This window comes from Lithobates pipiens, unplaced genomic scaffold, assembly GCF_037356315.1.
Source record: "Lithobates pipiens isolate NorthernLeopardFrog02 unplaced genomic scaffold, aLitPip1_a1.2 Scaffold_19, whole genome shotgun sequence".
NCBI classification, from domain to species: domain Eukaryota; kingdom Metazoa; phylum Chordata; class Amphibia; order Anura; family Ranidae; genus Lithobates; species Lithobates pipiens.
In genome coordinates this window covers 117618056-117739951 of record NW_027507764.1, presented here as the reverse complement: position 1 = coordinate 117739951, position 121896 = coordinate 117618056, and the positions used below count along the sequence as shown (strand labels likewise).

The window sequence follows — 121896 nt, the reverse complement described above, 5'->3', positions numbered from 1 at the left end:
CATAGACTTTAACGGTGTTTGCGTGTTAGAACAATTTCTTTGCCTGCTCGCATGTCCTGCTGCGAACCAAACTGGGGGGTTTTTGCTCATCCCTACTAGGGAGCATGTATTAGTTATCCTTTAAAGCCTATGAATGTTCAAGGTAGCCTTTAGAGCATATCTAAACCAAAAAATAAAAATGTATTTCAGCTTACCACTCATTCGATGTGGTGGCTGCATTCAATTCTTTTTGGAGCTCTTTTTCCTTTATTTTTGCATAGGAGTTCTGCCTGTTACCCACTTCCAGTCCTAGGATGACAATGCTCGCTTGCCCTCAATCAGGAAAACTGGTATTTTTGTGAACTCATCAAACAAATATAATACAACACTTCCAAATGTGTATATGTAACAGACAAAAGAAAGCAAATAAGAGAAGTTTGCTGTTAGGATTTATACACACTTTAATTTTCATCTCTTATTGTCACAGTAAAAAGAAAATATTAAGCATATCAATGTTGAAGGAAATGTAATAATTACAAAGTCTGCTGATAGTCTAACATGTACTCATAGATCACACCATTGCAGTCCAAAGATAGAAAAAAAAAAAAACAGCTAAAAATCTACTTGTATACAATGTTGACTGTAAATAGTCCACTACATTGCACAGCATATTGTTTGCACGATCAGGTTAAAGTGTATTTATTTTCCTAGGAAGGCACACGCATTTCTTTCCTAACAGACAATTCTGATGTTTGTAGTTCTGAAAGTACCATAACATTCACCAAAAGACTTAGGCCCCATGTACAGAGGGTATTTAGCCTCAAGCAGAGAGCACAGCCTCTGACAGTTTGCCAGCTGCTGTGGCTGGACAGGGCTGGGTGGTGCACTCACAATATGTAGATTTAAGGCCATATGCACCAAGATATACACTGGAGATCAAAAATAGAGAAATTTTAAATGATCTAAACAAGAGTAAAAGAGCAGTTTTGTTACTCATATTTAATGAGTTACATATATTTTGAAGCACAGAATAAAAAAACTTCAATTAGGTTTGAAAAAGAACATTGATTAAAATTAGAGAACACTTTGAGATACCTCCCAGTTATTGGAGTTAATCTCTCACTTTGTGCTAATTTATTTAATTACCTAACAAACCCTATATAACTGTCAGCCTAACTTTCCAGTTTTCACTGACTTTGCAAGATGGTGAGCTGTTCTAAAGTGAATGAAACTTTCCGGCAACAGGTTGTCCATATGAAGGCTAAAGGGATGTTACAGCCATAGCAAGAGAAGTTTGTCTTTCCAAATCTGTGATTTCTAGAATATTGCATCTGTACAACATCGCAAACTCATTCAAGTACCCCAAGATGGCTGGTTGTCCACGAAAGACAAATGCAAGAGGATAATGTGGAGAATCTCAATGGAAAATTGGTTCAAAACTGCAGCTGCGATTGCTTCGCCAGTTCAGCGCTGAACAGAATAAGGATCTGTCTCATCACACAGTGCCTCGCTTTTTAAGAGAATTTGGACTGAAAGCCCACTCTACAAACCTCTCATTAGCAGAATGAATCAAAAGGCTAGACTAACCTATGCTGAGGCGCATGTTGTGCGGACAGAAGAGAACTGGTCCAAAATTCACTTTAGCGATGAAAGCAAGTTTAACCATTTGCTTACTGGGCACTTAAACCCCCCCTCCTGCCCAGACCAATTTTCAGCTTTCAGTGCTGATTCACTTTGAATGACAATTGCGCAGTCATACAACACTGTACCCAAATTTAATTTTTAGAATTTGTTTCCCATAAATGGCGCTTTCTTTTGGTGGTATTTGATCACCTCTGCAGTTTTTATTTTTTGTTAAAAAATGTACAAAAGACCAATTTTTTTTTTTTATAAAATTTTGCAAACAGGTAATTTTTCTCCTTCATTGATATATGCTTATGAGTGGCAATAAAGGGCACTGATAGGCAAGCACTGCTAGGTGCCACTGTTTGGCACCACTGGTGGGCATTGATAGGTGGCACTCATGGACATTGATAGTTGGAACTGGTGGGCACTGGCACGAGGCAATGGCAGGGGGTACTGGTGGCGCATATGAGGCAGATGTGCTTCCTTCCTCTTCGGGACCAATGTCCCTTGCAGATAAGTCGGTTATCGGCTTTTTTTTCTCCTCACGCTCCTCAAGATTTACCAAGCTTTTGTTTAGATCATGTGATCAGCTGTCATTGGCTGACAGCTGATCATGTGGTAAGGGTCTGGACCGGCCCCTTCCTCTGATCTGTGATCACCCGTGACCTCCCGGAAAGGTGTGGCCGTCATTTGGCTATAGTGCAGACGTTAAGAGGTTAATTTATTTGTATCGAATAGGAAACATTATGTTCGTTGTCAAACTGAGGTTTATCAGAACTGTCTTCGACAACATGCGGTTTCTTCCCTGCGTTCATCACACAATCAGCCAGCAATTTTCATGCATGGCAATGCCCTCTGTCACACAGCAAAATGGCAGTTCCTTGAAGCCGAAAACATTGCAATAATGAAACGGCTAGCCCAGAGTCCTGCATTTAACCTGATAGAAAACCTCTGGAAAACCCTTTGCATCAAAGAAACCGACTTCAGTCAGTGAACTATGGAAGAGACTGGAAGAAGAGTGGAAAACAAATCACACCAGAGCAGTGCGAGAGACTAGTGATGCCCTGTGGCTGCAGATGTACTGAAGTCATTCAAAGCAAGGGCCTCTACACTTCCTACTAATTGTTGATTGTTGTAACCTTCAGAAATTTTTGTTGTAATCTTTCTCCGTGATAGTCCTTGCTGTTTTCTAATTTGATCATTATGTTTTCTACAAAATAACGTTTTTTTTTTTTTGTTGAGTTGCCTTGGTTATTTTGAAAAACACTGTTCTATTGGCATGGTATAGCCACAACAAAAATTCCACTAAATGTTGAGCAATGAAATGACATTATTTCTGAAAAAAATCAAGTGTTCATAAATTATTCTCTAATTTTGATCTCCAGTTTAGATGCCTGGAATGAAAGTCTGCCTTCAGGGCATTAGTTCCTAGGTGCATACTGCCCTTAACATAGATTTTGCTGAGTGCACCACCCATCCCTGTCCTAGCCCTATGGGGTCTCATAGCATTAATAGGCCCTCTGCCCATGACTAAATGCTGGAGCCACATGCACTGGGGCAAAATGACCCTAAATGGGGCCTTAAATTTGACTTGGCAGTGAAGTTTCAAGTAATATTCTGGACATGGAGGGCTTTTGTGTTGTCACATGACTAGGTCAGTGGGGGTGCCCATAGTGTTCAAATACACAGCATCTTGCTTTACCAGGAGACTACAAACAAGGGGTCTATATACACTGTGTGCACATTTATTAGGCAAGTGAGTATTTTGACCAAATCATCATTTTTATGCATATTTTTCAATTCCAAGCTGTATAAACTTGAATGCTTATTGGATTTAAGCATATTAGGTGATGTGTATTTGCATAATGAGGGAGGTGTGGCTCAACACGCTATATCAAGGTGTGCATAATTATTAGGTAGCTACTTTCCTCTGGCAAAATGGGCCAAAAAAACATTTAACTGACTCTGAGAAGTCAAAAACTGTAAAAAGTATTTTAGAGGGATGCAGCACTCTTGAAATTGCTAAGATGATCACAGAACCATCAAACTTTTTGTTGCAAATATTTAACGGTTGCAAGAAACGTGTTGAGAAAAAAAGACACAAATTAACTGTCAAAGATTTGAGAGCAATCTAACATGAATCGGATGTGAAGCTACCAGGAACCCATTATCCTCCAGTGCTGTCTTATTCTAAAACTGCAACCTACCTAGAGTGCCCAGAAGGCACAGTGGTGTAGAGGTTAGCACTCTCACCTAGCAGTAAAAAGGGTCGCTGGTTTGAATCCCAACCACAACACTACCTGTTTGGAGTTTGCATGTTCTCCCTGTTCCTGTGTGGGTTTCCTCGACCCCGGTTTCCTCCTACACTCCAAAGACATGCTGGTAAGTTAATTGGCTTTTGTCCAAAATTGGCCCTAGTGTATGAATGTGGGTTGGGGACCTTGGATTGTGGGCTCTTTGAGGGTAGGGACCAATGTGAGTGTGCGATGTATGTGTAAATTGATGGCGCTATATGGGGTACCTTAAATAAATAATAATATAATAGATGAGCATCTTAATGAGATGCAATATATAGGGATAATTATGGACACGCGCACTCCCTCCGGTTGAACTGGATGGACTGGTGTCTTTATACAACCTTACTAACTATGTAATTAATAAGGTGTTCAGTGCTCAGAGACTGGGCCAAGGTAAGAGGCTGAAACCCGACCACCACTGAACAAGACACATAAGTTGAAACATCAAGACTGGGCCAAGAAATATCTGAAGACAGATATTTCAAATGTTTTATAAACTGAGAGTGACTCATGGACCAGATGGATGGGCCTATGGCTGGATCAGTAACGGGCACAGAGCTCCACTTAAACTCAGACGCCAGCAAGGTGAAGGTGAGGTACTGGTACGGACTGGTATTATTAAAGTTGAGGTAGTTAGACCTTTTCTGTTTGAAGATGGACTGAAAATGAACTCCCAAACCTACTGCCAGTTTTTAGAAGACACTTTCTTCAAGTAGTGGTACAGGAAAAAGTCTGCATCTTTCAAGACCGTGATATTTATGCAGAACAAGGAATACTCCATCGCATGCATAAAGTAATCCACTGCATGGCTAGCTAGTAATGGGCTTAAAGATGAAAGAATGACATGGCCCTCCTTCCTCACCTGACCTAGACCCTATTGAGAACGTGTGAGACCTTCTTAAATGGGAGAATTACGGTGAAGGAAAAAACTGTACACCCCTCTGAACAGCGTCTGGGAGGCTGTGGTTGCTACTGCAAAAAAAAATTAACGTCAGCAGATCAAGAAACTGACAGACTTCATGAATGGAGGGCTTATAAATGTTATTGAAAATGTTTGTTTTTCGTTTGGTTACATAATAATTCTGCACGCTAATAGTTGCCCAATAATTCTGCACACATAGATATTCTCCTGAGAAAGCCAAAACCTCACTTTCTTAAATATTCAGGTTTGGTTTGACCGAGAGCACAGTCGTTTTTCAATAATGAAATGAATACTCAAAAATACAACTTGCCTAAAAATTGTGCACACAGTATAAATGTTTTCACACAACCTTTACCCCGGCATTTACCCATTTTTCTCAATTTTATCCAATTAGAAAAATGGCTGAAAATGTGTGAACCTTGTACAGTCTTGTACAATCTCTCTACCGGAGGTAATATTTTGCCAGACGAACGATCTGCCAATTATTGGATCGTTAGTATGGTGTTTTTTGAAAGCCAATTACGATTTTTTTGCCTGTCATGTGCAGCCTATAACATTTTTATCGTACATGAACTCAATGTCCAATTTACATTTAATTAGTACGGTTTTCATCTGCAAAAAATTGTAAGAGCAAGACTATGTATGCTCAGAAACAAAAGAATGCATACAAAACTATTCAACACATTACATCTGAAGTTGTATTCTTTCATACGAAAATTTTCGTATGGTGAGTAACCACTTCACTTATAATATGAGACTAGTATTCAACAAAAAACAGACGAATGGTCATCCAAAAATCTGATCGTGTGTACGAGGCTTTAAAGTGATATTAAACCCTGGATTTTGAATCAATTTCAGCAGCTGATTCAATCACTTACTGAGTATGCAGCCTCTATCTTCAAGACCCTTTCACACTGTAGCCCTGCTGAAACGCCGGCCGTCTTTGCGGTGCTTTAGCTGCGCTTTTCTGGTGCTGACGTTTTTTTTTAAGGTCACATGACAATGTGACATTAAAGAAAAGAAAAAAAGACCCATTTTGCCGCGCTTTCAAATTACTTTTTCTACGCATTCATTTCATTGTGCAGTTCTCACCCCTAAAGAGGCTGCTTGCAGGCCTTTTTATTACATTCCACAAGCGCACTACCTGAGTGCATATTGCAATGAATGAGAGGCAGTTTTCAGAGGCTATTTCTAGCGCTAAAAAGCCTAAAATCTGCCTCAGTGTGAAAGGGGTCTTAATCCTTGTCTGTTTCAGTTTAAGCTACCCTTGCATGCAGGGACTAGAGTTGTGCTTTCCTTCACTGTGTGCATCAATAGAAACATACAGCCCAAGAGCATGGGATGGCAAAACACTTCCCTGCTCTTCCTCCCTTCCCCCTCTATTCTCCAAGACTGACTGGAGACTGCACTGACCATTATTAACTCTTTTCTGGGAAGACTGGAAGTTCGGGGAAGCAGCCCTGAAAGAGCAGAAGCCAGTAGAATTAAACATTGTAAACTGCAAGTGCTAGGGTATGAAATTGAACAAGTACTTTGCTCCTTTAGTGGTTATGGTACCTGTACAGAACCACAAAGCAGATCTCTATAAAAGGAAAGACTCACACTGATACTTCATTTGGCCCCCGATTTGTCCCAGGGTCCTATAGCAGTCATGTGGGCAGTTATTGCAGTAGTTCCAGTATTGCTGGAATAAAAAGTCTTCCAGCATTTATAGCAATTCTACTGGTTCACAGTCATCATTCTCCTCTGGTGAGCAGCCTACTTTATTATGGAAGAGGTGAGGCAAGCTTCCTTTCTGAGAGAGTTTACTCCGCACTGATGTCTTCTTCTGGTGCTTGGTCTGCGAGCAGATTTCCTTTATATCCCAGACTCTAAGAGTTCCATCATGAGAAGCCGTGTATAAAACATTGTCATATATCTGCAAACAAAAATCACAGGACAATAATGAGCGAATGTTCCTCCAGAGACTAAACACAAACTAAGGAGTTCAATAAAGCATTAAAGTGGTTGTAAACCCTTACAACAGCCTTTTTGCTACAGGTTAGCCTATAATAAAGCTTACCTGTAGCTACCCTGGATATCTACTAAACCTGAACGTTTTAGGATATATCCCCTGTATTTGCATGTGCCGACATCATCGGCACATGCACACTGAAGCAAACTTAAGCAATGGCACGCACGTGCTTCAGTGAGTGTGCTGTTAACGACGGCTCCCGCACGCATGCACAGGAGTGACGTCATCGCGGCTCCGGCCAATCACTGCTCCGGAGCCCGCGATACCCGGACGTAACCCCAGAAGCAATGCCGACCGCCGGAGTGGTGTAGGAGGATGGCTGCAGGGGCTTCAATCTCAGGTAATTCATAATGAGTTCGCTCATTATGCCTGTCTTGCAGTTTGTTTGTTTTTTGTCCTAGGGTTTACAACCACTTTAATACTTGATATTAAACACACACTGTTTAATTTGCATTGTCCCTTCTATTTCTGTTTATGGATGATGGTACTGTAAAAAACATCTAAGTATCTTTTTCCTAATCGATATACAGCTGTCACATGGCCCAGATCTTTAACAGCCTGTCTGAAGGGAAACATAGGCTTGTTTCACACCTATGCACGTGGCTGTGGGTGCGAGAATCTCTGCGATTATTGCACCCGCAACCACCCGCAGAGGAAATGCACTGCTGTATCAAAACGCGTGGGGCTACCATTCATTCTGAATACTACACATGTAAAAACACAGCGCATTTGCGGGTGCAGCAACCGCAGGGAAATCCCTACGGGACAGGTTTTGAGAAAGGTGAATGCACCTTTTTCTTCAAACATAAGCACGGCAGCCCATTTAAACGTGGGCCACAAGAAAGCAGAGATAATAACCTAGGGATAAGCAGCTCTGCTGCTGGTTACATGTTCATAATAAGAAAAACAGCCTTTGCAATACATAGTAAAAAGTAAAAAATATCAATAAACTGTATTAAATTGTCATACAAATATTTAAAATCAAATCTTTGTTATTTTTTGTGGGCAGATTTCTACCAATCACAGGCTGTGTCACACCCCTCCAGCCTGTCTTAGAATACAAGGGAGGTGATTCCTCCATAAATCTATGTGTAATATCCCACCCCTATTGTGTTTAGCTGGTTAGTGAGCACGGAGGAGGAGGGAGGGAGTGGGCTGTCATTTACCACTGTGTATACGCCCACATGTGTGACGCTATAGTCACATGGGCTGCTCAGATGTAATAGGGAGGAAATGCATGTGCAGAGTTGCCCCCACAGCTCTGGAAAATCTCTATCTGAATTAGGGACATGAATAGAAAGTGGAGATAGAGAGCAGCAGGATCACCCAGGTTTTTTGCAGAATACAGAAAATGAATCCCATAGTGACTGAGTGAGTATAAACAGCATGTAATACACCATTTATTGATAGTTTTTAATGTTGTGGGTTTAGTGACACTTTAACCTCTTGGCGCCGAGCGGCTGCATATGTGTGTGCAATAGCATCGACAGTGCTGTGCCCAGAGTGCACACCTTGCATGCTCCCGACACAGTGACCGGCGGCTCGCGGGAAGACTTTTCCGATCATGTGAGCACACTGACAGCCAATCAAGGTGGTCACGTGGCCATAAGCCCCGCCTCACCTGCCAGCATAGCAAACCCCTTAAAGGGCCAGCGGCAGCCGGCCCCAAGGGGCTAAACCCTCCGTTTTTTAAGGACTTTCTGCAGCTGATTAAATAATTTACTGAGTTTGCAGCTTCTTTATCTTTTAATCTTTGCCTATGCTCCAGTTTAAACCATGGCCACTGCTACAGGTTTCCAGTTTCAGGGTGGCACCTTTATCTTGCAGCATCCTATTGCGTCACCCTTGCATGCAGAGCCTAGCGTTGTGCCTCCCCACAGTGTGTGTATCAATGGAAATTCACAGCCCTGTAGCCTAGGATGGTAAGGCACTCCCCTGCCCCTTCTTCCTTCATCTTCCTACCTTCTCCAAGCTAACAGACTGGTTCCAGACTGCACTGTCCACTGTTAACTCTTTCCTGTGAAGACCAGGGAGGCAGCGTTGAGACAGCAGGAACCAGCAGCATTAAAATTCATAAACTGCAAGTGTTCTGGTAAGAATTTTTACAAATAGTTTACTGGGGAATGTTTGTTTTATTGTGCTCTCTGATTTAACGTAAATTCTGAGTGTTTAATAGGGTTTCATACAGCTTTAGTGACACTTTTCTGATGGTAGCTCACTTCAGTACTGCCTGTACCTTACCCAGCCAAGCACTATTTTCAGTATCATTACTGACACGTGTCGCAAATTCAGGTTGTTTTTACTATTGCCACCTTGAGAACCTATCACTCTGACCTGAGGACTGCCCCCCAACCAGGGGCGGACTGACAACTCATGGGGCCCCCGGGCAATAGGAGATTATGGGCCCCCCAGGCAATCAGAGATTATGGGGCCACACAGTATACAATCACACAGTATACACATACATGTACACACAGTATACACAGACATGTTTCTAATGGCTGAGAAGATACTGGAGAGTTGGGGCAGCTATAATCTCAGGATTTTTAGACCAAAAGGATGTCAGTAAGGGACATTTCAGAGACAGATGTAAAAAAAACACAGATTTTTACATACTGTCCCTGGTTTTACTGAGGCTGGCAACCCTGATGGGGCCCCCTAGTGGCCTGGGGCGCCAAATGGTCAGTCCGCCCCTGCCCCCAACACATTCTTGTATCAGTTTCTGACAGCTATATGAATATCAGGCCAACACTCACAATCTCAGTATGGAGGCCCGACATAGTTCTAAAGAGTGTCTATGACACCTGCAATGAAATCTCCCCAAGATGTCATCCTGAATTATGCTTTGATGTGACACGAACTGAATGAGGAATAGGGATGAGCCGAACACCCCCCGGTTCGGTTCGCACCAGAACTTGCGAACGACCCCCGCGTTCGGTACGAACGTTAGAACCCCATTGAAGTCTATGGGACTCGAACGTTCGAATTGGAAAGTGCTAATTTTAACGGCTAATATGCAAGATAGTATGCTAAAAAGGGTTTGGCGATCTGCCTCCTGCCTCAGGGGACATGGGTCACTGCAAAAAAAAGTTTTAAAAACTACCGTTTTGGCGGGAGCACTGATTTTAATGACGATTAAAGTGAAAAAAATAAGTGAAATATTCCTTTAAATATGGTGCCTGGGGGGTGTCTATAGTATGCCTGTGAAGTGCCACGTGTTTCCCGTGTTTAGAACAGTCCCTGCACAAAATGACATTAAACGGAAATAACACCATTTAAAACTGCTTGCGGTTTTAATGTTATATCTGGTTCCTGCAATATGGTTGAAAATCATTGAGAAAAATGGCATGGGTAGCCCTCCCTGCCCATTACCAGCCTATTTGGGTCTTGTACGCACATTAAGGGGAACCCTGTACCCATATTAAAAAAAAGGAAATGCGTGTGGCCCCCAGGCCCTATATACTCAGAACAGCAGTATACAGGCGGTGCAAACAAGACAGGGACTGTGTAGGTTTGTTGTGTTAAGTTGAATCTGTTTGTCATTTTCAACCGGTACATTTTTAAAGTGTAGCTCCAGTCAAAAAAAATATCTTTAAGCTTTTTGGAAAACATAGGGAAGGGTTATCACCCCTGTATAATTTGTTTTGTCGTCCATCTTTTTTCATCTCACTTGCTGTTGTCTCCTTCCGTTTGCAAGTAGGAGATGTTTGTAAATTGGATGTTTGAAAGTAGGGGCCTGCCCTATATGCTCTGCAGAAATGGCGGAACAAGGTGTTGGTTTTGCAACAACATTGTAAGCCCTCAAAGTGACTCTTGGTGGCCGCTGGAGCGCCCTGCTGTGAACGATTATATCAAGAATTGTAATTACATGCCATTGTTGAACAGTGGTAGAAAAATTGACCTTTGGTGGTTGTGGTGCTGGTGCCACAACACTATAAGTCCTCACAGTTACTCTGGGTGGGCACAGGAAGGGGCCCTCCTGTGAAATATTATATCAAGAATTGTAATTACATGTCCCTGTTAAACAGGGGCAGAAAAATTGGGCCTTAGGCACTGGTGCCATCACACTGCAACCTCTGCCATACACTCTAGTTTTTTTGCAGGAATTAGCCCTGCTGTAAAGCATTGCATCAAAAATTTTACTTAAACGCCCCTGTTAAACAGGGGCAGAAAAATTGGGCCTTAGGCACTGGTGCCATCACACTGCAACCTCTGCCATACACTCTAGTTTTTTTGCAGGAATTAGCCCTGCTGCAAAGCATTGCATCAAAAATTTTACTTAAACGCCCCTGTTAAACAGGGGCAGAAAAATTGGGCCTTAGGCACTGGTGCCATCACACTGCAACCTCTGCCATACACTCTAGTTTTTTTGCAGGAATTAGCCCTGCTGCAAAGCATTGCATCAAAAATTTTACTTAAACGCCCCTGTTAAACAGGGGCAGAAAAATTGGGCCTTAGGCACTGGTGCCATCACACTGCAACCTCTGCCATACACTCTAGTTTTTTTGCAGGAATTAGCCCTGCTGCAAAGCATTGCATCAAAAATTTTACTTAAACGCCCCTGTTAAACAGGGGCAGAAAAATTGGGCTGCTGGCATCACCCAGAACCAAAAATGTTCTTCCAACATATCAGCGGAGGAGGAAGAGGATAGACAATCAACATAACAGGACAGTCACTCAGCATCAGCATAGGCAGTCTTGAAGGGATGTGGTATTTCAAAAAAAATTATTCGGTTACATCAGCTTCAGGTGCTTGGTAGCTGTGGGTGATCCAAGACTGATTCATCTTGATGAAGGTCAGTCGATCAACTGATTCGGTGGACAGGCGCACCCTGTGATCGGTAACGAAGCCACCAGCAGCACTGAAGGTGCGTTCCGAAAGAACGCTGGATGCAGGACAGGCCAGTAGCTCAATTGCATACTGTGCAAGCTCTGGCCAGTGATCCATCCTCAAGACCCAGTAAGCCAGAGGATTTTCAGTGGGAAAGGTGTCCAAGTCTGACCTTGCCCCTAGGTATTCCTGCACCATGTAAATTAGACGCTGGCGATGGGTGCTGGAACCAATCATACCTTGGGGCTGCGGACTAAAAAATTGTCTGAAAGCATCAGTCAGACGGCCACCTTCTCCACCGCTCCTTCTGACTGATGCCTCAGCAACACGTTGTCCAGGACCAGGAGTTTGTGACCTCCCAGTCTCTGGGAACGCGTTGCACAGAGCTTTCTGCAAGGCCTCCCGGAGATGTCTCATCCTCTGCTCCCTCTGCGATGGCAAGATAAGGTCGGCAACCTTACCCTTGTACCGTGGATCAAGGAGAGTGGCCAGCCAGTAATGGTCCCTCTCCTTGATCCGAAGAATACGAGGATCCTTCCGCAGGCTTTTCAGGATCAGGGAGGCCATGCAGCGTAGGTTAGCTGAGGCATTCGGTCCGGAGTCCTCTGGGTCACTAAGGAAAACATGATCCGCAGCTACCTCCTCCCAGCCACGTACAAGTCCACGTGTTTCTTGGGACTGTAAATCATCCCTATAAGACTGCTGCTGCTGATGCTGAGTGCCAGCCTCCACCTCCATGCTGACACAATCATCCTCCTCCTCCTCTTCCTCCTCCTCACCCTCTTCCTGTGTGATGGGTGGCACAGCAGGAACACTGTCTGGATAAAGGGGGCCTTGAGAGGCAAGGAAGTCCTCCTCTTCCTGCCTCTGTTCTGCCTCAAGTGCCCTGTCCATTATTCCACGCAGCGTATGCTCCAAGAGGTGGACAAGAGGTATAGTGTCACTGATGCATGCACTGTCACTGCTCACCATCCTTGTGGCCTCCTCAAACGGTGACAGGACAGTGCATGCATCCCTGATCATGCCCCACTGGCGTGGTGAGAAAAAACCAAGCTCTCCTGACCCTGTCCTGGTGCCGTAGTCGCACAGGTACTCATTGATGGCCCTCTGCTGCGTGTGCAGCCGCTGCAGCATGGCCAATGTTGAGTTCCATCTGGTGGGCATGTCACATATAAGGCGGTTCTTGGGCAGGTTCAACTCCTTTTGGAGCTCAGCCAGCCGAGCACAGGCATTAAATGATCGGCGGAAATGCACACAGACTCTCCTGGCCTGTTTCAGGACATCCTGTAAGCCGGGGTACCTGCCCAAGAACCGCTGCACCACCAGGTTAAGGACGTGAGCTACACAGGGCACATGGGTCAGTTGGCCCTGTCGGAGGGCGGAGAGGAGGTTGGTGCCATTGTCGCAAACCACCATTCCTGGCTTAAGCTGGCGTGGCGTCAACCACCTCTCGGCCTGCCCCTGCAGAGCTGACAAAACATCCGCCCCAGTGTGGCTCCTGTCCCCCAAACAAACCAGCGCAAGCACGGCATGGCATCGTTTTGCCTGCGTACTTGCGTAGCCCCTGCAACGCCTACGGAGCACCGCTGGTTCTGAGGACAGAGCACTGGAAGAGGCCATGGAGGAAGAAGAAGAGGAGGGGGTGGAGGAGAGAGGTGTGTCACAACCAATAGTAGCATTTTGGAGGCGTGGTGGCGGAACAACCTCCAATACTACTGCACCTTGTCCTGCATCCTTCCCAGCAGCCAGAAGAGTGACCCAATGGGCCGTGAAAGACAGGTAACGTCCCTGTCCATGCCTGCTGGACCATGAGTCAGCGGTAATATGCACCTTACCGCTGACCGCCCTGTCCAGCGAGGCAAGGACATTGCCTTCCACATGCCGGTAGAGAGCCGGAATTGCCTTCCGTGAGAAAAAGTGGCGTTTGGGGACCTGCCACTGAGGAACCGCACATTGTACAAACTCACGGAAGGGGGCCGAGTCTACCAACTGAAAAGGCAGCAGTTGAAGTGCTAGCAATTTAGCCAAGCTAGCATTCAACCGCTGGGCATGTGGATGGCTGGGAGTAAATTTCTTCCGCCGGTCCAGCAGCTGGGGCAGGGACATTTGTCTGCTATAATCGGACGTGGATGTACCACTAGCAGAGTTCCCGGAAGCACTTGGCTGTGACACACCTAATTCTACACCTTCATTCCTCTCAGAGCAGGTTTCAGAGAGGACTGAAGGTCTAGTGGGGTTGGAGATGCCAGCTGATGAGGAGCAAGGAGAGGTCCGCTTTGTTCTTTGGTGTGGGTCTTTGAGGTATGCTTGCCAACGAGCTGCATGGCAGGTCAACATATGTCTGGTCAAGCATGTGGTGCCCAAGCGGCTGATGTTTTGGCCACGTGAGATACGCTTGAGACATATGTTGCAAATAGCAGCGGTGCGATCTGATGCACTCGTCTCAAAAAAGGCCCACACCAAAGAACTTTTAGAATAACGCGCAGAGGAAGCGCTCTGCGCAGAGGAAGCGCTCTGCGCAGGCGGAGCTCTGCGGTGTGATTCAGTCGGTGTGCTGCCCCTAAGCTGGCCCCCGGAGGGCATCCTGCCTCGTTGGACATGTGCCTCCTCCTCCTCCTCCTCCTCCTCCTCCCTCCTTCCAGGCACCCACGTGGAGTCAGTGCCCTCATCATCCCCTCCCTCTTCATCGCTGTAGCAAACCTGGCAGTATGCTGCAGCTTGTGGAACATGACTGCCAGATTGCTGTCCTTCTTGAGCATCCCCTCTCTCTGTGCTCACGCTACTGCCTTCCTCTAGCTGAGTGTCATCATCAGAGCCCACCAAACACTGGGCATCCTCCTGGAGCATGTACCCAACACTGTGCTCAAAGAGTTCAGGAGACTCCTCAGGAGGACGTGGTGGGTCTAGGGAAGGAGTCACTGATGATGACATTGAGAGGAGGGACGACGATGTGTTGGCAGCTGCTTTTCTACTACCCTGAGACTGGGTGAGAGAGGATGAGGAGGATGAAGAGGGCTTGGTCATCCACTCTACCAAGTCGTTGGCATGTTGCGGTTCAACATGTCCAGCTGCAGAAAAGAAGGACAAGCATGTCCCATGGCCACGTGCTGATGACAATGCACCGCGTCCCCGACCAGCACTGTTGTCTCTAGACACAGAGCCTGCTTGCCCTCTTTTATCGGCTCGCGCCTGTCTGCCTCTCCTTGCTGGCCTTCCAGACATGGTAATGGCCTGAAGGGAGTTGGGTAAAACAGTAGTTGGGTAGTTTATATTGTGCTGGAGGCACACAACACCCACTAACTCCTGCAGATGCCTTTTTTATAGAACAGCAGAGTTAAAGGGGTATATACAGATGTATACTGTGCTGTGCTGGAAGCACACACAACTTCCAATAACTCCAGCAGATGTCAATCGGGCCCAAATAGAGAACAGCTATGTAGGTGGATAATAGCGGTATGTACTGGGTACAGAGCAGGCACACAGCACGCACTATCTCCTGAGTGACACTGCTGACTGCAAGCTCTATTGTTAAAGATGGACCACTAGCTATATAGGTGAGGTGAATATCACGGTGTATACTGCGGTCAGGGCACGCAGACAATAACCAGAAAACAGCAGAGTTAAAGGGGTATATACAGATGTATACTGTGCTGTGCTGGAAGCACACACAACTTCTAATAACTCCAGCAGATGTCAATCGGGCCCAAATAGAGAACAGCTATGTAGGTGGATAATAGCGGTATGTACTGGGTACAGAGCAGGCACACAGCACGCACTATCTCCTGAGTGACACTGCTGACTGCAAGCTCTATTGTTAAAGATGGACCACTAGCTATATAGGTGAGGTGAATATCACGGTGTATACTGCGGTCAGGGCACGCAGACAATAACCAGAAAACAGCAGAGTTAAAGGGGTATATACAGATGTATACTGTGCTGTGCTGGAAGCACACACAACTTCCAATAACTCCAGCAGATGCCAATCGGGCCCAAATAGAGAACAGCTATGTAGGTGGATAATAGCGGTATGTACTGGGTACAGAGCAGGCACACAGCACGCACTATCTCCTGAGTGACACTGCTGACTGCAAGCTCTATTGTTAAAGATGGACCACTAGCTATATAGGTGAGGTGAATATCACGGTGTATACTGCGGTCAGGGCACGCAGACAATAACAAGAAAACAGCAGAGTTAAAGGGGTATATACAGATGTATACTGTGCTGTGCTGGAGGCACACACAACTTCCAATAACTCCAGCAAATGACAATCGGGCTCAAATAGAGAACAGCTATGTAGGTGTATATAGTGGTATGTACTGGGTACAGAGCACGCAGACAGCACGCACTAACACTACTGACTGCAAGCTCTATTATTAAAGCTAGATCACTAGCTATATAGGTGAGGTGAATATAGTGGTGTATACTGCGGTCAGGGCACAGACAGTAACCACTACACAAGAGCAAAATAGTAAATCAGCCAAAAACGATTGGTGTGTAACTGTGTTGAAGGTACACAGAACACCCACTGCTTCAGATGCTAACAAACACTACACGAGGCCGCCTGAAAGGCAGCTTTATATAGTGTGGGGCGTGCACTACACAGTCTGAGCTATGATTGGCCACAGGCAGGATGCCTGTGGCCAACCATTGCTCTTCCCGCTACTGGCGCTGCGATTGGCCAAGCATGCGGGGTCACAGTGCATGCTTGGCCAATCGTGAGACAGCAATGCATTGCGCCATCGCAGTGCATTCTGGGCCACACGAATTTTGCCGCGAACGGCCCAAACGTTCGGAATTCGGCGAACGCACGAACGACCGATGTTCGAGTCGAAAATGCGTTCGACTCGAACACGAAGCTCATCCCTAATGAGGAACAACAGCCGTCCAGAGCCAGAAAATGAAAAACCTGCAATCTTCAAGATCAACATCACTGTATCCACATAGAAGTCCTTACACACCTGAATGCAGTTTATGATGAATGTGTGTCCTGGGAAGACTTGTTGCAAAGCTCCGGTCCTTGTATTAAATGCCCTCGCACAAGTATCACCGCTTCCTGTAAATACTGAAAAGGGAATAAAGCAAAGATCATATATCACATTTGTGAACAAAACACAACTGTGGCAAAGGCAATGCAAACTTAAAGTGACACTAAACTCTGGTAAAAAAGGAACATTTTTTCAACTATGTATACTCTTTTTAACCACTTAAGCCCCGGGCATCGCTTTAACTGACAATCGCACAGTCGTGCGACGTGGCTCCCAAACAAAATTGGCGTCCTTTTTTTCCCACAAATAGAGCTTTCTTTTGGTGGTATTTGATCACCTCTGCGGTTTTTATTTTTTGCGCTATAAACAAAAATGGAGACAATTTTGAAAAAAATTCAATATTTTTTACTTTTTGCTATAATAAATATCCCCAAAAAAATATATAAAAAAACATTTTTTTCCTCAGTTTAGGCCGATACGTATTCTTCTACATATTTTTGGTAAAAAAATCGCAATTAGTGATTATTAATTGGTTTTCGCAAAAGTTATAGCGTTTACAAAATAGGGGATAGTTTTATAGCATTTTTATTAATATTTTTACTAGTAATGGCGGTGATCAGCGATTTTTATTGTGACTGCAACATTACGGCGGACACATCGGACATTTTTTACAGCAATCAGTGCTATTTAAATGCACTGACTCCTGTGTAAATGACACTGGCAGTGAAGGAGTTAACCACTAGGGGGCAGCGTAGGTGTTATGTATGACATGATGTTTTTTTTTTATTGTAGGGGGCGTGGCCTGGCTTGTGACGTCACTGACCGTCCTTCCCTATAAAAGGGAAGAGACGATCGGTGACAGCCACACAGGGAAGCACGGGGAGAGGTTTGTTTACACAGACCTGTCCTCGTTCTTCAGCTCTGTGACCCGATCGCGGAACACAAACGGCGATCGGGTCCGCTGGTCCCGTGGCCACGGTCATGGAGCACAGGACCAGCGCGCTCCCGACCCATGGCTGGGCACTTAAAGAATCACGTACCGGTACGTGATTATGCCCAGCTGTGCCATTCTGCCGATGTATGTCGGCGTGAGGCGGTCCTTAAGTGGTTAAAAAGTCCCTTCTATTGCTCTCAGCCACCTTGAAACCTCCAAATTCTTTTTTTTGGTGCTGTGATCTGACTTCTTGTTAGAGGGTCGCTACATTCGTTCTCCGCAGTCAGACTGTATGTAGAAACATAGCACTTTCTCTTGCTTGCCCCAAGATGAACAATAGACCATGAACTATGGGATTTGCAGTGTGCATGGAGCAGTGCACATGCTCGCATCTAACGTGCTCTGCTCTGCTCCTTCCAAAGGAGAAGTTTAGAAGCCCACAAAGGACATAGCAAGGGGGCAGAAAAAAACAGGAGGCCTGACCATACACAAAGCATGGTCAGGCATGTTTGCAGGAAAGAAAATGGCTCGATTTTCCCATCAACACTGATCGGGGAATCCCTCCAGCCGAGACCTTGTCTTCTCCTGGCTCCGGGGCCAGGTGGGAAAAGCCATCCCCGCTGGAAGAAGACAGTGATTAACACTAGCAGCTATAGCAGCCGCTTGCGATAATCACAAGCGAATCCATCAGGCTGGTTGTACCCAAGTTGATCGATCAACTTGGTGCATTCAGCCTGCCCACTAATGGTTCGGCTCTCGGCCTGGCTCCTGCTGAACCGGCCGAGACTCGAACCGTGTATGGCCGGCCTTGGAAACAATTTCCAAAAAATAGATTACAGGGCCATTAAATAGTGAAGGTGTATGGATGATTTTTGGTGAACAGGGATATTGTTTAGTGTCACTTTATTCATAATCAATTTTACACTGCAATAAAAGTACACACTACTTTGAAAGGCGTGCTATGTGAACCAAGACGTTGAAGGAGAAAATCACAATACTTCATGTTCTGGACTTAAAACCTGGATGGTTATGATGCAGTTACAGTGCTTTGCAAAAGTATTCACCCCCCTTGGCATTTTTTTTTGTCCTCACAACCTGGAATTAACATGGCTTGTTTGAGGATTAGCATCGTTTAATTTACAGAACATGCCCACAACTTAGAAGATGATTTTTTTTTTATTGTGAAGCAAACAACAAATAGGACAAAATAACAGAAAAAGTCAATGTGCATAACTATTCACCCCCCCTAAAGTCAATACTTTGTAGAGCCACCTTTTTTGGCTATCACAGCTTCAAGTCGCTTTGAATAAATCTCGATGAGATTGCCACATCTCACCACTAGGATTTTGCCAATTCCTCCTTGAAAAACTGCTCCAGCTCCTTCAAGTTGGATGGATAGGACTAGTAATGAGCTCAGGTGTGTTTGGATCCTGATCTTACTAGACAAGCCCACCAGGAAGCTGTCACCTGCACTGGTCCAATCATCTGCGGCCGGGTTATTCCCATATACAATGGGTGTGTATATGTGTGGCTGGGGTGAGGGAGTGCCTTGGCCGCTTATGACTGGCACAGTACAGTGACAGCTTCCTGACGGGCTTGCTTAGCTGGGTTCGGACACCAATCCATACACACCTGAGCTCAGCCCTAAATAGGACTTGATGTTTCAGTCCCTATAGTAAGTTGACACTCTTGATCTTGGGATTGGTGTGGTGAAAAAGAGGAGGGTAGGTTTCCTTCATTGTTGTTTCATCAATGAGCCCATTATGTTTCCAGAGGGCAGCAACCTGTGCTGACCATTCCATTTTATAACCTGCTTTAGAAACAAGAAATGGAGAACCAAACATTTATGATTAGAGATATTTCTTGTCTTCAGTTTTCAACATCTTTTATTCTCCGTTTTAAATTTTGTATCACTATAATATGTTGGTTGCTAAAGCAAAAGCAGCTCAGTGGCCTTTGTATACCAGATACCTTGATCATATTAATTAACTGCAATGTAGTTTGATCATTCATGCACATAGTGACATGGCAACCAGTACATATCACAGTTCTGCACTCACCACGGCTTCCCAAACAATTAGCCTACGTACAAACCTGGGGAAGGTCATATGATGATTCCATCCAAAAATGGTAGCTGTTGGAAGCCTAATCCAGTCTCTTGCCCTCCCAGGGATTTTATTGGTGTGATTGTTGAGTTTATACATTTGCTGCAATCATTGCCATAGACTACCCTGCTGTCTGTTGGATCCATAATTCCTTTTATTACACAGAAAATGGCACATTACCAATGGGTTACCCAAAGGTGTGCAGTAACAAAGCCAGAAACCATGGCAAGGAGATCTTCCCTGTGGAGTCCTCAAGAGATCATAAGTAGTCAAGGATTCACAAAGCTCCACGCCACCTGAAATCTAAATTCTGGGTGGACTGACCCTTTATCAGACTTCCAAATAGCACCTGTAGTTTCCATGTCATTGCTTATATGTGTGTGCAACTGTATAGGGCTACAATGCAACTAGTCTGATTGTGGACATGGCTGTGACTTACATATTCCAGCATTGTATTTCAAAGTGCTAACGCTGTGCTTATGAGACTTGTATGTCCGGACGCATTCACCAGTGTCAGGCAACCAGCATTTCGCTGTTCGGTCCACGCTCCCAGAATACAAGTGTCGTCCCACCATCTGCAAAAAAAGAAAACATCCAGCATGAGGAACCTGTGCACACACATGCCAGACAGTCACAAGTGCTTTATTTCAGCAGAGATCTATAAATATAAGCTTTGTAAGACTGGAAATATCATGGAAGATATAGAATTATTCATTTCACGCAAGTTAGAACTCAAGCCAATAACAGAACTTCCACCTGGAGCAGGGCTTCTTAACGTAATGTCCACGGATGGGTTTCAGGGGGTCCGTGAGGGTCAGATAAAAAATACCATACCCAATACCAAAAATACCATACCCAATCAATGGTTTCCAATTGAAAGAAATAAAGAAAACGCAGCCTGCACTGCTTATAGTGCTGACCGCCAACCGTCTCTTGACTTGCTGTTGGCCCATATTTAAATTTGTATAGTCTAATAAAAAGAATTTAAAAAAATGTAAATAAATTTGTATCGTCGTTCTGTGCACAACCACTATGTTGTGCCGCTCCATAACAGCAGGTGCTATTTCTCATTTTCTAGTAGTAGTAGTAGTAGTAGGAGAAGTAGATTTGGGCAAAATTTAAATAGTTTTGTTTAAAGCGGAGTTCCACCCACAAATTATTTTTATTTTTTTAAGGCACCCATTCAGCTGTTATTAATTACATTCTGTAAAGGCATGTTTTTCCAAAATCTGCCTTTCTAGTACATCTTTTTTTAAAACTAACCTTTTTCTCCTTCTGGAGAGTTTCCATCTTGATTGTGGATTTGTGAAGCCCACTAGAACTGTTTTCCAGGATAAAGTGCTGCTGGCTTCCCAGCATGCACCACCCAACCTCGCGCATGCACTTTACACACTCGGTGTAGCGCCATACAAACAGGCGGCAGTGCCCACTGACTCCTGGGAATGATGATATACATTTCCCAGGAGCATAGGCGCCACAGAAAATGACGTACATCGCTGCAGCACCGAAGGAGGAATAAAAAACAACACACCCTAGCAACAAGGTACATAGAGCTAGGGAAAAAAAGACAAATGTTGTTTATGGTGCGGGACTGTAGCCAAGCCATTGCAGCAAAGATAAAATTATGGGTGTAACTCTGCTTTAATTTGCACAAGATGATTGTATTTCATTTGAGTGGCCATTACTTTTTGCATAAAAATGAGTACGTTTTTTGTTAAGATTGTTTACTTTATTCAAACTTTGTGTATGTCATATATGTATGAGGCAATCAAAGGGGCATGCTAGAAAACCAGCATCTGACCGGCATCCAATGGCTGCCAGCGCTGACCGGTGTGTTCTAGTGGGGGGGCAGTCCCCCTGTCAGAGGGAAGAATGCTGTACTAACAATGGATAGTTAGTACATCGAGCTCCTCCAGAGCTCTTCAGTTTTTTTTTCTCGTTCAGCCCATGTGTACCAGGCAATACAAAAATACTTTTTCTTTTTGGTAGTCATTTATTTGTGCTGCAAAGTGGCACTTTCAACTCGCTCTTGATCTCTGCCAAGCCCCTGCTGTGCTTCAGGGCCCTGGTCTCCAGAGAGCATGTTTCCCGGGCCATCTACACAAACAGACATACAGGGTTTCCCATGCATGCACAAAAAACATCATATATAACCATGAACCTGTATCATTCTACAGTCTTCCCTGTGATCTGGTTGTACATTCGTAGTGTGCCTTCTCTCTGTTTGTTGGAAGTGCTGATATCCCCCCCCCCCCCATAGCCTGCTTGGCTCAGTCATACTTGGAGGAACCAGTACTGAGACATCCTCTACTGTTGCCTAATTATTAAAATACTCTATGCTTGGCTGTCTCTGCCTTCACCATAGCTCCCAACTGTCTCTTGTTTGGAGAGACTGTCTGTCAGGTCACCTTGAGGCGAGGTGACAGATGCACACCGTAGGGATCAGGAGTGCACCTGAAGGTTGTGGACCATACGGCTGACTGCTGCGGATGGGAGACAGGTCCCACTGGGGTTAGAGCGTAAGATTCCCTGGGGCGCGGAGTCTAAGAGCCAGCAGGTGTTCACCAGAGCCTCGAGTGGTGAGGATGGACCTGGCTGCAACTGGCTCCAGGTCGCGACCCCCAGGGTCCCCCAGCTCACACCCACAGTAGGCAACAGGAGGATAGGGATGGTGAGGGACAAAGCCAAGGTCGGGGCCACGAGCAGACGGGAATAGACAGGGACACGCCAAAAGGTCAGGATCACAGGCAAACAGGGATAGTCAAAGACACGCCAAAGTCAGTAACGGAACAACAGAAGGGCACACGGCAGGTAACAGGAAGCCAAACACACAAAGGAATACACAATGGTTGATCAGCACTTTTGGCTTGCAGTGCACAGGTTAATATAAGGTTCCCTGATAGGGCCTGGGGTGGAGCCCTGCTTAGAGAAGAGGTTATAAAAACCACCAGGTGGAAGTGGCTGGCCTCTTAGTCTGAACACATGAGGGGAGGTAAGCAAACAGGAAGATCACTGCATAACCATGACACTGTCCCTCAGACCAAACCACCCGGTCTCTCATGCAGGCTCAGTTGTCCCTCTTTTTTGTCTGATGTGTACATCTCTATACAAAATATACTATTTTACTACCAAAAGTGTTATGCTGCACTAAACTTTTTATTGAACCTCCTAGATGATTGCATTTGTTATTTTAAAAAGACAATAAAAAGAAAAAAAGGTCAGTGACTGATGAAAATAAGCAATGAGATTAGTATGACATCCAGGCAAGTAGCATTTTCAAAAACAAAGGTCAGATGTGGCAACCTTCATATATGAGAAGTCATGTGTGGTCCAGCTGGGCAACCAGCACTGTCTGGAAAAATGACAAACAAAAAAAAGAGAACTTAACATTAAAATGTGAATTCTGCAGTAAATTGTACTATCTTATTTATTCAAAAACCTCCCATAGCATAGCACTGCCACTAGAGGGGGCCAGGGGGAACATGAATTGCAAGAGAAATGCTAAGGAAAATCATGAAGAAATGTGGGAAGTCTAGTTTGCATGAGGGACTGAGCTATACCATAGGCTGACTGAAAAACTACAATTGCCAATAGAGAGATATTAAAGGGAAGGAACAGCAGCAATTTCCCCAGGTTGAAAGCGAAAAAAACTCTCTGAACAGCACTGATATAGACCATAACCCACCTGTGTGCAATGGGAACAGTAAGCAGAGCATCTTTTTCTGAAAGCAGGGGAAGCAGAGCAGATGCTATCCTTGAGCCTTGGATAACAACCTGGACTGTGGGGAGCCTGCTGTGTAGTAAAGAGCCACATGCTGACGATACCACCAGAGTAAGGTGTTTGTGCCTTACACTTCACAGGGACAGGCTTGCCAGCTAGGAACGCTGGACTTTTGTATGCACCAACTCTAAAAGGGACAATACCTAGCGCGTGCCAACAATAGGTTTTGGGCCCCAACAAGCTGGCCAGCATAAGATTTAGTGCATGGGGATTACTGACTGTTTCTGCAGTGACCACCCTCTGTAAATTAAAGAGTTCACTGTTTGCAGCTTGCTAACAATTCCAGTTAATCATCACAATTTTGCTGTTTGCTAATGTTTGATCATAAACTGCTGCGTTATCATCTTTGATGGTCAACCCATTTCAATATAACCTTCCTTCCTTATATATCCCAGTATAGCTCTTCTTGCTCATACCAGTTTACAATATAAATAAATGATACTTCATTTGTAAAAAAAAATTATACTTAAACAGGTCTGTGTCATTTTCTGGTGCATATGTGCTGCTGTATGTGGGGGTATTTTTATGCACAGCTGTCTGCATATATCCTCGGTCCAAGCAGGCATTTTTAGAGAGTACAGAGCTGCTAGCAATTTGCAGGCACACAACAGAAGACCCGACACAAGCAGCTTCTTCGGGGGTAAGCCCTACATCCAAAACAGCCTTTGCAACCTTGTAATCCCAGATAAATCCCTAAAATAATTTTGAGATCTCGGAGAACCCTTATAAATCCAGTTCATCATGGGTCAAATGGGAAATGCCCTTTACAGTGGGGGTCGTGGTTTCTTGCATCGGGGCCTGTAGCGTACAGTAGTGATCAGAATATCACCCTTAAAGACAGATGAAAAGATTATTGGCGTCATGGTGCTGGCTCTGCCTTGTGACGTTGATCCTGGAACTATGCAGGAACCATCAAATAGGAAGTCAATCAGCTACAGCTCAAGGAATCCCTAGCAACCCCTGGAGGAACGCCAGTGTTTCACAGAACCCTGGTTGAGAATAACTGCTCTAAAACCTGGTTGCAAAGGCTTGGCATCATTATAGATTGTTATCATATAAAGAGCTTGAAATTGAAATGCAAAGACCAAAAGAAAGAAAGTTAGATGACATACCAATAGCAAAGGATGTCATTCATTGTATTCTGTCTAATTCAGGTCATACGATAAAAGTAGGCATCGGACAGGTTCCTATGGACACTACCCTCCATGTCCCTTTCATTTGATGATAACTCGGTGTCCTCCTATTGCCCTCCAGCAGGAGCTCATGCAACATAATAGAGAAGCCAGGAATATGAAGCAAGCTGATGATATCATTAGAAATTACAGACCAAGAACAACATTTCACAGTCTTCTAATTCCCTCTTCCAGCTAACTACATACAGTGAGATAAAGGCCAGCTCAGGGCAGCCCATGTAAACAGTCTGTCCATGTATCTGTCAATATTATCTCATGTAGCATGCTGTCCGATAAATCATCTGTTTCCTTTCTTCTCCAAGAGAAATCTCTGCTATGCCCAATAACAGCTCAGCTAAAGTGTGATGATTATAGGAGACCAATACCGAGACAACGGTCAGGATTTCCAGACCTGCACAGAGATCAGCCAGATGGTTGTTTTTCTTTTTCTATTGTTTAACATCATCTGAAGATAGAATTTCATAGACTAATCTGCCAGGACCTACAGGTGACGTGAGAGGCACTCCACTCCTTGCTGATTTCTCTGGCTTTTCCCTGATACTTTGTGCGTTATTGTAAAACAAAATTAACATCAAACTAAAATGTATCTGACATCTATATACACAAAGATGATCCATCTGCCTCATTGAGCTCTATTTTGGTTGACTGCTGTCAAGAACTGTAATGCCGCGTACACACGATCGGAATTCTCGTCGGAAAAAGCTCTGATGGTTTTCCCGACGGAATTCCGACAGAATTCGGCTCAAGCTGTCTTGCCTACACGCGGTCACACCAAATTCCGATCGTTTAGAACGCGGTGACGTACAACGCGTACGACGGGACTAGAAAAAGGAAGTTCAATAGCCAGTAGCCAATCGCTCGTAGTTGAATCTGAGCATGCGTGAATTTTGGCGTGTCGAAATTGCATACACATGAACGGAATTTCCTATAGAAAGTTTTTCCATCGGGAAAATTGAGAACATGCTATCAATTTTTGGCTGGCGGGAATTTGGACAGCTAAATTCCGATGGAGCATACACATGGTCGCATTTTCCGATGCAAAGCTCTCATCGGTCTTTTTCCTGCCAGAATTCCGATCGTGTGTACGCAACATAAGAGTATATATATATATATATATATATATATATATATATATATATATTTTTTTTTTTTTTTTTTTTTTTTAATGGACGCACACCTGGTTCACGGCTGTACAGGACTTAAAGACCAAATCCAGTTTGATCAAAAAAACTTTGAATATAGTTGCCCAAGGTTCCTTAAAATAGAAAGAGCAGCCCTAGCAGAAATATTCACTTCCTACCTGGTGCTATCCCTTGTAGACTCACCACTTTGTCCTGCAGCATTCCTCTTTTGGGTGAAACGTCATTCAATCAGCTTTCTGTAAGTTTGAGGTGTCAAGGACACACCCCCTGGGGGAGCAACATCAAAATGGCCTTACAGGAGAATACCGCTGAGCCATAATGCTGAACAAAGTCCTCTGCAGCATTCAGGACTGACCAATATCAGAAAAGACCAGGAGATGAACAGGACCGCATGCATCACATGGCTGGTCCTAAGACAGTTGAAAAATGTAAGTATACAATGCCTTGAAAAAGTATTCATACCCCTTGAAATTTTCCACATTTTGTCACGTTACAACCAAAAATATAAATGTATTTTATTGGGATTTTATGTGATAGACCAACACAAAGTGGCACATAATTGTGAAGTGGAAGGTAAATGATAAATGGTTTTAAATTATTTTTACAAATAAATATATGAAAAGTGTGGCATGCATTTGTATTTGTTCATTAGTTCAAATAGTTCATTCTGCCTATTTTTTAACTCCGTCCCCACCCCTAAAAGATACAGCTAGCTCCAGATGACATCAGAGAGGAAGATGGTGGCCCGGGACCCAGTCTGCGACAGCAGAGCAGGAGAGTCCAGAAGAACAAAGCTAGATTTGCTGGATGGGTGATTATGTTCATTCAGGATAAAAGGAATGAACAGACCGAAAAACAAAAGACCACAGAGGGACACAGGGAAAAGACGTTCCTCTTTATCAGAAACCTGCATTGAAAGGCTGCCAAATAAAGTCTTATAAACTGCCGGCATTCACTGATTGCCCATAATATCATGAAGAAGGGAAAGGGATGCTTGGTTTGGTTTAAACTCTTAAAGAGTATGTTCGTTAATTTCAATGTTATTTATTTATTTTAATTTTTTTTTAGATAAACTGTAAAATCTTGATGTGACATTGCAATACTAATTTAAAATATGTGCTGAAAAAAATAAAAACTTTCCTTCCTAGAAGCTAAGGCACCTCAGCCAGCCTGAGCAACCCTGGCGGTCACTGGCCAACCCATGGAGCCGTCTCTCCGCAGAGTTAGGGGTGTGCTCAGATTCTGGAGCAAGATAATAAAATAGAGTAGATAAGGATCACTTAAGAACACATTATTCATGCTATTGCAGTTTAGTGAAACTCTAGCACAGTTTCCATTAGTACATATTTAAGTTATTATTCTAAAGTCATTTTTAGATTTAGATTTAGTAATGTGATTTTTTTCATTTTTGTTGTTTTTGATTACGCTGACTTTCAGACTAACAGGCTTGCCCCTAGAACAGCAGAGAAGAACAAACAGTATTCAGTACTGCTAAGCAGGAAACGGGACCTCCATATGTATTAAGCTAATATGGCTGCTACATGGATATACTATGCTTTGAAAAAGTATTCGTAACACTTGAAATTTCCACATTTTGTCATGTTGCAACCAAAAATGTAAATGTATAATATTGGAATTTTATGTGATAGACCAACAAAAAGTGGCACATAATTGTGAAGTGGAAAGATAAATGTTTTTCAAAATGTTTTACAAATAAATATCTGAAAAGTGTGGCGTGGAATTGTATTCAGCTCCTGAGTCAATACGTTGTAGAACCACCTTTCGCTGCAATTACAGCTGCAAGTCTTTTTGAGGATGTCTCTACCAGCTTTGCACATCTAAAGAGTGACATTTTTGCCCATTCTTCTTCTGCAAAATAGCTCAAGCTGTGTGAGATTGGATGGAGAGCGTCTGTGAACAGCAATCTTCAAGTCTTGCCACTGATTCTCAATTGGATTTAGGTCTGGAATTTGACTGGGCCATTCTAACATATGAATATGCTTTGATCTAAACCATTCCATTGTAGCCCTGGCTATATATTTAGGGTCGTTGTCCTGCTGGAAGGTGAACCTCCCAAAGTCTCAAGTATTTTGCAGGTTTCCTTTTAAGATTGCCCTGTATTTGGCTCTATCCATCTTCCCATCAACTCTGACCAGCTACCCTGTACCTGCTAAAGAAAATAATCTCCACAACATGATGCTGCCACCACCATGTTTCACGGTGGGGATGGTGTGTTCAGGGTGATGTGCAGTGTTAGTTTTCTGCCACATATAGCCTTTTGATTTTAGGCCAAAAAGTTTAATTTTGGTCTCATCTGACCAGAGCACCTTCTTCCACATTTGCTGTGTCCTCCACATGGTTCCTCACAAACCGCAAGCAGGACTTCTTATGACTTTCTTTCAATAATGGTTTTCCTCTTGCCACTCTTCCATAAAGGCCAAATTTGTGGAGTGCACAACTAATAGTTGTCCTGACAGCTTCTCCCATCTGAGCTGTGGATCGCTACAGCTCCTTCAGTTAACATGCACCTAGTGTTGCCACCTCATCCCTTTAAAACCGAACATATATTAATTGCACAGGTTCTGTGGCTGATCAAGATGGTAATTAAACTCACTTGGTGCCTTATCTGCATTAAATTAGCCTCAGAACCTGTGTAATTCATATATGTTCAGGTTTAAAGGGATGAGGTGGCAACCCTACATGGGCCCCATGGCTGTTTCTCAGATTAATGCTCTCCTTGCCAGTCCTTTCAGTTTAGGTAGATGGCCATATCTTGGTAGGTTTGCAGTTGTGCCATGCTCTTTACATTTTCAGATGATGGATTGAACAGTGCTCCGTGAGATGTTATACGCTTGGGATATTTTTTTATAACCTAAACCTGCTTTAAATTCTCCACAACTTTATCCCTGTCCTGTCTGGTGTGTTCCTTGGCCTTCATAATGCTGTTTGTCCACTAAGGTTCTCTAACAAACATCTGAAGGCTTCACAGAACATCTGTATTTACACTGAGTTTAAATTACACACAGGTAGACTTTATTTACTAATTAGGTGACGTCTGAAGACAATTGGTTCCACTAGATTTTAGTTAGGGTTATCAGAGTAAAGGGGGCTGAATACAAATGCATGCCACACAAATATTTATTTGTAAAAAAAATTGAAAACCATTTATCATTTTCCTTCCATGTCACCATTATATGCCACTCTGTGTTGATCTATCACATCAAATCCCAATAAAATATATTTACATTTTTGGTTGTAATATGACAAAATGTGGAAAATTTTGATGGGTACTTTTTCAAGGCACTGTATATTACAGACTATACACAGAAGTAAAGCTTCTCTCATTCTTCATTGTGGGGCACAGTATCCGACCTCTGGGTATACACACTGTCTTTAGAAAATTAAAAACTAAGCAAACCTAAAGGGTAATTCGATTTTTGTGGAAAAAATTTAACAAAATTAAATAAAAAATATAGAGGCATATACAATTTCTAAGGAAGCCATGTTGTAATTTATTGTTATCAAAAATGACCTTTTCATTTCAATCTACAGCATGGTAATTTTCTGTAAAATTCAAGGCAATAGTGCAAGGGTCTCCAAATTTTCGAACCAAGGGGGAGTCAGTTTATGGTCCTTCAGATTTTAGGGGGGCTGCACTGTGGCCAGTGGGAGAAGAAAATTCCCCAGCATCACTAGACTTAAGCAATGTCTCAGGCTTGTTAGTCAGTGGTGAAAAAAGATTACAGAGCCTGTGGTCAGTAAGAGGAGGAATAGTGCCCCATTATTGATGTCTGTGGAAGGAATAGTATCCTATCACTGGTGTTAGTAGACAGAATTTTGCCCCACTATTGGTGTCAGTGGAAGGAATAGTGCCTGACTGTTTGATGTGATTGGGGGGCATGATGCCTCATCATTGGTATTAGTGGGAGAAATAGTGCCCCTAAGGTCGGATAAAGGCAAGCAAATGGCTGCATGGGCCTGTGAGCCACAGTGTGGAGACCACTGCAGTAGTACACAGTTGGTGTGCAGAAAACCCCCAGAGATGTAGTTTCCTACTTGTGTGATTGGTTTACAGAAGTCTACACTAAGATATAAATCTGATTTTAGCCATCCTCGAATCCTCTGCAACAAAAGTTATATTTTTGGTGAGATACTGCCAAAGGGTTAGTCACATCTAAAGAGATTCAGACCCTGCCACTTTCCTCATTAGAACACTGCAAGTGCAGTAGCTGATCAATAATGAAGAAGTCACCCCATTCGCATTCACTTTGCACTTGGGCAAAGACAAATAAACAAGCTATTTCTTCAGAGCAGAAACAGGTAGGAATCTGTTAAAAAAAAGTTTATTAAAATCTTTGCAATATTACCCAGAGGGGGTTGTCTTTTCTCAACAAAAGTGGAATTACTCTTTAAAGCAACAGCACTCAATGGACCCCCAGAGATTTACTGAAATTCTGCCCCACTACAACTGGGAAGTAGGCTATGTAGGGAGCAGGAGCTGTGTTCCATGAGGCAAGGGTATGGGTATGGGTTCCTGCTAGGCCATGTCGAGTCATCAGTATGAAATTCTGAGGCATTGTTAGTATGTAGTATAAAAAGAAGCCATGAACTCAGTTAAAGCAGTACATCAAGATCCTGAGTATATAGCAGGAACGATCCAGCCACTCTCAGGGCAAGCCGTCAGCAGAGTGCCGCAGGGATGGGAAGGACAGGAGGAGAGAGGAAAGATAAAGTCAAATTACTGGGGGTGACAACGGCATTGAGTAAGTTCTTGGCCCTCTTGCCACCTTGTCTACTCTTGCCCCTGATAGTCTACGTAAACTCTATGCATGGCCATAGCCACAAATCACTTAAAGGAGTATTAAATCACATTCGTCACATTATTATTAAAGAACATTAATCATTGACCCAAAGCACTGTGATAATATTGCTGAGCTATATTTTCTTACTTTGAAAATATGTGCATATCTTAAGTCATATCTGTAGCTTCAACTGCTGTTCTTTAGTACTTCCTGCTTAGTACAGCCAGCAGGGGGAGTGATATATCAACTTCCTGTTGATCACAAAAGTAAAAGAACACATCCCTGGACACCCTTTAGATGTACATGTTCCAGGGAGGGAGCTTGCCATTGAATGCTGTATATTTTAGCTTTGCAGCCTGTTCATCAGTTGCTTCTTATGACTGCTTCTGGCGCAGTAATCAAGTATAAATGATTAGCACAGCACACCTAAATTCTTCACAATTCATGGGCCAGCAGAGAGGAACATATTCATCTATAGGGATGTCAAGAATGTGCTCTCTTTCACTCAAGCTCGTCACTCTTATTAAACTTGCGCTCTCTCAGAATGAAATGTAGACACAGGCATAAAGAAAAGGGATGCAGGTGGGGATATCTAGGACGATTCTAAGAAATTTATGGGGATTTGATGTACAGAGCATTTTAAAGAAACATGTTGAAATAATTGAGAATTAAAACCTGAAGTATTTATATGTATTTTTAGTTTTTTGGCTTTAGTTATACTTTCACACGCTGCATTTACACAAATGTTGGCTACATAATATAACAGTAGGGAAAATATTAAAAAAAAAATACAGGTTTAACATCCCTAGTGGAGATTCTGAGTAGCCACCCAGGAGAAAACATAAGAAGGGTATGTTATAAATATTTAATGCTGCAAAAAATGGTGATGCCAGCATTGAATGGAACGCAGTGTTCAGTGCTATACCGCAAACATCTGCTTTGTTCGCAGAAAGTACGTTACATTCATTTTGAGTTCTACCTAAAAGTATACAAATGGTAATCACAACTAACCATTACCATAGCACAGGCAAGAGAGTGCCTCAGAATTTTATCCCAATGTTTATTTCCACTACTGGTCTTGTTGACCACCGATGAAATGAAATCCTCAAACAGAGCAGAGACAAGCTTGTAATCACAATCCTGTTTAATCTGGCTCTAGTTCCCCAAGGAACTCTATAAGAAATGCAGACTGATTTAATACATTTTTGAAGGGCCCTTTCAGGCTTTCACACTAGCTGAACTCGGACTGCGCTGGACACCTCTGCATGGTACAGTCCCAAGCCTTGTTCTCACTACTACTCTGCGGTTGTGTGCACTTAAAAATGTAGCCTTAGATAGTTTACACAGCCACATTTATCAGAGATGCCTTAACCTGACAGTGTGGCTTCCACCCTATATCTGCAAATGTTTGCAGCCTAACCTGAGCAGTTAACCCAAACTGATAAGTTAGTTGTTGTTTTTTTTTTTTTTTGGTTGGTTGGTCAGCTTGAACGTTTGCTGGCACCTTCTTTTGTACAGTCTTTGAGCCCATTCACACCACTCAGGTCAGTTGTGGAATGTTTGTGTAACATTGGGCTGCCTAAGTAACCAAAATGCATAGCTCCCAACTGTCCCTAATTTCGAGGGACTGTCCCCTATATAGAACAAAGTCCCTCTGTCCCTCTTTCCTCCTCATTTGTCCCTCATTTAGTCTGATCTAAATAGTTGTATGTTATAATGCACTGTATCTTTCAAAAAGTGTTTGTCACTGCTAAACCTTTCATCCAATTTCTAAATTGCTGCACTTGTAAATTTCAAAAGCCAATATAAAGGAATAGTAGTGGTTAAAAAAAGCATTTGTTTTGTATAAATCTTCTTTAAGGGGCATGGTATGGGGAGGGTCCTATGCCTACATACTCTTGGTAAAAGGTGTCCCTCGTTCCCATATCATAAGGTTGGGAGGTATGCAAAATGTTTTTCAGCAGTTGCACTGCAATGCGTGTTAGTTTTTTGACCGCACATTCCTGCTAACTGGTGTAGAACCCTTTAACTAGGTTGCTAAAAGTTAAGGCACCTCTGTAGCAGTGAAGAAGTGTTCAATTGCTTTTGGCTGTTCTGGGTTCTGCTGGTGCAGGTTCAACTACATTCCCCTGATTTTTGTAATTTAGTAGGTGAAAGAGATGGACCCACACTTTCATATTTATACTGCCTCAGCCAATCTCTGGCAGGAAGAGTGGCCCTTATGGGGCTGAGGTGGGTGTAAATAGGCTGGGACCTTGAACAGCAGGGTCCTTGTTCCTGTGGGAGAAGACCCAGCCTGAGGGCTGAGGCCCTCTGAGCTGATAGTTGCAGCTTATAAGAGGCCATCTTTGTCCCAGCTTCAGCTAAAGAGCTAGGGGACCCACACCCTGAATTCCAGAAGAGCAGTGCAGAAAGTCCACAAAGGATCTGACCTGAGGCATCTGGTACAGAGGCTGGCTGGTACAGCAAGAAAGCATGGAAGTACACAAGGCACAGTGAGTACAAGCCTAAAAGATCCCAGAGACGGTTCTTGTCACCTTTTGGAAGAGCTTACTCCAGTTTTCTGACTTAGGCCTTACCTTCGCAAAGGGGTCCCCTGAGTTGTAGTTCACTAAATATTGAATACAAGAGGGTGGCTTTACCTTGACAAGACAGCGCAATTATAAGTGTCCTCCATAATCTTTCTACAAGTCTGGAGTATCCCAAGGCTTTTCCGCACACAGCTATATCAGCAAATAAACTATAAAAAAAGGCATGCACTGCCTGCTTTCTGAGTTGAGTGACTGTGAACTGTTGTGTGCCTGGCAGCCATGTGCCTCACAGAGAATGGAACCTGGAATAATACAGCCAGCCCAGCCTGGGGTCTGTGCTACACTGTGAAGGTGCATAGGTGTGCAAATCAAAATGGAAGTGGGAACCTCTAATGTATGTGAATGTACAGTATGTTACCATTCACTGATGTAACATCTGGGGTAATTCGCACATTACCGCAGTGCACTTCTGTGACTAGGCTCTTTAGCTTACAATAAGCACCTGAGAGAACTCTACTAAGCATACTTCCAACATACTCAATGATCCCAAATTGCCGATCATGGGTGTTCCTTCTTTTCAGATACCTCACTGCATACATATACATATGTGAAATCTGACCAGTGCTTCTACCGGGCCACTCTTATTCAGATCCATTATGAAGGGATGTTGGACGGTAATGTGTGTTTGTTTTTCTGTGACAGAGAAAGTACCAAGAAGAATGAGGCTCCTCCTGGAGGTAGGTCATAGACTCCATGATGGGTGAAACAGAGCCAGCAACTGAACTTACTGCTGAACTCCCTGAGTCATTAAAGATGGCAGAGGGGACTTCAGGCCACCGGTGAAAATATCGGTTTGGTGGGATTTTTTACAAAGAAAATTGAATGCAACACAAAAAAATCCCCTTCGCTGTGTGGGACGTCACATTCAGTATCAACTCACCACACAGAATTGTATTTCTAGCATGGATCGAGGAAAGCAGGCGGCATCTTTATTTTCTCGTTTTCCCTTGAACATATCGTATTCTGTATTGACAGCAGAACATTCTTACCATCTGTCAGCAGATTCATTTATTTCAATAAGATGTTAAAACAAACTTACTGGGCTAGATTTTCCCCTCACATCAACTCAGAACTCCAAAATGTGTATGAAATGGCTCAAAAATCATCTGTAGCCAAATATACAGGAGTGATGATACAAACAAATAATCTGAGAGGACCATTTCAGGAGTCTACCTCTGATTAATACATACCTCCCAACATCTGAATAGGAAAGTTTGAATCAATTTAAGGGACTGTATAATCTAATGTCCAGGGCTGAACGAAAATCCTGTCTACCACTTGCAGCCAGTAGGAGGCAAGCTCCAAGCATGAGCACCTGCTTTACTGATGATCAGTGATACTACTGATGGCAGTAGTAGCTGCCATTATTCTATTTGTACAGGTTCCCTTTTAAAGCAGTATCACTTGGGCACTTGACAACACACTATATTTTCATAACTCAAAGTGTTACTTTTGATATATGTCAGTTATAGTACCAAGTAATTGTAAACACTGCACTAACCATTTGCCGACTGGGCCATAGACAAATGACATCCTCGGAACACAAGTGGAACACCGGGGTTATGGCTGCAGCAATATGCTACAACCCCAATATTGCTTTTTTCTGCCAGGGATTCTCTAACTGATAAAAGTGGTCCGAGTGGCAGATGCACCACTGGATCATCTTAAAAAGTGGCGGTAGGGGTCGCCACCCCCCTCCTCTCCCACCAGTTCCCGATGGTTCTGAAGAAATGATCTGGTGGTTGTAGCGGCTGGTAATAGAGATGAGCGGAAGAAAGATAGCCTCCACTCATCTCTATGGTCTAGGAGGACTGGAGCGACCTCATGACGTCACTTCTGATTCTGGCCAAATGTAAACAAGGCCATTTGTTTTTTTAAAGCATTAGATCAATGTTTTATTGACCCCAGATCTCTCCATAAAGAGGACCTGTCACTCGTTGTTTCTATCACAGGGTATGCTTACATTCTTTGCGATGGGAATAAAAGTGATCAACATTTTTTTTTTTTTAAAGGAACAGTGTAAAAAAAAGTAATAAAATATTTAAAAAAATGTTTTTGAAAGCGTCCCTGTCCCCGTATGCTCATCTCAGTGGTTAGCGCATAGGTAGGTCACATCTACATAGGTAAACAGTGTTCAAACTACACATGTGAGGTATTGCTGCAAATGTCAGAGTGAGAGCAATAATTCTAGCACTAGGCTTCCTCTGTAACTCTAACCTGGTAACCTGTAGACATTTTGTAAGAGTCGCCTATGGAGACTTCTAAGTACCGTAGTTTTCCTCCATTCCATGAGTATACATAATTTTAAAGAATGACAATTTGGCTATCGATTTACCCAGCATAAAATCACCTTTCATAATGTAAAAAAATTGGGTTTTACATTGTTTTTTTTTGTTGTTATTTATTAAAGTCTATTTTTTTAAAAAAATGCGTTTGAAAAATCGCTGTCCAAATACATGTGACATAAAAAATTGCAGCAATCTCCATTTTATTCTTTAGTGCCTCTGCTAAAAACTATATGTAGCATCCTGTAGTTTAGGCAGGGAGCTCCTCACAAATTTGTTTGCCAGGAGTAGTTATCCTGAATGATTGATAGAGACCAATGGGCAGGGGTTTTCTTGAATACCTTGGCCTGCTGGGAGCAACTCTATATTTGGGTGGAGTCAGGTGATCTACGTTCTGTGCCACCTGGATGGCTGTCTGGGTGGACATGTGTCATACGCCCCCCAGGCTGCTAGGCCAGAGATTGGTCCTATCCTGGGGGCATCTGTCTACCAGGCTGTGTGAGGGCCTATCCAGAAGTAAGTGGGCAGCGCAGGGTTGGGACAGCAGCTTGTAGTCCAATCAAAAGTGACGGTTCTGCCGGCTGGAGAACCTGTTGTGGTCGGAGGTAGAAGGGGAGCTGTCGCCACTGAGGGACCTATCGCCTTTACCAGGAATCACAGTGAGTAACTGAAGCAAGTACCAGAGCAGTATTCTCACCAAACTGGTACAGTGGAGAATCGGGAAACTTCAGGTGATCAAGTCAGGGACCCACCCAGCGGAGGAGAGGCTTGCAGAGCAGCCTTGTGTGTCAAGCCAGGGACTGAGCCAGTCAGAGGGGGGGAGCTTGAGAAGTATCTGGAGTGCCAAGCTAGGGACCCAACAGAGAGGCAGGGGTGATGCTTGAGGGGGATACCACTGCAAAGATTGGAGGCGCTCAAGAGATTCAGAGTCAGTGAATCAGTGGGTCAGTGGGACGTTCAGGAACGTCCCTCAGAAGAAGCGGGATTGCGTGCGCACGTTCCCACGCAGCGGCGCGATCCCGATGCGCTCATGTCACCCGGACACATCGCATCTTAGATCGGCAGGAGGGCTCTGTGACTGGCCCTCCTGATCACATGACCATGTGATGTAAACAAAGAGCTGGTTGCTAGGCGATCAGCTCTCCTCTCCTCACACAGAAGTTGTCGGTGAGGAGAGGAGAGCGGATCTCTGCAGCCAGCTGGTATGAGCTGTTTTTTTACAGCTTTTTACTTACTGATCACCAGTATAGTGTCACCACACATGTAAAAGACACAAAGTAAACACACATGTCCCCAAAACACTTGTCCTCATATATTAATCATCCCTAAACCACATGTCCCCCACATATATAACAGTAAAATCACATGTCCCAATGATCATTTGTACACATATGCCCGTGATCACCTGCGCACATCTGTACATGATCATTTGTGTACATTGTCCATGATCACACAAACCAAAAACATGTAGCAGAATAGATTTTGGCCTAAATTTAAGACAAAATTAGATTTTATTGGATTTATTTTAAAATAGAATAAAGAAAATGTAGGGTATATCTCAAAAAATAAAAAACGTAGTCGTGAATAAATAACACCAAAAGAAAGCTCTATTTGTGTGAACAAAATGATAAAAATGTAATTTGGGTACAGCATTACATGGCCGCGCAATTGTCATTGAAAATGCGAGAGCGCTGAAAGCTGAAAATTGGTCTGGGAAGGAGGGGGGCAAAAGTGCCCAGTATTGATGTGGTTAAACAACTAAAACAAGTTTAGGTTAACTGTCCTTTCTGTCTAACATTATAAATTCTTTCCAATGTCTTAGATATGCTGTAATTGTAACCATGTACAGCTGAGTTTGCAGGAGTTTCAGATATTCAATGACAGTTCTGTTTTTGTTTTTTAACATTTGTCAAACAGCAATATGTTCCTTGAAGTGTCCATGAGAAGTTGCAAGCATAGAGGTCTATTTATATAAAATTTGCATAGACATTCATCCCATCAGTCTGCATTTACATTTGTTCTGTGCGAATTTGGCAAAAACAAATGTTATTAGGCTATTTTCTGAACAAATGTATTTTATGAGAAGTAATAAAATACTGCAGTATGGCCACTAGATGGAGCCGAAAAACAGTTCCCCCTTTTTATATATATATATAGCAAGAGATGCAATGTAACAATTCCAGAGAACACTAGCAGAAATTAGCAAATTAATGTAACTATTAACCACTTCAACCCCAGAAGAATTTACCCCTTTCCTGACCAGAGCACTTTTTGCGATACGGCACTGCGTCGCTTTAACTGACAAATCCGTGGTCGTGCAACATTGCACCCAAACAAAATTGATGTCCTTTTTTTTCCCCCACAAATATAGCTTTATTTCGGTGGTATTTGACCCCCTCTACAGTTTTTATTTTTTGCGCTATAAACAAAAAAATTGTGACAATTTTGAAAAAAGCTATTTTTTTTACTTTTTGCTATAATAAATATCCCCCAAAAATATATAAAAAAACGAATTTCAATAATAATTTTAATAAGCGTGTATTGATTGGTTTGTGCAAAAGTTATAGCGTCTACAAAATAGGGGATAGATTTATGCCATTTTTATTATTACAGGCATACCCCACTTTTAAGTACACAATGGGGTTTATTTACTAAAGCTGGACAGTGCAAAATCAGGCTCACTTCTGTATAGAAACCAATGAGCTTCTAACCCCAGCTTGTTCAATTAAGCTTTGGTAATAAAACCTGGAAACAAATTGGTTTCTATACAGAAGTGAGCCTGATTTTGCACTTTCCAGATTTAGTAAATAAACCCCATTGTGTACTTAAAAGTGGGGTATGCCTGTAATTTTTTTTTATTATTAATGGCTGTGATCTGCGATTTTTCTCATGACTGCGACATTGCGCCGGACACATCGGACACTTTTGACACTATTTTGGGACCAGTGACATTTATTCAGCAATCAGTGCTATAAAAATGCACTGATTACTGTGTAAGTTACACTGGCAGGGAAGGGGTTAAACACTAGGGGGCGATCAAGGGGTTAAGTGTATCCTAAGGAGTGATTCTAACTGTGGGGGGGGGGGGGTGGGCTCACTACAACATGACAGAGATCACTGCTCCCGATAACAAGGAGCAGTAGATCCCTGTCATGTTGCTTGGCAAAACAGACATAGACGTTGAGTACACGGGACCCGCGGGCATGCTCACAGAGTACCACTAAGCCGCATCTTAAAGGGGACATACAGGTAAGCCCATTTGCCCAGCCATGCCATTGTGCCGACGTACATCATCATGTGCTGGCCAGCCAGCAGTTAATCTTATGCCGTGTACACACGATCGAATTGTCCGGCAGACCTAGTCCACAGTACGCCGGACAATTCGATCGTGTGTGGGCTCCAGTGGACTTTTTCATTGTAAAGTCCGGCGGACTTAGAAAGTAATTTTGACTCAAAATTTGTCCGCCGGACTTGGCTTTCAGCGGACAATCCGTTCGTCAGTGTGCTAGTCCAGCGGACTAAGAATGACGCATGCTCTGAAGCAAGTACGAGAAGGAAGCTATTGGCTACTGGCTATTGAACTTCTTTTTTCTAGTTCCGTCGTACGTGCTGTACATCTTTGCGTTAGAAATCGCCGGACTTTCGGAGCATCCGTGTGTGGCCAAGTCCGTTTGTTATAAAGTCCGCTGTATTGTTTGCCGGATTGTTTGCCAGACCAGTTCCGTCAGACAATTCAATCGTGTGTACGTGGCATTAGTGTTACTAAAACCACAATAGTAAAATCAGTCTGTATATGCAGTAAGGCATACTTGTTATATTGAATAAAGACATATCAACCAGCGCAAAATATAAAACCTAATACAGCAGCTGAAATTCTGAGGGTCAAATTATCAAATCCCCAAAACGTCAATGTAAAAAATCAGTACAGCGCAGACAAATAAAAATAACACAAACCTAAAATTAAAACTAAAATCAAATACAGGATACAGTCCATGTTCTTCATTACTTGTTATATTCACTATGGAACCTAAAGGGTTAATCCTCTGCAATGTATAAATAGGCTGTTTGATCCTGTCTTCTCTGATCCTCCCCTTTTTTACTGTCTCCAATCCATCTCCTGAGAGAACAGAGCAATAGGAGGCACTCTGCACATGCTCAGTGTAGTGTGTATCACTAGAGTGTTTTTGTTTTTTTGTTGGGAGAGTACATGTGATCAGCACAGGGCCACTCAGCACTGTCCAGACAGAGGGTCAGGGCTCATGCAGCCTCATAGGACAGTCAGGGGAGAATGAAAACTGATGGACACTGATAGAATTTACAAGACTGCTATATACTGCTGATGAGAACAGGTACTTAGCCATTTATATTTATTAAAATAATTGCATTTCCATGTTCTGTGTACAGTGGGAGACCAGATATAGTGAATGCAGGGTCCTGGGTTTAGTAACACTTTATGACTTGGTTCATGTATTTGTAGATGGATAATGTGCACACAATCAAGGGCTTGTCCTTTAAATATAAAAATAAAGTATTGAAGGATTTGCTCAGCAGGGAAGCCCACTGGCACAAACATCCAGATCGTTGTTTTTCCGCTCCTGTAACCCGGTAAGAGGCAATACCTTCAATGCAAGTTGTAACATGTTGTGGAATTGTATGTGTCTTACGTGTGGCCTGCTGCTGGAAGCCTGAGAAGATCGCGGTACTCACAAATCAAATAGAGCTATATAACAAAATCAGTTATTAAGTTACTGTTTCCGAATAAAACAATAATATAACATTTATGAAATGCAGTTAACACACCTGGCCTAGAAAGAAACAAACAATATCAGAACTGGAATGTTAATTGCTTACTGTAGACAAAGACCTTAATCATTAAAGACCAACAAATAATTATTATCTCCTGCAAAGGGGCTGTGCCCACACTGCTATGGTTAATTGTTCAATTACCTGACTCTCTGTCCCTCCCCACAGTTATCTGCACCCCCACACTCCACCAGCCGAGGGTCCTCTCCCAACAGTTCTTATGATTTATGAGAGTTTTGCCCCCTCATTTTGTAGACCTAAAACAGCTCTATCTGCTCAGTTAATGTGGTCCACGCTACCCCTGACAGTTTCCTGCGTCATTATAATGTAAGATTAGTTAATAAAGGAAGCTTAGTTAATTCCCCAGTATGTGTGAGATAAAGGCCTGTGTACTCACCCACAAAGAAATATCCTTACAAATTCTAAACAGTTATAAAGGCACTTCTGCATCTTACATCAGAAATATAGTAAAGCAAACACCATTGCATTGCTTTATCTCTGCTGCAAGAGTGCCTCTATACCAGTTTTGGATGTACAGAATATATATATATATATATATATATATATATATATATATATATATAATGCTTTTATAATAAAGTTAAAGTGGTTGTAAAGGCAGAAGGTAATGCATTCTATGGGAGGGTGTCAATAGAAGACCTTCCGTGCTCAAGCGGCCTGTGCACCCCCTGCAGGGCATGCAGGGTGCACTCTGTGATCAGAGAATCTATAAGACTCGGGTGATCACAGATCGGCGATCCCGATCCCTATCCCTTACCAAGTGATCAGCTGTCAGCCAATGACAGCTGATCATGTGATGTAAACAGAGCTGGTAATCGGATAGCTGATAGCATGAGGCGAACAAAAAAAAGCAGGTCACCAGTGGTTGTCAGAGGGACATCGGTCCCGATCAAGGAGAGCAGCCGCAAATTCATCTGTGCCCACCAGTGCCAACTGTCAGCGCCACCTACCAGTGCCCACAGTGCCAACCATCAGTGCCCACAGTGCCAACCATCAGTGCCCGCAGTGCCACCTATCAATCTCACCAATCAGTGCCTCATCACCAGTGCCATCTACCAATGCCCATCAGTTCCACCTACCAGTGCCCATCAGTGCCATCCATCTGTGCCTATCAGTGCAGCCTCATCAGCGCATATCAATGAAGCAGAAAAAATTACCTTTTTGCTAAATTTTATAACAAACTATGAGACATGTTTTTTTTTTGTTTTTTTTCCGTCTTTTTTTGTTTGTTTAGCAAAAAATAAAAACCCCAGTAGTGATAAAATACCACAAAAAGAAAGCGCTATTTGTGTGAAAAAAATTATAAAAATTTAATTTGGGTATAGTTTTGAATGACTGCGCAATTGTCATTCAAAGTGTGAGAGCGCTGAAAGCTGAAAATTGGTATAGCAGCCCCCCTCAACCCCCTAATGCTTACCTGAGGTCCCTATCTGTTTCAGCCATCCGAGATTCTCCCTCCTGATTGGCTGAGACTCAGTAGTAGCGGCGCCATTGGCTGCCGCTGCTGTCAATCGAAGTCAGAGCTTCATGTCTGAATGGACACAGGGAGCTGTGACTCGGCTCGGGTGCCCATATAGCAAGCTGCTTGGTGTGGGGGCACTGAACAGGAGGGAGGGGTCAGGATCACAGAAGAGGCACCCATGAAAAGGAGGATCGGGGCAGCTCTGTGCAAATTCACTGCAACATGTTTTACATTTTTATAGGAAAAAAAACTAACCTTTACAATCACTTTAAAAAAGAAGAAAACTTCCTTTGCAAACTTTTACCTATAGGTAAGCCATCACAGTATTGACATAACTGGCACATGGGCTCTGAAGGAATGGCTCACGAGTGCCGTTCCTTCCGAGGCCGTGCAATGGACGGCGGTCATCGTCGCTCCGGCCAATCACAGCGCCGAAGACGCAAACCCAGAAGAAGCTCCAGGAAAGATGCCTTCTGTGACAGTGGTGTACGGGGACCGATGCAACAGCTTTGTTTAAGTATTTCATAATGAGCTAATATGCGATGCATACTAGCTCATTATGCCTTTGACTTGCAGGTTGTTTTTTTGAGGCCGGATATTTTTCATAGGTTTACAACCTCTTTAAACCTTACCAAGCAAAGTGTTCCTAAGGTTTTGGTCCTGAAAATGTAGAAAATCGTAATCTAAGCTTAGTGCATTCTTTCACTAAGCAACTTAATATGCAAATCTCATCACTGAAACCCCTGCCAGTTTAACAGTTCCAAGTATGGAATAAGGGCTTCTTAAATCACTATTTACTTCTCAAATACACATTGGGAAACTGTGAGAAAGAAATAATACCATAACCCTTTCTCTTTTACACAATATTACAATGCTTATAGTTTTTTTTTTTTTTTAAGTTGCTGTATGCTGATGCACACAGTATGGCCTGCAATACTTCAGTATCCTGTAGAACAGTGTTTCTCAACCTATTTTCAGTTACAGCATCATTTAGAATTGTGCATAATCTTGGGGAACAGCAGTCTGATGGCTCATTCACACCAGGAGATGCTTCCAAGTGCGCTCGCATTTTTGTGCATTCCCACGCTCTGCATTTTTTTTAAATCATTAACCAAAATGCATTATACTGCGGTATCATGTTTTTTAGTGGGTGTAAATGAACGTGCAATTGCTAGATGTGTGGGAGTGCCACTAGGAATTAATGGGAACCACGCACATCTGCAAAAGGCAGCACGTTTTTGTATGGTGCTTGAAAACACGCAATTTAGCATGTGTTCTTGCATAGCACCTTCACATGCCTGATGAAGTGGTACTGCGTGACTCTGAAATGTTCCACTCTCTTTTTTTGTGATGTGATCATACTTCAATAAAAAAAACGTTTGGACTCAACTTGAAGATCCATGGTATGCTGACAAATATCTACACCTGGTGTGAACAAGCCCTAAAATGTGATATTAAGGGAAATTCATTCTTTTTGCTCGAAATAAATATATTCTGGACTGCTGCAACTTATGTAACCCAGACACTGGGCCAATATAAAATCTAAAATAAAAATGAGTGCGCTGTACCTTTAAATCATAAATGATCACATTAATCCTAAACTGCATTAAGCTGTGAATTCAGAGTGCAAAATATGCACACAAAAAAACATGCAAATTAATCAGAATGTAAATCACAAAAGCTAAACATTGTGCAAAAAGCAACAGTGTAAATCAATCAAAAAAAAAATTAAAAGTGTGCAAATAAATTCAGTTGATATCAATAAAAAAAAAGAATCATAAAGAGTCTCTTATTTAATAGGTCCTTATATAAGTAATGATGTTAAAGGGTCCACCAATCCCAGTGGACATAATTTTTGGTAAAACATGTCGGGCGGAGTGTGTGTGATGTCATCACGTGTCGGCAGGACGGGAGACGCAGTGGCTAGCATGTTTTACTTTGGATTTTTTGGACTTTTTTCAGCACTGAGCACCTTTATCACCATTTCTTATATAAGGACTTTTTAAATAAGAGACTCTTCATGATCCTTTTTTGAATATTGATACCAACTGAATTGATTTGTACACTTTTAATTTATTTATTGTTTGATCGCACTATTGCTTTTTTGCACAATGTTTTGCTTTTTTGATTTACATTCTGCTTAATTTGCATATTTTGCACTCTGAGTTCACAGATTATTGCAGTTTAAGCCCTAAAATGTAGTTAGTGAGGCAGAGCTCAGTGGTCAATAGTTTGTGAGGCAGAGTTGCCTATACCTGTAAAAATCAGTGAGCAGTATGTAGTGGCAGGATAGGGCAGTGTCATGGTTATGCAGTGATCTTCCTGTGTTTGCTTACCTCCCCTCATGTCTTCAGACTAAGAGGCCAGCCACTTCCACCTGGTGGTTTTTATAACCTCTCCTCTAAGCATGGCTCCACCCCAGGCCCTATCAGGGAGCCCTATATTAACCTGTGCACTGCAGGCCATCAGTGCTGATCAACCATTGTGTATTCCTTTGTGTGTTAGCTTCCTGTTTCCTGCCGTGTGCTCTGCTACTGTTTTCTGTTACCGACTTTGGCATGTCTTGACTATCCTTGTTTGCCCGTGATCCTGAACTTTTGGCGTGTACCCGACTATTCTTGTCTGCTTGTGGCCCCCGACCTTGGCTTTGTCCCTCACCATCCCTATCCTCCTGTTGCCTACTGTGGGTGTGAGCTGGGGGACCCTGGGGGTCGCGACCTGGAGCCAGTTGCAGCCAAGTCCATCCTCACCACCAGAGGCGCTGGTGAACACCTGCTGGCTCTTAGACTCCGCGCCCCAGGGAATCTTACGCTCTAACCCCAGTGGGATCTGTCCCCCGTCTGCAGCAGTCAGCCGTAGGGTCCACAACCTTGCGGTGCACTCCTGATCCCTACGGTGTGCACCTGTCACCTCGCCTCAAGGTGATCCGACAGGCAGTATGCAGTGGTACTAGGACAGTCAGTGAGCAGACACTTGGAATTTCTGCTGGAGAAGCCTCTTTCCATCAGCCATTTACCACTTGAGACAAAAGACCTGCAGGGTTGCAATCTCCACTCCTCTTTCATCTTCCTCCTACTCTTGACACAGCAACCACTTGTGCAAAGAGGGAATGAGGTGGCCACGCCTCCTGGTCCTGCCCTCCACCACTAGTTTCCCAGGGAGAAGAAATTGTATGTAGCACCCTTCTAGTTCAGAGCAGGCTACTAGGTAAATTTAGGTTAGCTCCTCTGTAAACAGTGGAACAGGGATTGATTGCTTAGGGCTGTTCAGTGTTTCATGGGCTGCTGTTCTGCTTCTCCCCCTTGTCTTCCAGAGACTTCTACAGGTATAGTTGGAGGGACAGCATGACAGGCAGCCTGGATATTTATGGGACTCCAGCCAATCCCTGGGGAGGTGTGCCCAGAAGGTGGATGGAGAGCATATAAGTAGTCTTAGGCCTGGCAGCTAGAGGAGCCAAGATAAAGACACTGAGGCCCCAGCTAGGCTTTGCTTGGGATACCTCCCGAAGAGAACTTAGTCCAGAGACTGAGCAGAGCTAGACAAAAGTTGGTGGGAGGAAGAGCCACTCCTTAGGGAGTGTAGGCCACTATTGGTGCAAGCGGTCCTGCAGGAAATTTCTCTTGCGAGTTTAGTGCAGCCAGGAGTTGTGCATGATAGCGAACATTTGTACATTTCTGCACCAAAGTTTGCCCTGTACAGCCAGGGGTTGTGCAATACAGTCAGAAGCAGTCCTTAAGTTGTAACGTTCTACAGTTCCATGGTATTGTATGCTTCCCATCCCTATCCAAGTTGCTGTTCCAAAAAAAATAAAATAAAAATAACCCTAAGCCTTTGTACACACGGTCAGACATTCCGACGGAAAATGTCTGATCGGACGGTGTTGCCGGATAATGTGTGGGCTTCATCTGACTTTTTCCGTCGGAATGTCCGACCAACAAAGTTTGAGAGATTTGGATATAAAAATTTTCCGACAACATGATCCGATCAGACTTTGTCCGATCGTTTGTAGAGAATTCCGTGCCACGCATGCTCAGATCAAATTCATAGACCAAAACTATTGGCTAATAGCCTGAACATAGTCCCGTCGTAACTAAATAACGTCATCACGTTACGAACGATCGGATTTTCCGACAACTTTGTCCAACCGTGTGTATGCAACACCAGTTTTGGACAAAATCCGTCTGAAAAAATCAGACGGATTTTGTTGTCGGAATGTCCGACCGTGTGTACAAGGGCTTAGACTTATCTTCAAGCCAGAGGAAGAATGCAGAAAATGCTGCGTGCCTGGCTGTGTGTTCTGAGGGTGGAAATATGTCCAAACTACCAGCGGCTCCTGAGAGGATAGCACTACACTAATATTATGATCACCGAGGAGAGGAAAGCACCACAGATAGTCGCCCCCCCCCCCCCCCCCCCCCATTGACCTGTACCTCCCTATTATCTGTGGAGACAAGTGAGCAGAAACCAAGGATGTTGTGCGGCCTGCCGACATGCTCGTTATCAACCTTTTTTGAGACATGTTGCCACCATCAATTTTAAAACGACCTTTTTTTTCCCTAAAATGGTACACTGTCTAAGTTTAAACATTCGATACATGTTCTAGTTTCTACTGCGAATAACATATGAGTTTATAGGATTTGCAGATCTGTGCATTCTGTTTTTATGTAGATTTTAAATAGCATCCCAACTTTTTTGGAATAGTAGAAAACTTTAACCACATTAAGTTTCCAGTATAGAATATTTTCTGAGATAATGTTGAAAACCACTGACGGTTCTCATTATTTACATTGAACATCATTTCATGCATAATCAGATATAGGAGGTTTCAATCAAAACAAAGCACAGTAAGCTGCTATCTCTTTAGTGCACTGGGAATCCTTTGTCATGCATTAAATGTCTTTGCAAAACAAATTCTGTATACAGTACAGTGGCGGCCCGCCCATAGGGGGCGCCCGGGCGCCGCCCCCCCCTCTCCCTAGGTGTAAAAAAAAAAAAAAAGTAAAAAAATAACTAAAAAAAAAAAAAAACGGGCCCTTTAAGACATTTAAAAAAAAAAAAAATGTAATTTAACAATTTAACATAGTGTACTGTGGCGCCGGTCACAGTGCACTATGAGAAGCGCCACGTCCATGCAATCACAAGATTGCATCCATGGCGCTTCATTTGCGGGTTAAAAACCCGCCTTGCGGCGCACTGCAGAACGCCGACTAGCTTCCGCCCGTAAAATCACTGTGATTCTACGGGCGGGAGCATTGTCATTCTTAGACAGGCAGTCACTTCCGGCTTTCGGCTGCTTCACGAAACCCGGAAGTGACGTAGGCAGCTCCGTTCCTTAGCCCGAGCGGAGCTGCCAGACAGTGAGAGGTGAGTCACCGCATAAAGGCTTTCTAGTCTCTACTTTGTGGAGAATGTTCGTGCATTTAGCTGAATGAATGCAAAAAGCTTTCACAGCCAGAAAGGTTTCCCCAGGCCAGGCGACTTTTGCCGTGGCCAATCAGAGAATGAGCTCTGAAGGGGGAACTCCACGCCAAATTTCTGAAAAAAAATTTGACGTGGGTTCCCCCTCCGAGAGCATACCAGGCCCTTAGGTCTGGTATGGATTCCAAGGGGAACCCCCTACGCCGAAAAAACGGCGTGGGGGTCCCCCCCAGATCCACACCAGACCCTTATCCGAGCACGCTACCCGGCCGGCCAGGAAAGGGGGTGGGGACGAGCGGGCGCCCCCCCCCCCCTCCTGAGCCGTACCAGGCCGCGTGCCCTCAACATGGGGGGGTGCCTTGGGGGAGGGGGGGCGTGCGGCCCCCCCACCCCAAAGCACCTTGTCCCCATGTTGATGAGGACAAGGGCCTCTTCCCGACAACCCTGGCCGTTGGTTGTCGGGGTCTGCGGGCGGGGGGCTTATCGGAATCCGGGAGCCCCCTTTAATAAGGGGGCCCCGGATACCGGCCCCCCACCCTATGTGAATGAGTATGGGGTACAATGTACCCTACCCATTCACCTGTGAAAAAAAGTACAAAAAAAAAACACAACACAGGGCGACTGTGACATCAACCCATGTGACCAACCCATGTGACATCAACCCATGTGACACCGCCCCATTGTCCCTATATAAGTAGCAGCGCAGCGCGTCCCTGGCATTCCGGCCAGGGAGATCATCGAGGCAACATCTCCTGGAGAAGAAGGAGAAGAAGAAGAAGAAGAAGAACGGGCGGCGGCGGCGGCAGCAGCAGAAGACCGGGCCACCGCCTCTAAAAGAGCTATAAGAAGGCGCGGTGGCCCGGCAGAAGAACCGAAGAGGGGGACAAGACCCCCGAAGTCGGGAGAAGAGGCCGGCGGCGAGGAAGAAAGCCGGACTCCTCCGCTAGCAAAAGAGCTACAAGAAGATAGCGGAGGAGTCCGGCGAGAAGACCCCCGAAGACGGAAGACCCCCGGAGCTGTGCAATAAAATATTTTAACCCTGTGTTGTGTTTTTTTTTTGTACTTTTTTTCCACAGGTGAATGGGTAGGGGTACATTGTACCCCATACTCATTCACATAGGGTGGGGGGCCGGTATCCGGGGCCCCCTTATTAAAGGGGGCTCCCGGATTCCGATAAGCCCCCCGCCCGCAGACCCCGACAACCAACGGCCAGGGTTGTCGGGAAGAGGCCCTTGTCCTCATCAACATGGCCGCCCGCTCGTCCCCACCCCCTTTCCTGGCCGGCCGGGTAGCGTGCTCGGATAAGGGTCTGGTGTGGATCTGGGGGGGACCCCCACGCCGTTTTTTCGGCGTAGGGGGTTCCCCTTGGAATCCATACCAGACCTAAGGGCCTGGTATGCTCTCGGAGGGGGAACCCACGTCAAAATTATTTTCCGATTACATAAGGGGCGTGTTTTATGAGAAGTGGGAGGGGCCAAAATGGTGGGTGGGGTCATGATGGGCGGGGTCTGGCGCCCCCCCATCCAAAAACTTCACCAGCCGCCACTGATACAGTATTCTGTGCAGTATAATTTATACAGCTTATGTTGATAAGGAACTAAAGCAATCCAAAAGCTCTCACTCGAATCAATGCATAGCTCAGTAAAATCTTCAAGAACAGAAGGTATTTTACATTACTCATCCCACCACATATCCCAAAACCAAAGGATTATTTTGCATTTCAGTGGGCAGAGACATGCGAATAATTGCTTTACACCCCATTGACTATAAACTGGTGTATAGTGCCAGTATAGTCTAAAATGACAGTGTCATTTATTCCAAATGGCATACAGCTGTTCCAGGCTATTTGGCTTTCATCAATGCAGTATATGGAAACTATGGCTTCTGTAGAGTATGCCTTGGGATCCAACGAGACAGTAGGGCTTGAAACCCAATGAGATAATAGTAATTAAAAACCCTCAACTCTAATCAGTGTATATATAGCACAGTAAAGCCTTCAGTCCCTAATTTTATCACATCCAAAAATAAGTAAATTATTGCTATACTCCCCTTTGCACATACAGAACTGTTTATACAGACAACAGTTTCAATATAATAACAGCTTGGATACTTATATATAAAAAAACAACTACAATAAAACTTGTATTTTACACATAAGCAGGGTGCAATGGGTTAAATGGAGATAAAATAGAAGAAATATTATTTTTTAAGCTGCTTGGGATTAAAAATAACTTCCCCTTGAGTACACTGGCCCGCAAAATAGAAGAGGAGAAGGTCAATTACACTGAGAAATTCCAAATTCTGTGCCTGACCTTTCACATAAAAGGAAGTCTTATTCCAACTGTTCTTTCTCTCCAGGATATATATTCAATCAGAACCATAAAAATATTTTCAAGAATACTGATCAGTAGTTTCTGACGATCATAGAAGAAATGTCAATCGAAATGATAGGTAAAGAACAATTCCAGATATGGATATTTTATACATAGTACCAAGGTAAACTGTATATACTAGAGGTAGGCAACCTGGGGCCCTCCAGCTGTTGTGGAACTACCTTTCCCATGAGGCACTGCAAGGCTAGCAGATACAATTACTCCCAGAGGCATGATGGGACTTGTAGTTCTGCAACAGCTGGAGTGCCCCAGGTTGCCTACCCCTGGTATATACCATACCTGGTTGATACCCTGGAAGCTGGAAATAACTAAAGTAGGCACCACTACCCCAGTGATCTCCACTTGCTTTCCGGGTCCTGTATTGAGCGTCCGGCCTGATGCATTGTGGACACAGAGGTAGGCTACTTGCCATTCTGAATAATTGCAAAGTGTTCTCTGATTGGATGAGGTGGAGAATGTGACATCACCACCCCACCTCATTCAATCAGAGAACACTTTGCACTCATTCACAAAGAGTAAAGCAATCTTTGAATGGCACACGTAGCTGACCTTCTGTGTTCAGTAAGCAGCAGTGCAGCCTCTTGGCTCGGGACCCGGATCCAAGTGAAGATAACTGAAGTAACAGGGTCTACTTCTGTGATTTTCAGCTTCGAAGGGCATCAGCCAAGTATGGTGTATACATACTGTATATATAAGTATACTGGTAAAGATATACCATGCCTGGAATTCTTCTTTAAAGTGGTTGTACACCCTGTATTAAGGCTATATTATAGGCTTACCTGTAGGTGCTGGAAATATCTCTTAAACCTCCCTGGTTTAGGAGATATTCACAATAAATCCGTGCGTCAATTTCTACGGCACATGCGCACTTTAGGAACGGCAGATTGCGCCATTTCTAAAGGGTGTCATGCCATGACTGACGGCTCCCGTGCGAATGCATGGGAGTGATGTCACACGACTCCAGCCAGTCACAGTGCAGTACAGCGCCATCATATGACTGGTGTGGTGGTGATCAGAGACACTGACTGGTGGCAGAATGTGAAAAAAAATGTAATAGTTTTTTAAAAACTATTTTTTTATTTATTTTTTTACAATTTTTTTTTTTTATCTATACTTTTATCAGAGTAATTCACTGTCACCATAGTAATACCATACCACTCTGGGGGATAATCAGGGTTTTTTTTTTACGCTTTGTTTGCCAATACAATGAAGATCATTGTAATAGCAAAGTTTTCAACTGTCATGAATGTGTTAACCATTCATGATAGCTGTGATCACTAGTGATCTGTGATTGGCTACAGTTAATCACACGGTACAGGGTGCTGTGATTGGCCCAGGTACCATGTGATAGCTGTAGGCCAATCATAGGATAGGCAACACAGCTGTTATCAATGAATTAATTCATAATTATATCTCCTACCTCCAGGCAGATAACAGATCCCTGGTGATCTCTGAACACTTTGAGTTGGTCTCCTGTGATCATGTTCCACTTCCGGATGGTATAGTCTGTGCTTCCTGAAAACAGTTCCTTATTGGGGACATCCAGCACAATACACAGTATGGCTCCTACGTGTCCTTGTAAGGTCTGAAGGCAGCAACCTCTGAAGGCTTCCCAGATTTTCACTGTGCAGTCTGTACTCCCAGTCACCAGAAATTCCTTCACCTCCTTCCCTTCCATGTCGGATGCTTCCAGGATATCGCTGGATGAAAAATGAGCTAAGGCCAACACACAGTTTCTATGACCCTGAAACTCCTGAAGAGATCTGCCAGAGTCTACATCCCATAGACGCGCTGTCCGGTCATAAGAACCACTGAAGAGCAAATTCCTGCTGACCAGAATCCTGTGGGAGATGAATAAACAGTGATCTATTTTCTAGTAAGGCATGCCTAACCCCAAATATATCGTTGCTCATATTACTGTAATATTGTGCGTTAAAATAAAATTCTGCTTGTTGCATCTTTGATCTTTTATCAAAACACACATTATATAGAGTTCAATGCTACCCCATGTACAACGCACTTAAAGAGGGGAGGGGGTCTGACCAGGTCTGCTAGACTACAATGCATACAGGGTAAAGTGGTCATCAAACTCTGTTGTGTATTGAACTTTGTACAACTGCTATAACAGGAAAGTGAAGGTAAGCCTAGCCATGCAAACTTCATTTCATTCACTCATTTAACCTGCAAGCTGAGCGAGAGAAAATCACTTGATTCCTCTAGCAACACTAACCAGTGTGAATGGAGGAATCTTTCCTGCCAGCTATTACCTGTATATTTAAGCAACCGCGAGTCCGCGAACCCGCTCCTGCTTCAATACCCGAACAGCGACTGCATATGATAGGATGTGGTCACTCTTCAGCCAAAAATGTTCCACCCAGCTTCTTTTTTTTTTATTTGACTCTTTTTGAATTGGGTGTTGTCAACAGGGCCACCCATTGCTTGAAGCGTTTCAGCCATCTTAAAGTGGAACTAAATTGTATATGAGTACCACAAATTCCCCATCCATCCATGTCTCTATGCTTTATTTTGTTGAGAAAGCACTTTAAAAAGCACCCCCTAGTATTTCTAGTCCCCTCCATCTTGAGTAAGGGCAGATAATTCATGTAGCGTTTACTTCCTGGAACCCATCTGCATAGGATGCATTAAGGTGAAAAAAACACGAGGGTGTTACAACCCTTTTAAGCTGGCTACACACTATGTAACTTTTATACAATTTTCTTGTCAATAATATGAGGTCAAACCTAAACACTTTCACTTTCAATTTGTATGCAATCAGGCAGGCCCTTGCACTGCATAGTTGAAGGTAAATCTAAAGGAAATTGAACAACAAAAATTGTATCCATCTTTATACAGGCATACCCCACTTTTAAGTACACAATTGGACCAGAGCATGTATGTAAAATGAAAAAAATGTAATTAAAGTGAAGCAATACCTTTTTTTTACTTCTGGGGGGTCAGGAGCTGTAGTGGGGATGTCAGGGGCTGTAGAGGGGGGTCAGGGGCTGTAGTGGGGGTATCAGGGCTATAGTGGAGGGCCATGGGCTCTAGTGGGGGGGGGGGGGGGTCAGGGAGTGAAGCTTATAGTACTGTACAGTAATCCACTTACGTTTAGGCAGTAACTCAGGGCTGGCAGGTAACTCTGGGCTGGCTCATGGGCATAGCTGGCAGGCAACTCTGGGCTGACGGGCATTGCTGACGGGCAACTCTGGGCTGGCTGGTGGGCATCGCTGGCGGGCAACTCTGGGCAGGCATTTCTCATCACTGGCGACAACTCTTCCAGGCCATACTGCGGCTGCACGGGTGGGATGTCTGTACTTGCGAGGTACTTTACATACACTCGCGGGTATGTTCGTACTCGCGAGTGTACGTAAAGTGAGTGTACTTAAAGCAGGGTATGCCTTTATAATGTCAATCGTGATGTATATTAATTTCTGTGACTTTAACTGGGCTTTAGCTCTCCTATATTATCAAAAACTGAAATAGCTGTTACAGCATGTATGGACTAACCCTTTGAAGTAATGCAAAATATATATATATATATATCTATATATATATATATATATATATATATATATATATATATATAGTTACATGATGTATGTACACTTTATACATGTGTGTAGACCAGTTGGAAATGATTCCACTTATAAATTTTGCTGATGGATGACTCAGAATACCAGTGGGGGCAACTGCTGTTAATTATACTGACAAAGAACAAAGAAGACTCCCCACGTTGCACCCATGCAAATCACATCTAGCAAACATTATGACAGCTGGTCCAGGGACGGCTTACCCACCTATTAACAATGGACGTGTGTCCTGTGTACACGGTCAGGCACTGTCCTGTTGCTACCTCCCACTTTCTCACAGAGTGGTCTGCACTGCATGTGAACGCCACCTCGTTCTCCAGATGACAAAAGGTGATGTAGCTGCTGTGTCCTACGACCAAATACATGCAAGACAAACAAAGAGAGGTGTCATGACGGCCTTATACACTCCCTGATCTCCATACAATGTTTACTATGGAACCTTTGTAATGTGGATGTAGGTAAACAATTGAAGAAAAAATGCCTTTAATGTGTAATCAGTTTATCTTTTTAATGAAGAATCCCATGTATGGATATATTATTATTATTATACATGATTTATATAGTGCCAACAGTTTGCGCAGCGCTTTACAACATGAGGGCAGACAGTTCAATTACAATACAATTCAATGCAGAAGGAATTAAAGGGTCTTGCTTGTTAGGCCGCGTACACACACGGGGACTGTTCGCTCAACTTTGTCCGCTGAACAGTGTTTCGGCGGACAGTCCGCTCGTGTGTGGGCTTTCAGCGGACAGTTTCAGCGAACAGTCTGCTGAACAAAGTTTTTCGGAATTTCCGAAAAACTGTCCGCTGAAACTTTGTTTCAGCGAACAGTCCCCTCGTGTGTAGGCTTGTTCGTCAAACTAAGTTCCGCGCATGCTCAGAAAGGATTTACACGCCGAAGTTTGCATTGCAGTGTATAGGACGTCGTTTTCTAGTCCCGTCGTACGTGCCGTTCACGTCATCGCGCACGGTTTCAGCGGACTGTTCGTTCGTCGTGTGTGGCCAAGTCCGTCCATGCTAATTTTGAGCGGACTGTCCGCTGAAACTGTTTGACGAACAAAGTTGAGCGAACAGTCCCCACGTGTGTACGCGGCCTTAGAGTTTACATTCTTATATCCAGCTTGGACCAATGTAACTCTGTATATATCATACCTGGTCGATGCCCCTGGAAGCTTGAAAAAAACTGAACTAAACCCTGCTGATGTCAATGCTTCAGCTTTCTTCTTCACCCTTTTAGAGAACATTTTGCATTTATTCAGGTGCTTCATTCTCTGAATGCTTTGTATTCTCTGAACGGCATCCACGCCAAGCAGTCAACCTTCTGTGTATACAGTACAGCAGGGCATTCTGATATAACTGACTGATCTGATAGAGAGGCGGAGTGGTGACGTCACATTCTCCTCCTCAGCCAGAGAATGATTTGCATGCATTCGGAAAATGCAAAGCATTCCCTCGAATGGAGCCCATGCCAAGCTTGAGTAGCAATGTTTGCTACAGTGATTCCCAGCTTCCAAGGGCATCGGTTAGGTATGGTATATACATAGTTACATTGATTGAACCAATGTAACTATAACTATGTATAAAACATCCATACCTTAAATTCATCTTTAATATATTTTCAACTATGCTATCCTAATTTTTACTGACAGTCTACTGACTGGAGAAACGCCAATGTAGCACCAATATTTAAAAAGGTCCCAAAATACATCCCTGTGAATTACAGACCAGTTAGCCTAACATCAAGAGTATGTAAACTCTTGGAGGGGATGATAAGGGACTATATACAAGATTTCAGTAATGAGAACGGTATCATTAGCAGTAATCAGCATGGATTCATGAAGAATTTTTGCCAAACTAATCTACTAACCTTCTATGAGGAGGGGAGTTGCCATCTAGATAAAGGATGGCCCGTGGACGTGTGGTGTATCTGGAGTTTGCAAAAGCATTTGACACAGTTCCCCATAAGTGCTTACTGTACAAAATAAGGTCCGTTGGTATGAACCATAGGGTGAGTTCATGGATTGAAAACTGGTTACAAGGACAAAATGGTCAGGGGTGGGTAGTGGGGTCCTCCAGGGTTCTGTGCTGGGACCAATCCTGTTTAATTTGTTCATAAATGACCTGGAGGATGGGGTAAACAGTTCAATCTCTGTATTTGCAGATGATATTAAGCCAAGCAGGGCAATAACTTCTCTGCAGAATGTGGAACCCTTGCAAAAAGATCTGAACAAATTAATGGGGTGAGCAACTACATGGCAAATGAGGTTCAATGTAGAAAAATGTAAAATAATGCATTTGGGTGGCAAAAATATGAATGCAATCTATACACTGGGGGGAGAACCTCTGGGGGATTCTAAGATGGAAAAGGACCTGGGGGTCCTAGTAGACAATAGGCTCGGCAATGGCATGCAATGGCAAGCTGCTGCTAACAAAGCAGACAGAATATTGGCATGCATTAAAAAGGGGATCAACTCCAGAGATAAAACGATAATTCTCCCACTCTACAAGACTCTGGTCCGATCGCACCTGGAGTATACTGTCCAGTTCTGGGCACCGGTCCTCAGGAAGGATGTACTGGAAATGGAGCAAGTACAAAGAAGGGCAACAAAGCTAATAAAGGGTCTGGAGGATATTAGTTATGAGAAAAGGTTGTGAGCACTGAACTTATTCTCTCTGGAGAAGAGGCGTTTGAGAGGGGATATGATTTCAATATTCAAATACCATACTGTTCAAATACAATACTGGTGACCCCACAATAGGTATAAAACTTTTTCGCAGAAGGGAGTTTAACAATACTCGTGGCCACTCAATAAAATTTGAAAAAAGATGTTTAACCTTAAACTACGTGGAGGGTTCTTTACTGTAAGAGCAACAAGGATGTGGAATTGCCTTCCACAGGCGGTGGTCTCGGCGGGGAGCATCAATAGTTTCAAGAAACTATTAGATAAGCACCTGAAGTCAGACCACAACATACAGGGATATACAATGTAATACTGACATATAATCACACACATAGGTTGGACTTGATGGACTTCTATTAGTCTTAATGATCACTGTTAGCAGGACTAAAGGTCAAGAAGAATTTCAACTTTATTGATGTCACCAGAACAGGAATAAAGGAGAAAATCTTTCAATGATGTTTCAATTGCGATGACAGCTGTTTAACAGTGGGTTCCCCTCACTTTGAAGAGATTTCCTGTTGTGTCTATAGGACAGGAAGTAAGGAAAATCCCCCCCCCCCCCCATTAGGATTCACATGGCAAATAAAACCCTGACATGGGGTTTTAACTATTGTCTACTCTATACAAAATGAAAAAGAAAAGATTTGGCTTTTTAATTATGCAATTACTGATCTACCCTTCAGAGAATGCTAGTTGCTTGGCTGTCTGTCTTCGATACTGAGTCAGTGACCTGAAACAAGTATAGAGATAAGGGCTTCTGACTGTTCTGCCTTTCCTGATCTGCATACTTGTTGTTGGGTCAGTTGTCACCATAATCAATTGAAATATTACATTGAGTTCCTATTCTTTGTGATTATATAAACAATGTCAGAAACCCTGAAATATTGGCATAGTAGTTGTGTACATTATTTTCTCTTAATATACAGAATGTAATATTGTGGACCTTAAGCCATCCAATGGTAGTGCAGGCAGAGCGTAGACTGTAACGCAACAGAGGTAACAGATGAACTCACAGTGACTATTTCCCCTCTGGCACACCCCTAGTCTTCCGCTGCCACTGGCGCTGTGCATTTCGGGGCTACAAGAGTCCTGAGGACTATGAGTTTACTACACAAAAAGACATTACATCCCTGCCAATGTAAACTATTACATGTTATTAATATAAATTTTGTTAAGCCAATTCCATTATGTGTTGCTGTATGGTTCATATTATAAGAGAAAATACTTATAAATTCAGCAGAAGGTAAGTGCGTTCTATAATCTCAGGCCTCATGCACAATGTGCTTAAAAAACATAATTTTATAGGCATTTGATGTGGGGGTTTTTTCAGCCTGTAAACGCACCTCTATGTTATACAAGCAAAACTGCTCCAGGGGAGTAATAAGCAGTCCACCTACTAACCACCCAGGGTGAAGGTGCTAGCACAGCTCATCTGCAAGCCACAGAGAAGAAAATGATCCGCACTTCTTTAACCTTTATTGAATTTCCTTTAAAATCACCACAGTCAGGAGTACACCTCAAAGTTAACGCGTTTCATGCTACAGTTAGCACTTACTCATAACCTACAACCTAAGGGTGGAAGAAGTGCAGCGTATTCTGGATACTTTTAATCTCTGCACCTCTATGTTAGCCTATGTGGCCATGCATACTTATGCCCCATACACACGGTCGTAAATTCCGATGGAAAAAGTCTGATCGGGTGAAGGGGATGTGTCCCCGCCTCAACCCCGGGGAAGACGGTTCATTCAGTGCCACCATCCTATTCCCTTTTTGGGTCTGTTGGGTTATTTATCTGAACGTGGCCAAAGGTAATGCATTCACATTCAACACCTGCTCTCTTTTTGAAAGCAATGATTTTTCATTAGAGACTGTGACCAACCAATTTACTCATTTATTTCATCTCTTTATTTAGCGATTTTTGATGCATCCCACTCCTGATGATTGGCTGAAATCGCCATGAAACGCGTAGAGTCCATACTCAGGGATGCCAAGTCAAGTTTGCTACAATCATGAATTTCTTTTATTCATTTATAGTTATATTTATTAGGATAACCATGTTCACCTGCTCTGTATGTCCATTCAATTTTTTAATTGTGATTGCTTGTACCAATTATGTCTATTCATTAAATATGTCAATATGATTATTACTACAATTAATTATGCTTCTTGTTGCATGACCCATGTATTATATATTGTGATACATTATATATACCTACTATTCAGTATCTGTATTTAATTTATTGGATTGATTAGCAATTCTTTATGGGTATACAGATTTTCCCCGCAGGGACAGTGACAATGAATAATATTTTAGGTATCCTAGACCATTTCAAACACATATCCATGCCTCATTTAAAGTCCCACAATCCACTTTCATTTTTCTTTTATCAATATAGGGATGGAGGCATGCTTATGTTGCATTGGGGTCCAAACAGGTTACGTGCTTTTTAGTTCTGATCGGATTATGTTGTCGGAAAATCCGATCGTGTGTGGGCTCTATCAGACTTTTTCTGTCGGAATTTCCGACGGAAAAAGTTTGAGAGCTGGGTCTAAAATTTTCCGACAAAAAAATCGGATTGGACTTTTTCCAATCGCGTGTAGAGAATTCCCGACGCACAAAGTGCCACACATGCTCAGAAAAAAATTGGAGACGAAATCTATTGGCTACTGGCCTCTACGTAGTCCAGTCGTACGTTTTGTACGTCACCTCATTCCGAACGATTGGATTTTCCGACAAATTTGTGTGACCATGTGTATGCAAGACAAGTTGCGGCCAAAATCCGTCAGAAAAAATCTAATAGATTTTGTGGTCGGAATGTCCAACTGTGTGTATGGGGCATAAGGCGTTTACAGGCGTATTAGAAGAGGAGTGTTTAGAGGCTGAAAAAAAATAAACTCTCACTGGCGTGTTCAGGAGAGGAGCTACTGGGCAGGAAAAATGTTGAATGCACCTAAATACGTGTAAACACTTCTAAACAAGCCTAAAAGCTAGAAGTGTTTAAGGCCTGAGTGTTCATTTATTCCAAGGGGCAGAATAAATACATTTTCTACCCAATGGAATCAAGTAATGCCAAAACGCTTGCACTCATGTGCCAAACACGGCTTGAGGCTTATTTTTAAGCTGCTTTTTTGCTGCCAGGACCAAATGTGTCCAGGGGAAGAACAAAAACGGCCAGTGTGCATGAGGCTATATAGTGTGGTCACTTTGTAACAGGAACATTGCTAGGTCCTAAAAGACCGCAGGTATCAATTAGAACCTGACAAAGGGACTTTACCCTCCTCGCTCCATCCAAAACAAAAAAAGATAAAGACTTTAAGGGGGTTATTTACGAAAGGCAAATCCACTTTGCGCTACAAGTGCACACTACAAGTGCAAAGTGCACATGGAAGTGCAGTTGCTGTAAATCTGAGGGGTAGATCTCAAATGAGGGGAAGCTCTGCTGATTTTATTATCCAATCATGTGCAAGCTAAAATGCTGTTTTTTTATTTTCCTTGCATGTCCCCCTCGAATCTACAGTCACTGCACTTCCAAGTGCACTTTGTACTTGTAGTTTGCACTTGTAGTGCAAAGTGGATTTGCCTTTAGTAAATAACCCCCATTGTCCTTATTCCCAAATATAATCCATACACATCTACTACCTAACACCCTTGCAATCTATTTTTCATGAAATACATTTTTACTGTTTTTCAGCCATCTTGTAAAGTCCCTCAGTGAGCTCATAACCCTCTCTTTTTCGCCCCTCACTTCTGTTTGAAATAAGCAGCGCACGTTATTTTCAGTCATTTGCGTGTTACAAAACAGTCCATCTTCCATCATGTGAGTGAGCAAGAGATCCTACATACTGCGGGCCCATGGAGAAGGAACGTAGCCACCCTCTAACAGGAAGTTGGATCACAGCAACAAAAATTTTTATTTGGAGCTTTGAAGGAGGCTGAGAGCAATAGAAGGTACTTTTTTCAGTTACGAATAAATACTTGAATAGAATTTTATTTTTTAAACCAGAGATTGGTAGCGCTTTAACATGGCCAACTCATCAAAATGTTTGCACAAATTCATCACATGCCATGCTTTTATTAGGCTGTGCATGCTAGTAACAAACACGACAATATTTTATAATCCAATTATGCTCTCAGATTTCAGTTTACTGTAAAGCGATAACTTAATAATTTCCAGGTGCTTGCTATTGGCATAGCACTTGCTATGATTAAGGCTGTTTGCCGAAACATGTCAGCTTCTCTTGCTGTAATTTTACCGGTTGTGCTAAAAAAATATATGTTTTAGCAAGGAGATATGTCAGGTGTATTGTTGGGGATCAGCACGCTGAGCTGCAGCACCAACATTTAAACCTACTTCGTGCCTGACTTCACAGGTAGAGAATGGTTTTGGAACTGGCTACTGCATGTTGGACATTACCTGCCTCTTACTGAATAATGCCCTGTATACACGATAGGATTTTCCGACAACAAAATGTTGGAGGTGAGCTTGTTGTCGGAAAGTGCGACCGCGTGTATGCTCCATAGAACATTTATTGACAGAATTTCCCCCAACAAATGTTTGAGAGCAAGTTCTCAAATTTTCCGACAACAAAACTTGTCGGAAATTCCAAGCGTGTGTACATAATTCCGATGAACTAAAGTCCATGCATGCTCAGAATCAAGCAGAAGAGCCGCACTGGCTATCGAACTTCATTTTTCTCGGCTTGTCGTACGTGTTGTATGTCACCACGTTCTTGACATTTGGAATTTCCGACATTTGTGTGACCGTATGTATGCAAGACAAGTTTGAGCCAACATCCTTCGAAAAAAATCCCAATTTTGTTGTCGGAAAATCTGATTGTGAGTTCCCAGAAAAACAATTACAAGCAATTCTCCTATGTGGGGCATCACTTGTGATAAGTAGGAAGTCTTTGCCTATTTAGGTGGTCAAGATACTTATTAGCTTACAAGGAGTTTTATAGCTTGTCTGCTGTGGAGCTTAGGAAAGGGTTAGAAAACTGCACATACTGTCACTACCGTGTGTTCAGCCAATTCAACTAAGGACAGAAAGATACCTCCCCTTCCATATTTTTTTTGGAGATACACAACTATCTATTTCCAACTTTAGTATCCAATTATGCAAAAGAGAGTGATAGGTAAAACCAGCAACTATCTAATGCCCCATACACACTGTCGGAAATTCAGACGGAAAAACTCAGATCAGATTATGTTGTCGGAAAATCCATTCGTGTGTGGGCTCTATCGGACTTTTTCTGTCGGATTTTCCAACGGAAAAAGTTTGAGAGCTGGATCTAAAATTTTCCGACAACAAAATCTGATCTGACTTTTTCCGATCGTGTGTAGAGAATTCTGATGCACAAAGTGCCACGCATGCTCAGAAAACATTTGGAGACAAAAGCTATTGGCTACTGACCTCTACGTAGTCCCGTCGTACGTTTTGTACGTCACCTCGTTCCAAACGATCGGATTTTCCGACAACTTTGTGTGACCATGTGTATGCAAGACAAGTTGCGGCCAAAATCCGTCAGAAAAAATCTGATAGATTTTGTGGTCGGAATGTCCAACTGTGTGTATGGGGCATAAGGCGTTTACAGGCGTATTAAAAGAGGAGTGTTTAGAGGCTGAAAAAAAATAAACTCTCACTGGCGTGTTCAGGAGAGGAGCTACTGGGCAGGAAAAATGTTGAATGCACCTAAATACGTGTAAACACTTCTAAACAAGCCTAAAAGCTATAAGTGTTTAAGGCCTGAGTGTTCATTTATTCCAAGGGGCAGATTAAATACATTTTCTGCCCAATGGAATCAAGTAATGCCAAAACGCGACCGTGTGTATGCAAGACAAGTTTCGGTCAAAATCCGTCTGAAAAAATCAGACGGATTTTGTGGTCGGAATGTCCGACCGTGTGTATGGGGCATAAAGCTTGTGACCACAAAATGGTTCAAACTAATAAAAGTCCTAAACCCACCAGAACTCACATTTATACAATATCAGTTTCTCTCTTTACTACAAATTTGTTGTGTGCCAGAATTGTGCTTTGGAACAGCCACTAAAAATGGATTTATCATAAAATATGACTTCTGCTTATTTTGTAGTAATTACTGCATCAGATGCTGCTCTTATTCAAAAACATGGCAGATCATTTAACAGATTTATTTAAAAAAAAAAAACTGCTCCCCTTACTAAACTGCCAAATTACAGCTTTGTATTTGCCAACCTTGCCACGTAGTTTGAAGTCTCTGTTCCTTCCATGTCCTCATTCAATTCAAATGTCAATTCAATTACTATGCAGTATAAGCTTGTATATAAAACCCAGGTCTTGATGTCAGCTGAAAGTGAGAGGCTCTTGCCAAGATAGTGTTCTGGCGCAATAACAGAACAAGCTTTTAATTATAAAATGAAACCTGATTAAAGTAACATTTGCTTCTGGAATTGTCAACTGGAAAAAACTTGGGAAATTAATCTCTGGAGAGAAGTCTGCCTGTCTCCCAGCCAGGTTTAATATACAGCACAGCTTTCTAAGAAAATTGCGGTGTCCTTTTATTACACTCTGCGTGATTATATCGGCAAATCAGGATTAGACCACCAACGTGTTCTTGGATCACAAGTCCAGTTGACTGCATATTGCATTTATCTATTGTTTTATTGTGGCAATGTTTTACCTCCACTCTTCATCCGTGAGCTCTAGAATTATCAGCAAAAACACAGGCGTTAAATTAACCAATGAATTTGCATGATATGCAACTCGTTTAAGTATCTCTGATAGTCTGGAACATTAAATTCCAAGCAATAAGTATGCAAATGCATTAAAAGTGCATTTATCAACATGTTTAGGTACGTATCAAACTGAAACAATTCAATTGGGTAACAGAAGTCACTGTGAGTCTGGAAGGTTATCAGTAGGGTCATGGACAATGGACAACATAACAAAGATGCTTTTGCAATAAAGCTGTATTAGGCATATACTGTATATACAATAGGTACAAATATCCATGTATGTCATATCATATCATGCATAATACAGCATACTGTAGGTTTTCACTCCTCTGTTAATACCAACAAAAATACATGCATGTATATAGTGTATAGTGAGCATCACTAAAGTCATATAGCAGCTAATGTACAGAAATACATACTGGAATTTAGTACCCAAAATAGAATAATAACAAGGATGGCTGAGCCAGACAGAGGTAAAAAGAGGGAGGAGGAAAAACACAACATTTAAGGGGTGTGACAACTCCCTTTCTCAAGAACCCCCTGCCTCACACCCTCTTTTCACCAGGGCCTGGAACCCATTTGGAAAAATTGGTAATTTTGAGATGCCATAGACTGGCCAAACCCAGAGTGAGGGTTGCTACAAATGGGCTGACCTCATCCCAATCAGCACTCAGTAGGCAGTAATAAGCAATTCAGAAGTTACAGTTAAAGTAGAACTATAGGCAAAACTCTTTTTTTCATTTTGAGTAGAGCAAGGAAGAGTTATAACCCCTATACATTTTTTTTCCCACTAATTGTGTCCTAATGTGGAGATTTCCCTTCATTTCCTGTCTCATAGCCAAACAGGAAGTGAGAGGAAATCCCTGTAAATTGAGAGAATTTCTTGGGGACCCCCAGGTCACCAGAACTAGTGTACCCATTAGAAGAGTTCCCCACTATTACTTTTCTGGGGACAACCCAGAAAAGGGTAATAGTGGCTAATTTATTTTACTTTCACTTTCAATGATAATAGTAAACAGGACAAATAGAGAGGGTGAATCTCCTTAATAGGGGCACAAACTGTAAAAAAAAAAAAAAATGACAGGTGTTCTAATCCCTCTCCACTCCATTCAAAATGAAAAAACATTTTGCATTTAGTTCTACTTTAAGTTAGAGCTGAGTCAATGAAAAGAGGGTTGAAAGTTGTTAAAGTGATTCTAAAGGTAGAAGTTTTTTTACCCTAATTCATTCCCTGCATTAAGATAAAAAAAAACCTTCTGAGACCAGGCCGCCACTTATACTTAACTGAGCCTGATCTCAATTCAGTGCTGTTCCTCCTCACTGGACATGGAGGCAGCAGCGGGAGGCATTGGCTCTTTAGTCCCATGGATTGCATGAGTAGAAGCAACAGAAACCAGCACTAAAGGGACAGGTAGATGTCCACAATGGTTGTTCTTAGGAAAATTGTCCTCTACATTTAGCCTAAGTATTTGGGACCATTTATTCAAGGATATATTGTGGATTCTGTGCAGCTGAGGCTATGAGGGAAGCCAGATGGCAAATTGAAACTAGAAAAACAAAACAAAATAAAATGGTCATGATAACCTTGAAAACTAATAAAAATTACATTTCTAAGCAAGATAATTCCAAGCATCAAAGGGATGTAGAGGGAAATCTAAGAACAGCCACTATGGAGACATCTACCTTACCATTAATGCTGGGTCCTGTTAGTCATTCTCATGCAACCCATGTGACAGACTAAAGAGGACCATTAACGCCTTTCCACCCTCTTTTCTTTGATTTAACTCAAACATAACTTAAATTACTGACTCTTGAGCACTGGTCTAGGACAAGGTCAGTCTATATGGGTTTGTTTACTAAAAACAAATAAGCTGTTCACTTTGCAAGGAAATTTTCATTTTGCAAGCAAATTTTCCCTTAGCTTAGCAAATAAGAGGAAGCTCTGCTGGTTGCCATCATCCAATCGTGCGCAAGCTAAAATACGTTTTTTTAATTAAATTTCCTTGCACATGATTGGGTATTCTTTGCAAAGTGAATTTTTATAATGTTTACTAAACTAAGAAAAGTCATTGGATAGTGAACACCCAATTCATAGTGTAAAACCATATTGTATAATCAAGGCAATGCTGTTGGCTGCCAGGACACCTTGTGTATTCCAATTGCTCCATTTGCTCCTAGCGCTAATTATAAGCAGAATGCATTTTATAGCTATATACAACCACTTAGCTGGTGTAATGCCATGGCTTAGTGTCTATGTGCATTCATAGGCTATGAGTATGCATGTAATGTATACAGTATATGTGCAGGTTGTTTTGACTCCCAATGGCCAACAACCTTCCATTGTTTAACTGACAAGTCTCTAAGGACATGATAGAGTCTATGCAATCTACTACCATGAGTAATCATGCTAATGGACACTTGTTTTCAAATAGGTGAAGTAGTGGTGCAGACTCACCTTGCAGCAACCTGCAGCATTGATTGTCAGATGTTCTCCATAGACGGGCTGTGCAATCCTCACTGGCAGTCAGCAGATGACACCCATCGGGGCTCAAACTCATCCAGTTAATTCCTCCCTTGTGATCTCTACAGATTTTAATCAGCGAGTTGGTTGTAGTAAAAGTGGAGCTACTGCTCCCCATTCTCTGGAGCCCAGCATGGGCAGTGGCAGAGGGAGGAGGACTCATTGGGTTCACCACTCCAATGTGAAAAGAGAAGACAGCGCTTTCCAGCTGACTCTTGAATCTTCTACATTGTGACAAATGGTCTGTAGCCACTAAACCCTGTTTTTAGGAAATAAAGAAAAAATGTACCATCATACAGGATACAAGAAATAACCGTATTGGTGCACTAAAGAAAGACACAAGTGAGTTTTTGTTACACTCAGTAGCCCCTGATCTTTGATTAGTGTATATATGAGAAATCCCTGCAGGATTTGAAATGCAGTGCAAAGGGCAGTTATGGATGTGCACAATTTAGTATCTCATACCAACCAATGTTATAGTTTACTGTTGCTAAATCAGTTAAATTATTTCTGACTGTTGAATACTGAATTCTGCACACCATCAAAGTTTTCTGTAATAACATTCTGGTGTTCTTCCATTGTTTCTATGAGACCAGCACCAGCCCGTTACATGCATTTATGCACCTAAGCTTCAGACATTTCAAAAGTAACAAAACATATTCAGTTAGTGGAATCTGTTAATGATAAAGCTATGGTATACAATTTGATTGACATTCTGTAGTGTGGGAACAGAAAGTTCCTAGTATGTTGGAAACAAACACATTTAGTTGGGCTGCATATGGACCTTATTGCTGCCCTAGGGGCACCTACTGTAAATAACAATGGCATTTTGTACAGGCTTCTCCCCTTGTGCCATGTAATTATTAAAGTGAAATGTACTATTAGAAGACTGGTACCAATGCTAAGCATTAAAAACGATTATGCATTCTTTTTCACAAAAAAATGAAAACATGAACTAACTCCAAAAATCCTGACCATCCCTTCAGACATCTCTGCATGTAGTGACTATGATGCCCGTGCTGCCCGTGTAGCAGTCTGTACTCTGTTATACTCGGCTCCAGTGAGTATCCATCATAATACTTGCAATGGCAGGTGCTTCTCATTGGTCAGCACGGGCACATGGTTGGGCATTATGATGGATGCTCACTCTGAGGCTGTGTATAACAGAGTACGGCTTGCTACATCAGCAATGCTGGGCTTCATGGCAACTATGTGCAGTGAGGTCCAGATGGGGTGGCCAAGATATTAAGATTCGTTCACTTTTTTATTTTTCATGAAAGGATGAACTTAGCCTTTAAGTGTGTGTTTGTTATTTGACTGGTACTATTTTGAAAGCCTTATATACAGTATATCAGCAGTTACCAACCAGTGGGCCATAGAGGGGTTCTGCCACAAATCAACATTGTGATAGATGTACAGTATACTGCCCAATGTTGCTTCCAGTGTTGTACTCAATGCATGCTGATAGTCAATACTGTCAGTGCGCATTGATACCCAATACCTCTTCTGTAGTTCTGGCTCCTATGAACTCAGAGGGAGGTGCTGAGAGTAGTGTAGAGAACGGGAGGTGAAGAAGGAGGGGGCTTCCAATGGCTGCGCCGATCACAGACTGTGGGAGGGAGCACAGAGCTTGAGCATATGGCTGGATAAGGAGGTACTTTGACCCCTCTACACCCCAAATATCCACCCAGCACTCTGAGCCCTCTACACCCCAGATATCCCCTAGCACTCTGACCCCTCTATACCCCAGATATCCCCTAGCACTCTGATCCCTCTACACCCTAGATATCCCCTCAGCACTCTGAACCCTCTACATCCCAGACAACCCTCTCCAGCACTCTGACCCCTCTAAACCCCAGATATCCCCCAGCACTCTGACCCCTCTACACCCCAAAAATCCCCCCAGCACTCTGACCCCTCTACAACCCAGATATCCTCCCAGCACTCTGACCCCTCTACACCCCAGAAATCCCCCCAGCACTCGGACCCCTCTATACCCCAGAAATCCCCCCAGCACTCTGACCCCTCTACACCCCAGATATCCCCCAGCACTCGAACCCCCCTATACCCCAGAAATCCCCCCAGCACTCGGACCCCTCTATAACCCAGAAATCCCCCCAGCACTCTGACCCCTCTACACCCGAGATATCCCCCCAGCGCTCTGACCCCTTTATACTCCAGATATGGGATTCTTTATTTTAGGTCATGAGATCATGCCACAGCACTACTGTGTGTGATTTAAAACTGATCAGCTGAGGCTAAAAGAGAGGCATGAATTATAAGAAGAAAGAAGGTAGTAGTGTGACTCATCATGGATGTCCAGTATAATTCATTATCTGGTGTTTTATCTAGTGACAATTGCAGTGCATATTGAATTGTATGGCATAACAGACACAAGTACTTTACTAAAATAAAATAAAATCGCTCTAATAGTTCTTATTAGCTTTGTACTAGTTTGCTGATTAGCCTACCAAGTTATTTCAGGTCACTGTCTCCATTATATAGATGTATAATTATAACGGGAATGTTTTCTAAAAGAACATCCAAGAGGTTATGCATGCAAAGAGTTCAAAAGTCAACATAATAACATTTTTATTATATATTTGTTTCCACTCAGGAAAAAGTAATAAGTTGTATTATTTTTGGCAGGAAACCACGTGTTTGCTAATACTGACAGTCAAGAAAATTCAACTTCTGCTAACTGATAAAATAAAGAGTTTGTTGAGGATGTTTTATGTTTCATTTTTATTGTCAAATCCCTTGGCCAGCCTATTTGTTTTTGTTTTTTATTTTATTTGTCACTTTGAATTATCTGAAGCAATTACTCTATGGGATAAAAGTGAATGTTTCCTTATGGTCAACATACTCTTCATTTATGATACATATTATATGCCATGTTAAATGGTTGTTCAAAACAAAACTTTAAGACGGCAGCTAAATACACCTTTAAAATACATATATAGGACCATTTAACCTGGTGAAAGATACAGTGTTCAGCATAAATGTGTACACCCCAACAGATTTTTCAGAAAACCTTTACTTTACTTTCAGAATCAACATTTTCTATGGGACACTATACTACCAAATACTCCCAAAAATGCGGGCCATTGATTGCAACTGAGATTTTGTTAATTTGCACACACAAAAAAGTATTTTTCCTAACAAATTCTTTCAAGACCATGTTGCAAAAAATGAATACACCCCAATGAAAGTCTTATGCCCCGTACACACGATCGGACATTCCGACAACCAAATCCTGGGATTTATTTCCGATGGATGTTGGCTCAAACTTGTCTTGCATACACACACATTCGCACAAATGTCGGAAATTCAGATCGTCAAGAATGTGGTGACGTACGACACGTACAACGAGCCAAGAAAAAAAAAAAAGTTCAATAGCCAGTGTGGTTTTCTGCTTGATTCCGAGTATGCGTGGAATTTTGTACGTCGGAATTGTGTACACACGATTGGAATTTCTGACAAATGATTTTGTTGTCGGAAAATTTGAGAACCAGCTCTCAAATTTTTGTTGTCGGAAATTCCGACAAAAAATGTCCGATGGAGCCTACACACGGTCAGAATTTCTGACAACAAGCTCCCATCGAACATTTGTTGTTGGAAAATCCGATCATGTGTACGTGGCATTAGGAGCAAAGCTAAATTTTAGACAACAAAATCCTAATTAACAAGAATTCAGCTACAGGTGAGTCTAATTATTCTTTAAACAGGTGTGCAGCAGACAGTTGATTATAAAAGGGCGTTACTTAACAAAGAAAACCCCTTCCCAAAAGTCTAGCAAATACTTTACTGTAGCTGCACAGAGGTCTCAAACTGGTGGCCCTCCAGCTGTTGCTAAACTACAAGTCCCATGAGGCATTGCAGGGCTGACAGATACAAGCATGACTCCTACAGGCTGAGGCATGATGGGACTTGTAGTTTTTCACAGCTGGAGGACCACCAGTTTGAGACCCCTAGCAAATACTGTAGCAAAAGTGATAAAAAACAAAACAAAAAAAACAACAAAGATGCATCTGCAAACATTTGACCGAGATGTCCAGGCCATCCACAGAAGTTTACAGCTCGACAGGAGCGTCTTCTGATGAGAAAGGTTAAAGAAAATCGCCATGCAAGCTCACTGCAGTTAGCTAAAGAAGTAGAAAGCCAGACTGCGGTGATTGTTTCCCGTGACACAATACGGCTTACACTGCCGAGGAATGGCATGCATGGGTGTTGTCCATGAAGGAAGCCTCTCCTAAAGCCCATGCACAAAAAGCCCACCTAGAATTTGCCAGGACCAATGCTGAAAAAGAAGACTACTGGGACTCTGTACTCTGGAGGGATGAGACCAAGATAAAGGTTTTTGGAATTGATGGCTTCAAAACTGTATGGCATCTCAAACGTGAGTAGAACAAAGAAAAATGCATGGTGCCTACAGTGAAACATGGTGGGGCAGTGACCTTCTGTGGAGCTGCATGAGTGCTGCTGGTGTCGGGGAGCTGCATTTCTTTGATGGTATCATGAATTCACAGATGTACAGAAGATGCACATCACTCAATGCCTTTTTGGTCGTTGTGCACTTTTCCAACATGACAATGATCCAAAACACACATCTAAGGCCACTATTGCATTTCTGAAGAACAGGGTGAAAGTGATTCAGTGGCCAAGTAGGTCTCCTGATCTAAACCCAAATCGAACACCTATGGGGAATTCTGAAGAGACGAGCATCACTCTCCATCCAGCACCCAGGCTCTAAAAGAGGTCTTTCTTGAAGAATGGAAAAATATGTTGCAATATGTCGCCAACTTATTCATTCCATGCCTAGAAGACTTGGTGCTATCCTTACAAATCACGGAGGTCATACAAAATCCTAGATGTAGTAGTTTTTGCTGTGGGGTGTATTCATTTTTGCATTGACTAATTTGAGTAAAACTGCAGATTTTGTAATCCAAGTTATATTATTAAACTTATTTTCATGTAATGGAGCTAAACAAATGTTCTATAAAACTAAATTTTGGAAATTGTTCTTGTGTTCATTGAGATATTAATTAAAATCTTATTTTTTTAAAGGTACTAATTTATGCTGATCGCTGTATGTAATTCTGTCTGATTTGACATTCACTCACCCCTTTCAGACACTATAGCCGGGTCCCTAACCTTAATTATTTTCACTGTAGACCATGGGTCTTCAAACTATGGCCCTCCAGTTGTTCAGGAACTACAATTCCCATCATGCCTAGTCATGTCTGTGAATGTCAGAGTTTTACAATGCCTCATGGGATGTGTAGTTTCGCAACAGCTGGAGGGCCATAGTTTGAGGATCCCTGCTGTACACATTTACTATGACCACTGATGTCCCATAGAATCTGTTCTGTAGACAAGCCACACTAAGGCAGTGCCATAGACAGTGCCAATTTCTTTCCCGCAACCACAGGTTGGAAGGAGGTTGGGGCAAGCTATCCTGGCTGGGAGAAGACAGTGATTATTGCTAGTGGCCATAGCAGCCGCTAAATTCAGCAGGCTGGTTTTACCCAAGTTGATCGTTCAACTTGGTACATTCATCCTGCCCATACACAGCTTAAATCTTTGCCGCTTCCTGCTGAAGCAGCCGACATTTGAACCGTCTATGGCTGGCCTCATTTGTCAATACCATACTTAGTTACCTCATTCCAAAAACACAGGTGTGATTCATCAAATACAAGTGAAATTGTAACACACCTAACTAGCTTTGTGAAACATTAGTGACCAAAAACAAATCTCACTAAATATACAGGTGGTTATAAAGGTTTTTTTTTCTTAAAATACAAAACATGTTTACTTACCTGTTCTATGCACTGGTATCATACAGAGCAGCCCCAAACCTCCTCTTCTGGGTTCCCCCACTGGCACTCTTTGCTTCTCCTCTTCTGTTTCTGCCACCATAGCAAGCTACTTGCTATGAGGGCAGAAGTGCAGGCTTGCTCCTGAGCTGAGTTGTGCGTGTCCATAGACATACACAGAGCAGCTGGGCCCTGCCTCCTGCTCCCAGGATTTGAATGGGCATAGCACTGGGTCGAGTGAGGACCCAGGTCAGTCAAGTTCCTCCACCCCAAACTCATTTATCCATATATCTTTATGGACCTTGCTTTGTGCACTGGTGCATAGTCATGTTGGAACAGGAAGCCATCTCCAAACTGTTCCCACAATGTTGGGAGCATGAATTTGTCCAAAATGTCTTGGTATGCCGATGCCTTAAGAGTTTCCTTCACTGGAACTAGGAGGCCAAGCCCAACCCCTGAAAAACAACCCCACACCATAATCCCCCTCCACCTAATGATTTGGACCAGTGCAGAAATCAGGGTCCATAAAGACATGGATGAGCGAGTTTGGGGTGGAGGAACTTGACTGGCCTGCACAGAGTCCTGACCTCAAAACAATAGAACACCTTTGGTGATGAATTAGAGCGGAGACTGCAAGCCAGGCCTTCTCGGACACATCAGTGCCTGACTTCACAAATGTGCTTCTGGAAGAATGGTCAACCACTCCCATAGACACACTCCTAAACCTTGTGGACAGCCTTCCCAGAAGAGTTGAAGCTGTTATAGCTGCAAAGGGTGGGCCAACTCATCATTGAACCCTACGGACTAAGACTGGGTTGCCATTAAAGTTCATGTGCGTGTAAAGGGAGGTGTCCCAATACTTTTGGTAGTTTAGCGTATGAATATATGAAAAAATACATATCAAATATTTCACACGCCACTTCAGGTAAGATCAGGCTCCACACTCCACAATCGCATCTCAGATACTGGCTTGGTTCCCCCTGAAGTCATCTACACCAGCAACAGGAATGCAGCACACCGCGATGCAAAAAAAGAATCTTCCTTTATTGAAATAACCAACAGGAACAAGTTCTATTCTGAATGTGACATGTTTTATGTTAGGTACAGCTCTTTTACACTCCCCTTCTTTCTTGGTGACATCAGAGATCAGGACAATTAGAGATAACGAATCTCATTAATGGGGGCACAAACAGCAATAAAAACCTGACAGTGGTTCTAACCCCCCCGCCACTCTATCCAAATCTAAATTTAAAATAAACAGATTTTGCTTTAGTTATACTTGAAGTGACCGCAAACGTTCTAGAACTTTTGCCAGATCAGGCATTTTATGATCGGATTGGGAAACATTCCTGTTTTTTTGGCACTTTCATGACCCTGGCAGTCACGGAAGAGGAGAGGAGTGGCAGTAAGATAGAGAAAACAGTCCCGGGGGGATGGACCACAAAGCAGGAACAGAGTTGGAGAACGTGCACTGAGAAGAACAGTGGATGGAACCTAAACCCAATCACTCAAATCTCATACAGGCTTTAACATGTTCATGATTCAAAAGTAATTTACATTATTTATAAATCTGCAGCTACTATTAAAATAATACACGGTGTTCCTGCTATGAAAGTCCTTGTTTAGGCACTTCCTTTTGCACCCTACCCCTGCCTTCTAATTGTGCTCCTGCATTGTCACCCTATTACTTAAAGCGGTTGTCTATTTTTTCACTTTTACTTACAGGTAAGCCTATAATAAGGTAAAAAAATATCTCCTAAACCTGTATATTTTAGGAGATATTCCCCTGGCAATGAGCTGCTGATTGCAGCGGTGCATGTGCACAGGGGTTTTCTCGGCTGGGAAAGAAAGAGGTGGAAAGAAAAAAAGAAAGAAATCTCCTGCGCATGCGCGGGAGTGACGATAATCGCTGCTCCGGCCACTCACAGCGCCGGATACGCGATATCCGGAAGACACGCCAAGAGAACATGTCAGTTCCCTTGGCGTGTATCGGGCGAGATGTTGGGGCCTCGTTCTAAGGTACGTATCTCATAATGAGCTAGTATGCGGTACATACTAGCTCATTATGCCTTTTCCCTTGCAGGTATGAAAAAAAAACAAAAACATTTCAGCGGGTTTACTACCGCTTTAAGCCCTTGTACACACGGTCGGACATTCCGACGGAAAATGTTTGATCGGACCGCGTTGTCGGATAATTCGACCGTGTGTGGGCTCCATCGGACTGTTTCCGTCGGAATATCCGACGGACCAAGTTTTCCAGCTTGGCTATAAAATTTTACGACAACGTGATCCGATCGGACCTTGTTTGATCATGTGTAGAGAATTCCAATCGGACAAAGTGCCATGCATGCTCAGATCAAATTCCTACACCAAAGCTATTGGCTACTAGCGTGAACGTAGTCCCGTCGTAATGAAATAACGTCACCACGTTCTGAATGATCGGATTTTCCGACAACTTTGTCCGACCGTGTGTATGCAACAGTTTCGGACAAAATCCGACGGATTTGGTTGTCGGAATGTCCGACCATGTGTACAAGGGCTTAGAGCAGGGGTGTCCAAACTACGGCCCTCCAGCTGTTGCAGAACTACACATCCCATGAGGCATTGTAAAACTCTGACATTCAAAGACATGACTAGGCATGATGGGAATTGTAGTTCCTGAACAACTGGAGGGCCGTAGTTTGGACACCCCTGGCTTAGAGGGTAGGTGCATTCAACAGCGATCACCGCAGGTAATCACTGGCTGTGCAGAGAACTGCGAATAGCTGCGGCCGCCGGTGGCCTGTCATTACAGTAAACAGCCAGTGGCTGCAGCTAATTACGGCTCTGCACAGCCAGCGATTACCTGCAGTCACCACTGCTGGATGCACACAAAGTGTGCCCACCAGCGATCATCGCAGGTATTCGTTAGTTTGCGGACAGTCGCAAACACCTGAGGATGCCAGTGACCTGTCATTATAGCGAACGTGGTCGGCGTCCGCACCTATCTGCTTAGAGCCGCAGCAAGAATCAGGAATCACTGGTGTGAATGTAGCTTTAGGCGTCCAATGGAGATTTAAAAGAGCATTTCAACACATGTTATTATGCAGGCATGATCCTTTCTCGGAAGCAAGGATGAGCCAGAAGCAGTCGGTCTTGTAAATTAGCGTTTGTAATAGAGAATGAACATTCGTGACGTGGCAAATTATGAAATCTCGAAATGCAGCGCACATCCTCTTCTTCTTTAATGGGATAATAATGAAGCTGCTTTGCTGGTGATACTGATGGAGTTATTGCAAACACATTTTCAAAAGCTTTTTTTTCTAGTGATATCAAGAGTAATATTATTATTAGATATAGAATTAAAAACAAGAGCTAAACGGGACTTTAAATGAAGTACGGGGTCTTTTATTGAAAAAAAAAGGAAAAATATTGTTATGCGATTATATGATGCGACAAAATTACATGTATATTAAAGAGGTGCATAGACAGACACATTATTAACATTGACATTTTGTTTTATATAATCTTACTGACCAATACAGAGTAGGTTATAAAAGCGCACCTCCATTATATACATAAGACAACCAAATATGGAAATAAATTAAACAAATAATACAGTGTAGGCAACAACTTTGAATCTATGACTTCTTGGTTGTTGCAGTGGATTAGTAAAGAAAAAAAAAACAACAACATAGTTGATGCGATTTTACAAGGATTGATGCTAGTTGAAATTGGGGTACCAAAATACACAGCGATTATTGGCTCTACGCGTTTCGCGGCTTACTACCGCTCGTCAGGAGCAAGCTCGTGATTGGTCTGAGAATACAGAGTAGTGGTAAATTAATATTTGCAATGATGGAACATGGGGAGATTGAAATACCCCTACCTAGTGGTCACTTACACGTAGCCATGCAGTCAAAAGTGCAGCGCCGAAAGCCTAGGCACCCAAAGCGATGATACGGGAGTTGAGGAGGCCCATCCAAGGGCGAGGAGGCCCACAGAATGCACACACAGGCAACCACCGGGACAACAAGGGCGTTTGGTAAGTGAAAACGAATATGGAAATATAAAACTGAGCCTAATGGGTGAAAAAATGCATAGTAAGAAGTACAGATAATCTGAGAATTGTGAAAGAAAAATGCATTGAAAAAAGAAAATGTTGGGGTGGATGTATGATGAGTGTAGGAGAGGGTTAGCGTGGGAAAAGGGGGAGGGGGAAGAGGGCGGAAGAAAAAAGGGAAGGAGGGGGAAAGTGGCTGTGTGTGACATGACCCAGTATGAATACCAGGTGACAGAGTGAGTAGTAACAGAAAAAAGTAAAGAAAGAGGGACATATGGATTGATTGTGCAAAAATACCTTTTGTGTGGAAAAAACGCGAAAAGAGGTGACAGTGTATGGTAGGTGAATGGCCCCAGTTGTTCCGGTCCCGCCTGCCGCCAACCATGGACACAGCCAAACCGCCGTATGGGGGCCCCCAGCGTCACACACTCAAGGACACCAAATGGAAGAGTGAGCAACGCCAGACCCGGGATATATACACACTCCGAGTCAGCGTCCACACAAATAATACAGTGTAGGCAACAACTTTGAATCTACACTGTATTATTTGTTTAATTTATTTCCATATTTGGTTGTCTTATGTATATAATGGAGGTGCGCTTTTATAACCTACTCTGTATTGGTCAGTAAGATTATATAAAACAAAATGTCAATGTTAATAATGTGTCTGTCTATGCACCTCTTTAATATACATGTAATTTTGTCGCATCATATAATCGCATAACAATATTTTTCCTTTTTTTTCAATAAAAGACCCCGTACTTCATTTAAAGTCCCGTTTAGCTCTTGTTTTTAATTCTATATCTTATATCTGATAGGGATGGAGGCTATGACCTCATTTAAAGTCCCAAAATTTCCCCCTCCCCTTTTCCCATCATGTTACTATTTGATATAAGGGATGGAAGACGGGTGTCTTGTATACTTAAGCCAATGTTTATTTGTTTTCCTTTTTGGACCATATTGTTTAAAGTATCTTATTATTCATCATTGTTTTAGATTTAGCAGCTTTTATTGTTTTTTTCCAAAATCTTTTTAAAAAAAAATTTTTTTGCACTATTAGGTCCTTGACGCACCTATGCAGTTGGGTGGTGTTGGTGTCGTCTGCACTGCTGCATTCCTTTTTGTCATGATCGGGAGTTGCGATGCGCACTGGGGGACGCCCTCCGTCCTCCTCATCCAAGAAAAATTTTTTTTTTTTTTTTTTTTTTTTTTCTTGGCTGGGAGGCGGGGCGCGTTCACCCACTGCGTATCGGCGTCACATTTTCACCACCGTTTGTACGGCATCATCATTATGGGTGCCGCCTTTCAGGCTAGGTTGATTTACATCCTCATTTCACCTGGAGTGTGGGTGTGGACGCTGACTCGGAGTGTGTATATATCCCGGGTCTGGCGTTGCTCACTCTTCCATTTGGTGTCCTTGAGTGTGTGACGCTGGGGGCCCCCATACGGCGGTTTGGCTGTGTCCATGGTTGGCGGCAGGCGGGACCGGAACAACTGGGGCCATTCACCTACCATACACTGTCACCTCTTTTCGCGTTTTTTCCACACAAAAGGTATTTTTGCACAATCAATCCATATGTCCCTCTTTCTTTACTTTTTTCTGTTACTACTCACTCTGTCACCTGGTATTCATACTGGGTCATGTCACACACAGCCACTTTCCCCCTCCTTCCCTTTTTTCTTCCGCCCTCTTCCCCCTCCCCCCTTTTCCCACGCTAACCCTCTCCTACACTCATCATACATCCACCCCAACATTTTCTTTTTTCAATGCATTTTTCTTTCACAATTCTCAGATTATCTGTACTTCTTACTATGCATTTTTTCACCCATTAGGCTCAGTTTTATATTTCCATATTCGTTTTCACTTACCAAACGCCCTTGTTGTCCCGGTGGTTGCCTGTGTGTGCATTCTGTGGGCCTCCTCGCCCTTGGATGGGCCTCCTCAACTCCCGTATCATCGCTTTGGGTGCCTAGGCTTTCGGCGCTGCACTTTTGACTGCATGGCTACGTGTAAGTGACCACTAGGTAGGGGTATTTCAATCTCCCCATGTTCCATCATTGCAAATATTAATTTACCACTACTCTGTATTTTCAGACCAATCACGAGCTTGCTCCTGACGAGCGGTAGTAAGCCGCGAAACGCGTAGAGCCAATAATCGCTGTGTATTTTGGTACCCCAATTTCAACTAGCATCAATCCTTGTAAAATCGCATCAACTATGTTGTTGTTTTTTTTTTCTTTACTAATCCACTGCAACAACCAAGAAGTCATAGATTCAAAGTTGTTGCCTACACTGTATTATTTGTTTAATTTATTTCCATATTTGGTTGTCTTATGTATATAATGGAGGTGCGCTTTTATAACCTACTCTGTATTGGTCAGTAAGATTATATAAAACAAAATGTCAATGTTAATAATGTGTCTGTCTATGCACCTCTTTAATATACATGTAATTTTGTCGCATCATATAATCGCATAACAATATTTTTCCTTTTTTTTCAATAAAAGACCCCGTACTTCATTTAAAGTCCCGTTTAGCTCTTGTTTTTAATTCTATATCTTATATCTGATAGGGATGGAGGCTATGACCTCATTTAAAGTCCCAAAATTTCCCCCTCCCCTTTTCCCATCATGTTACTATTTAATATTATTATTATTATTATTATTTTTTGGGGGGAGGGGGGGGCAAGTTACCAAAACACCATTATCACATAGTTTTTAAGATTAAAGATACAACTATGTTGGTGTCCCTTGTCCATTTTACAACTGCCTACTCCCAAACTGCCATTTGAAGTAAAACACATGGCCAAGTATTATTCTATACAATGTTTTTATTGTGCAGTAATAAAGAAAACAAATAAAATTATCCATGCTATCTGCCAATAGAACTTAACCAAAAAGTGCATTCTATGCATCCAAAAATATATGGAAAATATACCAAATAAAATCATTATTCAACCAAAAAATAAAATAAAAGCCTCATGTATGTGTCCTACTTCTTCTTCTTCTATAGGGGGTCAACAATGCCAAGAGTTGGTAAAAGCAGGGCTCCGTCATCCGGAGATAATTCCAAAAATCATTATTCTTCTGGAGCTCCCGCAGCAATGGCATATGATATAATTGGTCACGATTAACCACTTTCAGACCGGACCATTTTGCTGGTAAATGACCAGAGGTCTTTTTACACTTTGGCACTGCGCTGCTTTAACTGGTAATTGCGCGGTCATGCAATGTTGTACCCAAACGAAATTTGCGTCCTTTTCTTCCCACAAATAGAGCTTTCTTTTAAAGGTATTTGACTGACTCTGCGATTTTTATTTTTTGCGATATAAACGTAAAAAGACCGCAAATTTTGAAAAAAAATGATATTTTCTAATTTTGTTATTAGAAAAATCCAATAAACTCAATTTTAGTCATACATTTAGGCCAAAATGTATTCAGCCACATGTCTTTGGTAAAAAAAAAGTCAATAACTGTATATTTATTGGTTTGCGCAAAAGTTGTCACATCTACAAACTAAGGTACGTTTTCTGGAATTTACGCAGCTTTTAGTTTACGACTGCCTATCTCATTTCTTGAGGTGCTAAAATGGCAGGGCAGTACAAACCCCCCCCAAATGACCCCATTTTGGAAAGTAGACCCCCTAAGGAAATTGATAAGTGGCATGTTGAGCCCATTGAATATTTTATTTTTTTGCCTCAAGCGATTGAATAATGACAAAAAAATATATATATTTTTTTTTTTACACAAAGTTGTCATTAAATGATATATTGCTCACACATGCTATGGGCATATGTGAAATGACACCCCAAAATAAATTCTGCTGCTTCTCCTGCGTACGGGGATACCACATATGTGGTACTTTTTGGGAGCCTAGCCGCGTACGGGGCCCCGAAAACCAAGCACCGCCTTCAGGCTTTCTAAGGGCGTAAATTTTTGATTTCACTTCTCACTACCTATTACAGTTTTGAAGGCCATAAAATGCCAAGATGGCACAAAACCCCCACAAATGACCCCATTTTAGAAAGTAGACACCCCAAGCTATTTGCTGAGAGGCATGTTGAGTCCATGGAATATTTTATATTTTGCCACAAGTTGCGGGAAAATTACAAACTTTTTATTTTTATTTTATTTTTTCACAAAGTTGTCACTAAATAATATATTGCTCACGCATGCCATGGGCATATGTGAAATGACACCCCAAAATAAATTCTGCTGCTTCTCCTGAGTATGGGGATACCACATATGTGGGACTTTTTGGGAGCCTAGCCGCGTACGGGGCCCCGAAAACCAAGCACCGCCTTCAGGCTTTCTAAGGGCGTTACAGTTTTGAAGGCCATAAAATGCCAAGATGGCACAAACCCCCCCCAAATGACCCCATTTTGGAAAGTAGACACCCCTAAATTTACGGGTACACTAGTGAGACTAGGTAATAAATGGCGGGTGCCCTGAAACTATAAAAAAATAACTAACCAACCAGCGTCACCTGTAACAGTTATATGGTGATCACTGGTGAAAGGGTTAACTAGGGGGCAATCAGGGGGCTTTATGCGGTAGTATATGGGGGTCCCTGGCGCTATAAAAAGCTGCGGCGAACCTAAATACCTACCTGCCTAACTAGCGTCACCTGTGACACTAATACAGCGATCAGAAAAACGATCGCTTATTAGGCTGGGTTCACACTGGAGCGATGCGGGAACGCCACGAATCCGCGGCGGGTTCCCGCATCGCATGCCTCCCGGCGGCAGTTCACACTGCCTTATGCGAACTGCTGGGAGTGTCAGTGAAATGTTAATGACACCCCCAGATCAGTTCGCATATCGCAGTGCGATCTGCAAACTCGGATCGCATGGTATGAACACCCATGCGATCCGATTCTGCTGCGGACCAAAAAAAGGGTCCCGTGCGAGTTTGCGGCGGGTGCGGCGGGTGCAACGCGAATTCAGCCATACTATCTGTATGGCTGAACTCGAATCGCACAGAGATCGGATGTGATTTGCACTGCAGTGCGGTGCGAATCACATCCGTTCTCATAAACCGCTGCAATGTGAACCCAGCCTTAGTGACACTGGCGACGGGGGGTGATCACGGGGTTAAACCTTTATTGGGGGGGTTAGGGGGGTACCTTAGAACTAAAGGGGGCTAACCCTAACTGCCCTAACAGTTATTACAGTCACAAATGACACCCGCCGGGTGATCAGGGGGTTAAACCTTTATTAGGTAATAAATGGCGGGTGCCCTGAAACTATAAAAAAATAACTAACCAACCAGCGTCACCTGTAACAGTTATATGGTGATCACTGGTGAAAGGGTTAACTAGGGGGCAATCAGGGGGCTTTATGCGGTAGTATATGGGGGTCCCTGGCGCTATAAAAAGCTGCGGCGAACCTAAATACCTACCTGCCTAACTAGCGTCACCTGTGACACTAATACAGCGATCAGAAAAATGATCGCTTATTAGGCTGGGTTCACACTGGAGTGATGCGGGAACGCCACGAATCCGCGGCGGGTTCCCGCATCGCATGCCTCCCGGCGGCAGTTCACACTGCCCTATGCGAACTCCTGGGAGTGTCAGTGAAATGTTAATGACACCCCCAGATCAGTTCGCATATCGCAGTGCGATCTGCAAACTTGGATCGCATGGTGTGAACACCCATGCGATCCGATTCTGCTGCGGACCAAAAAAAGGGTCCCGTGCGAATTTGCGGCGGGTGCGGCGAATGGCTGAACTCGAATCGCAGAGATCGGATGTGATTTGCACTGCAGTGCGGTGCGAATCACATCCGTTCTCATAAACCGCTGCAATGTGAACCCAGCCTTAGTGACACTGGTGACGGGGGGTGATCACGGGGTTAAACCTTTATTGGGGGGGTTAGGGGGGTACATTAGAACTAAAGGGGGCTAACCCTAACTGCCCTAACAGTTATTACAGTCACAAATGACACCAATGCAAAAAAAATAAAATGCATTGGTGTCACTGTGACTGGGGGGGCAGGGGTAATTGGGGGGGTGATCGGGGGGTAAAGGGGGGGTGTGAGTGTGCCTGGCATGTTCTACTGTGAAGTGTCGTGTTGGTGCAACTCACCGATCCTCTCTCCTCGGTGCCGGAACGAAAAATACCGACACGGAGGAGAGATTACATCACTTCCTCTCCTGTGTTTACATTACAGGAGAGGAAGTGATGCAATGCTTCACTCCCATTCGTCAGGAGCGATCGTGAGGGGGTGGCCATGAATGAATGGCCGTCCCCTCATCCCGGATCGCTCCTGCACGGATACCGACCGCCGCTGGCACCGGGGGGGGGCCCGATCGGGCCCCCCACCCGCGGGAAGGCAGGGACGTACAGGTACGCCCATATGCCTGCCCGTGCCATTCTGTCGACGTACATCGTCGTGCGGCGGTCGGGAAGTGGTTAATAAAGCAACCAATTTTTGGTCCAATAACTCCTCCTCCTCCTGTTCCAGGAATGGACTTGGGTCAAAGCAATAATTCCAAGGCCAATAATAAATAACACGTTATCTCCTCCGATTCCGCAACATGGATGGTTGACGACCAGCCATTCAGAAATGAACTGAAAAGCACGAAATTAAAAGCTCAAACTGAAAAGCACTAATTAAAAAGAGTGAAATGAAAAGAGCGAATCAACACTCACCAAACTTCTACTAACACAAAATTAGCAGAAGGAGCCCACAGGGTGGCGCTAAAGAGCTGAAAAACCACGTAGTATGTAACTACATTCGTGTTTGTTGGCCGACAATTCCTTGTCATTTGTATGCAAGACAAAATCCAGGCACACACCTTCGGACAAAAGTCTGAGGTTTTGTCTGCGGAAAATCCAATCATGTATATGAGGCTTAAGAATCACCTGAATAAGGTTGTCCACAGAGGAGTGGAATGGAGACAATATAGGAGGGAGAATAAGGTGCAGAGGAAAGATAGGCTATAATTTAGAGGATTGCAATACAGAAGATGAAAAAAGGGGCCACACACAAGGAGCTAGTTTGGAGTGTAGAGCACTAAGGAGATCAGAGAGGGAAGTGGTGCATACTCCCTGGGGATGTAAAGTTGAATGTGTGCAAGAATCCTGGACTTACGGTACATTTAGGCCCCTTTCACACTGAGGTGTTTTTCAGGTGCAACAGCGCTAAAAATAGCGCCTGAAAAAAGCGGCTCTTTTCACTCCAGTGTGAAAGCCGGGGGGCTTTCACACTGGAGCGGTGCGCTAGCATGATGGTAAAAAAAGGCCTGCTAGCAGCATCTTTGGAGCGGTGAAGGAGCAGTTTATTCACCCTCCTAAACCGCTCCTACCCATTAAAATCAATGGGGCAGTGCGGCTTTGCGGGTGGTTTTAACCCTTTTTCGCCCGCTAGTGCCCGGGGGGAAAGGGGCCTAAATGGTGTAGTAAACCAGATCAGATAAGGGATATCTGGATGCACAGTAGACCATAAACGAACAGAAGCGAGGGCTCTATAGCTTGGCCAACTGAGAGACATCTTGGACATACAGTATGTATGCATTAGATAAATATATGAAAAAATACATATCAAATGTTTCACATGTCGTTCCAGGTGAGATCAGGCTCCACACTTATTGCATCTCTGTACATTTTATCATATTTAACATATTCGAACAGTTTTTCTGGACTGGTCCAATGGGCTGCAACGCTGATCAGTGTATTCTGACAAGAGGGGGTCCTTACTCTCAGAATACAATAGCGCAGTGGGGAAAATCCCTTGCTTGGATGCAGGAATCTGTCATTTGTTTTTTTGTTCAAAACGCTGGTTGAACAAACAAAAAACTGTCCGTGTACACCCGGAATAAAGCAGCTATACACAGAATTGTCATATCCATTGTCTTGATTAGTGATGGACGAACTTCCGACGGGACGTTTCGCGAACGCGAAATGCGAACGGACCCAAACGTTCGCGAAACCGAACGTTCGCCGCGGGCCCCATTGACTTCAATGGGAGGCGAACTTTGCAAACCTTCATGTCGAATTTGCGGCCACGTGGTAATTATTAGGGGGTAAAACGTAGTCCCACCATCTGGACAATGACATAATACATGTATGAGGTGAATTTGGGATCGATAACTACAAGCATTTTTATTTTATTTGGGAAATTGTTCTAACAATTCAGGACTATGGAGCTAATGAAGGCAATGGAGGAGAGGGAAGGTCAGGGACCAGGGTAGGCAAAGAAGAGGGTGCAGGAGATGATCACCAGCAGCGTGACATACCGGAATGACACATGCACCGTGATAGAGGCATCTGACAGCAGCACCGTAATACAGAGCACTGACAGCAGCACCGTGACATACAGCGCTGACAGCAGCACCGTGACATACAGCGCTGACAGCAGCACCGTGACATACAGCGCTGACAGCAGCACCGTGACATACAGCGCTGACAGCAGCACCGTGACATACAGCGCTGACAGCAGCACCGTGACATACAGCGCTGACAGCAGCACCGTGACATACAGCGCTGACAGCAGCACCGTGACATACAGCGCTGACAGCAGCACCGTGACATACAGCGCTGACAGCAGCACCGTGACATACAGCACTGACAGCAGCACCGTAAGCAGCCCCAGGAGGAAGTCAGCACAGCACAGGGATGGTGTGATCCCCTCATAATAAGAACCCCCAGGAGGAAGTCAGCACAGCACAGGGATAGTGTGATCCCTTCATAATAAGAACCCCCAGGAGGAAGTCAGCACAGCACAGGGATATCATAAGCAGCCCCAGTAGAAATATGACACCGCTCAACCTCTTCAAAGAGGAGGGTAGGGGCATATAGTACGGTGTGCTTTTTTGGGTCAAGGAAGTGAGCCAAATGAATTAAGAAGGTCTGTGTGCTTGATTAAAAAAATAGTTTATAGACATATACATGGTCTACTGGTCACATGTGTTGAATTCCTCCGAGATCCATGCCTCATTCATTTTTAGAAATGTGAGGTAGTTAACACTGTGGTGAGCTAGGCGAGTACGCTTATCGGTCACAATCCCCCCTGCTGCGCTGAACGTCCTTTCGGACAGGACACTGGATGAGGGGCAAGCCAACAGTTCGATTGCAAATTGGGCAAGCTCTGGCCAGAGGTCAAGCCTGCCCACCCAGTAGTCTAGGGGTTCATCACTCCTCAGAGCGTCCACATCGGCCGTTAACCCAATGTAGTCGGACACCTGACGGTCTAGGCGTTCCCTGATGCTGGATCCGGATGACACCTGTCGATGGGTCGGCTGAAAGAATGACCTCATATCCGAAGTCACCAACACATCTTCAAACCGGCCTCTTCTTGCAGGCGCTGTTGGATTGGTACCCGCAAATCCTTCTCTGGGAGTGGGAATTGCTCCTCTGCCAGCGCACGCAAAAGCAGAATGCAGCATTTCTCGAAGCAAGGCCTGGAAGTGCTGCATTCTGACAGCCCTCTGCGACGGCGGTAACATTTCCGCCATTTTGTGTTTGTACCGGGGGTCTAAGTACGTTGCCACCCAGTACTGGTCCTTGACCCTCATGCTTTTTATACGGGGGTCCCTATTAAAACACTGGAGCATGAAGGCCCCCATTTGCACTAAAGTGGAAGCGGTGTGGTGGCCTGGCTCCTGCTCATCATCCAGGATAATGTCGTCCTCTTCATTCTCCTCTCCCCATCCTCGCACAACAGGGATCCCAGAAAGGTTTAAAGCATGCTCTTCTTGCTCCTGCTCATCCGCCCCGGCACCATCCTCCTCTGACTCCTCATCAGACTCCTGTTGTTGACTTGTCTCAGATAGAGTAGCCCCCCCTGGGAATTCATCCAGCATTGCGACTTCCTCATCTTCCCGCTCCTGCTCCTCCACAGCCTGATCAATGACACGACGCAATGCACGCTCCAGAAAGAAGGCATAAGGTACCATGTCACTGATGGCGCCATGGCTGCGACTGACCAGTTTGGTGATCTCCTCAAATGGCCGCAGAAGTCTGCATGTGTCGCGCATGAGCAGCCACTGGCGCGGTGAAAAAAAACCCAGCTCCCCAGAACCGTTTCTTTCGCAGAGTTCATACAGGTAGACGTTAACTGCACGTTTCTGCTGGAGCAGCCTATCAAGCATATAGAAGGTTGAGTTCCATCGCGTCGGGCAATCGCAAATAAGACGTCTGACCGGCAGATGGTGTCGCCGCTGAATGTCAGCAAGGCGAGCCATGGCCGTGTAAGATCTTCTGAAATGGGCCGAGATTTTCCTTGCCTGCCGCAAGATGTCCTGGACCCCAGGGTATTTGACAAGGAATCGCTGCACGACCAAGTTTAAGACGTGTGCCATGCACGGCACGTGCGTGATTTTGCCCTGTTTCAATGCGCTAAGCAGATTGGCACCGTTGTCACACACCACTTTACCAACTGTCAAATTGAGCGGTGTTAGCCACTCATCTGCCTGTGAACGCAAAGCTGAAAGGAGTGCCGGGCCAGTGTGGCTCTTTGCTTCCAGGCACAACAGACGCAGCACGGCATGGCAACGTCTCACCTGGCATGTGGAATAGGTTCTGGGGAGCTTGGGCGGTGCAGTGGAAGAGACGCTAGCAGCGGAAAAGGAGGAGGCAGCTGAGGAGGAGAGGGAGGAGGATGGAGTAGGAGGAGGAGAAGAAGAGTCAGGCCTGCATGCAATCCGTGGCGGTAAAACCAAATCTACACGGGTGCCACGGGTTACATGCTTGACGGCCGTCAGAAGGTTCACCCAGTGGGCAGTAAAACTGATATACCTTCCCTGCCCGTGTTTGCTAGACCACGTGTCTGTGGTCAGATGTATCTTGGCACCGACACTGTGTGCCAGAGATACATTCACTTGCCGCTGAACATGGCCATATAGCTCTGGGATGCCCTTCTCTGAGAAATACTTCCTTCCTGGGACCTTCCATTGTGGTGTTCCAATGGCCACAAATTTGCGAAAGGCCTCCGAGTCCACCAGTTTATATGGCAGTAGTTGGCGGGCTATGAGTTCTGACAAGCCAGCCGCCAACCGTTGGGCAAGAGGGTTATCCGGCGTCATCATTTTTTTACGCTCAAACATTAGGCCCACGGAAGCCTGCCTTTTTGCAGAAAAATGTGAGCTTGGCGTGATGGAAGGTGGAGTGGAGGACAATTGTGAGGAGAGAGGAGAAGGAGAAGTAGAAGACGAGGCTGGACGGTGAGAGCCTGCAGTGTGGCTTTGTGTGTTCCGTTGCTCCCACTGGGCTCGGTGATGGCTGCTCATGTGCCTTCTTAAGGCGGTCGTCCCTAGGTGAGTATTGGGCTTACCGCGACTAACGCGTTGACTGCAAAGATTGCAGATGGCAACGCTATTGTCAGCAGCGGACACGTTAAAAAAAGCCCACACTGCGGAGCCATGTGCCGGTGTCCTGGGAGCGCCAGATGTGACCGTACATGGTCGATGACTCGCTCCTGATACATTTGCAGTCTGCTTTGTCCCTGCTGTGCAATGTAAGTCATTGCTGCTTCTCCTCCCTATCTGCTGGTCCATATCTCCCTCTGAACTCCCCTCCTCTTCCTCTCTTGTGGGCACCCACGTGACATCACTAGACACGTCATCATCAACGTCACCTTCCCCACCGCTATAAGTAGAGATCTCGGAGTAGGCAGCAACACCGGGGACCAACCTCCTCCTTGGGCTGATCTGGGTACTGGCGTCAGACTGCTGAGTAGCGCTTGTTGCTACCTCCTCTTCCTGATCCAATACCAAGAGTGGCTGCGCATCAGAAATGTCCTCTTGATATGGATCGGAAAATAATTCCAGTGACTCAAGCGGAAGGTATGTGGTGGTGGTGGTGGTGGTCGTGTTGTTGGTGGTAGTGTCTTTGGGGGTGCACATAGCAGAGAGTGAAGAAGAGGGTGCAGATCGAGAGGATGAGGAGGGTGCAGAAGAGTAAGGCTGAGCGAGCCACTCAACCAAGTCTGGTGCATCCTTTAAAGTAATTGAACGCACCTTCTGCAACTTCCCACTTTGGCTCAAGCCTGTTGCTCCTGCCCTACCCCTACCACCCCTGCGGAAGGGCCTGCCTCTTCCTCTGCCTGTCATTTTTTAAATGACCCTGTGACAAAACTCTTAGTCCCTATACCGATGAAGGACTGCTGCAGTATAGGGCAGCGGTCAGCAGTGGTGCACGTCAACCCTATCTATTGTGGACCGATAGCGGTCCTTACAGAACAGCAGACTGTACCGCACTCAAGCCTATGTACCGTAGCACCCTATACCAAGTTACCAGTCCTTATAAGAACTTTTGTGGAACAAGCAGGTTGTGTGTTAGTGATTAGCAGACTGTACGTCAGTCCCTATACCGCTGAAGGACTGCTGCAGTATAGGGCAGCGGTCAGCAGTGGTGCACGTCAACCCTATCTATTGTGGACCGATAGCGGTCCTTACAGAACAGCAGACTGTACCGCACTCAAGCCTATGTACCGTAGCACCCTATACCAAGTTACCAGTCCTTATAAGAACTTTTGTGGAACAAGCAGGTTGTGTGTTAGTGATTAGCAGACTGTACGTCAGTCCCTATACCGCTGAAGGACTGCTGCAGTATAGGTGAGCGGTCAGCAGTGGTGCACGTCAACCCTATCTATTGTGGACCTATAGCGGTCCTTACAGAACAGCAGACTGTACCGCACTCAAGCCTATGTACCGTAGCACCCTATACCAAGTTACCAGTCCTTATAAGAACTTTTGTGGACCAAGCAGGTTGTGTATTAGTGTTTAGCAGACTGTACGTCAGTCCCTATACCGCTGAAGGACTGCTGCAGTATAGGGCAGCGGTCAGCAGTGGTGCACGTCAACCCTATCTATTGTGGACCGATAGCGGTCCTTACAGAACAGCAGACTGTACCGCACTCAAGCCTATGTACCGTAGCACCCTATACCAAGTTACCAGTCCTTATAAGAACTTTTGTGGAACAAGCAGGTTGTGTGTTAGTGATTAGCAGACTGTACGTCAGTCCCTATACCGCTGAAGGACTGCTGCAGTATAGGGCAGCGGTCAGCAGTGGTGCACGTCAACCCTATCTATTGTGGACCGATAGCGGTCCTTACAGAACAGCAGACTGTACCGCACTCAAGCCTATGTACCGTAGCACCCTATACCAAGTTACCAGTCCTTATAAGAACTTTTGTGGACCAAGCAGGTTGTGTATTAGTGTTTAGCAGACTGTACGTCAGTCCCTATACCGCTGAAGGACTGCTGCAGTATAGGGCAGCGGTCAGCAGTGGTGCACGTCAACCCTATCTATTGTGGACCGATAGCGGTCCTTACAGAACAGCAGACTGTACCGCACTCAAGCCTATGTACCGTAGCACCCTATACCAAGTTACCAGTCCTTATAAGAACTTTTGTGGAACAAGCAGGTTGTGTGTTAGTGATTAGCAGACTGTACGTCAGTCCCTATACCGCTGAAGGACTGCTGCAGTATAGGGCAGCGGTCAGCAGTGGTGCACGTCAACCCTATCTATTGTGGACCGATAGCGGTCCTTACAGAACAGCAGACTGTACCGCACTCAAGCCTATGTACCGTAGCACCCTATACCAAGTTACCAGTCCTTATAAGAACTTTTGTGGACCAAGCAGGTTGTGTATTAGTGTTTAGCAGACTGTACGTCAGTCCCTATACCGCTGAAGGACTGCTGCAGTATAGGGCAGCGGTCAGCAGTGGTGCACGTCAACCCTATCTATTGTGGACCGATAGCGGTCCTTACAGAACAGCAGACTGTACCGCACTCAAGCCTATGTACCGTAGCACCCTATACCAAGTTACCAGTCCTTATAAGAACTTTTGTGGAACAAGCAGGTTGTGTGTTAGTGATTAGCAGACTGTACGTCAGTCCCTATACCGCTGAAGGACTGCTGCAGTATAGGTGAGCGGTCAGCAGTGGTGCACGTCAACCCTATCTATTGTGGACCTATAGCGGTCCTTACAGAACAGCAGACTGTACCGCACTCAAGCCTATGTACCGTAGCACCCTATACCAAGTTACCAGTCCTTATAAGAACTTTTGTGGACCAAGCAGGTTGTGTATTAGTGTTTAGCAGACTGTACGTCAGTCCCTATACCGCTGAAGGACTGCTGCAGTATAGGGCAGCGGTCAGCAGTGGTGCACGTCAACCCTATCTATTGTGGACCGATAGCGGTCCTTACAGAACAGCAGACTGTACCGCACTCAAGCCTATGTACCGTAGCACCCTATACCAAGTTACCAGTCCTTATAAGAACTTTTGTGGAACAAGCAGGTTGTGTGTTAGTGATTAGCAGACTGTACGTCAGTCCCTATACCGCTGAAGGACTGCTGCAGTATAGGGCAGCGGTCAGCAGTGGTGCACGTCAACCCTATCTATTGTGGACCGATAGCGGTCCTTACAGAACAGCAGACTGTACCGCACTCAAGCCTATGTACCGTAGCACCCTATACCAAGTTACCAGTCCTTATAAGAACTTTTGTGGAACAAGCAGGTTGTGTGTTAGTGATTAGCAGACTGTACGTCAGTCCCTATACCGCTGAAGGACTGCTGCAGTATAGGTGAGCGGTCAGCAGTGGTGCACGTCAACCCTATCTATTGTGGACCTATAGCGGTCCTTACAGAACAGCAGACTGTACCGCACTCAAGCCTATGTACCGTAGCACCCTATACCAAGTTACCAGTCCTTATAAGAACTTTTGTGGACCAAGCAGGTTGTGTATTAGTGTTTAGCAGACTGTACGTCAGTCCCTATACCGCTGAAGGACTGCTGCAGTATAGGGCAGCGGTCAGCAGTGGTGCACGTCAACCCTATCTATTGTGGACCGATAGCGGTCCTTACAGAACAGCAGACTGTACCGCACTCAAGCCTATGTACCGTAGCACCCTATACCAAGTTACCAGTCCTTATAAGAACTTTTGTGGAACAAGCAGGTTGTGTGTTAGTGATTAGCAGACTGTACGTCAGTCCCTATACCGCTGAAGGACTGCTGCAGTATAGGGCAGCGGTCAGCAGTGGTGCACGTCAACCCTATCTATTGTGGACCGATAGCGGTCCTTACAGAACAGCAGACTGTACCGCACTCAAGCCTATGTACCGTAGCACCCTATACCAAGTTACCAGTCCTTATAAGAACTTTTGTGGACCAAGCAGGTTGTGTATTAGTGTTTAGCAGACTGTACGTCAGTCCCTATACCGCTGAAGGACTGCTGCAGTATAGGGCAGCGGTCAGCAGTGGTGCACGTCAACCCTATCTATTGTGGACCGATAGCGGTCCTTACAGAACAGCAGACTGTACCGCACTCAAGCCTATGTACCGTAGCACCCTATACCAAGTTACCAGTCCTTATAAGAACTTTTGTGGAACAAGCAGGTTGTGTGTTAGTGATTAGCAGACTGTACGTCAGTCCCTATACCGCTGAAGGACTGCTGCAGTATAGGTGAGCGGTCAGCAGTGGTGCACGTCAACCCTATCTATTGTGGACCGATAGCGGTCCTTACAGAACAGCAGACTGTACCGCACTCAAGCCTATGTACCGTAGCACCCTATACCAAGTTACCAGTCCTTATAAGAACTTTTGTGGAACAAGTGAGTTGTGAATGTTTAGCAGACTGCAGCAGAAGGGCAGCAGTCAAGTATAATATCCTTTCTATATTTGGAAGAAAGAATATTATACATGTACAAGCCTATTACTGTACCACTGATACCAGTCCTGAAAAGAACCTTTGTGGAACTAATAATAACAGCAAGTCTTTAAAATTACCCTCACTGCCTGACAACACTGCTTCCTTCCTGTCCCTATACAAATTGGCAAAAAAAGAGAACGATTAGTGGTTACTGGAACAGCTCTTTTGTGGACCTTGATAGTAACAGCTAATGATGATGATGATGATGATGATGATGAAAGACTAATCTGGCTGTCCCTGTAGCATACACCGTCCTTTCCCTTTCTCTAAACTAACAAAAGACACTCAGGCTGCTGCAAGAATCAGCAGCACAGCAAACCTATCAACACCTAACACCTATACCAGTCCTGAAAAGAACTTTTGTGTACCAAATAGCTAGTGGTTTATCTCTCCCTACTCCACACAGGAACCTGTCCCTATCGTAACAGAAGAAAGAATGTAAAATGGCCACCGGATCGGGTGTATTTATAGGTTAGGGGGAATGTACAAGTGTCCATGTGCTGTCATGTCTCAATTGGCTGTCCTGTATCACATGATAAACGTGTCACCAAAGGTTAAAGTTCTTGTATACATTAAACACGTAAGTCCGCCGCGGCGAACGACGGAAAAAGGCGTTCGAACGTGCGGACCGCGAATGTCGGAAATTCGCCGCGAAACGACCGCCGGGCGAACCGTTCGGCCATCACTAGTCTTGATTATCTCAAAAACATGCTGTACAGATGCATATGCACTTTTGTTGTGGCATGTGATTAAAATACTACATAACAAATACTGTGTGTACCTTCAAACACCTGGATCACAGCTTAAGCTGGCCATAAATTATACAATTTTCTTATTTAAATTCCTTTAGATTTACTTTCAACTATGTACTGCAAGGGCCTGTCTGATTGCATACAAATGAAAGTGTTTAGGTTTGACCTCATACTATATGGTTTTGGTAAAAAAGGAAAATTGTATAATGTATGGCCAGGCCAGCATTAGAGTCTCAAAGCGCTTTTCCACTTATGTAGTCAAATGTGAGAAAAGTCAACTATATGTTTGTTATGTGTTCCTATTTACACATAATGTTTATATATATACTGCTCAAAAAAATGAAAGGAACACTTTGAAAACATATCAGATCTCAATGGGGAAAAATATAATGCTGGATATCTATACCAATATGGACTGGGTAATGTGTTACGAAGGAAAGGAAGAAAATGATTAACCTACAGAGGTCTGAATTCAAAGACACTCCCTGAAAATCAAAGTGGAAAAATGATGCAGCAGGCTAGTCCATTTTTCTTAACCAATTTCCATCCCAGCCATCGTCAAATGATGTCCGTCTCCCATCCTGGGTGGGCGTCATATGACATCCTCAGCTTCCTGGCCATCTAGGGGGCACATGCGTGTCTGCCGCGTCACTTGGGAGCCGATGCCCATGCCGGGCACCAGCGATTGCCGGCGATTGTGTAAACTAGAGATGAGCCGAACACCCCCCGGGTTTGGTTTGGACCAGAACCTTTGAACGGACCAAAAATTCATACGAAATTTAGAAACCTATTAAAGTCTATGGGACTCGAACGTTCAAAATCAAAAGTGCTAATTTTAAAGGTTAATATGCAGGTGTATGCTTCAGGTGTATACTGTGCTGGAGGCACACAACACCCACTTTAACTCCTGCAGATGCCTGTATTAGAGAACACCAGCAATAAAGGGTAGATACAGGTGTATATTGTGCTGTGCTGGAGGCACACAACACCCACTAACTCCTGCAGATGCCTGTATTAGAGAACACCAGCATAAAAGCGTAGATACAGGTGTATACTGTGCTGGAGGCACACAACACCCACTAAAGCCCCATACACACTATCAGATTTTCTGCTGACTTTTTCCTTCAGATTTACCAAAACCATGTAGTACAAGGGCCTGCCTGATTGCATACAAATTGAAATTCCTAAGGTTTGATCTCATATTATATGGTTTTGGTAAATCTGAAGGAAAAACTCAGCAGAAAAACTGATAGTGTGTATGGGGCTTAACTCCTGCAGATGCCTGTATTAGAGAACACCAGCAAAAAAGGGTAGATACAGGTGTATACTGTGCTGGAGGCACACAACACCCACTTTAACTCCTGCAGATGCCTGAGAAAAGAACACTTGCCTATCTTGCTCTTTCCCTGCACGCCAAAACACACTACACAAGGCCACCACGCTGGTGGCCTTATATAGTGTAGGTCGTGTACTAAACCCCCTGAGCATCCTGCCTGTGGGCAATTATGGCTCTCCTCACTGCCGGCGCTGTGATTGGCCAAGCATGCTGGGTCACAGTGCATGCTTGGCCAATCATGAGCCAGCAATGCACTGTGATGGCGTAGTGCATTGTGGGGCGTTTGTGCCACACGAATTTGGTGCGAACGGTCAAGAAAGTTCTGAATTCGCCGAATAGATGAACGGCCGATGTTCGAGTCGAAAATGCATTCGAGAAGAACACCGAGCTCATCCCTAGTGTAAACATACAGATCCATGTCCTCTCAGGTGAGAGGAGACCGATGGTGTGTTCCCAGTACAGAGAAACACCAATTGTTCTCCTACCCTTGTGAGTTCCCTCTTCCTTCAGTTAGAATCACTCCCCAGGTAACACACTTAACCCCTTGATTGCCCCCTAGTGTTAACCCCTTCACTGCCAGTGACATTTATACAGTAATCAGTGCATTTTTATAGCACTGATCGCTGTACAAATGTGAATGGTACCAAAATAGTGTCAAAAGTGTGTGATATGTCTGCCGCAATGTCACAGTCACAAAAAAAAAAATCGCAGATCGCCGCCATTACTAGTAAAAATAAAAATAACATAAAAAATGCCATTAATCAATCCCCTATTTTGTAGATGCTATAACTTTTGCGCAAACTAATCAATATAGGCTTTTTGCGATTTTTTTTTTTACCAAAAATATGTAGAAGAATACATATCGACCTAAACTGAGGAAAAAATGTGTTTTAAAAAAAAAAATTGGGATATTTATTATAGTAAAAAGTAAAAAATATTGTGTTTTTTTCAAATTTGTCACCGCAGAGGTGATCAAATACCACCAAAAGAAATGCTCTATTTGTGGGGGGAAAAATGCTGAAATTAAATTTGGGCACAGCGTTGCATGACCGCGGAATTGTCATTCAAAGTGTTACAGCGCTGAAAATTGGCCTGGGCTGGAAGGGGGTGAAAATGCCTTGTATTGAAGTGGTTAAAATACATTGCAGCAACTCAAAATGGTACTCAGTTGTTTGTATGGCCCCTACGTGCTTGTATGTATGCCTGACAATGTCGGGCATGCTCCTAATGAAGACCCCTTGAACGGCCTTTAAGGAAAGGGGGCCTTGACTGCTGAAAGCATGGCATCACTGTGGGTGTGAACCTAAAAGGGAAGTTAAAATGGTGTTCCAACCCAAAAATTTTTTTAAAATTCATGAATGGGCCTAAAAAAAATAAGAAAAAAGCATTTGAAATTTTTTTTTACTCGCCTATAAATGGTTGTTGCTAGGGGGTCCCTCGTAGTCTGCCTCCTTCAGTGCTTGGGTTCTTGACGTCACTTCCCCTTGGCGCAGGAAGGGCTCAGCTCTGCCTCCTCCCTCTTGTCAATCATCTGGGACACGTCACAGGTCCCAAATGATTGCGCGGCCAATCATGGCACGTGGTGCTGCTCGCACATGCGCAGTGAGTGCCCGGCTGTGAAGCTACAGCCGGACGCCCACAGTTTCAATACTGAACGGAGGGGGAGACGAGCAGGGCTTCAATCCCCCACATCGCTGGACCCTGGGACAGGTAAGTGTCAGATTATTAAAAGTCAGCAGCTGCAGTATTTGTAACTGTTGACTTTTATTTTTATTTTCTTTAAGAGGAACACCGCTTTAAGTAGCTCCCTTAGGATTGGCTAGAAAGACCTGAGGTGACTGAGTGGAGCCTGAACTCTAGGAAAAGGCCATCAACTTATACAACACTTTTCTTTCCCTGCAGGCTTGTCAGTTAATGGTGGTATTGATCAGGAGAATTCCTGGGACCAATACTCCACTTTTGATACAGCACTTTCTTTGCTTTTTGCTTCCTACCTGTACACTGTGACTGTTCCATCCCAACAACATGGAAGGTCCTGCCCATCCTTTATCCTTTTGGGCATTGAGATTGACATTGTGTAGATGATCTGCCGACTTCCTGGGGTTAATTAGCTTCTTTCCTTGGTTAAATTCCCAAGGGAGTCTAGGAAGCTATGGCTGTAGCAGCTTCAATCTTTTTGGGCCATCTTGTTTTTCACATATTTCTGATGGGCAGTGCCTTCTGTGGGCGTCTATGGAATGTATAACAGATACACGTCATTAGGTACAAATTAACAGTCCTATGCGAGATGACTTGGAAGGCCGGTTGTCCTTCTTGCACTCCTCTAATGGTCATTCTTGGCCCAATTCTATTTGTTGTGTAACATGATGCTGTTAGAGCTCTTTCCTAATGTTGTGGCAATGGAATTATCTGTGGTACAAGTAGTTAACTGCCTCTCTGCAAGCTCTCCACCTTTGTTCTCCCTGTTGTGTTTTTCTGGTGCTTGGATGTCTTCAGTTGACTGTTTAGTTTCATATTTAGCTAATTCCATTGCTGATTTGTCCTCTTGTTCACAGTTCGCCCGCTTCTCCTCTTTGGCTTTATCGGCTGTGGATCTTCCTTGTCCTTCCTTTTTTGTGTAGTCTTGTTTCTGACTCCTGTTGGGCCTCAGTCCATGCCTCCCCTCCCAGAACGCTCAGGTAATGTGCTGGGAAATTTGGGACGAATGGGTGCTTCCACCTGTTGATGAGTTCTCCCTTTCCCCCTGGGGACAGACACCTGGCTCTTTTCTCCTACCTCCTCTACCTGCAGGATATAGTTGTGGCTGGTTCGACTGCATGTACCGCTCCATCTGCTATATTGTTTGGTTCAGAACATTCAGCTTGGAGGACATCTCCAAAGTTTTCTTATTCAGAGGATTTTGAGGGGTTAGAAACATATTTCTTCCCTGATTCTCAGCACCTGTTTTCTGTGCACAACTTAACCTACATCCTCTCCATTTTGCGCTCTGTCTGTTTTTGCATTTAGGGCTCTCTTGTGTCGAGTTCCCTTTTCTTGGGCATTCTGTGGCACCTTTAGGGTTAGTGAACTTGTCCCCAAGGACAAACGCCCAGTTGGTGGTAACTCAGAGGATGTGCTGATCACATAATCCTTTGTTTTATCTCCCGCTTATTCTTCCAACCTCAACAAATTTTTTTCGGGTCTTCCACCTTTTCCTTTTCCCAGCTGGTCTTGCCTCCTAATGATTTTTCTCACGTACTCTTTTCTCATTGGTGCAGCCATTGCTGCCCATAGGATGGGTTTTTTCAGATGACGGAGATGGTTTTTGGGTAGATGGGAATCATTTCAATTTTTTCTATATGTTTGTCCTCACCTTTTGTTCTGATTTCATGTCTCTCCCCAGCATTACTTTATTACTTTGGATGATTGTTGACTCTTTTGTTTATTGGGCCTCTTGTCATGCCAAATTTTGACACTGTGGGGAGCATTTTCCTTTGCAGTTGGCAGAATTCCTTATTTCGCAGTTTTCATGGCCTACACTGGCTGCTGGTATTAACTGAGACAATTTGTTTCAGGCCCCTTCATTCTTATCATCCATGTATGGGTTAACAATGCAAGGCATTACCGGCCTGTAGATTCAATCTCCTCTATTAAGCATATTGTTGCTCCATGTTGTGCCAGTTTTACCAATCTATTGTTTGGTCCAACATTGTTCCCCTTTTCGGTTTTTAGGCTGGTCACATACTTTGTTCTTGTTTCTAGTTCTTGTTCAGAGCTGTTTCCCCACCAGGTGAATGCCTACATTTTAAAATTTGTCCACTGGATTGGTGGCATTGTTGTCTGCCACTGGCATCTTGAGGGAGATAACAGTATTTATTAAGACCTGATGGGGTTCATTTAAATGATTGCCGTCAATATGTTAATCTCGGCCTACAATCTGGTGTTGAGAAGGTGCTGGCTGTTGTGGGGCGCTTGTCAGTGTACCACTGACTTACATGTGGCGGTTTTGACCTTGCCAGCAATTGATGTTGCTTTTATGGGCTATGCCAAGTTAAATTCTGAGGTCAGTCTAATGCCTGTCTGGCACTGATGGTAAGGACAGACCTCTCAGACTATGTGACTTTATATTTATGGGTGCCCACGGTATACTATGACTGGAATTGTTGTTTGGTAAATTCTGGGGTCAGTCGAATGCCTGTCTGACACTGATGGTAAGGACGAGCCTCTTAGACTATGTGAGTTTATGTTTTATGGGTGCACATGGTATACTGTGGCTGTCAATGTTGTTTGGTACATTTGGAAATTTGTACTTTTGGATAGTTCAATAAAGCTGTGGCCTTGTCCTATTTCCAACTTAATCAGCTTCCGTGTCTTTTTTTGGGGAGGCAAGGTATTAGTTATTAGTTGGTCATAAATGAGCCTATGCTTCTCAGCATCACAGACCATCCCATCACAGATCCCCCCTTCCCCCATTACAGACCCCTCTCCATTACAGATTCCCGCCATCACAGACTCCCCTCATCACAGACTATCCCATCACAGATTCCCCCCATCACAGACTTCCCTCATTATAGAGCCCCCTGTAGCACTAACCCCCGAAGGAACTGCTGGTTAGATTGAGCTTACCGTTACCTTCTTTCTCCTCACTTCACGTCTAGGGGTGTCCCGTGGTAGATGGCCCAGTAACTTGAGAGACTGATGACAGATCCACTTAAATGGATTTTATTTGCAAAAAACGTAGACAATAAACAGTCTCTTAAAATGGGATCAGAGGGTTGGAAAGGAAGTTCAGGTACTCTTAGGCCCCTTTCACACCGGGGCGGTGTGGCCATCGGCGGTAAAGCGCCGCTATTTTTAGCGGCGTTTTACCGTCGTTTTAGTGGCGGTCTGTGGGTGCTAGGGGGGTGGTTTTAATCCCCACTAGCGGCTGAAAAAGGGTTAAAAGTGTTTTTTGCCCGTGGTATTGTCCCATTGATTTCAATGAGTAGGAGCGGGTTAGGAGCGGTGAATACACCGCTCCTTCACCGCTCCAAAGATGCGGCTATCAGGACTTTTTTCACTGTCCTGCTAGCGCACCACTCCAGTGTGAAATCCCTCCGGCTTTCACACTGGAGTGAAAGGGGCCGGTTTTTTCAGGCGCTACACAGGTGCTATTTTTAGCGCTGTAGTGCCTGAAAACCGCCTCAGTGTGAAAGGGGTCTAAGTGTCAAAGTCAATATTGAAGAACTTGTTTACTTTGACTGCATCCAGAGAATAGCCATTCGCAACTGGATGTTCACTCAAGGTGGACAGTCCCTCCCTCACAAGGCCTAGCAGCCAACAAGGTGCTTACTCGGGAACAAGTCTCTGCCACAGACGTTGTTGTAGAACATACAAGGATAAGTCTCTGCCACAGATGTTGTTGTAGAACACGTAGGAAAACTAAACACTCGTGTGATTCCTGGATCTTTCAGCCAGCTTGGCGATATCCACGAGACCGGATTCTCTTGGGTACTTCAGCTCCTCCAGGCTCTTGCTAAGAAACCAACCTGTAAGTGGCCTTCTTATGAAGAGTCCTCCCCTGGATAGCATGAAGTCACTGGGTCTTTTCCAAACCGGAAACGGCACCCAAACACCTCAGAATCCTCCTTTAGTTTCCTTGCCTCCAGCTAGCCAGCCCTGAGACAACAAGATCGGGTGGTACTGCACCCCAGGCCATAGCCGTCCTGGGGGCTGGTCAGGAGGACCAGGACCAAGAAGTCAGTACATCCTTCTGGACCGGAATCCCGAACCACGTGACATCCGCATCTTAAATACCCTCTCCCAGAAAGCACAGCAAGAACACCACTCCCACTGAGCGGGCTCCGAGAGAGAGTAACCTAAGCACCCGACCAGACCATAGTTACATGCCTGCCAGAAGAAACAGTACCCCCTGTGGTCAGGCTGAACATCTCATAGTCCAGTCAGACTGATGCTGAAGTCCAAATTTAGACAATTGTACCCAAACCAAACTGTAGTTCAGGTGTAACCTTAAATTTGAAAAACACATAGTGCGTGCTCTTCAGGAGCTGGCGCTACACCCCATCACAGATCCCCCCATTACAGACCCCTCTCCATCACAGGCCCCCCCTTCACAGACCCCCATCACAGTCCTCCATCAATATTACAGACTGCCCCTTCCATAAGATCGCAGCACTCCCCCTCTTATACCATATTTACACAAGATGGGAACCATGGCAGGTCCAGAGACAGGGTGGGACTTTTCATGTGAAAGGCAGGTGATTGATTACTGGGACCAATCACCCACTTCTTAACTTGAAAAGTCCTGCCCTTTGTCCGGACATGCCATTCTTTCCATCTTGTGTATATAAGGTAGGGGAGGGGAGGGGGAGTGCTGCGATATTATGGAAGAGACAGAGCTGCCATGCCTGCAGGGCCAAGTGGAGGAAAGCTGTGCATCTGATCTGAAGCACACCAAACTGCTGGGAAAAAATCTTCTTTGGCATCAATTTGCCGCCTCTCTCAAAGTGGTGCCTGGGTCCAATGGACCCATGGAGGGCCAGCCCTGGGAAATCCCTCTCGTGGAGCTATTGTGTTCTCCCGGGGGGAGCTCCTGTTGGGAGAACACAGTGATTATTGCTAGCGGTTATAGCTGTGGCAATAAACATAATCGCATGCTAGAAATTCAACATGCTGGTTGTACCCAAGTTAACCAATGGATCAACTTAGGTGCTATCAGCTTGCTCATGGTTTGAATCGTGCCCAGTTCAGCCGGGACCGACTGGGATTTCGAACCATCTATGGTGGGCATAAAGCAGTAATAAAGTTGATGGGGGAAAAAAAAAACCCACAGGCTCCCCACAGGCTCATAGCATGCACTACATACTAGCACATTATGACAAATATATTTAGAAAATGGATTCCTCCAGCGGCACGCTCTCACTGTTAACAGGTATTCTATCTGCACCCAGTCTTCGTTCCAGGTACACGGGCACTGGCTGTTTGAATGGCAAAGCCGCGATAACGTCACTCTCGCACATGCGCACAGCCACGGTCTCGGCACAGCACTCTCAATGGACAGCATACTCGAGTGTGCCTTCCACTGTGTGCATATAAAATAGTATACCATTTGCCAATAGAAAAAAAATAATATATATATATATATATATATATATATATATATATATATATATATGTTCCGGGATTTCATTTAAAAAATCTGGTCACCTTACTATAGGTAAACCTTATTATAGGCTTACCTATAGGTACAACTTCCTCTTTAATAGTTATGTTTGACTGTATACAGCAAGTTTTGCTTACTATGTGGCATTAGACTGTTGCAGGTTTAACAAAACAATTTGTATAGTGGCCTTTTTGATGAAGTTGGGATGCAAACTTTGGAGTGGAGCACAGCAAGCAAATGATGGTCTGTTAGACAGGGGCCTCCAAACTTTCTAAGCAAAGGGCCAGTTTACTGTTCTTCAGGCTTTAGGGGGCCAGACTGTGCCCAGTGAGAGTAGAAAATGACACGGCATTAGTGCCCCATCATTGGTTTCAATGAGAGGAATAGTGCCCCACTGTTGATATCAATGAGGAGAATAGTGCTCCTTTGATGGTGTCAGTAGGGGGAATAGTACCCCATCATTGGTGTCAGTAGGAATATTCCCTTAAGGGCCACATAAAGGCAAGCAAAGGGCCACATCCGACCTCGGGCTGCACTTTGGAGACCACTGTGTTAGAGTATAGAGCCAAAGCCCTTAAAGAGGAGGGCCGGTTATACAAAAAAAAAAAAAAAAGTCAGCAGCTGCAAACACTGCAGCTGCTGACTTAATCAACACACTCACCTGTCCAGGGTGCCCGCGATGTCGGCCGCCCGAGGCCGACCCGTCCCTCGGCTCTCGGGTCCCGGTGCTGCCATTCCTTGTAAGGGAAACAGGCAGTGGAGTCTTACGGCTTCACTGCCCGTTTCCTACTGCGCATGCGCGAGTCCCGCAGCTACTGCGCATGCGCGAGTCCCGCAGCGCTTTCTGAATGGGACGCGCTGTGTTCTGGAACACACAGTTCCCAGAACACAGCGCGACTCATTACCCAGAAGACACCGCGACGAAGACAGAAGACAGAAGATCTCCGCGGAGGAGGAAGAGGAAGATTAGGAGAAAGTGCCTAGCAACAGGCATTTCTGGTAAGTAAAAAAAAAATTTTATTTTCATTTTTTTTTTTTTTTTTATATTTTTTTGTAATTTTTAATATTTTTTTTGTTTTCAGGGTGGCCCTCCACTTTAAGGGGACAAGTTTGTCCCTTTTTGTCCACAATCTCTCTGTTCCTTTAGATGTGGACACTAAGACCAGTTATATGAGCCAAAGGTGTGACACCCCCAGTTGTATCCTTGGGTTATGAAGATTTTTCACGCAATTTGGCATTGACAGTATACTATATGGTGCTATTTTTGCATTTTAATTGTGTTGAATAAAATTGATGTTTTTAGCCCAGTGGATCCTGGTGTGTGGGTAGTTGCACTCCTGTTCATGTTACTGCATAGTTAATGCCACTGTTGGTCATAATTTGACATAGGACCATATTGTTTTTGTTTAGATTATATTCGTGGATCTACCAACTGCCTGTATCGACATACGATCGTATTACTCTTCGGCTTGTGTAAGAGTGAAAATCACGCATAAGAATGCTAAATAAATAAAAAACTTACAATCTTCTGGGCTGTGTATTGTGAGTGTCTGCACAGATCAGCACTGCCTGGATCTGGGATATATATATATATATATATATATATATATATATATATATATATATAAATGATAACCTTATAAACTGTGAAGACAATGTAGAGTAGAGGCTGTGCAAAGAATGCTTAGTCTGGCCTGCCAGAGGAGAGGGTGACACACTGCAGAACAGAACAATGCTATCTATGCAGGGGGCTGCAGAGAGAAATGCACAGTCAGCACAGTGTGGGGCTCCTCTGGTGTTCTTTCAGTGTAGATTCCAGGACTTAGCAACCAAGAGCAACGTTATTAGACGTAAACTGCCAAGTTATTTCATATTTTAAAATAACAGCCACACGTGCAGGCTCATACTGTTTGTGCGTTTAGTGTATTGTCTAAATGTGGAGGTATCTAGTTAATATGGAACTGTAAGTCCCTGCCATTCCAGTCTCATTTGTTATACAAAACAGAAATGCCTGGGCTCAGTTAGAGGTTGGTGAGGCCTGCTGGAACTTGTAGTCCCACCACAGGTGAAGACAAGAACACACTTGTATTTGTTGGGATTTGTAGTACAACAGGTAGCAGTAGTAGGGCCATGTAGCATGTTAACCATCAATTAATGCAGAAAGTTTGGAGTTTAAGTGACACCCTTTATTGGCTAACTAATGCTGGCCGTACACTATATGAAAAATCGTCGGAAAATCGGTCATTAGACCGTTCGTTTTTTCGACCAGTTAGTGGGCACAAAATCGATAATCGTTTGGATGTTTTTGAGCTGAAAAAATGAAGGGCAAGTTTGGAAATTTTCTCCCGAACGAACGATGAATTGAAAGGTTAATGTATTTCCCATCCGACCTGTCTGCACTAGGTATATGTAAAAAAACGAACATAAAATGTATTTATTTATGTCCACTGAACGATTTATCGGTCATTACATGATGGCACCATCGTTTGCACTCACGGCCGAACGTTCGTTTTTCGAAACTGGGTTCGGCCGATTTTTCGTATAGTGTATGGCCAGCATTAGGCTTTTAATGTTTTTGGGACAACTTAGTCGGGTTTTATACCTTTTCATATGAATAGTACCACAAACAGAATTCCCCCCACACAGCTTATACTATGCTTGGCTATGCAGGATCACAACAAAGAACCAAAAATAAATCTACAACCTAAAGTCATGCTGATGCTTGTAGTTCCACAAGAAACAAATAATAGGCTACAGACTTAAATGTGATGTATGTGTACCACAACAACAACAGAGCCACAATAACCTTGATTATAACTAGTACAAGAACTAAGTGCTATTATTAAACGTAATTCCCATATTAGAAACCCATGTCCAATACACAGGGAATGGACTTCCTCTGCAGTCCCCTATTAAAAGTTGTGAAATGTAAACACAAAACAACAACTGGTTTCACTCACACTGAGACCTGAATCAGCTGATGGTGTCCCCTTGTCACTGTGCCTGGGACATCAAAGGACAAAGGTGTCACCTGGAGATCATCATACATGGCACTCACCTTTGTCAGATAATGATGGCTTTCCTCTTATCCTCCTTGAAAGTTGCCAGGCTCTAGCTGTGGATATAGTGTTCTCTAGTGTTTCCTGTAGAATAGATGACCAAGACTCTGAGCTCAGGCGCAGCCCCCTTCAATGGGTCACACATGTACACCCCCTCTAGGGGGTCACCACATTGCAACACTGCACATCCAGGTCTGGATTCAATAATCAGCTCCTGAGATTGTGTGCTGCTGCTTCTTCTTCCAAATGCAGCCTTAATCACTAGCAGCCCTGCTTAGAAATGAGTGATAAATGAGACTTCCCTCCAATCCTGGCTGGCTTGTGGGGGGGGACTGAAGATGCAGTGTAGTCATTGATGGTTAGCTTTTATGAACAGAGCTGCTTCACTTCTATAATGTGTGTGAGGAGTGTGAGTAAACTGCTCTTCATTTATCCTTGTGGGGGGAGCAACTCAGTACTAGTAATCTTGATACACTCCCCTGGAGATACCTCCCTCTCACTCCATCACATCACTGTCACTTCAGATAATTCCCTAACATAGCTTCCTCACTGGAGATAATTCCTTCCACAAGTGTCACTGAGGTAACTCCTCACTGCAGCCCTGTAACTGGAGGTAATTCCCTTCCATAGTACTGTCACTAAACATAATTCTCTTCCACAAGTGTCAGCCCTTGTACACACGGTCGGACATTCTGACAACCAAATCCGTTGGATTTTGTCCCACGGATTTTGTCCGAAACTGTTGCATACACACGGTTGGACATAGTTGTCGGAAAATCTGATCGTTCAGAACGTGGTGACGTTATTTCATTACGACGGGACTACGTTCAGGCTAGTAGCCAATAGATTTGGTCTAGGAATTTGATCTGAGCATGTGTGGCACGATCAGGATTCTCTACAAACGATCGGACAAAGTCCGATCAGATCATGTTGTCTGAAAACTTAATAGCCCTGCTCTAAAACTTTGTTGGTCGGATATTCCGACAGAAACAGTCTGATGGAGCCCACACACGGTCGGATTATCTGACAACACGGTCCAATCAGACATTTTCCGTCTGAATGTCCGACTGTGTGTACAAGGACTCACTGGGGGTAATTTGTCCACGTAGCACTGTGGCTGGTGATAATTCCCTAACATAGCTTCCTCACTGGATATACTGATAATTCCCTTCTACGGCTTCATCACTGGAGATAATTCCCTTCTACGGCTTCATCACTGGAAATAATTCCCATCCACAGCTCCATCACTGTAAATAATTCCATTCCATAGTACTGTCACTGGATATAATTACATTCCATAGTACTGTCACTAAGAATAATTCCCATCCATGGCTCCGTCACTGAAAATAATTCCAATCCACAGCTCTGTCACTGGAGATAATTCCCTTCTACAGCTTCATCACTGGAGATAATTCCCTTCTACGGCTTCATCACTGGAGATAATTCCCTCCCACCGCTCCGTCACTGGAAATAATTCCCATGACCAGCTCCTTCACTGGAGATAATTCCCTTCCATAGTACACTCACTGGAGATAATTCCCATCCATGGCTCCGTCACTGAAAATAATTCCCATCCACAGCTCCATCGCTGGAGATAATTCCCATCCACATCTCCGTCACTGGAGATAATTCCCTTCCATAGTACTGTCACTGGAGATAATTTTCTTCCACAAGTGTCACTGCAGGTTATTTCTCCCTGCAGTACTGTAACTGGTGATAATTCCCTTCCAGAGCACTTTCACTAGAAAATATTCCCATCCATAGTACTGTCACTGGAGATAATTCCCATCCACAGCTCCGTCACCGGAGATAATTCTCATCCACAGCTCCTTCACTGGAGATAATTCCCTTCCATAGTACTGTCACTGGAGATAATTCCCTTCCATAGTACTGTCACTGGAGATAATTCCCTTCCATAGTACTGTCACTGGAGATAATTCCCTTCCATAGTACTGTCACTGGAGATAATTCCCTTCCATGGCTCCATCACTGGAGATAATTTCCTTCCAAATCACCGTCACTGGAGATAATTCCCATCCACAGCCCCAGATAATATCCTTCCATATTACTGTCACTGGAGATAACTCTCTTCCACAAGTGTCACTGGAGGTAATTTCTCCCTGCAGCACTGTAACTGGTGATAATTCCCTTCTACAGCTTCATCACTGGAGATAATTCCCTCCCACAGTACTGCCACTGGAAATAATTCCCATCCACAGCTCTGTCACTGGAGTTAATTCTCTTCCACAGTACTGTGACTGGTGATAATTCCCTTCCATGGCTCTGTCACTGGAGATAATTCCCTCCCACAGCACTGCCACTGGAAATAATTCCCATCCACAGCTCTGTCACTAGAGATAATATCCTTCCATAGTACTGTCACTGGAGATAATTCCCTATCACAAGTGTCACTGTAGGTAACTCCTCATTGCAGCACTGTAAGTGGAGGTAATTCCCTTCCATAGTACTGTCACTGGGGACAATTCCCTTCCACAAATGTCACTGGAGGTGTTTTTTCCCCGCCGCATTGACACTGGTGATAACTTCTTTCCTCGGCTCGTCACTGAACAGTTCTGTCAGTGGAGATAATTCCCTTCCACCGCACAGTAACAGGAAATAATTCCCATCCACAGCTTGGTCACTGGAGATAATTCCCTTCCACAGCACTGTACCAGGAAATAATTCCCATCCACTGCTCAGTCACTGGAGATAATTCCCTTCCGCAGCTCCGTCACTGAAGATAATTAACTTCCCCATCTCAGTCACTGGAGATAATTCCCTTCCACAGGTCTGTCACCAGAGTCAATTGCCTTCTGCAAATGTCCCTGGGGATAAATCAACTCCACTGCTCTGCCACAAGAGATAATTCCCTTCCAAAGATCAGGCACTGGAGATAATTCCCTTCCACAGCACTGTAACAGGAGATAATTCCCATCCACTGCTTGGTCACTGGAGATAATTCCCTTCCACAGCTCTGTCACTGGAGATAATTCTCTTCCACAGCTCCGTCACCGGAGATAATTCTCTTCCACAGCTCTGTCACCGAAGATAATTCTCTTCCACAGCTCAGTCACTGGAGATAATTCCCTTCTACAAAATTGGCACTGTAGATAATTCCCTTTCACAAGTGCCACTGGTGGTAACTCCTCATTGCAGCACTGTAACTGGAGTTAATTCCCTTCCAGAGTACTGTCACTGAAGATAATTTCCTTCTATGAATGCCACTGGAGGCAATTTTTCCCTGCAGTACTGTCACTGGAGATAATTCCCTTCCACAGCTCTGTCACTGGAGATAATTCCCTTCCACAGCTCTGTCACTGGAGATAATTCCCTTCAACATCACAGTTACTGGTGATAATCCCCTTCCACAGATCAGTGTTAATTGCCTTCTGCAAATGTCACTGGGGATAAATCAACTCCACAGCTCTGTTACTAGAGATAATTCCCTTCCATTGGTCCATCACTGGAGATAGGGCCAACGACACTCTCACTGGAGAAAAGTCCCTTCAACAGCACTTGCATTGGGGATAATTCCCTTTCACAAGTGTCACTGGAGGTAAATAATGGTCCATAACTGGGGATGATTCCCTTCCACAGTACTGTCATTGGACATCATTTCCTACCACCACTCCATCACTGGAGATAATTTATTTACACAGCTCCATCACTGGAGATAATTCCCTACCACATCTTCATAGCTGGAGTTAATTTCATTCCACAACTCTGTCACTGGAGATAATTCCCTTCCACAACATTCCCGGATGTAATTCCTTTCCACAACATTGACACTGGAGATAATTCCTTTCCACAACATTGACACTGGAGATAATTCCGTTCCACAACATTGACACTGGAGATAATTTTTGACAATTTGCTCACATTGTGCAAGGGAATTATCTCCAGTGTCCAATGTTCTTTACCAACCCACCTTGTAATGCCCCGTGCACGCAGTCGGACTTTCCGATGGGAAATGTTGGATATGAACTTGTTGTCAGAAAGTCCAACCGAGTGTATGCTCCATCGAACATTTGCTGTCGGAATTTCTGGCCATAAATGTTTGAGAGCAGGTTCTCAAATTTTCCACCAACTTCACTTTGTTGTTGGAAATTCCGATCATATGTACACAAGTCTGTCGCACAAAAGTTCATGCATGCTCGAAATCAAGCAGAAGGAGCCGCACTTCATTTTTCTCGGCTCGTTGTACGTCTTGTACGTCGCTGCAATCTCACGTTCGGAATTTTGGGCCAACATTTGAGTGACCATGTGTATGCAAGACAAGTTTGAGCCAACATCCTTCGGAAAAAAATCCACGGTTTTGTTGTCGGAAAATCCGATCATGTGTACGCAGCATTATAGTCCTTTATGCACATAAAGCAACAGACATCACAGGCCAACATTTTGGGACCAGGCAGGATCCCTTTTTAAGGCACTCTGTCTTGAAAAAGGGATCATGTGGGGTCCTGTAACATTGGTTTGTGATGCCTGTTGTTTTATGTGAGAAAAGGACAAAATTATAACTATACCAAAAGTGCTGGTGAAGGTCCCTATTGGCCTAACTTGCAACTAAATAGAGTAGTTGAAGTAAAGTAATTGGCAGCACTGTTGACCAAGGAGAGCTTGAATTACACAAAGCTATAAAGAGTAACTTCATTTTTTTGAGAAAAAAACATTCCCCTCTGGGTGATCTATGTACATTGCAAGGATTTTAACTTTTTTTTTTTTTGATTCCTACCTTTTGCCATTCGGAAGAAATAACTGTTTCTCTGTGCTGAGTGAATCTGTATGGGAGTGGTTTTATAATTATCAATCAGCTGCTGCACCTGCAGGGATCTAATGAGAAAATTGGCAAGGTCTGCATGCTTTTAGACATGATTACCCTTTTGGGAGTATCTCACCAAAAATGCAATTTTTGTTGCAGGGAATGCCAAAAATCTTATGCCGCGTACACACGGGCGGACTGTATGGCGTACTTAGTCCGTCGAAACACATTTCAGCGGACAATCCGCTCGTCAGTATGCTAGTTCGACGGACTAAGAATGGCGCATGCCCAGAAAGGATTTACACGGCGGAAGGGTGCTTTGCTGTGTCTTGGACTTCCTATTTCTAGTCCCGTCGTACGTGCTGTACACGTCATCGCGCAAGCTTTCGACAGACTGTTTGTGCATCCGTGTGTGGTCAAGTCCGTTCAGTCGAAAGTATGACGGACTGTCCGTCGGATTGTATGACGGACTAAGTATGCCATACAGTCCGCTCGTGTGTACGCGGCATTACTTGTATCTTAATTCAGACTTCTGGGAAAATCAGTAAGCCAATCACACAAGCAGGAAATCACATTTTCAGGGGGCGTTCTGTACACCATCTGTGTACAGAACATCTCCAGGTAGCCATATTGCATTGCATTTTACAGAAAATACAGCGGCTGTTGACTGAAAAGGAAAGGTAATTTTTAATAATAGTCAATTACAATATGACTTAAAGAGGAAGTAAATCCTCCTGCACAAATAAAAATAAAAACACACCCTGCAAGATAAAGGCATAATGAGCTAGTATGCCTAGCATACTAGCTCATTACGAATTACTACCCGAGAACGAATCCCCCGCAGCCATCCTCTTCTCCTCCTCAGGCCGCCGACATGTCACCCAGGGCTTGCTTCCGGGTATCACGGGACAGTATAACTGAAGCAACGGCACGTACTGCCATTGCTTCAGTTGGCTTAAGTGCACATGTGCCGCATGACGTTGGCACATGCAAATACAGGGATATCTCCTAAACCATGAAGGTTTAGGAGATATCCAGTGCAGCTACAGGCAAGCCTAATTATAGGCTTGCCTGTAGTTTAAAGTGGTTGTAAAGGGTTTACAACCACTTTAAGTCACAATTGTATAAGCTATATTATTTTTTCTTTTCTTGGTTGTTTTTTTTCCCCCCACGAAAGTTACCCTCTAATGTACAATATAATGAGCCAATTTGCCTGACACACACACACACATATATATATATATATATATATATATATATATATATATATATATATATATATATATACGCACACATACAGTCAGGTCCATAAATATTGGGACATCAACACAATTCTAATCTTTTTGGCTCTATACACCACCACAATGGATTTGAAATTAAACAAACAAGATGCGCTTTAACTGCAGGCTTTCAGCTTTAATTTGAGGGTATTTACATATTAGGTGAACGGTGTAGGAATTACAACAGTTTGTATCTGTGCCTCACACTTTTTAAGGGACCAAAAGTAATGGGACAGATGAACAATCATCCATCAAACTTTCACTTTTTACTACTTGGTTAATACTTGGTTGCAAATCCTTTGCAGTCAATTACTGCCTGAAGTGTGGAACATATAGACATCACCAGACGGTGAGTTTCATCCATGGTGATGCTCTGCCTGGCCTCTACTGCAACTGTCTTCAGTTCCTGCTTGTTCTTGGGGAATTTTGCCTTCAGTTTTGTCTTCAGCAAGTGAAATGCATGCTCAGTCGGATTCAGGTCAGGTGATTGACTTGGCCATTGCATAACATTCCACTTCTCTTTGGTTGCTTTCGCAGTATGCTTCGGGTCATTGTCCATCTGCACTGTGAAGTGCTGTCCAATGAATTCTGAAGTATTTTGCTGAATATGAGCAGATAATATTGCCTGAAACACTTCAGAATTCATCCTGCTGCTTTTGTCAGCAGTCACATCATCAATAAATACAAGAGAACCAGTTCCATTGGCAGCCATGCCCATGCCATGACAATACCACCACCATGCTTCACTGATGAGGTGGTATGCTTTGGATCATGAGTTGTTCCTTTCCTTCTCCATACTCTTCTCTTCCCATCACTCTGGTACAAGTTGATCTTGGTCTCATCTGTCCATAGGTTGTTCCAGAACTGTGAAGGCTTTTTTTTAGATGTTGTTTGGCAAACTCTAATCTGGCCTTCCTGTTTTTGAGGCTCACTAATGGTTTACATCTTGTGGTGAACCCTCTGTATTCACTTTTCTTCTTCACTCTGTATTCAGTCTTCTCTTGATTGTTGACTTTGACACACATATACCCACCTCCTGGAGAGTGTTCTTGATCTGGCCAACTGTTGTGAAGGGTGTTTTCTTCACCAGGGAAAGAATTATTCGGTCATCCGCCATGTTTTCAGTGGCCTTCCAGTTCTTTTGGTGTTTCTGAGCTCACTGGTGCATTCTTTCTTTTTAAGGATGTTCCAAACAGTTGATTTGGCCACACCTAATGTTTTTGCTATCTCTCTGATGGGTTTGTTTTGTTTTTTCAGCCTAATGATGGCTTGCTTCACTGATAGCGACAGCTCTTTGGATCTCATATTGAAGGTTGACAGCAACAGATTCCAAATGCAAATAGCACACTTGAAATGAACTCTGGACCTTTTAGTTGCTCCTTGTAAATAGGATAATGAGGGAATAACACACACCTGGCCATGGAACAGCCGAGCAGCCAATTGTCCCATTACTTTTGGTCCCTTAAAAAGTGTGAGGCACATATACAAACTGTTGTAATTCCTTCACAGTTCACCTGATTTGGATGTAAATACCCTCAAATTAAAGCTGAAAGTCTGCAGTTAAAGCACATCTTGTTCGTTTCATTTAAAATCCATTGTGGTGGTGTATAGAGTCAAAAAGATTAGAATTGTGTCGATTTCCCAATATTTATGGACCTGACTGTGTGTATATATATATATATATATATATATATATATATATATATATATATACACAGACACTAATGATATGCTGAAAATATTCATCTTCTCCCCAGTGCTGTCTCCCACAGACTCACCACTGTGCAATCCAGCCCCACTGGTCCTCTTCATGACCACCATTGTTATTCAGATCACTTACTGTAAGCACAGTGCCTCAAGGTCCCAGTCCCTGGGGACATGTATTCAGTCATTTCTGATCTCCCAGGAGAATACTGTAGGGAAAGACATCATTGTTACGTAAACATTACCTACTATACGAAGAAAACTCCATAAATAAGGACTGAGAATTCAGTTTTGCAGCATACACAAGGAAGACAAGCCAAATCACTAGTCAGCAAGATCTGTGCATAAATTGCATTTTACAGATCTGATTCATTTATTATGACATTTTACGTTAAAGAATGAGAATGGTCAACCATAATGAAATGAGCAGCACATAACGAAGATTCACATGCGTCCTGTAAGTCTAAATTAATACCAGATGCTTATGAAAATTCTGCAGACATGAACCCATCAGTGCTCCCTATATTTTCCAGAAGCCTCCTGCATTAAAGTGTTTCAGTCACGTTAGATATACATCACCACCACTGACTGCACAAATTATTATGAGAAAATAAACTGCTATTTCCGTCCCACAATCACAAATGTTACCAGTAAAACAAAGAATAGAATATTGAACCAGCAGAACACAGGATGCAAAATTAAAAACGCGATTTTTACCCCGTCTTATTCTCACTCTACTTTGTAGCATCTTGGAGTATCCCCCAAACACCCGACACTTTGCATGATAAATTCGGACATATTGCTATAACAACAATAAGCCGCATGTAAAGATATTAGGGTCACATTTTTGATACGGTTACATTTTTAATAGTATTTTAGAAATAACATTATACTGTATTGCAGGACTCAAAATTTAAAGTCCTGAGCTACTAGCCAGGCCTCAGGGTTACTCGTTACCAGTTGCCTCACCCTCCCCCTGCCCTGTCTGGCCCCTCCCCTAATTCCACCCCTAAACACGCCCTCATAAATGATCTCATGAAATGACACTTAAATGTTTTAGGTAGAATTAAGCAACTTTGTCCGTGCTCATCAATGCAGCCTCACCAGTATCCATCAATGCAGCCTCACCCGTGTCCACCAATGCAGCTTCACCCGCGTGCACCAATGCAGCCTCACCTGTGTCCACCAATGCAGCCTGCCCGTGTCCACCAAAACAGCCTCACCCATGTCCACCAAAGCAGCCTGCCCGTGTCCACCAATGCAGCCTCACCCATGTCGACCAATGCAGCCTGCTCGTGTCCGCCAATGCAGCCTGCTCGTGTCCACCAATGCAGCCTGCTCGTGTCCATCAATGCAGCCCGTCCATGTCCACCTATGCAGCCTCACCCATTTCCATCATTCAGCCTACCCGTGTCCATCATTCAGCCTACCTGTGTCCATCATGCAGCCTAACCGTGTCCATCATGTTACTCACCCTTGTAAATCATGCAGCCTACCTGTGACCATCATGCTTACAACCGTGTCCATCATGCTGCCCTGCCCTGCCTAGCCCCTAATTCCAACCCTAAACAGGCACTCATAAATGATCTCATGAAATTCCCCTTCAGTCCACCTGCTCTCACCTATCCATCAGAATGCATGTGCCTCCACTGTGGGGACACTCATAAGTTAGTGTTAGGTACCACAGATACTGGGGTGCCTTGGCGGGGCTCTGTGGCTTAGGCATGCATTTGCAAATGTGTGCAGACTAAACCCCTGTTTTTAACGCATATTGTTAGACAAGTTAATTGGTTGTCTGTGGGCTGGTGGTAAGTAAAGCTTGGTTTTTTCCTCGGTTTATCCTTGGGTTTGTTTGTATCTGTTGTTAGCCTTCCAAGTTTCTTACTGCGATAGCCAGCTATAGGTGTGAGCGGGTGGTGTCTTTTTGAGTCACAGGTTGTGTTTTTTGGTCAGGCATCCCACTGACACCTGTGTTGCCATTGTGCTGGGTGTTCAGTGTGCTCCTGTACCTTTAAGAAGGGGTGGCTCTCCTTCAGTCCACCTGCTCTCACCTATCCATCAGAATGCATGTGCCTCCACTGTGGGGACACTCATAAGTTAGTGTTAGGTACCACAGATACTGGGGTGCCTTGGCGGGGCTCTGTGGCTTATGCATGCATTTGCAAATGTGTGCAGACTAAACCCTTGTTTTTAATGCATATTATTAGACAGGATAATTGGTTGTCTGTGGGCTGGTGGTAAGTAAAGCTTGTTTTTTTCCTCGGTTTATCCTTGGGTCTGTTTGTAACTTAAATGTTTTAGGCAGAATTAAGCAACTTTGTCTGTGCTCATCAATGCAGCCTCACCCGTATCCATCAATGCAGCCTCACCCATGTCCACCAATGCAGCCTCACCTGTGTCCACCAATGCAGCCTCACCCCTGTCCACCAATGCAGCCTCACCCATGTCCACCAATGCAGCCTGCTCGTGTCCACCAATGCAGCCTGCTCATGTCCACCAATGCAGCCTGCTCGTGTCCATCATGTTGCCCACCCGTGTAAATCATGCAGCCTACCTGTGACCATCATGCTTACAACCGTGTCCATCATGCTGCCTACCCATGTAAATCATGCTGTCAACCATGTCCATCATGCTGCCTACCCATGTAATTCATGCAGCTTAACTGTGTCCATCATGCTGCCTACCTGTGTTCATCATGCAGGGGAGCAGAGGAGAGGAAGAGCATTGCCGGCCGGATGATAAGAGAGCAAGGGACATCATTAGAACAGCCTTGATTTCAATTGCTGTGTTCCCGCAGATCGGCGTCCCATGCAGCCCCACCCCCTGACTTTGTTATACGTAATTCTTCCCGGGATTGGAAGGGTGATCTGTCTATCAAATTCCCCGGGACCAGGGGGCGGGGTTGTGTGTGACAGCGAGTGCGGGGAACACTCAGCTATTGAAATGAAAGCTGCTAGTGATGCTAGTGATGTCCCTCTCGCTCTGAATCATCCAGCCGGTTCTCTCCTCTCTCTTCCCCTCCATAAGCACTGGGAGAAGGACTCCCATACAACCCGCCAGCCAGTGGTGCTCGCCCCCCCCCCCCCCCACTCCCAGGCAGCCCACCCTCACCAGCCCTCAAAATCCACTCACAAAATGCGAGCAGGCGAGTGGAATTTTTGAGGGTTTATGTATTGCCTTATCACAACAACTTGATCAAAAATAATGTTCTTTAGCAAGGAATATTCATTCCACATTAATATTTATACTACCAAAATGAGTGTGTGCTGTAAATTGCCTCCATTACTGTTACTGTTTCTTCTTGCTGGAGAATGACAATTAGTTTAAGCCCAGAGCCCCTGAACAGCAGTAAATCTTAAGGCTGTCAGCACATTGGCCTCTACAAATTTGACACAGTGCCTAAAAATAGTGAGCAACTGAGACCGTTCATTGCTGGATTTTAAACAGTATAGGTACTTATTTTTATTTTTTTCCATAACTATTCCTGCAAAAGTGGCCGGCCTTAAGTGATCTAGCAGGACTTCATTTTCTGACTAAAGTTACACTTAATGCTGAACTCCAGGAATAGTTTGTATGGCACACTTACATTGGTTTGGCACAATATAAGTATACATATTTCATAACTGAAGGCCTGCTGGGAAAGCTGGAAATCACTGGCACTACTACAGTGATCCCTGTATTCTTCCAGGTCCAATGAAAAAGGAAAAAAAAAATCTGGCAACACGATGTCTCAAAAATAATACATATACGATTTTATTAGATCCATCCATTAAATGAATCAATACCTGTAATTATTGACGCGTTTCAGCCTCTTGCACTGGCTTTAATCATAACAATCCAGTTTCTATGCAGGTTCTAGGCTGCCCCATTGCACACTAAACACAAGGAGACGCTCACTTGACACCTTCACTATTCAAAGAAAGCCTTATATTTATTTCAATGAATACATGGCATTCTCTGATTTGATGACATGGAGATCATGATGTTACTGCCCCTCCTCTCCACTTTATTCAATCAGAGAAAGCCTTGTGTTCACTGAAATAAATACAAGACATTTTGCTGGATGGTGGTGGTGCCAAGTGAGTGCCCCCTGTGGTCAGTATGCAGTGTGACAGCCACTCACATAGAACCTGAGGACTCAGTAGATTGTGGCTAAAACTGTAGCTGCGCCAACTACTGCAGTGATTTTCAACTTCCCCAGCGGACCCTCAGGTATGAAGATATGCACACTTATATTATGCCAAGCTGGACCAATGACAGTATGTAATAAAGATTATACCTGAAAATTGTAGCGCTTGAGCAAGTTAATGTCATCCTGCAGAATTCTATGTGATCTCCTTGCTCTTTAGTATCCAACAATTTTTACTCTGTGTCTGATGATGAAACTATTGTGAGTGGCTGATACTGAAAACACAGGGAAATTGCATTTTTTTAATGCCGCATACACACGATCGGAATTCTCGTTGGAAAAAGCTCTGATGGTTTTCCCGACGGAATTCCGCTCAAGCTGTCTTGCCTACACGCGGTCACACCAAATTCCGATCATTTAGACCACGGTGACGTACAACACGTACAACAGAACTAGAAAAAGTGGAAGTTCAATAGCCAGTAGCCAATAGCTTCCGTCTCGTAGTTGAATCTGAGCATGCGTGATTTTTGGCGTGTCGGAACTGCATACACGCGATCGGAATTTCCGATAGAAAGTTTTTCCGTCGGGAAAATTGAGAACATGCTATCAGTTTTTGGCTGGCGGAAATTCGGACAGCTAAATTCCGATGGAGCATACACATGGTCGCATTTTCAGATGAAAAGCTCTCATCGGTCTTTTTCTGGCCGGAATTCCGATCGCGTGTACGCGGCATGACATTTATTCTTTTATATAGGCTTTACAGACAATAGAACTCCAGACAAGCTGCTATGTGAGCAAATTAAACCGTTTTACCTATCAAAGGATTGAAATTATGTCTTGTGATTCAGACATGCCTGCCAGACAGCACAGCCAGGTTCTGCACTTTCTGAGTTGTCTCTGCAGATTACACTGAAGTTAAAAATTATAGCCTGGTCTAGAACAGTCCCCAGCATGGGATTGGACAAGGAAGGGGCAGCAAAGGGATGAATCAGTACTCTTTTCATGAAACTCTCAGTTTTAGATGGTCAGCCCTGATTGGTTCATAGTGCCACCCTTCCTCTGTCTTTTCAGCTGTGCAGGATATTACAGGGGAATATTATGAAAATAGATTCAGATACATAGACTAGGTGTATTTTAACTAATAGCTGCCCAACCAATTCTGATACTTCTCACGTACATGTAAAAATCTTTTTTTTTTACTAGATAATTAGTTAGAACTCCCAATTATTATATATTTTCTGAAAGCAAAGGCCTGAGGAAAAAAAAATGTTTGTTGTTGAAATGTTTTATGTTATGCGATATTTACGCAGTGGTTTTCAAATGCAATATTTTGGTAATAAAATACACTTTAATTAATTTTAATGCGCAAAACACATTAAAATGCCCAATAGATTGGTAAAATATGTAAGATGATGTTATGCCGAGTAAATAGATATGTAACATGTCACACTTTAAAATTGTGCACACTCGTTGAATAGTGACAAGCTACGGTACTTAAAAATCTCCATAAGCAATGCTATAAATGTCTTTACAGATTTCAAGTTTACAGTAGCTGGCCATACATTATACAATTTTTTGTTCAACTTTCCTTTCAATTTACCAAACCATATAATATGGAGGTCAAACCTAAACCTTTTCAATTTGTATGCAATCAGGCAGGCCCTTGCACTACATAGTTGAAGATAAATCTAAAGGAAATTGAATAAGAAAATTGTATAGTTTATGGCCAGCCTTACACAGGAGGTCTGATCCTAGAATTATTGGTCGTTCTATAACTGTTCATGTATGCATGCAGGACTTTCCTATGCATTCACTTTTGCACTGAGCACGTGGGGATGGGAGAGCTTACATTTTATTTTTATTTCCATCTTTTTTTTAATTTACTTTTTTTTTTTATTTACATTTTTTTTATTCTGTCTCTTTAAAAAAAAATTTGCTCAACTATTGCTATAACAAGGGATGAACAGCATCCCTTATGATAGCATTGGTAGTGAAGGGTACTCTTTACTGAGTCATACAGTGACAAAATCCTTGCTGCTCCCAGTTTCATGGACCATAGAAATAAACAGCGCATCCACTTGTTTCAGTCCCGGACTCCCTGATATAACGGGACAGGCGTAAAGGTGATCCAGTGGCTGTATAGCCACTCGGATCACTTTTACATAATAGAGCATGCTGGCTGAACAAAAACATACCAGGGTCATTAATCCAGCTGGAACCATGACCCTGGTACAACCCCTGAAACCTAGGGATTGGTCAGGGCCCTTAGAACACTCTAGCTTGCTTCTCCTACACCCCTCCCAACTTCTTCTGGAATCTTCTCCCATTTTCCAAATAGCAGGGGGAGTCACCACAGAAGCTGTTGCTCATCCAGTCATCCAGTCTACCTAAGTTACTCACCTTATCCAGAAAAAACACATCAAAAACCTATCACTAGCACTCTAGCAACGATAGTGGGTGCTACAGCTGCATAGCTTAAAGCCTAACTTCAGACATTGAAAAAAATGAAATAACCTGTAATAATCTAACACAAAAACCATCAGATTTTTTCATACGGATTTTGGCCGAAACTTGTCTTGCATACACACGGTCGCACAAAGTTGTCGGAAAATCCAATAGTTCGGAACGAGGTGATGTGTATGACAGGACAACGTAGATGCCAGTAACCAATAGCTTTCGTCTCCAAATTTTTTGTGAGCATGCGTGGCACTTTCTCTAAAAAGTCTGATCATATTTTGTTGTCGGAAAATTTTAGATACAGCTCTCAAACTTTTTCCATCGGAAATTCCGACAGAAAAAGTCCGATAGAGCTAACACACGATCGGAATTTCCGACAACATAATTCCGTTGGAATTTCCGACCGTGTGTATGGGGCATAATGCTTTTCTTATTCTGCAGTATTCCTCCATGGCAGTTCTGGTTGCAATGCTAAGTTGCCTGAAGTCACTCCTCTTGCCAATGTTTGGACCAGCAACCATGTCCCATCCTAATGACTTGACAGCTGACCATTGTGCGTGATGATGGTGGGTGGAGGAGTGAACATAGGCTGGACCACTTGTCTATCAAGGTACATCTATAAACATCATGGTTGATAAATGGTTAAATCAAGCTTGGTACCAGCTTTAAGAGCCAATGAGGGGATTCCTGATGAAAATGATGCAGCTGCTCTTCGGAGCTCCCAAATGGTGCCTCCACCCCCCACAGGTGGCACCAGCTGTGGTTCCCAGGTGCTCCAGTTCCACCAGGAAGCCCAGGACTGTAGGAAACTGCTTCCCCGGTGACGGACGTTCCCCAATCACTCCTGCGAATAGTAATCCTCAGAAGTGACCTGTATTACATTACTTCTGGGGTCACAGTTTTCATTCCTTAGCTAGCCAATGATGCAGATATTCAAACACAATCTATGTTTGAATAGCTGCATTGAATGACAGAGCAGATATTGAAGGTCTAACACGTGGGGTCTTTAGCCCCCTTGTGATGGCAATAAGGTTTTAAAAAAATCTAAAAGTAAAAAATTAAAAAAATTGTATAAAAGGAATACAAATAAATAATAATAAAAAAAAAAAGTTAAAGCACATCTGCCACCCCCACACACACACCAAATAAAAAGCGCAGAGTAGGGTGAGAACATTCATGTACAGTAAAGTTCACAGTTAAATTGAAACAGTTAACTTAAAAATTCACAGTTAGCTCAAAATTGATGGGCTGAAAAGGCTTTTAAAGTGTCACCTTTGGAGAATTTGGGGCACCATTGTTTTTTTGTGATCTCATTCGCATACACAATTTTAAAACTGGGCATGTTTGGTATGTAATTACTCATCACAACCCCATCTTTTATATTTTACCAAAACATTTTACAATATCATGTTTGCACTAAAATTCATTTTAGTGTATTTTTTCCTAAATATATATACATTTGATAAATAACTGTGCAAACAACTGTGAAACACATAAAAAATTACAACAACCTCCATTTTATTCTCCAGGGTCTTTGCTTTCAAACCAATTATACTTGGGGGGGGTTACAGTAATTTCTACCACAAAAAAATGCAGATTTTAACATGTGTGCAAACAAGTGGGCAAGTGTCTTCCTTTATCTATATTAAATGAAATTGGTAGTTTACAAAATGACATTGCATTTCTGGTAAGATCAAAAGTTATTTTCTGTACATGCTGATAATATTCTAAGCCTGAGAAAAGAAAATGAATGCAGCCACAGTATCTAATGCCGCGTACACATGATCAGATTGTCCGGCGTACTTAGTCCACCGAAACGCATTTCAGCGGACAATTCGATCGTGTGTGGGCTTCAGCGGACTTTTCCAGCATGAAGTCCGGCAGACTAAGAAAGTATTTTTGCACTCCAATCTTCCCGTCGTACTTGGGTTTTAGCGGACAATACGTTCGTCAGTATGCTAGTACGGCGGACTAAGAATGACGCATGCTCAGACGCAAGTACGAAAAAGGAAGCTATTGGCTACTGGCTATTGAACTTCCTTTTTCTAGTCCCGTCGTACGTGCCTTACGTCATCGCGCTAGCAAACGCCGGATTTTCTGTGTGTCCATGTGTGACCAAGTCCGTTCGGTAGAAAGTCCACCAGACTATCCGCCGGATTGTTTGCCGGACTAAGTACGCCGGACAATTCGCTCGTGTGTATGCAGCATAAGGACTGGAAAACTGTGATATATTACATCGTTATTTTTTAAGTTTAGTTATCCTTTAAAGGATCATGTAGCCAATGGTCTTGTTTTAGCTTGCTAAATGGCCCCTTCTATGAATCATGCAATATATGGGAATCGTTCCATTTGTTCGGCAAGCGTTAAAGAAACAGCAGTGTGAAGAAATCTCAGTTCAGTTTTTTTAAGGGAAGCATATAAATAAAGAACATTAACACAATATTACGTTCCCTTTTTCTTTAAATATCGCGGGCACAATCGCTAAAATATGCCATTGTGTGCCTCTCAGCCTTCTATTGTTTATTAAATATGACCCATAGCGCTTTGGGCCTGAAGCCAAGTTTTTCTCCACTTAGGTTGGGAAAGTAAGAGGAATAATAAACATATATTTGGATCCGACAGTGGAAATTACCATATGGAACAGTTTCATTGTTTGTCTGTTTACACATAGCTGGAACATGTTGTAAAAGCTGACACTTTATGATCTGGACAAAAAACAAGAGAGGTTTCAAAAAACAAGGACTGAAGGACTAAACTATTTTCAAAACAGTGAATTTAACACGTTACGTTCCCAATCTAACAAAACAATTCCACAAAACGGTGTGTTTTGCTTGTGGATCTCTAGTCCCAGAGACACTACAGGAGGTGAGAGCAATCTCTTCACGGTGTGGGTTGAAATCCTCTCAGATGTCACCAGAACATTGGAGAAGTCTCGCTGAAGTGTACTGTGACAACTATAGCGTTCCATGACAAGTGTAACATTTAGGATTTCTCATCATTTTTTTCGTCACCAGGACAAATAGCGAGGGCAAATTCCCAACGCAGACACAGACCCAAATAAAAAACATGTTCATAGGTTGAGGTGGTAGAGCACTGGACTTCAACATAGGTAAGGGCCCCAATTTGATAGAAGGATTATGTACTCAGGCAGCTCTGGTGCTCAAAAGAGCCTTGACAGGGCACTTGGGATAACCATCTGGTGTAGAATAAATGAAAGAGAGCTCCAAGCTATGGATATTAGTGTAGATATTTTTATTTATAACAAAAATCTCTGCGCTTAGTTACAATAAAGAAATTTGGACTCATTAGTTGCCAGAACAAAACAGCAAATACTAACTGAAAAAAATAGTTGCATTGCTCTTTTAGTTTCGGATTACATATGAGCCGCATGTGGCTCACAGCAAGGGGTCCGGTGTGTGCTGGTTCACCATTTCAGGTCCGATTTCAGACAGAATTTTGGGCTGAATTCTGACCTGAAATGGACCAAAAGACGCACAGTGTGAACTGGATCCATAGAGAGCCGGTCAAAATCTCCTGCTATTGTGAATTGGAGCCTTAAAAATATAAAATATGACACAAATAACACATACATAATGTAAAGTTTGGGGTTGTCTAGCTCAAGGGTAGCGATTGCCAGCGAGTATAGTTCACGCCAGATATTACCATTTAAGGGCTTGTTGGACCACTTTTATTTATGATTGAATTATATATTAACCATTTTTTGGGGGAAAAGTAGTTGGGGGTACAGAATAAAGAAAAACAGGTGGTATATAAATTGGTGGTTGAAAGCCGTCGCCACATTTACAGTACATAGAATCGATTTATAAAATGCAGGTATCATAATGTAGAGGTTGAATTCAATATCTCAGATGTGTAACGTATCTAAGTAGTCGGGTATTTAGTGTTACCATAAACCTGAGGTGTGGTGGGGGGGTAAAGTGGGAAATAGAATAAAGGGAAGATGGGGTGGGGGGAGGGTATAGATATACATTCAGTGGGACTGTGGTAGATTTCCACAACATGGATGAGCTCAGATGGTTAGAAGGCCATTCACCAGTGTGAGGTCATCAAAACATCTGGAACATCTACACCGGTGTTGTACCGGCTGTAAATTCTAGGTTGTTGGCCAGCTCATCCTTTAGTAATTCAATTCAATAGTCTATCTGATGCAGAGCAGTGCACCCAGACAAACCACAGTACCTTGTGTTTATCCCAGTCGTCTCCCTCTCTGGCACACATTGCCCCCTTTAACATAATCTCATTGAGAATGGTGATCCACCTATGGATGGGGGGGGGGGGTTGCCTTAGATTTCCGGTATTTTGTGATCAATTGTCTGGCTACTGATAGAAAAAACATAAGAAGATTTGGTTTTCTGGGATTTAATTGATCCCAGTAGTATCGACAGTAGGGCTATTTTAGGGGAGAGGGCTATGGAGATATCATACATTTCATTATAAATCACGAATATACCCTTCCAGAAGGGGTAAATCTGAGCACATTCCCAACAGATATGAAGGTATATTCCTTGTCCTCCATGACAGCGCCAGCAGACATCAGAAGCACTGGAAAACATCCTGTGAACCGAGACTGGGTCCCTATACCACCTGGAGAGTAGCTTATAATTTTTCTCCTGCGTAAAGCTGGAGATTGAGGATTTGTGGGTAAATG

General features: G+C 43.6%; 1 protein-coding gene and 2 long non-coding RNA genes across 3 annotated transcripts; 1 reads left to right on the top strand and 2 right to left on the bottom strand.

Annotated features, from left to right (window-relative positions):
• Positions 1 to 422: 422 nt before the first annotated feature.
• WDR86 (WD repeat domain 86) lies at positions 423 to 103304 on the bottom strand. Its single transcript, XM_077491185.1, has 7 exons — positions 102898 to 103304; positions 65025 to 65349; positions 53383 to 53524; positions 51006 to 51426; positions 20134 to 20269; positions 16629 to 16732; positions 423 to 6742 (listed from the first exon to the last, which is right to left on the bottom strand). Exons 2-7 carry the CDS (start codon positions 65251 to 65253, stop codon positions 6533 to 6535), a joined length of 1242 nt encoding a protein of 413 aa, XP_077347311.1. The 5' UTR covers positions 65254 to 65349; positions 102898 to 103304; the 3' UTR covers positions 423 to 6532.
• Positions 74291 to 75439, bottom strand: LOC143998213 (uncharacterized). Its single transcript, XR_013277787.1, has 3 exons — positions 75246 to 75439; positions 74790 to 74966; positions 74291 to 74704 (listed from the first exon to the last, which is right to left on the bottom strand). It is a non-coding gene; the product is annotated as an uncharacterized LOC143998213 (long non-coding RNA).
• Positions 76213 to 77494, top strand: LOC143998212 (uncharacterized). The gene is made up of 3 exons (XR_013277786.1): positions 76213 to 76501; positions 76782 to 76958; positions 77044 to 77494. It is a non-coding gene; the product is annotated as an uncharacterized LOC143998212 (long non-coding RNA).
• Positions 103305 to 121896: the final 18592 nt, after the last annotated feature.

Excerpts from the sequence above, each read along its gene's own strand:
- WDR86 (XM_077491185.1), bottom strand. The coding sequence starts at position 65,253 with ATGAGTCCTCCTCCCTCTGCCACTGCCCATGCTGGGCTCCAGAGAATG. Across the intron at positions 53,525-65,024 it reads ATGCTGCAGGTTGCTGCAAG|GACACAGCAGCTACATCACC; the intron begins GTGAGTCTGCAC and ends ATTTGGTCGTAG. Across the intron at positions 51,427-53,382 it reads CACACGTCCATTGTTAATAG|GATTCTGGTCAGCAGGAATT; the intron begins GTGGGTAAGCCG and ends CATCTCCCACAG.